Genomic DNA, 142,463 nt, shown 5'->3' with positions numbered 1-142,463 from the left:
ATGGTGACTGCCCCACCTCACTGGGCAGCCCATTCCAATGCTTAACAACCCTCTTGGTAAAAAAGTTCTTCATAATGTCTAATCTAAATCTCCCTTGTTGCAGTTTGAGGCCATTTCATCTTGTCCTATCATTCGTTACTTGGGAGAAGAGATCAACTCCCACCTCACTATAAACTCCTTTCAGGTAATTGTAGAGAGTGATCATGTCTCCCCTAATCCTCCTCTTTATGCTTGTGGTGGTTTAGCCCTGGCTGGATGCCAAATGCCGACTGAATCGGTCTATCACTCCACCTCTGGAACAGGATAGGGGAGAGAGAAATATAATGAGAGGTTTGTGAGTCAAAACAAGGACAGGGAGATCACTCAGCAATTAGCGCTATGGGCAAAACAGACTTGGGGAGAAAAGGTTTGATTTATTAATGAACAGTCAAAACAAAATAGGGAAATGAGAAATAAAACCAAATCTTAAAATCAAATCTTAAAACATCTCCCCCCATCCCTCCTTCCCAGGACTCTCCTTCCTTCTCCCCCAGAAGCACAGGGGATGCGGATTATCGACAGTTCATTACAGATACACTTTGCTGCTGCTTCTTCTCAGGGGGAGGCCTCCTCACACTTCCCACGAAAGGTATAACATTGCAAGGGGTCCCAGAGAAGAGTGCAGCTCATATACAAGGAATCCCTGGTTCCCTGGGCAACCGGCACAGAGTTGGACAGCGTGGATTCTATAGCCAGGTTCTACGGGGTGTTACAAGGAGAAGGTGTTGCATTCAAAGGAGACAGAGTGGTTTGGCAAAAAATAAATCCCCTTGCATTCTAACACTCCTCTCAAAGGTGGGAGGTTAGATTTGGCTAGGTTTAAATTCTGAGTGATACCCATTTTGCCACAATCAGTCCAGGCACATTCACCTCCTGTGAACTATTACAACTCTGGATTCAATGATAGTGGGCTGCACCTTCAGTCCAGTCATAATCATGAACTATCATGACCACACTCCAGGATTTGGTCACGTTAAGCGAGAAACTGTGATGACTAGCTACTTAGTGCAGTTTTATTCATGCAACAGATATACAAGTTCTTATGGATTCCTGGTGATAGTGACTGTCTGATGGAAAAAAGCACCTGCAGTGGCATGGTTTACAGGGTATGTTTCCAATCAACCGGTAGTTGCTTCCACCATGGTGAGTATATAACGCTTGCCTTGGTGTGTTCGTCGTAGCAGTCCAACATAGTCAATTTGCCAGGCCTCACCATATTGAAAACCCAGTCATCGGCCTCTGTTCCAGGGACACTTGATTCGTGTGGCTCGCTTGATTGCAGCACGTTTCACATTCGTGGGTGACCTGTGTAATGGCTTCCATGGTGAAGTCCACCCCTCGATCACGAGTCCATCTATATGTTGCATCTCTTCCCAGATGTCCTGATGTTTCATGGGCCCATCGAGCTATAAATAGCTCACCTTTACGCTCCCAGTCTAGGTCTACCTGAGCTACTTCAATTTTGGCAGCTTTGTCTACCTGTTGGTTGTTCCATTGTTCTTCAGTGGCACGGCTTTTGGGCACGTGAGCATGTACATGATGTATTTTCAGGGTCATGTTTTCCACCCGAGCGGCAATGTCTTGCCATAATGCAGCAGCCCAGATGGGTTTACCCTTGCACTGCCAGTTGGTCTTCTTCCATTGCTGTAGCCATCCCCATAGGACATTAGTCACCATCCAGGAGTCAGTATAAAGATAGAGTACTGGCCACTTCTCTCGTTCTGCAATCTTTAGAGCTAGTTGGATGGCTTTCACTTCAGCAAACTGACTCGACTTACCTTCTCCTTCAGTGGCCTCAACAACTCGTCATGTGGGACTCCACACAGCAGCTTTCCACTTACGATGATTTCCTACCATGCAGCAGGATCCATCAGTAAACAAAGCATAATGCCTCTCATCTTCTGACAGTTCATTATATGGTGGTGCCTCTTGGGCACGAGCTACTTCCTCAGGCAATGCTCCAAAATCCCTGTCTTCTGGCCAGTCCATGATCTCTTCCAGGATTCCTGGGCAATTAGATTTCCCCAGCCGAGATCGTTGTGTAATCAACGCCATCTACTTACTCCATGTAGCGCTGGTTGCATGATGCATAGAAGGGATTTTCCCTTTGAACATCCAGTGTAGCACAGGCAGACATGGTGTCAAGAGGAGATAAGCTTCTGTGCCAATGACTTCTGAAGCAGCTCAAAGTCCCTCATATGCTGCTAGTATTTCTTTTTCAGTTGGGATGCAGTGGGCTTCTGATCCTCCATATCTTCGGCTCCAAAACCGTAATGGTCGACCATAGGTTTCTCCAGATGTTTTCTGCCAGAGGCTCCAGGTGAGACCATGTGCTCCAGCAGCAGTGTAGAGGATATTCTGCACATCTGGTCCTGTCCGGATGGGCCCAAGGGTGACTGCACGAGTTATTTCCTGTTTAATTTGTTGAAAAGCTTGTTGTTGCTCAAGGCCCCACTCAAAACAGTTCTTTTTTCTGGTTACTCTAAAAAGTGGACTCACAAGCTGACTATAACCTGGGATTTGCATCCTCCAGAATCCCACAAGGCCCAGGAAAACTTGTGTTTCTTTCTTATTACTTGGTTGAGACATAGCCGCTATTTTGTTCACAACATCCAGAGCCACATGTCAACGCCCATCTTGCCATTTTATGCAAAAAACTGGATCTTTTGTGAAGGTCCCTTTACTTTGTTTCTTTTTACAGCAAAACCAGCATTCAGGAGACTCTGAATTATTCTTTTCCCTTTCTCAAACACTTCTTCTGCCTTGTTGCCCCATACAATTATGTCATCAATGTACTCTAAATGTTCGGGGGCATCACCCATTTCCAGCACAGTTTAGATTAGACCATGACAAATAGTAGGACTATGTTTCCACCCCTGGGGCAATCGATTCCAGGTATATTGGACACCTCTCCATGTGAAGGCAAATTTTGGCTTGCACTCTGCTGCCAACGGAATTGAGAAAAATGCATTAGCGATGTCAGTCGTAGCATACCACTTGGCTGCTTTTGACTCCAGTTCATACTGGAGTTCTAACGTATATGGTACAGCAGCACTCAGTGATGGTGTCACATCATTGCCTCCGTGCACCGTCCCGGTAACAATTGGTAACTGTTGCTCTTGAACTTGCAGCAATCCCACAACAAAAGGATCTTCTGAGAGGCCAGGTGAACTGGAGAGTTGTTTGATTTTCTCTGTATCTACAGTGGCTATACCAAAAGCCCCTGGGGTCTATGAAGTACCCTCTCCTGAGGTAAGCTATGCCAAGAATACAAGGGGCCTCTGGACCAGTCACAATGGGGTGCTTTTCCCATTTGTCCCCTGTTAAGCTCACTTCAGCCTCTAATACAGATAACTCTTCAAATCCCCCTTTCACTCCAGAGATCCACACAGAATCTGTGCCTCTATACCTTGATGACATCACTGTACACTGTGCCCCTGTGTCTACTAAGGCTTTATACCTTTGTGGGTTTGATGTGCCAGGCCATTGAACCCACACAGTCCAGTAGATTCGGTCATCCCTTTCCTCCTCCTGGCTGGAGGCAGGATCCCTCTATTTCTGTTCTTCATCAGACTATTTGCAATCTGATCCTTGCAATTTTAGACCTGAAGTCTCCTCCTTGGCATCGAAGGAAGTGGTTGCAGTTCTTCTATGTCTTGGAGATTGCTGACTGTCCTCTTTTGTTCTGGCAGCTACTATGCTGACAGCCCTCTTGGATGGTCCTTTTCTAACAGCTGTCTTCCCCCTTAGTTGACGTACTTTTAAGCTTCCAGCTTCCAGCTTAAAAGTGGGTTCACCATCCCATTTCCTCATATCCTCTCCTTGGTCACGCAAAAAGAGTCAGAGTTCATTTTGTGGTGTACTCCTGCGTCTGGGACTTCTTTTTCCCCTAGTCAGGGCAGTGGATGACCGAATTCTTGGGGCAGTTCTGACAGTCAGGCCATCATCCCACACTGGTGAGGAGGTGCAGCGGCTCTCTTCATAGTTTTGTAACCAAGAAGATATTCTCTCCACTGTTGGTATATCCATGTCTGGGTGATACACCATTGCCAAGATATTAGAATACGTAGCTGGGGCACTCTGAATCACTTTTCTCAACAAGGCCCATGTACACTGGACATCGTCTGCATCTGTGGAGGCCTCAGCATTATCTAGATCACCATAGATGACTTCCAATACAGCTAATTCCCTTAGGTATTAGATGCCTTCATCAGCTCTAGTCCACTTGGGCATTTACAAGGTCTTCCTTGAATGGGTATCTTGCCCGTACACTTGAGAGGAGCTGTTTCCAGAGACTGCAAATTTTGGTCTTCTTTCCAATGCCTCTATAAATTTCCCGGTCCCTAGCAAGAGGTCCCAGCTGTTGGGCTTCTCTACCTTCCAATTGCTGACTGTCAGCCCCGTTATCCCCGTTAGGATACCTTGGCTGTTACCTTAGTTGTTACTAAAATACAGGCACTAATATCTTTTTTTGACCAATCACTGTGATTTTGGAAATTTTGTGTTTGTTGGTAACCAATCAAGGTGAAGGGCTAAATTGGTAGATGGACATTTTATGCATGCTTGTGTTGGCAAATGTGATTCTTTCGTTTGAGCTGTATAAAAACCCTGAAAATGGTAACTAACAACGAAACACGTATGGAGGAGCTATCCCCGTTTTTTTCCCAGCGCTGCATAATAAAGAAGTGCCTGCTTATTTGCATTCCTGTGTAGATAAGTTTTTCACAATTTGGGATTCATCAACATAATCTTTTTGCATATCTCAAAGTTCTGATGAGGTGAGGGACCGAGTAGTTTCCATTCCCTTTTCGATTTCTTTCACTCCTTCTTCTGATCTCCTTACTGAAGGACCAGTTGCTTCTTCTAAACTTTCCTTTTCCTCCTCTTCTGCCCTTAGTAATCGATGATATGGACTTGACCTCCTTATCCACTGTTTCTTTTTCACTATTGGGGCAACCACTGTGGTTGTTGTTTGATTCCCTGACTCAACCATGGTGGTCTCAGATACAGTTTGAATTTCCACCTCGGCCATAGTTCTCTGAGAGGACTAGACTGCGGCTCAGTAGGCAGAGGCTAGGCCCCAGTATAGTCCTAGGAATTTGCCCAAATTCATCCACACATCCTGCCACCCAGGGACTGGCCGCTTCGTGGGGAATTTTAACATGTTTCCATCTCAAATTTGCCCTCTCATTCCCAGATGAGTCCAGATTCAACAAAATATGTAATATAGCAGCCATAGTAATTAGTAAAATTAAAACTCTCATATAAGGGTGACTAAGGACCTGGGAAGTCTCTATAACAAAATTGTCTACATCAGTCTGAGCTGAAGGGAAAGAGCTGCTTTGCCCCACGACCTCTACAAGATAGATCCCACAGCACAGTAAATCCATCAGTAATTGAATGAGACTCACAATTATTATTTGGGCCATCATGTTCCCAGACCCTTTCATCCTTTTCACAAAATCATACAGTCAGTGACTGTCTGCTGGAAAAAAGCACCTGCAAAAATAGATATAAATATATGCAATACAGCGTACGAAGTTACAAAATACAGCCTGGCTATAAAAAGTTAAGAAGTAGTTACTCAGTTTAAGTGTCTCCCAAGGCATCCCAAGTGGAGAGGAAAAGAGGCTCAGTCCGTCACATTTGGTCACAGGAGTCAGAGGCAGTCTTCCCTGACTTGTTCGCCATGGTGTCCAACATCCCAACATCCTTCTTTTCTTTAGCCATTTTATACCTTTTTTTACCTTCAAGGTGAAATTTCAGTTTTGAGATTTAAAATTATAGCTTACAAAAAATTCAGGACGCAAACTTAAGAAAGAGTGGTCGCACCTCGGAGGTGGGTAGCCTTTGGGATGGAGGTGTGTTTTGGTATTATAATGACATTATAATGAGCAACGTTCACACAAAGAATAGCACTTTGTCAAGATTTTATAGACCTTTGGCTCGGGGGGATCAAATGTGCTGCTTGTCAGCTCCAGAGGACCATCTCATTCCCATATATCATCACGGAACCTGGCTGCAGAGTCTCCACTCTGCTCCACCCTCCGTGGTATTTTGCAGGGAATTGCTGTGTAGCACATTCCTCACATACCTGTGACAGCTGTGCCCCATTCTGATAGCCTTTAGATGTTGTACCTTTCCTTAGTTTGTGAACAATCCTGAATTTCAATATGTTTTAATATAAATTTAATTTCCAGGCTAATTAGGTAATTATGTCACAGAAGGGTACTGCATGGCACTATGGGACTGATAAATCATCTGTCATATTTTGACAAAATGGTATCCTTTGCATGAACTTTGCTCATTATATGTTATTATAATACCAAAACTCATTGTCATAGTTTGACGTGACAGCCTTTTCTAGTAAGGGGAAGGGGCTGTAAAGACGGCTCCTGTAAGAAGTTGCTCGAAAATCTCCCCAGCTCTGAGACAGGCCCACTTCTGGGGCTGAGCCAATTAGACGCCTTCACGATCACTTTTTAAGAAGAAGCCGGAAGAGGAGGCTTCTTCCTGTTTCTTCTTTCTTCTGTCCCTTCTTTTCTAGCTGGTGGTGGTGCAAAGAGTAGGAAGAGAAACAACCATGTAGACTCCAAGGTCAGTGAGGAAAGAGAGATGTGCTTGATCAGAGACTGCCATGCATCCTACGGAGAGGACTGGTGAAGCTGAGATTTGTTTGCATTTCATTAAAGATCCTGCATCAAGGACAGAGACTGATTTTGCTAAAGACCCCATATCAGGGACAGTGACTCACTTTGTTAAAGACCCTGCATCAGGGCCAGTGATTCTCTTCATTAAAGACCCCGTGCCAGGGGCAGTGACTATGGCCAGAGGAGGTTGCGTCCCATATGAGGGACTCCATATTCACAGAAGCTGTAACTGTGGGGAAGAACCCATGACAAAGCAGCTCACTAAAACTATGGCCAGAGGAGGCTATGTCCCAAGGGAGGGACCCTGTATCTGCAGAAACTGCAAATGTGGAGAAGAATCCATGTCGGAGATATTCACTAAGGACTGCGTCCTGTGTGAGGGACCCTGTGTCAGCAGAAGCCATAGCTTCTGGGAATGAACCCACATCAGAAAAGTTCGTTAAGGACTGTGTCCCGTGGGAGGGTCCTTATCTCAACCAACTCAGCAGTAAGTATAATTTTGCTATTCTTATACTGACTGGAAGCAAATGGTCATGTATATTGGACACACGTCATCGACCCACCATTTTTGCCCTGGTAAGTTGGTGGGATCCCAATATACCAATAGCCAGTAATAACGCACAGTAGACTGGAGGAGCTTGGCTTCCTCTTCGGGATGCAGAGAATCAGTCTTATCATAATATGACATTGTGTGTGGAATCACACAATTTATAGCCTTTGTAATGGTAGTGGCATCCATCACAAGGTGATGCGCAATTCATCCTTACATCTTGTTCGCTAGAACTCAGGCACAATTAAGCAATAGTGTTGGTCGTTCTCAGACTACCATCACAGACAGAAGTGCTGAGGCCTGAGCAACAGGCCGCAAACCAAAGTTGACTTCTAGATGAACTTCCCAAATAAATGTTATATAAGTAGCTCATCATTAGTGAAACATAATCATTAATGAGGATAAAGTTTGCAATTATTAATGAAGGATGTATCTAAAATGTTTATAAGAATGTATTTTTTTGATGTGCCTGTTTCTGTATGTACAGGGGTTGGTGGTTGGGGCAGAGAAATCAAATGTTTAGCCTTGGTCGATAGTACATGAAGAAGAACCAAATAGATAAGGAAATTCCCTTGGTTCCTCCTGGGGCCCTGGCCAAGCTTCAGGTGGCATCTCAACAGAGAATAAAACCAGATGTTCCGCTGCTAAAGTTATGTAGGATTATTTAACAATATAAAAAGCTGGATCCTCTTGCAGCAACTTTGGAGAACTCACCTATGAGTAGACGCACTGAGTAGGACCTCCCAGTTTCCGGGACACGTTCCCCAAAGCCGCATTGCAACAGGGACTCCCCAGTGACTGCAGATCTGGATGATGGTAAAGTATTATCATATATCTGAAAGTGTGGTACGTGATTCGAGACTTAACACAATGTATAAAATATGGGGCACTTTTATAGCATGGAGGCAAGAGGTACCTGCATTACCGCTTCATGAGGTAAAGATGATTGACTGCAGTTTCACGGTGAAGTGTGTCTGCAAATCTTCCCCCTTTTTAGCAGGGATATCCCTTAAGAGTACACTCTGGAGCTGAGAGATCCTCTCGGTCTCTTTGATACGGGTAAATAACATCATTCCCTATGAAATAAAGGCCAAATCATGGTTGATTGTGATGATCTCCATGTAAATGAAGCTGCAAAACAAAGAAGTGGGAAATGTGGGAATAAAGAACTGGCAATTTGCCAAAAATGTGAATCGACTTTCAGATTATGAGACTGCTGGTGAACGAGGTAATGTTACAGAAGGTCTGGTTTAGAGTGTGAGAAACAGTATCATGAGAGTGGAAAATAGGCAAAGTCTGAAGGTCAGCAGGATGCAAAAGCCAAAACAGATATTATGTAACTTTGACAATTGGGGGCTTGCATACAGCAGAGCAGCACTTGCTGTTGGTAATGCTCCCCTTTCAGCAAACCGGAGTGAGTTTCATATGTTACAGTGCGTCACACTGATCCCGGCTGGCCCGAGACCAACATTACTTATAAATTAATTTAAAGCTATTTATTTGAGAAAATCACTTAAATTTTCATGCTTTTATAACATGTCCCCTGCCCCCAAAAGTATTGATAATCATTACTCAGTACTTTCACTTATTTTACAATGCAACAATATTGTATGCTGAATTGTAATATGATGCTGAATCCTCTGTTGATTGATTCTTTTCTCTCATTACTGCCTGTATAATTATTTGATTAAATTTTGTTTTGTGGGTCAATTGTCATTTTACGCAAGCATAAACCAGACCAGTTATTACAAATACCAATTCCAAAATGAATAATGTTTCTATCAGTGACTTTATCCATGAATTCAGATTCAGTCCTCATCCACTAAAAAATTTATTTATCCAACAGTTTTATCTTTCTTCCTCTTCTCTTGTGGATGTTCCTTTTTCTATCACAAAAGGATAGGCAAAACACCGCAGTGCTTTGGTCATATATTGGAATAGGGAGAGTATATTCATAGATCAAATGGAATCTCATATTTCTTCCTTCTCCAAAATTTGAGTTGTCTTACACTCCCATTTTATAATCGTTCAACTCAGGCTTTTCTTCCTTTGTTCATAATTTAAACAATAACATCTATCCCTATTGTCACATTTTCCCCACTGCAAAGGAAATGCATTCAAAGTCCTGGCCCTTCTGACTTGCGGAAACAGACTCTATCGCGTATAAAGGTATGTTTATTCGGCACCAGGCACACGGGGGGGGGGGGGGGGGGGGGGGGAATCGCTCCACCACAAACGTGCGCACCTGACTCAGCAACTTGCTTGACTTATATTTGTTACAAAGTTACAAAATCATATGATGACATTATCCACTTAGACAAAGACACAATCTGTCCCCGATTTTGCATGTAAATTAGATCTTTTCTTCCTTTCATTTGTGTGGTGTCTCCCAGTGATAGTTGGTGATAGTCTTTGGGGCCTTGGGAGATGAAGGCTGATAAGTCCTGAGACTTTCTCACCCCTGATCTTTGCACAACTTTAGATATCACTTGGCCCTTCGCAGAACTGGTTTCTGCCTTCAAGGAAGTTGGAGGATCCCAGAGGTATTGTGTAAGGGGATAAGCACAACCTTTTTACAGCTTGTGTGTGAATTTTGTCCCATCTGAAAAATAAGCTTTATACTATTGTGATAAGTTAGTATAAGGTTTGTTAATACATGTCACTATAAAGCTCCACATCAATCCCCCCTTTTCTATAAAGTTAGTAAATTCTTTTACTATTAATACAGTGATTCCTTATTAAGCATTTTACTAAAGTACTTATTCAATTCAAGCTTGTCTTAGCTGGTGTTCTTTCCACTAAGAGTACGCATCTCCTGTGCTCTGACAACAAAAGAAACATCTGATACAGATGACAAATAGCACAATGGTAATGATTATCAGAATTATTACCACAAAAAGTTGTTTCAACCCAGCAAAGTTAGGTAACCATGAAGTTAATTTACTCCATAACTCTTGTCACTTCTCACGCTTTTGCTGTTCTTGTGGGAAATGCCTTTGGCCAACCTGAAAAGGTGTCAGCACCAACAGGTCCCTTTTCTCTGCCAATTTGACCCATCTCCGGTTTAGGAGTGTTCTTTGGATTAGTTTGGAGGCAAAGATTGCATTGGCGAGTTACTTCTTTTACAGTACTATATAAATTCCTGGCTATAATTTGCCTGATTAGATGTCTGTGCAGAGCCTCAGCCCCCCTCAGTGACCCTTTTTGTGTTCTTCTCTCACTAAAGCCCATAGTAAGTAAGTGGGAATGACTAATTTTCCTTGTGGGGTAACAGCCCACAATCCTTCCTCATTATATGTGCCCTCTAGATCTGTGATCAATTTCTTATCCTCTTTAGTATAATTTGGCTTACCTTCAAGGGAGATTTGTCCATCTGGAATCAAGGCTCCCTCAAACCTTACCTCTCCTTTTGCAACCTGTTTTGCCTCTCTGTCCACCAGCTCATTTCCTCTTTCCAACTCTGAGCTTACTTTTTGGTGCGCCCTCATATGCATAATAGCCACCTTCTCAGGGAGTTGTATGGCATCAAGTAGTTTTAAAATTTCTTCAGCATGTTTAATGTGCTTCCCTTGAGAGGTTAAAAGACCTCTTTCCTTCCAAATTACTCCGTGAGCATGGACAACTCCAAAGGCATACTTTGAGTCTGTATAAATGTCAATAGCTCTGCCTCGTGCTAACTCCAAAGCACAAGTAAGGGTAATTATTTCTGCTTTCTGTGCGGAGGTTCCTGTAGGTAGTGATCTCGATTCTATTACCTCTTGACTGGTTGTGACTGCATACCCGGTATATCTTCTCCGTTGCAGAACATAGCTACTCCCATCTGTAAACCAGCTTTCCACATTGTCCAGAGGGGTATCCTTCAGGTCCAGGCAACTTGAATATACTGCTTTGATGGTCTCTGAGCAATCATGATGCACTGGTTCCCCTGAGTTTCTGATCTGGAAGTCCTAAGGCTGGGACAGACATCAGAGCCCTCTTTAGCTGATCAAAGGTCCGTGCAGCTTCTTTATTCCATTGTACTTTTGCTCTGTGTTCACCATCGCGTATAAAGGCATCCAGGTTAGACAGGCATCCTTTGTCCATATACTGCGGTAGATTTCCTTCTTCAGATGGGGCTTCCCATGATTCGAGATCTTTGGCTAGCTGGTTGCCAAATATGGTGGGGCTATTTTTGAATCCTTGAGGCAGCACCATCCAAGTAAGCTGAGTTTTACGTCCACTTTTAGGACTTTCCCATTTGAATGCAAATACTTTCTGGCTGGCTTCATGGAGAGGGAGGCAAAAGAAGGCATCCTTTAAATCTAGAACAGTAAACCAAGTTAAGTCGGGTGTTAGCACAATTAACAGGGTATAAAGATTTGCTACCATGGGGTAGAGGTCCTCAGTTATTCTATTGACTGCCCGCAAATATTGGACTATCCGATAAGACCCATCCGGCTTGTGGACTGGTAATATGGGAGTGTTAAAGCTGGACTCACTCTCTTAATTGTCCTAATTGTAAGAATTTTTCTATTATCAGTTTAATCCCCTCCCTGTCCTCCCTCCTCAAGGGATATTGTTTAATCCTTACCGGCTGTTGTCCTTCTTTAAGTTTTACCTCCACTGGTAGGGCATTCCTCGTCCTTCCGGGTACATCTGTGGCCCATACTCCCGGATATACTTGTTTCATGATGTCCTCGTTAATGTTTCCTTCTATATCAATATTAATTAATAACAGGCTCATAATTTGTATATAATTTTGATCATTCACCTCCAAGCTAATGTGACCTTTTTCAAATTTAATCGTGACTTGTAACTGTTCCAGGAAATCTCTTCCCAAAAGGGCTTTTGGGGCATTAGGCATATACAAAAACCTGTGAGTTTCTACTTGCTTTCCCAATTTGTACTTTAAGGGCTCAAAAAAGTATGACTTTTCACATTGGCCAGTGGCTCCCATCACCATAACATAATCATTACTTAGTGGTAATAGTTCTTGGTTTAAGACCGAAAACATCGTCTCTGTATCTATTAGAAATTCTACTTGTTTTTCATTTTTCCCTAGCTTTAGTGTAACCAGTAGATCTGCTAGGGTAGACTCCCTAGGTCCCCATCAATCGTCCTCCTTTAAGTGGGCTATCGCAGGTCTCCCTCTCCGTCCATCGTAGCTCCCCTTGAACCCCTTGGGGCATTCTTTTTTCCAGTGTCCCCTTTTTTTTACAGTACACACACTGATCCCTATCCAGTCTCAGTAGCTCTCTTCTTTGTGGTCTCTGTTCCAGTCGCTATTATTCTTTGTTCCATTCTCCTGTCCTTGTCACTTTCCCTATTCCCAAAGACCTTCCATGCTTCTTTGATTAACCTTTCTATATCCTGCGCATCTGCCCCTCTTAATTTTTGCAGTTTTCTTCGGATATCGTCACATGACTGCCCTATGAACAAGGATATTAGCTGTTGCTGGCCCACTTTGGCCGACAAATCCAGAGGAGTATATTTACTCATAGCAAGTCTTATTCTGTCTAAAAATTCTGAAGGGGTTTCAAAAAGGGCCTTGTTTTACAGCATATAGCATTGACCAATTTATAGTTTTAGGAATCGCATTTTCCAACCCATATTTTATCCACTGTTGATATTGTTGCAACTGCTGGTAATCATCGTGATCATTTGGATCCCACCCTGGGTCTGTCAAAGGTATACACTGATCAACTGTCCGTCCCACTAATGTCCCTCCCGTAATTTGGGCCTGTACTTGTGTTTTTGCGGTTTTCAATACCAACAGCTTTTCTGTTTCGGTCAATGCATCCAACATAGCATCTATGTCTCATCAGTCTGGTTCCAAGGTTTTAAGAATCATATCAAACCTCTTAGCGATGCCTATAGGGTCCTCTCGGTACTCTCTTACTGTTTCCTTCCAGGAATCTAAGTCACTAGTGGTAAAGGGAACCTTGATTTTTGTGGGTCCCACTGGGCTCATCGCCTGTCTCAACAGGCCTTGAATTATTGGACCCACTTTACTCCGAGTCCTTGATATAATGGGGCTGAATCCGGGGCCTTGTGGCTCATTTTTCACTGTTCCTTTATCTGGTATCAGTGGTGTTCCCATATTTATAGCCCCTTCTGGTCCCATGGAAGGACCAGGACCCATTGCAGGGCTAGGTAAAGTTATGCTCATAGTTGGAGGAGGGCCCTGGTTGCCAGGTAGGCACTGGGCTAAACACGTCCCCCATGTTCACTGTCCCATGAGGACCCACCCATATGTCCCATTCTCATTTTCTGTTTTATTACTTCTGCCCCTCTTTCATTAGGAGGGGGCATGGAGGGAGGTATATAGCCTTCCAAGTTTTCTAAATCATTTGCCTGATACACCTTATCTCTATTGGTGCAGCATTGTCCAACACTACAGGACGAACAGCACCTTTTTAGTTTTCCCCTGTTTTCTCGTTCTAGGGCCAGTATCAGGGGATCTTGGGGAGGAGTTAACCCACAGTCCTGCTGCCACTCTGGGTGATTTCTCAGAGTGAAAAACATATCCGCATAAGAAACCTCATCCCATTTTCTTTCCCTTCTTAAAAACATCATTAACTATAGGAGGGTATTATAATTCAGAGTTCCATTTTGAGGCCACTTCTCTCCATCGTCTAATTTATAGAGTGGCCACCATTGGTTGCAGTATTTTATAAGTGTTTATTTACTTTCTGTACCCCTAGTTCCGACAAGATCTTTCCAATGTGTCAATATGCATCCTAATGGACTTTTCTTGACTCTCACACTCTGAGTGCTTCCCATTATTTTCCTGTATTCTCGAATTACTCTTTGGAATTCTTTCTCTGAAATGTTTCTCAAAATAGGTAATCCTAACTCCCAAGCACAAAACACGGTTTTAATCTCAGCTATGTATTCTTCACACCCAGGACACCAGCATAGATGCTTATCGTAGTCACCACCCCTTCCAACGCTATTACAGTTATATATATTGGCAAGAAGTACACTTCAGTTTTACCCACTCAGCATGTTCCAAACTTCTCATTCTCGTTCCTTATCTCTACCTTGATAGTGTAAAATAGTACTATTAAAATATATTTCTTGGCTCCCTTGGTTCACATAAAACATATGTAGACAAGTTAACAAACACTACAATTACTTGACACACTTCGTCCGTCTCTGGCTGGTCTCCTCGCGGAGATACAGAACTGCGGATAAGGACTCCGCACTCATTCAGCGGTCAGACTGCGTCTCATTCAAACACTCAATTCACACACACATCACAACTTTAACCACGATATCAACAATATCCGTTTATCTTACAAACACAAATAAGCCCAGGTACTTCCAATGTCACAATGTTGTTATTATTATTATACCAGTGGCAATTAAGCTCTCCCTGCCCTTTGGCAATCCTCAGGTCTTTGGTACTTGAGGCCAATCATGCTCTTTTGTTCCCTTGATGGGCCTAAACCAGGACACAAACTCAGGAGCATAGTGGTGTGGAATCAACCTCTGACCTTGGAGAATTCCATGCATAACTTCCAACCTGGAGAATATGTTTACATGAAGACAACAGAGCCCTTACAAGAAAAGTGGAAGGGACCTTATCAAGTGTTACTGACCACATTCACTGCAATCAAGATCACTGAATCAGATGCCTGGATTCACTATACCGAAGTGGGAAAGTACCATCCTCAAACTGCAGAGTATTGAGGGACCCAGAAATATTTAAAATGGACTCTGAAACATGATTAACTGTCTGTATTTTGTTTTTCTGTTGTTTTTACAGTCTGCAAGACGGGGATAGAAGAGAGATCATCATCAGGCCTAGTATAGGTGACCAACGATACTCAGATACAAACCCATGATCCAAATAGTTGGTGGGTGAGTGTAGATGAACATATACAGGCAACATGTGAAAATCTGATTAGGAAAAGGTGAGATACAAATAAGGAAATAGACACTAAACAAGTAATATCTGTACCAGACAAAACTCAAGAGGAAAATTTGATGATAGACTTGATCAAGGAATTTGCAAATTTACAGAATGTGTCACAAGTTATTGCTTGTCTGCCAATACCCCAGGCAGTGGGGGAATCAGTCCCCTGGGGAATTTTAACTACGAATTTAACAAAAGCAAAGGAAAAAAATGAAAATGTTTCCTGTGAACCAAAGCCTGTAGTTTAATGACAAGAAGAAGTAAAAAACTTTTGAAAGAAATGTAAATATCTAGGGAAGAGGGCAGACTGTTATAAGTTACCAAATTCTGTTTTGGAATCATTAAAAGAAGTGATGTGGAGCTTTGTAGTGACATGTATTAATAAACCTTATACTAACTTATCGCAGTAGTATAAAGTTTATTTTTCAGATGGGACAAAATTCACACACAAGCTGTAAAAAGGTTGTGCTTCTCTCCTTACACAATACCTCCTGGGTCCTCCAACTTCCTTGAAGGCAGAAACTGGTTCTGCGAGGGGCCAAGTGATAGGGGGTGAGAAAGTTTCAGGACTTATTAGCAGTCATCCCCAAGGCCCCAAAGACCATCACCAACTATCACTGGGAGACATAACACAAATGAAAGGAAGAAAAGAGTTAATTTACATGCAAGATTGGGAACAGGTTGTGTCTTTGTCTAGGCAGATAATGTCATCATATGATTTTGTAACTTTGTAACAAATATAAGTCAAGCAAGTTGCCGAGTCGGATGCGCACGTTTTTGGTGGAGCAATCCCCCGTGTGCGCGGTGCCGAATAAACATACCTTCTTTATAACTCTTTGAGTTATAGAGTCTGTTTCTGCAAGTCATTTTGGCACCCCAGATGGGACGCACTCTGCTCGACTGCAGGAGCGACTGAGGAACTCACGTCCTAGCCGTGCCATTGCCCTCCATAGGTTGCAGGGGTTGCCTGCGTTGCCTGCGAAAATGTGACAATAGGGATAGATGTTATTGTTTAAATTATGAACAAAGGAAGAAAAGCCTGAGTTGAACGATTATAAAATGGGAGTGTAAGACAACTCAAATTTTGGAGAAGGAAGAAATATGAGATTCCATTTGATCTATGAATATACTCTCCCTATTCCAATATATGACCAAAGCACTGCGGTGTTTTGCCTATCCTTTTGTGATAGAAAAAGGAACATCCACAAGAGAAGAGGAAGAAAGATAAAACTGTTGGATAAATAAATTTTTTAGTGGATGAGGACTGAATCTGAATTCATGGATAAAGTCACTGATAGAAACATTATTCATTTTGGAATTGGTATTTGTAATAACTGGTCTGGTTTATGCTTGCGTAAAATGACAATTGACCCACAAAACAAAATTTAATCAAATAATTATACAGGCAGTAATGAGAGAAAAGAATCAATCAACAGAGGATTCAGCATCATATTACAATTCAGCATACAATATTGTTGCATTGTAAATAAGTGAAAGTACTGAGTAATGATTATCAATACTTTTGGGGGCAGGGGACATGTTATAAAAGCATGAAAATTTAAGTGATTTTCTCAAATAAATAGCTTTAAATTAATTTATAAGTAATGTTGGTCTCGGGCCAGCCGGGATCAGTGTGACGCACTGTAACATATGAAACTCACTCCGGTTTGCTGAAAGGGGAGCATTACCAACAGCAAGTGCTGCTCTGCTGTATGCAAGCCCCCAATTGTCAAAGTTACATAATATCTGTTTTGGCTTTTGCATCCTGCTGACCTTCAGACTTTGCCTATTTTCCACTCTCATGATACTGTTTCTCACACTCTAAACCAGACCTTCTGTAACATTACCTCGTTCACCAGCAGTCTCATAATCTGAAAGTCGATTCACATTTTTGGCAAATTGCCAGTTCTTTATTCCCACATTTCCCACTTCTTTGTTTTGCAGCTTCATTTACATGGAGATCATCACAATCAACCATGATTTGGCCTTTATTTCATAGGGAATGATGTTATTTACCCGTATCAAAGAGACCGAGAGGATCTCTCAGCTCCAGAGTGTACTCTTAAGGGATATCCCTGCTAAAAAGGGGGAAGATTTGCAGACACACTTCACCGTGAAACTGCAGTCAATCATCTTTACCTCATGAAGCGGTAATGCAGGTACCTCTTGCCTCCATGCTATAAAAGTGCCCCATATTTTATACATTGTGTTAAGTCTCGAATCACGTACCACACTTTCAGATATATGATAATACTTTACCATCATCCAGATCTGCAGTCACTGGGGAGTCCCTGTTGCAATGCGGCTTTGGGGAACGTGTCCCGGAAACTGGGAGGTCCTACTCAGTGCGTCTACTCATAGGTGAGTTCTCCAAAGTTGCTGCAAGAGGATCCAGCTTTTTATATTGTTAAATAATCCTACATAACTTTAGCAGCGGAACATCTGGTTTTATTCTCTGTTGAGATGCCACCTGAAGCTTGGCCAGGGCCCCAGGAGGAACCAAGGGAATTTCCTTATCTATTTGGTTCTTCTTCATGTACTATCGACCAAGGCTAAACATTTGATTTCTCTGCCCCAACCACCAACCCCTGTACATACAGAAACAGGCACATCAAAAAAATACATTCTTATAAACATTTTAGATACATCCTTCATTAATAATTGCAAACTTTATCCTCATTAATGATTATGTTTCACTAATGATGAGCTACTTATATAACATTTATTTGGGAAGTTCATCTAGAAGTCAACTTTGGTTTGCGGCCTGTTGCTCAGGCCTCAGCACTTCTGTCTGTGATGGTAGTCTGAGAACGACCAACACTATTGCTTAATTGTGCCTGAGTTCTAGCGAACAAGATGTAAGGATGAATTGCGCATCACCTTGTGATGGATGCCACTACCATTACAAAGGCTATAAATTGTGTGATTCCACACACAATGTCATATTATGATAAGACTGATTCTCTGCATCCCGAAGAGGAAGCCAAGCTCCTCCAGTCTACTGTGCGTTATTACTGGCTATTGGTATATTGGGATCCCACCAACTTACCAGGGCAAAAATGGTGGGTCGATGACGTGTGTCCAATATACATGACCATTTGCTTCCAGTCAGTATAAGAATAGCAAAATTATACTTACTGCTGAGTTGGTTGAGATAAGGACCCTCCCACGGGACACAGTCCTTAACGAACTTTTCTGATGTGGGTTCATTCCCAGAAGCTATGGCTTCTGCTGACACAGGGTCCCTCACACAGGACGCAGTCCTTAGTGAATATCTCCGACATGGATTCTTCTCCACATTTGCAGTTTCTGCAGATACAGGGTCCCTCCCTTGGGACATAGCCTCCTCTGGCCATAGTTTTAGTGAGCTGCTTTGTCATGGGTTCTTCCCCACAGTTACAGCTTCTGTGAATATGGAGTCCCTCATATGGGACGCAACCTCCTCTGGCCATAGTCACTGCCCCTGGCACGGGGTCTTTAATGAAGAGAATCACTGGCCCTGATGCAGGGTCTTTAACAAAGTGAGTCACTGTCCCTGATATGGGGTCTTTAGCAAAATCAGTCTCTGTCCTTGATGCAGGATCTTTAATGAAATGCAAACAAATCTCAGCTTCACCAGTCCTCTCCGTAGGATGCATGGCAGTCTCTGATCAAGCACATCTCTCTTTCCTCACTGACCTTGGAGTCTACATGGTTGTTTCTCTTCCTACTCTTTGCACCACCACCAGCTAGAAAAGAAGGGACAGAAGAAAGAAGAAACAGGAAGAAGCCTCCTCTTCCGGCTTCTTCTTAAAAAGTGATCGTGAAGGCGTCTAATTGGCTCAGCCCCAGAAGTGGGCCTGTCTCAGAGCTGGGGAGATTTTCGAGCAACTTCTTACAGGAGCCGTCTTTACAGCCCCTTCCCCTTACTAGAAAAGGCTGTCACGTCAAACTATGACAATGAGTTTTGGTATTATAATAACATATAATGAGCAAAGTTCATGCAAAGGATACCATTTTGTCAAAATATGACAGATGATTTATCAGTCCCATAGTGCCATGCAGTACCCTTCTGTGACATAATTACCTAATTAGCCTGGAAATTAAATTTATATTAAAACATATTGAAATTCAGGATTGTTCACAAACTAAGGAAAGGTACAACATCTAAAGGCTATCAGAATGGGGCACAGCTGTCACAGGTATGTGAGGAATGTGCTACACAGCAATTCCCTGCAAAATACCACGGAGGGTGGAGCAGAGTGGAGACTCTGCAGCCAGGTTCCGTGATGATATATGGGAATGAGATGGTCCTCTGGAGCTGACAAGCAGCACATTTGATCCCCCCGAGCCAAAGGTCTATAAAATCTTGACAAAGTGCTATTCTTTGTGTGAACGTTGCTCATTATAATGTCATTATAATACCAAAACACACCTCCATCCCAAAGGCTACCCACCTCCGAGGTGCGACCACTCTTTCTTAAGTTTGCGTCCTGAATTTTTTGTAAGCTATAATTTTAAATCTCAAAACTGAAATTTCACCTTGAAGGTAAAAAAAGGTATAAAATGGCTAAAGAAAAGAAGGATGTTGGGATGTTGGACACCATGGCGAACAAGTCAGGGAAGACTGCCTCTGACTCCTGTGACCAAATGTGACGGACTGAGCCTCTTTTCCTCTCCACTTGGGATGCCTTGGGAGACACTTAAACTGAGTAACTACTTCTTAACTTTTTATAGCCAGGCTGTATTTTGTAACTTCGTACGCTGTATTGCATATATTTATATCTATTTTTGCAGGTGCTTTTTTCCAGCAGACAGTCACTGGCTGTATGATTTTGTGAAAAGGATGAAAGGGTCTGGGAACATGATGGCCCAAATAATAATTGTGAGTCTCATTCAATTACTGATGGATTTACTGTGCTGTGGGATCTATCTTGTAGAGGTCGTGGGGCAAAGCAGCTCTTTCCCTTCAGCTCAGACTGATGTAGACAATTTTGTTATAGAGACTTCCCAGGTCCTTAGTCACCCTTATATGAGAGTTTTAATTTTACTAATTACTATGGCTGCTATATTACATATTTTGTTGAATCTGGACTCATCTGGGAATGAGAGGGCAAATTTGAGATGGAAACATGTTAAAATTCCCCACGAAGCGGCCAGTCCCTGGGTGGCAGGATGTGTGGATGAATTTGGGCAAATTCCTAGGACTATACTGGGGCCTAGCCTCTGCCTACTGAGCCGCAGTCTAGTCCTCTCAGAGAACTATGGCCGAGGTGGAAATTCAAACTGTATCTGAGACCACCATGGTTGAGTCAGGGAATCAAACAACAACCACAGTGGTTGCCCCAATAGTGAAAAAGAAACAGTGGATAAGGAGGTCAAGTCCATATCATCGATTACTAAGGGCAGAAGAGGAGGAAAAGGAAAGTTTAGAAGAAGCAACTGGTCCTTCAGTAAGGAGATCAGAAGAAGGAGTGAAAGAAATCGAAAAGGGAATGGAAACTACTCGGTCCCTCACCTCATCAGAACTTTGAGATATGCAAAAAGATTATGTTGATGAATCCCAAATTGTGAAAAACTTATCTACACAGGAATGCAAATAAGCAGGCACTTCTTTATTATGCAGCGCTGGGAAAAAAACGGGGATAGCTCCTCCATACGTGTTTCGTTGTTAGTTACCATTTTCAGGGTTTTTATACAGCTCAAACGAAAGAATCACATTTGCCAACACAAGCATGCATAAAATGTCCATCTACCAATTTAGCCCTTCACCTTGATTGGTTACCAACAAACACAAAATTTCCAAAATCACAGTGATTGGTCAAAAAAAGATATTAGTGCCTGTATTTTAGTAACAACTAAGGTAACAGCCAAGGTATCCTAACGGGGATAACGGGGCTGACAGTCAGCAATTGGAAGGTAGAGAAGCCCAACAGCTGGGACCTCTTGCTAGGGACCGGGAAATTTATAGAGGCATTGGAAAGAAGACCAAAATTTGCAGTCTCTGGAAACAGCTCCTCTCAAGTGTACGGGCAAGATACCCATTCAAGGAAGACCTTGTAAATGCCCAAGTGGACTAGAGCTGATGAAGGCATCTAATACCTAAGGGAATTAGCTGTATTGGAAGTCATCTATGGTGATCTAGATAATGCTGAGGCCTCCACAGATGCAGACGATGTCCAGTGTACATGGGCCTTGTTGAGAAAAGTGATTCAGAGTGCCCCAGCTACGTATTCTAATATCTTGGCAATGGTGTATCACCCAGACATGGATATACCAACAGTGGAGAGAATATCTTCTTGGTTACAAAACTATGAAGAGAGCCGCTGCACCTCCTCACCAGTGTGGGATGATGGCCTGACTGTCAGAACTGCCCCAAGAATTCGGTCATCCACTGCCCTGACTAGGGGAAAAAGAAGTCCCAGACGCAGGAGTACACCACAAAATGAACTCTGACTCTTTTTGCGTGACCAAGGAGAGGATATGAGGAAATGGGATGGTGAACCCACTTTTAAGCTGGAAGCTGGAAGCTTAAAAGTACGTCAACTAAGGGGGAAGACAGCTGTTAGAAAAGGACCATCCAAGAGGGCTGTCAGCATAGTAGCTGCCAGAACAAAAGAGGACAGTCAGCAATCTCCAAGACATAGAAGAACTGCAACCACTTCCTTCGATGCCAAGGAGGAGACTTCAGGTCTAAAATTGCAAGGATCAGATTGCAAATAGTCTGATGAAGAACAGAAATAGAGGGATCCTGCCTCCAGCCAGGAGGAGGAAAGGGATGACCGAATCTACTGGACTGTGTGGGTTCAATGGCCTGGCACATCAAACCCACAAAGGTATAAAGCCTTAGTAGACACAGGGGCACAGTGTACAGTGATGTCATCAAGGTATAGAGGCACAGATTCTGTGTGGATCTCTGGAGTGAAAGGGGGATTTGAAGAGTTATCTGTATTAGAGGCTGAAGTGAGCTTAACAGGGGACAAATGGGAAAAGCACCCCATTGTGACTGGTCCAGAGGCCCCTTGTATTCTTGGCATAGCTTACCTCAGGAGAGGGTACTTCATAGACCCCAGGGGCTTTTGGTATAGCCACTGTAGATACAGAGAAAATCAAACAACTCTCCAGTTCACCTGGCCTCTCAGAAGATCCTTTTGTTGTGGGATTGCTGCAAGTTCAAGAGCAACAGTTACCAATTGTTACCGGGACGGTGCACGGAGGCAATGATGTGACACCATCACTGAGTGCTGCTGTACCATATACGTTAGAACTCCAGTATGAACTGGAGTCAAAAGCAGCCAAGTGGTATGCTACGACTGACATCGCTAATGCATTTTTCTCAATTCCGTTGGCAGCAGAGTGCAAGCCAAAATTTGCCTTCACATGGAGAGGTGTCCAATATACCTGGAATCGATTGCCCCAGGGGTGGAAACATAGTCCTACTATTTGTCATGGTCTAATCTAAACTGTGCTGGAAATGGGTGATGCCCCCGAACATTTAGAGTACATTGATGACATAATTGTATGGGGCAACAAGGCAGAAGAAGTGTTTGAGAAAGGGAAAAGAATAATTCAGAGTCTCCTGAATGCTGGTTTTGCTGTAAAAAGAAACAAAGTAAAGGGACCTTCACAAAAGATCCAGTTTTTTGCATAAAATGGCAAGATGGGCGTTGACATGTGGCTCTGGATGTTGTGAACAAAATAGCGGCTATGTCTCAACCAAGTAATAAGAAAGAAACACAAGTTTTCCTGGGCCTTGTGGGATTCTGGAGGATGCAAATCCCAGGTTATAGTCAGCTTGTGAGTCCACTTTTTAGAGTAACCAGAAAAAAGAACTGTTTTGAGTGGGGCCTTGAGCAACAACAAGCTTTTCAACAAATTAAACAGGAAATAACTCGTGCAGTCACCCTTGGGCCCATCCGGACAGGACCAGATGTGCAGAATATCCTCTACACTGCTGCTGGAGCACATGGTCTCACCTGGAGCCTCTGGCAGAAAACATCTGGAGAAACCTATGGTCGACCATTACGGTTTTGGAGCCGAAGATATGGAGGATCAGAAGCCCACTGCATCCCAACTGAAAAAGAAATACTAGCAGCATATGAGGGACTTTGAGCTGCTTCAGAAGTCATTGGCACAGAAGCTTATCTCCTCTTGACACCATGTCTGCCTGTGCTACACTGGATGTTCAAAGGGAAAATCCCTTCTATGCATCATGCAACCAGCGCTACATGGAGTAAGTAGATGGCGTTGATTACACAACGATCTCGGCTGGGGAAATCTAATTGCCCAGGAATCCTGGAAGAGATCATGGACTGGCCAGAAGACAGGGATTTTGGAGCATTGCCTGAGGAAGTAGCTCGTGCCCAAGAGGCACCACCATATAATGAACTGTCAGAAGATGAGAGGCATTATGCTTTGTTTACTGATGGATCCTGCTGCATGGTAGGAAATCATCGTAAGTGGAAAGCTGCTGTGTGGAGTCCCACATGACGAGTTGTTGAGGCCACTGAAGGAGAAGGTAAGTCGAGTCAGTTTGCTGAAGTGAAAGCCATCCAACTAGCTCTAAAGATTGCAGAACGAGAGAAGTGGCCAGTACTCTATCTTTATACTGACTCCTGGATGGTGACTAATGTCCTATAGGGATGGCTACAGCAATGGAAGAAGACCAACTGGCAGTGCAAGGGTAAACCCATCTGGGCTGCTGCATTATGGCAAGACATTGCCGCTCGGGTGGAAAACATGACCCTGAAAATACGTCATGTACATGCTCACGTGCCCAAAAGCCGTGCCACTGAAGAACAATGGAACAACCAACAGGTAGACAAAGCTGCCAAAATTGAAGTAGCTCAGGTAGACCTAGACTGGGAGCATAAAGGTGAGCTATTTATAGCTCGATGGGCCCATGAAACATCAGGACATCTGGGAAGAGATGCAACATATAGATGGACTCGTGATCGAGGGGTGGACTTCACCATGGAAGCCATTACACAGGTCACCCACGAATGTGAAACGTGCTGCAATCAAGCGAGCCACACGAATCAAGTGTCCCTGGAACAGAGGCCGATGACTGGGTTTTCAATATGGTGAGGCCTGGCAAATTGACTATGTTGGACTGCTACGACGAACACACCAAGGCAAGCGTTATATACTCACCATGGTGGAAGCAACTACCGGTTGATTGGAAACATACCCTGTAAACCATGCCACTGCAGGTGCTTTTTTCCAGCAGACAGTCACTATCACCAGGAATCCATAAGAACTTGTATATCTGTTGCATGAATAAAACTGCACTAAGTAGCTAGTCATCACAGTTTCTCGCTTAACGTGACCAAATCCTGGAGTGTGGTCATGATAGTTCATGATTATGACTGGACTGAAGGTGCAGCCCACTATCATTGAATCCAGAGTTGTAATAGTTCACAGGAGGTGAATGTGCCTGGACTGATTGTGGCAAAATGGGTATCACTCAGAATTTAAACCTAGCCAAATCTAACCTCCCACCTTTGAGAGGAGTGTTAGAATGCAAGGGGATTTATTTTTTGCCAAACCACTCTGTCTCCTTTGAATGCAACACCTTCTCCTTGTAACACCCCGTAGAACCTGGCTATAGAATCCACGCTGTCCAACTCTGTGCCGGTTGCCCAGGGAACCAGGGATTCCTTGTATATGAGCTGCACTCTTCTCTGGGACCCCTTGCAATGTTATACCTTTCGTGGGAAGTGTGAGGAGGCCTCCCCCTGAGAAGAAGCAGCAGCAAAGTGTATCTGTAATGAACTGTCGATAATCCGCATCCCCTGTGCTTCTGGGGGAGAAGGAAGGAGAGTCCTGGGAAGGAGGGATGGGGGGAGATGTTTTAAGATTTGATTTTAAGATTTGGTTTTATTTCTCATTTCCCTATTTTGTTTTGACTGTTCATTAATAAATCAAACCTTTTCTCCCCAAGTCTGTTTTGCCCATAGCGCTAATTGCTGAGTGATCTCCCTGTCCTTGTTTTGACTCACAAACCTCTCATTATATTTCTCTCTCCCCTATCCTGTTCCAGAGGTGGAGTGATAGACCGATTCAGTCGGCATTTGGCATCCAGCCAGGGCTAAACCACCACAAGCATAAAGAGGAGGATTAGGGGAGACATGATCACTCTCTACAATTACCTGAAAGGAGTTTATAGTGAGGTGGGAGTTGATCTCTTCTCCCAAGTAACGAATGATAGGACAAGATGAAATGGCCTCAAACTGCAACAAGGGAGATTTAGATTAGACATTATGAAGAACTTTTTTACCAAGAGGGTTGTTAAGCATTGGAATGGGCTGCCCAGTGAGGTGGGGCAGTCACCATCACCGGAGATATTTAAAAGATGCATAGATGAGCTGTTGAGAGACATGGTTTAGTGGTGAGCTTTGCCTTTGTGAGATGAGTGGTTGGACTTGATGATCTTAAAGGTCTTTTCCAACCAAAATAATTCTATGAATAGTGAAATAGGCACAAGTCCAAAAAGGAATCATTGTAAAAAACCAGCGTGCTGCACATTTACAAAATAAACTAGATTCAACTGCTCTCTGCCTCTCATGTGGATCTGCTCTGCGGCCCACAGGCTCTCCAGCACGGCCTGTGCCATGCCCACCTCCTCACACAGTCTCTCACACTCACCCGGAGCTGCTGGTGAGTCTCAGTACTGCCATTGCCCTGCATGGGCTGCAGGGGTACAGCCTGCGTTCTCACCACGGGTTGCAGAGGAGTCTCTGGTCTGGTGCTCCTCCTTCCTTCCTCCTTCTCTGACTGTGAGATCCACATGGTTGCCTCCATCTTGTACCACTCTTACACCTCCTACGAAGCACTTCAATTTCCCGTCCTTAAATAGTGATCACAGAGGCGTCAGATTGGCCCAACCAGGCTGGAGTTGGGTCTGAACCCAGGAGCCGGGGGAACTCTTTACCAGGTCTTCACTGCAACCCCCTCCCCCTGTTACCAAGCAAAAGCGGCATGGCACAGTTGTTTGAGCAGAAGCATCAATAGGCACCAAAACTAACAGTAAGGACTGGAGCAATCTTAATTCCTCCTCTATGTGCACCCTGGCCAGCTCCACCGCACCCTGTCCCCGTATATACTTAGCATGATGTCAACATGGGATCAAATAGCTTGGCCACGCCCCCTCATGGCTTCTTCTGAAAATTATGTCAGCCAAATCCAGGACAGAAATCATGTCAGACTTTTTTCTGAAGCTATTTCAATTTTAAATTGAATTAAAAATGGAGAGACTGTGACTCTACAATACAGTGGACAGAGAGATTGCCTAAAAGGATCAGGGCCAGAGTTGGGGAAAGGGACACGTCAATTCTAACCCTTGACAAACCACTCCAAGTAAACAGTAGCTCTGCTTTCAAAGCAAAGTTTAGCTAGTAATCAAGAAAGTAGAGGGACCACACACACATTGACTAATGGAAATAAAATCCAAAATACCCAAGACCTCCTCTTTCTGTAGTTCTGTTATCATCTTTATCAAATAAGGTTCAGTAAGAGAAGCTACTGTAAATAGATATTCAGTTAAAAGAATGTTCTAATGCATGAATATAAGTGAAACAAACTGAAGTGACATAAGTAATCTTAAAGCAAAATTCTATTTTTTAGTGTTCTAATTTGTAATCATATTTTAAAATAAATAAATATATGCAAACCTATTTCCTTCCTGCATCCACAATTTTGTAACACAGCATAATGTTTGAAATTTGTTGACACAATAAGAATTAATCTTATTTTTCACAAAATTTGCTTTAATATTCCAAAATCTGTAACAGTATTAGTTAAAGATGCATTATTATTGGAATATCAATCATTCAAAATAAAAGGAAGTTCCTTAATGAACTCTACTGTGATTCATTTGTTACATTCACAAGCAACTAATCCACAGAATCACAGAATCTTAAAGGTTGGAAGGGACCTCAAAAAGACCTATCTAGTCCAACCTCCCTGCCAGAGCAGGGCCACCTAGAATAGGTCACACAGGAACTTGTCCAGGCAGGTTTTGAATGTCTCCAGAGAAAGAGACTCCACAATCCATCTGGGCAGCCTGTAAAATTTTGCTTTCTCTTGCATTTTACAATTTCTCTGGAGATACTGTGTTCCTACTTTATACACAAACACCCCTCAACAGCACCGACATATAGGACTCACATAAAACATAAGCATAGACAGCCAAGTCACCTTCCTTTTCTTTAGCTGGTAGACACAGAAAGTCACTAGTGAAAACACACATATAGCACTCTCCAGATTCACAGCCACTGGCTCTGAGCTCCTCACTTGCCTCACTCGTGCTGGTCTCACACTGATCCCATCCCAGGGCACACACTGATCCCATCCTGGGTGCTGAAGACCCTTACTCCCTCCAGCCACTGACACTGAGACCCCCACTTGCTGACACCACAGGCCAGAGTGCCTACACCCTTGGCTTGACTCCAGTTTCTGCCACCAAATCCACTCATACTGGTCCTCCCAGTAACTGGTGCTCTGGACACAAAGTGTGTAGGATACATCAAGGTGCTCCTAAGAGCTATAGTCCCTCCAAGTACTAAAGCTGAGACCCTTGCTCGCTCCAGGTGCTGGCACCACAGGTCTGGGGGCACCTACACCCCCAGTCTGACTCCAGTTGCTGGCCCCAAATCCACTCATGTTTACCTCACCATTAGCTGACACCTCATTCTTACAGCACTCACACACATGGGATAGAGAGCAAGCTTACACAGAAAGATAGTTAAGAAAAGATTTAATGAGAAGATAGGACAGACTGCAACGATCAAGCACATGGCTCGGTCAGACAAGCATACTGACCCATCACAGTTTACACGTGTCCAGCACCTTTTATACCCCTTTCTGTCTATTCCTCCGCTATTCCTCCTTGATTCCCTTTCCCTGTATATTCCTTCATCAGTTTGCATAGTTCCACAGACACCCACCACTGCCCCTCCGCCCCCCTTCCTCCAATATCCAGGACAAGGAGATTTGCATTCTTATCAGTTGCAAAGTCCAGGTTGGCCCTCTTTGAAGTTATGCCTGCAGTTTCTTGATAGCCTGCCAATTAGCGTGTGACTAAAAAGACTAGTTTCTCCTCTTTGACCCCATTATGTTTGTCTGTCAGGTTTGTGTCTCTCCCTTTTCCTTATCAACCCATTTTACAAAGACTGCAATCTTACTGAAATAAGCATTCTTATTTCAAATAAGCCCTTATCAATTAGTGTAACTGATCAGGTTTGGTTCTTGTCATTGTCTCTGTTAAAGTTTGTCAATCAGCTTTGTGCCACTATGTATTGCTTCTCCTTTTTCTTGCCATCTCATTTGATAAGGTTCTTGGTCAGATAACCTTAAGGGAGCAGATGCTCTCCCATGCACGTACCCTTACAAATTTTACCAACATGAGCATGTTATCTAATGAAAAGTACACAGGAAACAAATGACAATACACAGGCTTTTGTTAAAAAAAAAAACAAAATAATCTACAGATTCCTCAAAATGCATGTTCTAGAAACACAGGAGAATAAAGCTATATTCTACATAGTACAGCAGTGTGGAAGAAACCACTTTACAAAATCCAGGCAGAAACATTTTTAGCTAACTTTGGGTCTGAGTCAAAGCCTGTGGTCAGTGGAAAAAAATTCATTGACTGCCTCAGATTTTGGACTAGGCCCATGCCCCATTGTAGTGGGTTCACATAGCAAGGTTTTGGTAGCGGGGGGGGGGGCTACAGGGGTGGCTTCTGTTAAAAGCTGCTAGAAGCTTCCCCTATGTCTGACAGAGCCAATGCCAGTCCGCTTCAAGACAGACCCGTCACCAATTAGCAATGGAGGTAACGCCTCTGTGTTTAACATATTTGAGAAGGGGAAAAAAATTACTGTGCAGGAGCAAACTGCTGCAGGAGAGAAGGTAGAGACCCAGGAAGAATGGAGGGGTGGGAGGAGGTATTTTAAGATTTACTTTTTATTTCTCATTACCTTTTTTTTGTTCTGATTGGCAATAAATTAAATTAATTTTCCCCAAGTTGATTATTTTTTGCCCATGATGTTAATTGCTGAGTGATCTCCTTGTCCTTATATCAACCCATGAGCCTTTCATTATATTTTCTCTCCTCTGCCCAATTTAGGAGGGGGAGTGACAGAGAGACTTTGGCGAGCATTTGACAGGATCAATCCACCACATCCATATCATAAGCAGTGCTAGAATCATGTATTCTTCTTAAATCAATGCAAACTATACTTGCTCCTTTGAATACATTTGAATGTCTTTTATGAAAAGATTAAAGGTTATATTTAGTTTAATGCTTCCATGAGTGACACTACTTGAAACTGGACATATTTTACTAAATAGAGACAATTCCAAACAGTGTGTACTTAAGAGTCATCCAAAAGTTACACCCAATTTCATTAACAATCTGTTACTAATGTATTGGGAACAATTGGTACATTTAATTTTATTAAATGTAAGGAAGTATAAAACATAACTATATATTCCTATAAAGCAAATGAAGCAAAGAAAGCATTTTTATTCATAAAACATTAACGTGAGGCTATCAATATTTTTTTCAAAAGCATTCTCCCTTTTTCGATTCTCTTTTCATCACACTGATGAGAAGACTAGAAAAAATACTTCAAGGTGACTTTCTGTGATGGTATGAATCAAAAAATACCACCAAACCTAATAGTATTAGTCATTTTTTTGCAGCCACATTAACATATAGAATCTTATCAAAGTACTGTATATGATACAATTACCTGACTTATACCAGAGAAGAATTTAGTTCAGTATATGACTGAAATAGGCAAACTATTAATTTCTCCTGCTGGTCAGTATATCTTGCTAAGAAACAAAGATAAAATGACTGGGTTTACTTTCCTCTTCGCACCTACCTGTCTGCCAATACACCTTGGAGTTACACTTGAAAGACAGCAGATGATAATCACATTTGACCCATTCAGATTGTAGATTTCAGTGTTCCAGAGTCCCAGATTTCAGAAATTAAACTCATCACAAACAACCTTAACTAAATGAACAATGAATAACCTGGAAACATTTATTTGCTAGAGAACAAAAAAGATTCTGTGCATAAGACGAATTTTTGTTTCTCTCTGCTACAACCGACATATTACTGTATGCCTTGTACTGGAGTGAATGGGTATACTGATAAAGTATGGTAACAGACTTACGTCCCAAGTCTCTCATGGCAAATACAAGTTGAGGGAATGCCATAATTTCAATCAGGCTATCAGAAACATAATACAACTGTAGTACTTACTGTGGTCATGGTAATTAAAGAATATAATTCTCATCTGCTTATATGGACCTCTGCAGTACCATATTTGAAGACAGAAGTAATGCCCAGCCAAATACACTTGGAAAAAAATACTTAAGACACTTTCAGTATTTTATGTTAAAAGTGCCATATGCTCTGCTTTAGATCTTGACATGTTACCATCAAACTCTGTAGCACTGGGAGTATGAGATTATATGGAGTCTGACTTTTCTAATTTCTTCCCCTTACTTTCTCATTAAAAAAAAAAGAAATGGGGCTTCCTGATTTTGCTGATTTTGCTAATTTTGCAGTTCCAAGTTTATTTGCTGCTTGCTTTCGTGACAACATAACTCTTAAGGATCAATCAAATCAATCCTATAGGCATCATTCTCATTTTAATGACAATTGTTATGAAAATTATTTAGAGACAATAATACTGCCCTTAGGGACCTATTAATTCTCCTTCTTTTGCTTGCTTGACAGAACTGTCCCTCTGCATGACTTTACATATACTGAATCTAAAGACACGTAAACCTCTGCATACAAATGTGATCACAGAGCTACAGCTTCTTCGGGTAACTTGGCTGTTTCATCTGTCCTGTCCTGCTTCATAAAAGTCCCTGAGATTATCATTTGAAAGCACCACAAAGGATAGTAAATTGAATTCATTTTTCATTTTTTGTCTCTCATTTTACATGCGCAATGACCACCATATTATAGGTCAAAGATGCTGTATTCCATTAGCAAAAATCCATAACATTAAAGAAATAACAAGTCATACATACACTGCAGAATAAGTTTTGTTTGGGAGAGGAAGAGGATTGGACACAGAACTGAACATGTGTGTCCCTCTACTAGAGTTGCAACCACTTTACATATATGTAGAATTTCTGGAGCTACAAAATATTAATTAGGATAATGGATACTCTATACTGACTCCTGGATGGTGACTAATGTCCTATAGGGATGGCTACAGCAATGGAAGAAGACCAACTGGCAGTGCAAGGGTAAACCCATCTGGGCTGCTGCATTATGGCAAGACATTGCCGCTCGGGTGGAAAACATGACCCTGAAAATACGTCATGTACATGCTCACATGCCCAAAAGCCGTGCCACTGAAGAACAATGGAACAACCAACAGGTAGACAAAGCTGCCAAAATTGAAGTAGCTCAGGTAGACCTAGACTGGGAGCGTAAAGGTGAACTATTTATAGCTCGATGGGCCCATGAAACATCAGGACATCTGGGAAGAGATGCAACATATAGATGGACTCGTGATCGAGGGGTGGACTTCACCATGGAAGCCATTACACAGGTCACCCACGAATGTGAAACGTGCTGCAATCAAGCGAGCCACACGAATCAAGTGTCCCTGGAACAGAGGCCGATGACTGGGTTTTCAATATGGTGAGGCCTGGCAAATTGACTATGTTGGACTGCTACGACGAACACACCAAGGCAAGCGTTATATACTCACCATGGTGGAAGCAACTACCGGTTGATTGGAAACATACCCTGTAAACCATGCCACTGCCCGAAATACTGTCTTGGGTCTTGAAAGGCAAGTTTTGTGGCGACACGGTACTCCAGAAAGAATTGAATTAGACAATGGGACTCATTTTCGCAATAATCTCATAAACTCCTGGGCATTGAGTGTATATACCACATCCCCTATCACCCACAAGCCTCTGGAAAGATTGAAAGATATAACGGATTACTGAAGACCATGTTGAGAGCACTGGGCATGGAAGCAGTGGGATAAGAATTTAGCAGAAGCCACTTGGCTGGTTAACAGCAGAGGTTCAACTAACTGTCCTGGTCTTGCCCAAACAAAACCGCTACATACTGTGGGAGGAGATAAGGTCCTTGTAGTGCACCCGGGGAAATGGCTGGGGAAGGCAGTATGGGCTGCATCTCCCATGGGAAAGGGGAAACCCATTCGTGGGATTGTCTTTGCCCAAGGGCCTGGGTGTACTTGGTGGGTGATGAGAAAGGATGGGGAAATTTGATGTATGCCTCAAGGAGACTTAACCTTGGGGGAAAAATAACCTGTGATATGAGTTATCTGTTGTAGATGATGAGGTATGAACTTCACAATAAAACCGGACAAGTGGACAAACCAAGTCGGTGCTGGTGCCCAACACTGAACACACTGTTTTCCCTGGCCTGGATTTCCCTCTTGATGGATGAGACTTAAGTTATGGCCTACTCCAGTGAACATCTACAGCAGATGAAAGATATAAGAACGTTTTTTCTTTGTTTGATGCAAGATGCAAGAGGGAATACAAGAATGATGTTTGTCTGTTGAAGAGTGGGGATACTGGTTAATGAGAGTATATAAGAATGTATATGGGTTGCTGAGATGTTTTTTTCTGAGCATGACATAAATGTTATGGAATAAGGGGTGGAGACTGTAGTGGGTCTGAGATGGTAGTGACTTTCCACAGCAGCTCTTGCAGTGCTGTGCTTACTGTTGGTATCAATATTATGACTACTGCTTGCACAGCATCAGGGCTGTCCCTCCAGCATTCCTTCCCCCACCTTCACCAATAGCTGTGAGTGAGCACAATCTTGGGAGGGGCCATCGCCAGAACAGCTGACCCAGGCTGACCAAGGAGATATTCCATACCATATGACGTCACCTCAGTAATATAAACTGGAGGAGAGGAGCAGGAAAGGAGGCAAGATTCATTTCTGGCCTTCCTAAAGGAACTGTTATGTGTACCAAAGCCCTGCTTCTCAGGAGGTGGCTGGAAGTAGAGACTAACAGCTTTATCTGCTTTTGCTTTGCTTCCCGCAGGCTTGGCTTTGCTGTTTCTTTATTAAACTGCTTTTATGTCAACCCACAAGACTCCCATCTTATTTTCTCCCCTTCCCTGGTTTGCTAGGGAGGTCGGGGATAGAGAAGTGTGGTGGGCACCTGGCATCCAGCCAGGGTCAAACTACCACAGTGGCAAAGTTCTAGCTGCTGTCCTGGTGGATTGGAGATAGCTCCTAAAGGAAAGCAGCTAAAAAGGTGACAAAATGCTGACTGTTAGGCTACATGGGGATCTACGTACCAATGTCAGTGAGGTCTGCGTGCCTGCTTTCTTTTAGCTCCCAGACACATTAGCGTAACTTCTATCGGGTACTGTATTTTCAATGGGAGCTGAGCAGGCCAAGGGAGCGGCATTGGAGATAGATCCCACAGGAAGGCAGCTGGAAATGTGGAACAGTGCTGGTTGATAGACTGAACAGGGACCAACGTAACACTGTAAGTGGGGACTGCGTACATGCTTTCTTGTAGCTCCCAGAAGCAGTGACGTAACACGTACTGGTAGCCTGTATTTCAAATAGAAGCTGAGCGGGCCAAGTGTGAGGGATTGGGGATAGCTCCCAATGGAAAGCAACTGCAAAGGTGACACAGTTCTGGCTGATAGGCTACATGGGGACCTATGTACCACTGTAGGTGGGATCTGCATACCTGCTTTCTTATAGCTCCCAGAAGCAGTGACGTAACTCCTATCAGCAGCCTGTATTTTTCCAATAGGATCTCAGCAGGCCAAAGACGTGGAATTGGAGAGAGCTCCCACAGGAAAGCACCTCCAAAGGTGACACAGTGCTGGCTGATAGGCTACACGGGGCCCTACGTATCACTGTAGATGGGGTTTTGCGTACCTGCTTTCTTGTAGCGCCCAGACACAGTGGCGTATCTTCTACCTACATCCTGTATTTCAAATAGGAGCTGAGCAGGCCAAATGCGTGGAATTGTAGATAGCTCCCACAGGAAAATAATGGTAAATTTGACACAGTGTTGGCTGATAAGCTACTTGGGGACCAACATACCACTGTAGATGGGGTGTGCGTACCTGCTTTCCTGTAGCTCCTGACGCAGTGGCGTAAATTTTACCGGCAGAATGTATTTTCAATGGGAACTGAGCTGGTCAAGTGCGCACGATTGGACATAGCTCCCACAGGAAAGCAGCTGCAAAGGTGGAACAGTGCTGGCTGATGGACTAGATGAGGACGTACGTACCACTGTAGATGGGGTCTGCGTACCTGCTCTCTTGTAGCTCCGAGACATAGCCAGTATTTTCAATGGGAGCTGAGCAGGCCTAGTGCACGGGATTGGAGATAGTTCCCACAGGAAGTCAGCTGCAAAGGTGACACAGTCTAGATGATAGGATACACGGAGAACTACCTACCACTGTAGGTGGGGTCTGCGTATCTGCTTTCTTTTACCTCCCAGATGCAGTGCCGTAACTGTATTTTCAGTGGGAACTGAGCAGGCCAAGTGCACGTGATTACGGATAGCTCCCACAGGAAAGCAGCTGCAAAGGTGGCACAGTTCTGGTTGATAGGCTACACGGGGACCTACGTACCACTGAAGGTGGGGTCTGCGTACCTGCTTTCTTGTAGCTCCCAGACGCAGAGGCATAACTTCGACTGATAGGCTTTATTTTCAATGTAACCTGAAAAGGCCAAGTGCACAAGACAGGGGAGAGCTCCCACAGTAAAGCAGCAGCAAAGGTTAAACAGTTCTGGCTGATGGACTACATGGGGACATACGTACCCCTGTAGGTGGGGTCTGCGTGCCTACTTTCTTTTTAGGTCCCCAACACAGTGGCGTAAGTTCTACTGGCAACCTGTTTCTCAAACGGGATCTGAGCATGTCAAGTGCTCGGATTTGAGAGATCTCCCACAGGAAAGCACCTGCAAAGGTGGCACAGTGCTGGCTGATAGACTGCACAGGGACATACGTATTACTTTTAGTGGGATCTGCATACCTGCTTTCTTGTAGCTCCCAGATGCAGTTGCGTAACATCTATTGGCAGTCTGTATTTCAAACGGGAGCTGAGCAGGCCATGTGTGCGTGATTGAAAATAGCTCCCACAGGAAAGGAGCTGCAAAGGTGACACAGTTCTGGCTGATAGACTACACGGGGACCTACGAATCACTGTAGATGGGGTCTCCGTAGCTGGTTTCTTGTAGCTCTCAGAGACAGTGGCATAACTTCTACTGGCAGCCTTTATTTTCAATGAGAGCTGAGATGGCCAAGTGCGTGGGATTGGAGATAACTCCCACAGGAAAGCAGCTGTAAAGGTGGCACAGTGCTGCTCAGCTTCCATTAAAAATAAAAGCTGCTGATACAAGTTAGGGCACTTCCTCTGAAAGCTATAAGAAAGCACATACGCAGACCTCACCTACAGTGGTAGGTTGATCGCCCTGTAGCCTATCAGCCAGCTCTGTGACACCATTACAGCTGCTTTCCTTTGGGAGTTATCGCTAATCCCACGTACTCTGCCTGCTCAGCTCCCATTAAAAATAAAGGCTGCCGGTAGAAGGTACATCATGACGTCTGGGAGCTACAAGAAAGCAGATACACAGACCCAACCTACAGTACTACGTAGGCCCCCTTGTAGTCTATCAGTAAATGCTGTGCCACCTTTGCAACTGCTTTCCTGTGGTAGCTATCTCCAATCCTGCGTAATTGGCCTGCTAAGCTCCCATTTTAAATACAGGCTGCGGGTAGAAGTTACGCCACTGCGTCTTCGTGCTACAAGAAAGCAGGTGCGAAGAAGTTCATCTACAGTGGTATGTAGATCTTTGTGGAGCCTAACAGCCAGCACTTTGTCACCTTTTCAAATGCTTTCCTTTGGGAGGTATCTTCAATCCCCTGCCATTGGTCTGCTAAGCTCCCATTGAAAATACAGACTGCCAGTAGAAGATACTCCACTGCACCTGGGAGCTACAAGAAAGCAGGTACTCAGATCCCACCTACAGTGGTACGTTGATCCCCGTGTAGTCTATCAGTAAATACTGTGCCACCTTTGCAGCTGCTTTCCTGTGGGAGCTATTAACATTCCCGCGCACTTGGCCTGCTCAACTCCCATTGAAAAATAAAGGCTGCTGGTGGAAGTTATGCCACTGCATCTGGGAGCTGTAGGAAAGCAGGTATGCAAACCCAGTCTAGTGTGGTACATAGGTCATCATGTAGTCTTTCAGCCAGTACTGTGCCACCTTTGCAGCTGTTTTCCTCTGGGAGCTATCTCCAATCCCAGGTGTTGAGGGATCCCAAATCGGGAAACACTTATCTACACAGGAATGCAGATAAGCAGGCAATTCTTTATTATGCAGTGCTGGGAAAACAACGGAGGATAGCTCCTCCAGAAGTGCTTTGTTGTTACTTACCATTTTCAGGGTTTTTATACAGCTCAAACAAAAGAATCACATCTGCCAACACAAGCATACATAAAACATCCATTTATCAATTTAGCTCTTCACATTTGATTGGTTCCCAACAAACACAAAAATTCCAAAATCACAGTTATTGGTCAAAAAAAAATTATCAGTCCCTTTGTTTTAGTAACAACCAAGGTAACCTAACGAATACATTTACCAGGGTCTTGTAGCTAAGGTAACAGGTCCCCATCAGGTGTGATATGTGACTCTTGCAGTTTGATCATTATGTGATTCAAATGAATACTTACTTAATCAAAGGTGTTTGAGTTATTTGCAAGTGCTTAGCTAATTGATTGAACTATTACTAAGTGATTAACAAGATCTTAAAAACTTCTTGACTGCTTATTGCGATGATAAATTGTTAACTAAATTAATTCTGTACCTGCAACATTTCCCCCCTTTGGAAGTATTAATAATCACATTCCAATACTTTCCCTCTTGTATTTCTGTTGTCTCCATAACAAAACCATGATTGTCATACGGTGGTGGATCATTTTTGAACCCATCATTGTCTCATGACAATGCTGTCAAGATTCTATTGCTTCATCACGTTCTTTGTATTATTTCTCTTTTGATGAAACTATATGCCAAATAGACTGCCAGAAACATTATAATAAATAGCAGAAGTATTTCAATCAATGACTTTATCCAGGATTTTAGTTCCAGTCCCAGTCTCTCAAAAACTTTATCTATCCAGGGTGTGTTCATGTCTTACCTAATTTCCTGGTATTGGCATTACCTGTTCTGAGTCTATTTCTGTTTGGACCGGAGTCTGGGCCTGAACATTCAATATGAACTGATTTGACCATCCAATTTTGATCCATGTTTCCACCACCATAGACTGAAAAACCAACAACAACAAAAAAAACTTGGTCATGTTTCAGAGTTAACTACAATATCTCAAGATTTCCTACAACTCTCCCACTTCCATAGGCTTGATGGTGTCTTCTTCAATCAAGTGTAGTGGATCCAGGCATCTGATTCGGCAATCTTGATTGCAGTGAAGGTGGTCAGCAACACCTGGTATGGTCCCTTCCACCTTCCTTGCAGAGGTTCTTCGTTCCAGGTCTTTATGTGGACAATCTCCAGGCAGGATATTGTGTACTGGATTTTCCAAAGTCAGAGGTCGATTCCACACTACTGCACTTCGGAACCTGTTCAGGGTTTTTCCAAGAGAAAGCAAATAGTTATACACATCTTGTTTTCCCATCACATGCATGTTTGGATTTGGTTCAGGAACCTCATAGGGTTTTCCATACATTATCTCATAAGGACATACTGACATTCCACTCTTATTTTGTAGCAATGTGAGTGGAAGTGCCTGAGACCATTTCAATTTAGTCTCCTGACAATTTTTTTCTAATTTGTCTTATAAGGGTCTGTGGTAGTTTGAGCCTGGCTGGATGCCAGGTGCCCACCACACCGCTTTATCCCCCACCTCCTCAGCAAGCCAGGGAAGGGGAGAAAATAAGATGGGAGTCTCGTGGGTTGAGATAAAAGCAGGTTAATAAATAAGCAGCAAAGCCGCGCGCGCGGGAAGCAAAGCAAAAGCAGATAAAGCTGTTACTCTCTACTTCCCATCAGCAGCGATGTCCGGCCACCTCCCGAGAAGCAGGGCTTCAGTACGTGTAGCGGTTGCTTTGGGAAGGCCAGAAATGAATCTCGCCTCCCCTTTCTGCTCCTCTCCCCCAGTTTATATTACTGAGCTGACGTCATATGGTATGGAATATCTCCTTGGTCAGCCTGGGTCAGCTGTCCTGGCCATAGTCCCTCCCAAGATCATGCCCACCCACAGCTATTGGTGAAGGTGGGGAAAGGAATGCTGGAGGGACAGCCCTGATGTTGTGCAAGCGGTAGTCATAATATTGATATCAACAGTAAGCACAGCACTGCAGGAGCTGCTGTGCAAAAATCACTACCATCCCAGACCCACTACAGGGTCTGATCCATTCTTTCCACTTTTCCACTTGATTGCTGTCTCCAAGGGGCATGTAAATCCCAGGAAATTCCTAGGACTTTGCTTACCTCTTGTACCACATTGGCCACGAAATGTGATCCTCTGTCTGAAGATATTCCAAATGGAACTCCAAACCTTGGAAGAATTTCTTGCAGGAGCCATTTAACTGTTTCCTTAGCCTGAATGGTGCGACAGGGAAAGACTTCTGGCCATCCTGAAAAGGTGTCAATCCCAACCAACACATATTTATATCCATTGCATTTAGGTAATTCTGTAAAATCAATTTGCCAATAATCTCCTGATCCCACTCCAGTTTTTATTTTGCCCATCTGTACCCTTTTTGTACTATTGGATTGTTCTTTAAACAAATTTCACATTTAGCTGTTACTGATTTGGCCATTTCCAGCATTTGTACTGATATTACACTTCTTTTCAGAAGCTGAGTCATAGCTTCTGCACCCCAGTGACATTCCCTATGCTTTGTTTGCAAAATCTCTCTCATGATTAAGGGAGGTAATACTACCTGGCCTGTACTTGTCGTCCACCATCCTTCTGAATTTTTGTCTGCATTTAGTAACTTAACCAATTTCTCATCCTCCCCTGAATATTTTGGTGGCTCCTTAGGAAGCACTACTGTTCTGGTGGGGATGGTTGCCATTTGTGATATTGTGTGTTGTGCTATTTTCCTATCTTTGAGTTCCCTGTCTGATGTGCTTTACAGTGCATGATTGCCACTTGAACTGGTTCCTGCACTGCCACTAGCAGTTACAAGATTTCCTTTTGATGCTTAATGTTTGTTCCGTGGAGGACAGTAGTCCTCTTTCTTTCCATAGGGTGCCATGGACATGGACTACTCTAGAAGCATATTTTGAATCCGTCCAAATACTAACTTGTTTTCCTTTACTTAATTCCAAAGCATGTGTGTAGTGGGTCTGGGATGGTAGTGATTTTCCACAGCAGCTCCTGCAGTGCTGTGCTTACTGTTGATATCAATATTATGACTACCGCTCGCACAGCATCAGGGCTGTCCCTCCAGCATTCCTTCCCCCACCTTCACCAATAGCTGTGGGTGGGCATGATCTTGGGAGGGAACATGGCCAGGACAGCTGACCCAGGCTGACCAAGGAGATATTCCATACCATATGACGTCAGCTCAGCAATATAAACTAGGGGAGAGGAGCAGGAAGGGGAGGCGAGATTCATTTCTGGCCTTCCCAAAGCAACCGCTACACGTACCGAAGCCCTGCTTCTCGGGAGGTGGCCGGACATCGCTGCTGAATGGAAGTAGAGAGTAATAGCTTTATCTGCTTTTGCTTTGCTTCCCGCGCGCGCGGCTTTGCTGCTTATTTATTAACCTGCTTTTATCTCAACCCACGAGACTCCCATCTTATTTTCTCCCCTTCCCTGGCTTGCTGAGGAGGTGGGGGATAAAGCGGTGTGGTGGGCACCTGGCATCCAGCCAGGCTCAAACTACCACAATGTGTCAATGCAATCAGTTCTGCCTTCTGTGCAATTCATTTGCTTCTATTACCGTGTTTTCAGTTGTTACCGCATATCCTGCGTGGCGAGTTCCATTCACGACAAAGCTGCTGCCATCTGTGAACAGTTCCCATGCAGGAAAGCAGCTGCAAAGGTGGAAAAATGCTTGCTGATAGGCTACACGGAGACCTACGTACCACTGTACATCAGGTCTACGTACCTGCTTTCTTGTACCTCCCAGAGGCAGTGGCGTAAGTTCTACCGGCAGTCTGAATTTTTTCAATGGAGCTGAGCAGGCCAAGTGCGCAGGATTGGGACCTACGTACCACTGTAGGTGGGGTCTGCGTACCTGCTTTCTTGTAGCTCCCATACGCAGAGATGTAACTTCTACCGGCAGCCTATATTTTCAAAGGGATCTGAGCAAGCCAAGGGTGTGAGATTGGAGATAGCTCCCACAGGAACGTAGCTGCAAAGGTGGAACAGTGCTGGCTGATAGGCTACAGGGGGACATACGTTCTGCTGTAGATGGGGACTGCGTACCTGCTTTCTTGTAGCTGCCACAGGAAGTGACGTAACTTCTACCGACAGCCTCTTTTCAATGGCAGCTTAGCAGGCCAAGTGCGTGGGACGGGACATAGCACAACTAGGAATGCAGCTGAAGAAGTGGCACAGTGCTGGCTCATAGGCTACATGGTGACTTATGTACCACTGTAGACGAGGTCTGCGTACCTGCTTTCTGGTAGCACTCAGAGGCAGCGACGTAACTTGTACCGACAGCTTGTATTTTTTAAAGGGAGTTGAGCAGGCAGAGTGTGCAGGATTGGAGATAGCGCCCACAGGAAAGCAGCTGCATAGGTGGCACAGTGCTGGCTGATAGGCTACACGGGGACCTACGTTATACTGTAGATGGGATCTGCGTACATGGTTTCTTGTACCTGCCACAGGAAGTGGCATAACTTCTACCAGAATTCTGTATTTTTTCAATGGGAACTTAGCAGGCCAAGTGTACGGGATTGGAAATAGCTCCCATAGGAAAGCAGCTGCAAAGGTAACACAGTGCTAGCTAATAGACTACACGAGGTTCTACGTACCACTGTAGATGGGGTCTGTGTACCTTCTTTCTTATAGCTCCCAGACGCAGTGGCGTAACTTCTACCAGCAGCCTGTATTTTCAATGGGAGCAGAGCAGGCCAAGTGCACCGGAAAGAGATAGCTCCTACAGGAAAGCAGCTGCAAAGGTGGAACAGTGATAGCTGATCGGCTACACGGGGATATTAGTACCAAAGTTGGTGGGGTCTTCAAACCTGCTTTCTTGTACCTCCCAGACCAGTGACGTAACTTGAACCAGCAGCCTGTATTTTTTAATGGAAGTTGAGCAGACCCAGTGCGCAGGATTGGAGATAACTCCCACAGGAAAGCAGCTGCAAAGGTGGCACAGTGCTGGCTGATAGGCTACACAGGGACCTACGTACCACTGTAGGTGGAGTCGGTGTACCTGCTTACTTGTATCTCTCAGATGCAGTGTCATAATTTGTACCGGCAGCCTGTATTTTCAATGGGAGCAGAGCAGGCCAGGTGCACCGGAAAGAGATAGCTCCTACAGGAAAGCAGCTGCAAAGGTGGAACAGTGATAGCTGATCGGCTACACGGGGATATTAGTACCAAAGTTGGTGGGGTCTTCAAACCTGCTTTCTTGTACCTCCCAGACCAGTGACGTAACTTGAACCAGCAGCCTGTATTTTTTAATGGAAGTTGAGCAGACCCAGTGCGCAGGATTGGAGATAACTCCCACAGGAAAGCAGCTGCAAAGGTGGCACAGTGCTGGCTGATAGGCTACACAGGGACCTACGTACCACTGTAGGTGGAGTCGGTGTACCTGCTTACTTGTATCTCTCAGATGCAGTGTCGTAATTTGTACCGGCAGTCTGTATTTTCAATGGGAGCGGAGCAGGTCAGGTGCGCATGTTGCAGATACACAATTATTTTAGTTAACAACTTATCATCACAAAAAGTAATTAAGCACTTGTTAAGCACTTGTTAATCATGTAGTAATAGTTCAATCAATTAGTTGAGCACTTGCAAATAATTCAAAAACCTATTGATTAACTAACTATTCATTTGAATCGCATAAGGATCAAACTGCAAGAGTTACATACCAGACCTGATGCGGATCTGTTACCTTAGCTACAAGATCCTGGTAAATGTATTTGCTGTTACCTTAGTTGTTACTAAAACAAAGGGACTGCGACCCTTACAGCTCCTCGCAACGTTCCCAATTGGTTGGGGGCGGAATCTGGTGAACTAGCCTTTAAGTCACGGTTTCGGAGATCCCGCTTGGTTGGGCCCAGGGAAAGCCCAAAGGAGCCTGCCAGCAAGACGGAGCGAAAGTTCCACTTGATTGGGCTAGAGGATCCTCATATTGCTATTGGGAGCCTAGGCGCCGCCCATAAGGCAAACGTAAAAGCGATCGCAGGGTTGGCATTGGTATTGCAACCTGTAAGTTGGACGAAGTGATCGCAGGGCTGACATTGGTAATTGTTATTGGTAATTGGTATAATTGGGCCTACATAAGTATATGGTAAGGTACCTATTGATTTTGGTTTGTGCATTGATTTGTACATTGGTTTGTATATTGCTTTGTATATTGGTTTCTGTATATATATGCATATTATTGTATATTGTGTTGTGAGCTGTCTGTGTGTGATTGAGACGTGCTATACTAAGTTATAATACTATCTTGCAATTAATGTTGTTTTATAAGAGCGAGGAAAAGTGAGATAAAGTCCCATATGTAGATTTGGTTTTTTATTTAAGAGAAAAATCTGAATGGCAGAAGGAATCTGAATGAAAAAATCACGTAATGTCACTCACAGTAGAAAAACAAAAGGTTCAAAACCACTGCTCCCCATGCACTGCAGCAAAAATGTGTCTTAAACATTTGACCCTTAAAGGGGGAGAGCTGTTCCTAGATATACACCCTCTCTCACTTACCTGCTCCCCAGCATGAACCTGAACAGGGACCCAGACACCTGACAAGGATAAATCCTGGAGTGCTGGTTCAAGGGAGGGCTCCCAGCCCTGTCCAGATATTAGTAACATAGAAAAATGAGGACTCTGACAAAGAACCTTCCTCACTGGTGTCCAAGAGAACTCAATGCCGTACTCATTTAATAACCACCTTAAAGATCCCCTTAAATTCTAAAGTCAAACAGCATATAATTGCCCCATAAAGGCAAGGGGTTGGGCAGAATGAACCAGTACACATGAAAGTGCCTTTCTCACCTTCTCATTTAATTCTCTGAGAAAAAAAAAAAATCAACTATAAAGAGCACCCAGATAAAGTGAAAAAGAGAAAAAAAAAAAAAAGGAAAAAAAACTCCAGAGAATAGAACCCAATATAAACATGGGAGTAATGTATTCAGTTTTAAATACATGTAGAGGAGCAATAGAAACTAAAACTGCAAATATTGTGGGAGCCACCAGGAAAGAGGAAAATCAGCCATTTTTGCAACCCTTAAATTTACAATTTGGCAATCAAGTTATAACATATGAATCGTTCAGGTCCTCTCTGCTGGAATATGTATGTTCAGTGGTTGCAACACAGTCGTGTTCCAGTTGTTGCTCTTCCTGTGAAGTACTCAGAAACACTGCAGGATTTAGAAGGTTAGTTGTTTTCAACACCACATCATCCTGCTCAGTGAGAATTACCTGGTATTTCATCATTTGGCTCGGGGATAACCAATGTCCCCACTTTTGCTCCAAGACTGTGGTTACCATATGTGGGACATAGACTGTAATAGTCCTTCCCAAGGTCAGCTTTCTTGCTTCTTGGATCAGTGTGATAGTTGCAGCTATTGCTCGCAGGCAAGAAGGCCATCCCTTGCTCACCAAGTCCAGTTGTTTGGAAAAATATCCCACCAGTCTCTTCCAGCTTCCTAGTTTCTACGTCAGAACTCCTAGAGCCAAATGCTGTCGTTCATGAACAAATAACTGAAAGTCTTTGGTTAGATCTGACAAGCCTAACGCTGAGGCTGTCATCAGAGCTATTTTAAGCTTCCGGAAAGCTTCTTGCTGTTCTTTGCCCCATGTAAAAGGGGTAGATTTTGGGCTTCATATAATGGTTTGGCTATAAGACCATAATCCATGATACAGAGCCTGCACCATCCTGTTATTCCCAAAAATGCCCGCAACTCATGCACAGTATGTGGTTCCAGAATAGCACAAATCTCTTCCTTTCCATTTGTCCCCAGTCTCCGTTCTCCTTTTGAAATTTCAAGGCCCAAATAGATCACTGTTTGGCTGCTATTTGAGCTTTTTCTTTTGATACCTTGTACCCGTTTAATCCCAAAAAGTTTAAAAGTTCAATGGTTACCTGTATGCAGGCTGACCTTCTCGTTGTGGCAATCAGGATGTCATCCACATATTGGAGAAGCAGATGCTCTGGTCTCGGTGTCACTGTCTTTTCATTAGTCCAGAGTTCCACTTCTTTTGCTAGTTGTCTTCCAAAGATAGTCAGGCTGTTCTTGAATCATTGGGGTAGCCTTGTCCATGTTAACTGTACCTTGCGTCCTGTTTGGGGGCTTTCCCACTCAAAAGCAAAGAGTTTACGACTTTCCTTTTCCAAAGGGATACAAAAGAAAGCATCTTTTAAATCAAGCACTGTAAATCACTGATAATTTTCTCTCAGAGCTGTGAGTAAGGTATATGGATTTACTACAATTGAATGTATATCTTTCACAATCTGATTTATGAGTCTTAAATCCTGAACTAACCTGTACTCTCCATTCAATTTCCATACTGGTAAATAGTTGTATTATGCTCTGACTCACATTCTTCTAGAATTTGATATTTCAGAAATTTATCAATTAGTTCTTTTAATCCTTGTTTTGCTTCAGGTTTTATTGGGTATTGTCCCACCCTGACCGATTTTGCATTTTCTTTTATTTCAATTTTTACTGGTTGTGCCGATTTTGATTTTCCTGGAATCTCAGTTTCCCACACCATTGGGATCACTGCATTATCCAATTCTGGAGGTAATTCTAGTCACTTTTGTTTTTCTTTTATCATCAATATTTGTCCTATCTTTGATTCAGGTATTTTTAGTAACAAGTCTCCATTTTCAAAGACAATTTGTGCATTTAATTTAGACGACGAGTCCCTCCCCATCAGGGGTATGGGACACTCTGGAACATACAAAAATTCATGTGTTATAATATTATTTCCAAATTCTAAATTTAAGGGTTGCAAAAATGACTGATTTTCCTCTTTCTTGGTGGCTCCCACAATATTTGCAGTTTTAGTTCCAAGTTTTCCTTTTTGGCTGTTTAATACAGAAAAAGTTGCACCTGTATCCACCAAAAATGTAACCTCTTTTTCTCCCAGCTTAATTGTAACCAGAGGCTCAGGTGGGTTCACCTCTGGTCCCCATCAATCCATATATTCGCCCAAGACCATCAATTTAGCATGTTGACCAGCTAATTAAGGGTATTCATTTTTCCAATGTCCTTCTTCCCTGTAAAAAGCACATTGATTAGTTCCAAGGGGGGTTCTGCCAACTTGTCCTCTTCCCCTTCCTCTCATCCCTCCTCTCATAGAGCTTTGTCCCCGTCCTTGATTTGAAAATCCAGGGGTCCTATTCACTACTGCAAGTAATTGTCTTTGTTTTCTTACCTCATTTTCTTTATCTCTGTTTTTATAAACTTTCCAGGCTACTTCCACTAATTTGTCCAAATTTCATATATCTGTTCCTTCCAACTTTTGGAGTTTCTTTCTAATGTCCTCCTGTGATTGCCCCAGAAATATTAAGGCTAGTTGTGCCTTAGTTTCTTCGGCTTCAGGTTGCAGGTTGGTATATTTACGAGCTGCTTCTTTCAGCCTTTCTAAGAATGCTATTGGGGATTCTTTCTTCTCCTGTCTCACATCATATAATTTAGAGCAATTTATAGTTTTGGGCATGGCATTTTGGACCCCATATATAATCCACTGTTGGTACCTTTTCAGTCTCTGCATATGGTCATCCCTATTCGGATCCCATTGTGGATCCCCTGTAGGGAAATTCTGATCTATGGTACCCCCTACTGTCCGAGTACGGACATCTTCTTCTGCCCGCATTCGAGCAGTTCTCAAAACCATTTGTTTTTCACTAGAATCCATAAGAGTATCTAAAATCACCTGTATATCCTCCCAATCAGGATTTTGAGTTTTCATTATTATTCCTATTATTCTCCCCACTTTACCAGGATCCTCTCTATAAGGACCAGCTGATTCTTTCCATATTATTAGATCTGAGGGAGAGAAGGGCACTTTTACATACACTGGTCCATGTTGCCCAACTCCCTGTCTCATCAAGGGAACTATCAACCGTCTCCCCTCCCATGTTTTTAGAGGAGTTATCAAATGAGTACGCTGTCTTGTTCTCCGGGATATAGGTGGAGACGAGTCCGAGTCTGATTCCTCCTCCTCTCTCGATCTATTGCTATTTGGGCGGGGACCTAAATCATCAGGTCCTAGTGCCGGTTGCCCGGCTGGGCTATCAGCCTCAGAATCAGATGATGATGGAAGAGGGGGATATAATGGAATAGGAGCTATGGAGGCAGATGGAGCTATGTCCAATTCCGGCTCCGTATTATCACGCTCCTTTTCCTTTTGTTTTAGAGCCAAATGTTTACAGCAAGTTTTAGTAAGGGTACAGGCAGAACAATTCTCTTTAGCCTTCATCTTTTTTACGGTTAATGGCATTTGGGTACATGCCTGTATCTAATTTGCATTTCTTTTGCCAATCTCATATTTCTCAAAGGTAAAAGAAAAGATCTACATATGGGACCTCATCACATTTTCTTTCCCTCTTACAAAATAACATTAATTGCAAGATTGTATTATAATTCAAAGTCCCATTTAATGGCCACTTTTCTCAACTATCCAAATCATACAACAACCACGCATGATTACAGTACTCTATAAGTTGATCTTTGTGAAAATCACCCTTAAATTCCTTCCAGTGTGCCAACAAACATCCAAGGGGTGAATTCTCGGGTACTTTGTTTGCTATTTCAAAATCCTTTTAGTTACAAATACTTTCTCAAAAGTCGTTTCTTTCTTTCGCTTCGCTTCTCTCCAGCTGCACCCCTCTCAGGATCACAGAACCGTGGATCAAAGCTCCACACTTGCTTTGTGTGCAATTGCACTTCTCAATCACACATACACAGACAGCTCACAACACAATATACAATAATATACATATATATACACAAAGCAATATACAAACCAATGTACAAATCAATGTACAAACCAAAATCAATAGATAACTTTACCATGTACTTATGTGGGCCCAATTATACCATTTGCCAGTTGCCAATTACCAATATCAGCCCTGCGATCACTTCGTCCAACTTACGGGCTGCAATACCAATGCCAACCCTGCGATCACTTTCGCGTTTGCCTTATGGGCGGCACCTATTCTCCCAATACCAATACGAGGATCCTCTAGCCCAACCAAGCGGAACTTTCACTCCGTCTTACTGGCAGGCTGCTTTGGGCTTTTCCTGGGCCCAACCAAGTGAGGTCTCCGACACCGCGACTTACAGCCTAGTTCACCAGGTTCCACCCCCAACCAATTAGAAGTGCCTTACCACTCCAGGGAACGTTGCAAAGAGCTGTAAGGGTCGCAGGCGATGGTCCTTCCCAAGAATCCCTCGGTGCACGCTGGACTTCGATCAGCATCCAATCCCGTCCAGTCTGACTCGCATGTCCCATCTGGGTCGCCAAAACTGTTGACGGATCCGCAATTACAGGAATGCAGATATGGAGGCACTTCTTTATTATGCAGCGCAGGGGATAGCTCCTCCATACGTGCTTCGTTGTTAGTTACCATTTTCAGGGTTTTTATACAGCTCAAACAAAAGAATCACATTTGCCAACACAAGCATGCATAAAATGTCCATCAATTTAGCCTTTCACCTTGATTAGTTCCCAACAAGCACAACATTTCTAAAATCACAGTGATTGGTCAAAAAAATATATCAGTCTCTTTGTTTTAGTAACAACTAAGGTAACAGCCAACGGAACCTAACAAATACATATATCAGGGTCTTGTGGTTAAGGTAACAGCTAAGGTAACCTAACAAATACATTTACCAGGGTCTCGTGGCTAAGGTAACAGCTAAGGTAACCTAACAAATACATTTACCAGGGTCTCGTGGCTAAGGTAACAGGTCCCTATCAGGTGTGGTATGTCACTCATGCAGTTTGATCCTTATGTGATTCAAATGAATACTTACTTAATCAATAGGTGTTTGAATCATTTGCAAATTGATTGAACCATTACAAAGTGATTAACAAGTGCTTAGCAAGTGTTTGATTACTTATTGTGATGATAAGTTCTTAACTAAAATAATTGTGTATCTGCAACACTGAGGCCTCCAAAGATCCAGACGATGTCTAGTGTACATGGGCCATGTTGAGAAAAGTGATTCAGAGTGCCCCAGCTACGTATTCTAATATCTTGGCAATGGTGTATCACCCAGACATGGATTTACCAACAGTGGAGAGAATATCTTCTTGGTTACAAAACTATGAAGAGAACCTCTGCACCTCCTCATCAGTGAAAGATGATGGCCTGACTGTCAGAACTGTCCTAAGAATTCGGTCATCCACTAACCCGACTAGGGGAAAAGGAAGTCCCAGACACAGGAGTACACCACGAAATGTACTCTGGCTCTTTTTGCGTGGCCAAGGAGAGGATATGAGGAAATGGGATGGTGAACCCACCTTTAAGCTGGAAGCGTGTGAACGTGAACGAAGGGGGAAGACAGCTGTTAGAAAAGGACCACCCAAGAGGGCTGTCAGCATATCAACTCACGGATGGGAGCCAGGGAATCTCGGTTCGTATGATATTGCCTCCGGTGCACCGTCCTGGTAGCAATTGGTAGCTGTTGCTATTGAACTTGCAGCAATCCCACAACAAAAGGATCTTCTGAGAGGCCAGGTAAACTGTAGAGTTTTTTTATTTTCTCTGTATACAGTGGCTATACCCAAAGCCCATCGAAATCCCTTAGGGTCTTTGAAGCTGGAGGAAGGGACCCTCTATTTCTGTTCTTCATCAGAGTATTTGCTATCCGATCCTTGCAATTTTAGACCTGAAGTCTCCTCATTGGCATCAAAGTGGTTGCAGTTCTTCTATGTCTTGGAGATTACTGATTGTCCTCTTTTGTTCTAGCAGCTACTCAACGGGAGGCTCAAGGAGTAATTAGCAAAAGTCATTCCCCATTTTATAGTCCCATATGGACTGTAAAAAAATCTGATGGAGGGTGGAGATTAACAGTAGACTACCATGACCTGAATGAAGCAACACCACCATGGAGTACTGCTGTACCAGACATGTTAGAGCTCCAGTATGAACTGGAGTCAAAAGCAGCCAAGTGGTATGCTACGATTGACATCGCTAACGCATTTTTCTCAATTCCGTTGGCAGCAGTGTGCAGGCCACAATTCGCCTTCACATGTAGAGGTTTCCAATATACCTGGAATCGATTGCCCCAGGAGTGGAAACATAGTCCTACTATTTGTCATGGTCTAATCTAAACTGTGCTGGAAATGAGTGATGCCCCCAAACATTTACAGTACATTGATGACATAATTGTATGGGGCAACAAGGCAGAAGAAGTGCTTGAGAAAGGGAAAAGAATAATTCAAATTCTCCTAAAAGCCGGTTTTGCTGTAAAAAGAAACAAAGTAAAGGGACCTGCACAAGAGATCCAGTTTTTAGGCATAAAATGGCAGGACGGGCGTCGGCATGTGCCTCTGAATATTGTGAACAAAATAGTGACTGTCTCAACCAAGTAATAAGAAACACAAGCTTTCTTGGGCCTTGTGGGATTCTGGAGGATGTATATCCCAGGTTATAGTCAGCTTGTAAGCCCTCTTTTTAGAGTAACCAGAAAAAAGAACTGTTTTGAGTGGGGCCTTGAGCAACAACAAGCTTTTCAACAAATTAAACAGGAAATAACTCGTGCAGTCACCCTTGGGCCCATCCGTACAGGACCAGATGTGCAGAATATCCTCTACACTGCCGCTGGAGAGCATGGTCTCACCTGGAGCCTCTGGCAGAAAACATCTGGAGAAACCTGTGGTCGACCATTAGGGTTTTGGAGCCGAGGATATCGAGGATCAGAAGCCCACTGCATCCCAACTGAAAAAGAAATACTAGCAGCATATGAGGGCGTTCGAGCTGCTTCAGAAGTCATTGGCACAGAAGCTTACCTCCTCTTGGTACCACATCTCCTGGAAGAGATCATGGACTGGCCAGAAGTCAGGGATTTTGGAGCATTTCCTGAGGAAGTAGCTCGTGCCCAAGAGGCACCACCATATAATGAACTATCAGAAGATAAGAGGCATTATGCTTTGTTTACTGATGGATCCTGCCACATGGTAGGAAATCATCGTAGGTGGAAAGCTGCTGTGTGAAGTCCCACATGACGAGTTGTTGAGGTCACTGAAGGAGAAGGTGAGTCGAGTCAGTTTGCTGAAGTGAAAGCCATCCAACTGGCCCTAGAGATTGCAGAATGAGAGAAGTGGCCAGTACTCTATCTTTACACTGACTCCTGGATGGTGGCTAGTGCCCTATGGGGATGGCTACAGCAATGGAAGAAGAGCAACTGGCAGCACAAGGGTAAACCCATCTGGGCTGCTGCATTATGGCAAGACATTGCTGCTCGGGTGGAAAACATGACTCTGAAAGTACGTCATGGAGATGGGAGCGTAAAGGTGAGCTATTTATAGCTTGATGGGCCCATGAAACATCAGGACATCTGGGAAGAGATGCAACATATAGATAGGCTCATGATCGAGGGGTGGACTTGACCATGGAAGCCATTACACAGGTCATCCACGAATGTGAAATGTGCTACAATCAAGTCTCCCTGGAACAGAGGCCGATGGCTGGGTTTTCAATATGGCGAGGCCTGGCAAATTGACTATGTTGGACAGCTACCACGAACACACCAAGGCAAGCACTATATACTCACCATGGTGGAAGCAACTACCGGTTGGTTGGAAACATACCCTGTAAACCATGCCACTGCCAAAATACTGTCTTGGGTCTTGAAAGGCAAGTTTTGTGGCAACACGGTACTCCAGAAAGAATTGAATCAATCAGACTCATTTTCACAATAATCTCATAAACTCCTGGGCAAGGAAACATGGCATTGAGAGGATATACCACAGCCCCTATCACCCACAAGCCTCTGGAAAGACTGAAAGATATAACGGATTACTTAAGACCATGTTGAGATCACTGGGCAATGGAGTATGGAAGCAGTGGGACAGTAACAGCTTTATCTTCTTTTGCATGCAGCTTTGCTGTTTCTTTATTAAACTGCTTTTATCTCAACCCACAAGACTCCCATCTGTGATGTGTTTTCTACCGGTAGCCTGTATTTTTTCAAAGGGAGCTGATCAGGCCAAGTGTGCGGCATTGGAGATTGCTTCCTTAGTAAAGGAGGTGCAACAGTGGAACATTGTTGGCTGATAGACTACATGGGGTCCTACATACCACTATAGAAGGAGTCTGCGTATCTGCTTTCTTGTAGCTCCCAGACGCAGTGGCGGAACTTCTACCAGCAGACTGTATTTTCCATGGGAGTTGAGCGGGATTGGAGATAGTTCCCACAGGAAAGTAGCTAAAAAGGTGGCACAGTGCTGGCTAATAGGCCACACGGGGACCAACATACCACTGTAGGTGGGATATGCATACCGGCTTTCTTGTAGCTCTCAGTCTCATTTTCCGGCAGCCTGTATTTTTTCAATGAAAGCTGAGCAGGCCAATGACGCTGGATTTGAGAGCTCCCACAGGAAAAGAGCTGTCAAGGTGGCACATTACTGGCTGTTAGACTATACGAGGGACCTACGTACTTATGTAGGTGGGGTCTGTGTACCTGCTTTCTTGTAGCTCCCAGAAGGAGTGGCATAGGAAAGACAGACTGACAAGGCGTGGAGTTGCTCTCTATGATAGAGAGCAATTAATGTGTACTGAACTGTGCCTGGGTGGGGATGAGTTGAGAGTAGAGTGCTTATGGGTAAAAATTAATGGCCAGGGCAAGGCAGGTGATATTGTTGTAGGAGTCCGCTACAGGCCACCTGATCAGGAGGAGGATGAGGCCTTCTACAAACAGCTGGGAGCTGTCTCACGATCACACTCCCTGGTCCTCATGGGGGACTTCAACCTCCCTGATATTTGCTGGGATAGCCACACAGCCAAGCACATGCAGTCCACGAGGTTCCTACAGATTGTTGACGACAACTTCCGGTCCCAGATGATCGAGGAACCAACAAGGAGGGGTGTACTGCTAGACTCGGTACTGACGAATAGAGAGTGCCTAGTTGGGAATGTGAAGATTGGAGGCAACCTTGGCTGCAGTGACCATGAGATGGTACAATTCACGATCCGGTGTGGAAGAGGCAGAACACAAAGCAGGACCGTGACCCTGGATTTCAGGCAAGCCGACTTTGGTCTCTTCAAAGATCTACTTGGACGGATCTCATGGGATATGATTCTAGAAGGTAGAAATGCCAATGAGAGCTGGTCAATCTTCAAGCACCACTTCCTCCAAGCCCAGGATCTGTGTGTCCCAATGCGCAAGAAAGGAGGAAAAGGAGGTATGAGCCCTCCGTGGATGAGCAAGGATCTGCTGGAACAACTCAGGCAGAAAGCAGACATCTATGAGAGGTGGAAACAGGGGCTGGCTTCTTGGGAAGAGTATAGGAACATTGCCAGGGCATGCAGGGGTGCAACTAGGAAGGCTAGAGCCCTTCTAGAATTAAATTTAGCCAGGGAAGTTAAGGACAGCAATAAGGCATTTTTCAAGTACATCAGCAGCAGAAGGATGGTCAGGGGTAATGTGGGCCGGCTGCTGAACACAGAGGGTGCCTTGCCTTCTGAGGATGCAGAGAAGACTGAAGTACTGAATGTCTTCTTTGCTTCAGTCTTTATGGCCAAGGCTGACCCTGGTTTCAGACTTTGAGTCTGGTTTTGTTTTTTCAGGCTTCAAGCCTGGTTTCAGACTTCGAGTCTGGTTTTGTTCTTCAGGCTTCAAGCCTGGTTTCAGGCTTCGAGCCTGGTTTTTAGGCCAAGAGCCAAAAACTTCGCGACAGACAGTGAGGTGGATCGAGAGCTGGCTGAATGACAGAGCCCAGAGGGTGGTGATCACTGGCACGGAGTCGAGTTGGAGGCCTGTAGCCAGTGGAGTTCCACAGGGATCGATTCTGGGGCCAGTCTTGTTCAACATCTTCATCAATCACCTGGATGAGGGGACAGAGTGTACCCTCAGCAAGTTCGCTGATGACACCAAACTGGGAGGACTGACTGTTTCCCCAGAAGACTGTGCTGCCATTCAGTGGGATCTCAACTGGCTTGAGAGTTGGGCAGAGAGGAATCTCATGAGGTTCAAAAAGGATATTAACAGGAAAAGGGGTAATGGGATGAAGTTGGAACAAAAAAAAATTCCACCTAAACATAAGAAAAAACTATTTCACCGTGAGAGTGACGGAGCAGTGCAACAGACTGCCCAGGGGAGTTGTGGAGTCTCCTTCCTTGGAGGTTTTCAAGACGCGCCTGGCCATGGTCCTATGCGACCTGATCTAGGTGAAACTGCTTCTGCAGGGGGGTTGGACTAGACGATCTCTAAAGGTCCCTTCCAATCCCTACCATTCTATGATTCTATGATTCTATGATAGACTACATGGATATCTACTTACTATTGTAGGTGGGGTCTGCGTACCTGCTTTCTTGTAGCTCCTAGAGAAAGTGGCGTAACTTCTAACGGCAGCCTGTATTTTCAATGGGAGCTGAGGAGGCCAAGCGTGCGGGAAAGGAAAAAGGTACCACAGGAAAGCAGCTGAAAAGGTGGCACAGTGCTGGCTGATAGACTGCACGGGGACCTACGTACCACTGTAGGTGGGCTCCGCGTACCTGCTTTCTTGTAGTTCCCAGACGCAGTGACGTAACTTCCACCAGCAGTCTGTATTTGTTCAATGGGAACTTTGCAGGCCAAAAGCGCGGGATTGTACATAGCTCCCACAGGAAAGCAGCTGCAAAGGTGACACTGTGCTGGCTGTTAGACTAAATGGGGACTTACGTAACACTGTAGGTGGGGTCTGTGTACCTGCTTTCTTGTAGCTCCCAGACGTAGTAACGTAACTTCAATCAACAGCCGGTATATCAAATGGCAGCTGAGCACGCCAAGTGCGTGGGATTGTAGATAGCTCTCAAAGGAAAGCAGCTGCAAAATTGACACAGTGCTGGCTGATAGACCACACAGGGACCTACGTAATACTGTAGGTCGGGTCTGCGTACGTGCTTTCTTGTAGCTCCCAGAGGCAGTGGCATAACTTCTACCGGCATCCTGTATGTTTTCAATGGGAGCTCAGCAGGCCAAGTGTGCGGTACTGGAGACACCAACCACAGGAAAGCAGCTGCAAATGCGGCACAGTGTTGGCTGATAGACCACACAGGGACCTACGTAATACTGTTGGTGGGGTCTGTGTATCTGCTCTCTTGTAGCTCCCAGAGGCAGTGGCATAACTTCTACCGGCATCTTGTATGTTTTCAATGGGAGCTCAGCAGGCCAAGTATGCGGTACTGGAGACACCAACCACAGGAAAGTAGCTGCAAAGGCGGCACAGTGCTGGCTGATATACCACACGGGGACCAGTCTACCACTGTAGGTGGGGTCTGTGTACCTGCTTTCTTGTAGCTCCCAGAGGCAGTGGCATAACATGTAGGAGGCCTCCATGGATGAGCAAGGATCTGCTGGGACTACTCAGGCAGAAAGTAGCCATCTATGAGAGGTGGAAACAGGGGCTGGCTTCCTGAGAACAGTATAGGAACATTGTCAGATCATGCAGGGGTGCAACTAGGAAGGCTAGAGCCCTTCTAGAATTAAATTTAGCCAGGGATGTTAAGGACAGCAATAAGGCATTTTTCAAGTACATCAGTAGCAGAAGGATGGTGAGGGGTAATGTGGGCCCACTGCTAAATGCTGAGGGTGCCTGGTGTCTGAGGATACAGAGAAGTACTGAATGCCTGTAGTGGGTCTGGGATGGTAGTGATTTTCCACAGCAGCTCTTGCAGTGCTGTGCTTACTGTTGATATCAATATTATGACTACTGCTCGCATAGCATCAGGGCTGTTCCATCAGCATTCCTTCCTCCACCTTCACCAATAGATGTGGGTGGGCAAAATCTTGGGAGGGACCACGGCCAGAACAGCTGACCCAGGCTGACCAAGGAGATATTCCATACCATATGATGTCAGCTCAGTAATATAAACTGGGGAAGAGGAGCAGGAAGGGGAGGCAAGATTAATTTCTGGCCTTCCAAAAGCAACCGCTACGCGTACTGAAGCCCTGCTTCTCGGGAGGTGGCCGGACATCGCTGCTGATGGGAAGTAGAGAGTAACAGCTTTATCTGCTTTTGCTTTGCTTCCCACGTGCATGGCTTTGCTGCTTCTTTATTAAACTGCTTTTATCTCAACCCACAATACTCCCATCTTATTTTCTCCCCTTCCCTGGCTTGCTGAGGAAGTGGGGGATAGAGCGGTGTGGTGGGCACCTGGCATCCAGCCAGGGTCAAACTACCAATACCGGTTCGGGGAGGGACCAAGTGATATCTGAAGTTGTGCAAAAGATCAGGGGTGAGAAAGACTCAAAACTATCAGCCTTTGTCCCCCACGGCCCCTTCCCCCCTCCCCCTACGCATTATTATTGCAGATAATGCAAACACATGAATTTCTAACTCTGTAGCAAATATAAGTCAAGGGAGTCGCTGAGTTGGGTGCGTACATTTGTGGTAGAGCGATCTCCCATGTGCCCAGCGCCGAATAAACATACCTTCTTTATAACTCTTTGAGTTATGGAGTCTTCCAGACGTTGTCATTCCCTTCCCTGAGCTGGGGCAGCTGCTTCTATTCATGACCCTCCGGTCTCTGCAGTGCAGAGTGGCAGCGGACAGAGCTCGACGGTGGGGCCAGGACCACTCCTATGCATCCTCTCTCCTGTGCATCCTCCCATTCATGTCCCTGGTTCCTTTTTGAGTCTGTCGCAGATGGGGCTTTGGGTGCAGAGAGGGAGCGGGTGCCTTCCCTCTCCCCAAAATTCTCCCTGTGCTGTGTCAACACCGCAGCTCCCCTCAGGCAACATGACTGGTCTTTCCCACCTAGACCTTCGTGGTGGATAGGGAGGAGGGTGGCTGGTGGGTTGGGCAGAAGAGCCGGTGGCTGCGAGGGCATGAGGGTTTAGCAGCTTCAGGAGCTTTGCTTTGCTCCTTCCCTGCTGCAAATGCACACCCTAGCTGTGGGGCTGAAGTTTTGAGGGGGGCCAGGGTCTGGCCCTTCAGCATCCCTGGTGGGAGCTGTGTGTCTCAGGGCTGGTTGGGGCTCAAATGGAAACTGTGGCTCATCGGGTAGTGGCCGTCCTCATGCCATGCTGATAAATGTGATTGTGCAGACAGGGCACCTGCCCACTGAGGTCTCTAGGCATATCATGGGGGAGAAAAATAGCAGTGATTGACTCAAACCAAGACTGTTGCTGCATAGGAGTAAACAGAAATATTTCCATTTCAGTTCCTTTAGGAATGATGTCTTCCATCCTGCAGGCTTCTGGGAGAAACACTAATTTATGGAGGGGGAAAAAAACCCAAAACCAAACAGTAATTAAAAGATTGTTTCACATGAGGCAATTCAGCTGTTTGCTGTAGTCTCCTCACTGCAGGACCCCCAGGCAGAGGCTCTCAGGACAGAACAGAACAGGTTCAGTAGGAAGCTGGCGGAGCGCCCATGCTGGGGTTTCCCTGGCACATCCTGGTTTCCCAGCCTTCTCCCCAGGTTCAGTGGGCCTCGGCAGGCACCCAGGGTTTCTACCCGTTTGCTTGGCCACTGGCGGATACCTGTGTGTCTGTCCCTTTCTCCTCCTTGCTTGGGTGAGGCTGCCATGGTTTGGTATTAACTTGGGCAAGGATGCTCACTGGGTGGCTGATGGGCTGGAGCTGCTCCTGGGAGGGTACTGACCCTTTTGCAAAGCAAAGGGGCACAATAATTATGGTCCCCCACCCTGGGCAGGTAGATTCCATCTTCCCTGGCTGATGCCTGTCTCCCTGCACAGGGCTGGGGCAGGGTCTCCTTGTCTTGTGCGGGGGCTGCTGTGTGCTGAGGGCAGCAGTTTCCCCATGAGTGAAATGCCCCATGGAGCCACCAACAAGCCGCATCTCTCCAGTTTTCTATCCGTGCTCAGAGAGGAGCCCAGGCTGCAAAGAGGAGACAGGGACAGACACACAGGCACCTGCCAGTGGCCAAGCAGCCAGGTAGAAACCCTGGATGCCTGCCAAGGCCCACCAAGCCCAGGGAGAAGGCTGGGAAATCAGTGCTCATTTCTCCCCCACCAGTGACCCCAGCTCTAGGCTAATGCTGCTCCAACCAGAGATGGTGCCAGTTTACTCCTGTGATGCAGCAACTGAGCAGGCAAAGCGTTTTTGTTAAGAAGCAAGAGCAGAAGCAGAGACAAAGTAATCTCCCACCCCAGGCTCCCTCCGAGTTGACGAGCCTGGTCCCTGAAATGCATCTCAGCTGCATCCAGCACCCCAGAAGCTGCAGGAAGCAATAACCCAGCACAACTGATATCATAAACAATTTCTGAGGATCAAAACTGGATACAGATCTTGCTCTATAAAGCCTCTTTTTCCTCTCCATGTCCACAAGCATCGAGCACACCTCCCTGTGGAACCGGGGGAAAATCAAGTGTACTCCCAGCTTAGAATTCTCGGTTCCTGACAATGGCTCCCAGTGCAGGGGCTTGGCAGGGACCAGGAGCTGCCAGGGCTATGGGAAACAGAGTCTGTCCCAGCCCACGGGGCCACTGTAGCCTGGGACTGCTGACCTTTGCAGTCCTGCTCTGAATGCTGTGATCCAGGGGATGCAGCAGCCTCCTGTCTGAAAACTGATTAAAAAGACTAAGTCCTCTTTTCTCACTTGCATTAGCACAAAAATAAATAGTGTATATTTTCAACCTCCAGGAGCTCATCTCTGGTTTCACCAAGCTCCTGTTAGTATTAACCCTGGGCTGAAGCGACTGGGCAGGAATGTCCTGAGAGCAGAAAGAGCTTCTTGCCCTGGGATGTGTGGAGGAGCCTAAAAAGAAGAATTCACTGAGGGGCCTCCAGTCCCCTCCCTGCTGTGGAGCTGGCTGCAGCCAGATGCAATGCAGCCCCTAATCCAGGCACATACTGTGGGGCCACAGCTCTGCGTTAGGCTCAGGTGGAGTTGGAGCTGAGAGCATCCTCCAGCACCTGGTTATGGTATTCATGCTGGGACTGGGGAATGGAGAGAGATGTTCCTTCCCATTGGGGGCTTCCATGGGACACTAGTGCTATTTGGGATTTTAGTGTCCTTGGGAAATTTGTTTGGGGGAGAGTAACGTTAGCATAAAATCATAAATTGAGGGGCTCTAAATCTCCGCTGCATTTAGTGGTAAAAGAAGGGCTCTTTTTTTGGCATTAGCAGTGGATCCTTGATCGTTAGGGAGCCCCAGCATGAGGGAGTGGGTGCCTGGCATGGATGTCAGTGCCAGTCACACAGCTATAGGTCAGGAGTGTGATTAAGTGGGGCTCAAGCAGGAGCTTGGTCCAAGTCCCTCTGCTGTGTTTGCTGAGGGGCTGGGACTTAATTTTGCAACAGCTCAGTGCCTGCAGGCAGGGCTACAGAGCTGCTTTGCCCCCAGCTGCCTGCTTGAGGGGTGCTCTGCCCAAGCCTGGGGACATCCATCCTGTCTGGATGCAAATGCTCATCCCTCGGCCGAGGGACCCGGGGTAAGGGCCACAAGTCAGACATCTCATGCCCATCACCTTGGGGAAGGTGTCTCACCAGAGGAGTAGCACACACGGGGCTCAGCTCCACATACTCCCATTCCCCAGGGCCCGGAGCCCATCAGCCCATCACAGTGGCCAGATCACAGCCTTCCCTCTCCCTGGCCACCGCTAGTGGCCACTGTTGCCGCCGGCTGCCGGGAGCATCGGCAGAGCCACAGTCCTCGCAGCAAGATGGCTGCTCCCATGGTTCCGTGAGCGTGGGGCGGCTGCTGCAGGCTTTATTCCCGCAGCCGCCGAGCTCGGGACAACGGCCACGCTGGTGGGAGGGATACCCACCCCCACGGACTGCCAGGCCGAGCGAGGAGATCACTGATGCTTCCTGCCTCCCAGCCTTCTTTTCCTTTTTTCCTTTTTTTTGGACTTTGCATTGTTTGCCTGGGTTTCGATTTTTAATTCGATTTTATTTTTTTTTCTTTCTCCTATTTAAATACCAAAATCTGGGAAATTTGCAAGCCCCCTCACCCCAAAGCTTATGGCAGCCTTTAAATGGTACGTATGGGGGGGGGGGGGGGGGCGGATTGTTGACGGATCCGCAATCGCGAAAAGCTTATCTACACAGGAATGCAGATAAGCAGGCACTTCTTTATTATGCAGTGCTGGGAAAACACGGGGGATAGCTCTTCCATACGTGTGTTTGATATTTCAGAAATTTGTCAATTAGTACTTTTAATCCTTGTTTTGCCTCAGATTTTATTGGATATTGTCTCACTGTGATCGATTTTACTTTTTCTTTTATTTCAATTTTTACTAGTTGTGCCAATTTTGATTTTCCTGGAATCTCAGTTTCCCACACTATTGGGATCACTGCATTCTCCACTTCTGGAGGTAATTCTAGCACCTTTGGTTTTTCTTTTATCATCAATATTTCTCCTGTCTTTGATTCAGGTATTTTTAGTAACAAGTCTCTGTTTTCAAAGACAATTTGTGCATTTAATTTAGATAAGTCCCTCCCTATCAGGGGTATGGGACATCCTGAAACATGCAAAAATTCATGTGTTATAACTTTATTGCCAAATTGTAAATTTAAGGGTTGCAAAAATGGCCGCTTTTCCTCTTTCCTGGTGGCTCCCACAATATTTGCAGTTTTAGTTCCTATTGCTCCTCTACATGTATTTAAAACTGAATATGTTACTCCCATGTTTATATTGGGTTCTATTCTCTGGTTTGTTTGGGGTTTTTTGTTTGTTTAGTTTTGTTTTTTTTTCTTTCTCACTTTATCTGGATGCTCCTTATAGGAGTCAGTTGATTTTTTTTTTTTTTTTTTTTTTTCTCAGAGAATTAAATCAGAAAGTGAGAAAGGCACTTTCATGTGGAAAGGCACTATCTGGAAAGGGCTGGGAGCCCTCCCTAGAACCAGCACTCCAGGATGTATCCTTGTCAGGTTGCTGGGTCCCTGTTCAGGTTCATGTTGGGGAGCGGGTTAGTGAGAGAGGGTGTATACATAGGAACAGCTCTCCCCCTTTAAGGTCCTCCATATGTATGCTTCGTTGTTAGTTACCAATCTCAGGGTTTTTATACAGCTCAAACAAAAGGATCACATTTGCCAACAAAAGCATGCATAAAATGTCCATCTATCAATTTAGCCCTTCACCTTGATTGGTTCTCAACCAACACAAAATTTCCAAAATCATGGTGATTGGTCAAAAAATATATCAGTCCCTTTGTTTTAGTAACAACTAAGGTAACAGCCAAGGTAACCTAACAAATACATTCACCAGGGTCTCATAGCTAAGGTAACAGGTGTGGTATGTAACTCTTGCAGTTTGATCCTTATGTGATTAAAATGAATACTTACTTAATCAATAGATGTTTGAGTTATTTGCAAGTGTTTAGCTAATTGATTGAACTATTACTAGATGATTAACAAGTGCTTGACTACTTATTGTGATGATAAGTTGTTAACTAAAATAATTGTATTTCTGCAACAGGATGGGCATGCAGGGCTTGGGTGCTGGAATTGTATGCTGCTCTGCTCACCCTCACCCTGGTAGGCATAAAGTGGCCATCAGCCAAGGCCGATGCACCAGGGTACGGCTTATACCAGAGTGTCACCCCCACTCCTGAGCTATCCCTTTTCCCTACATGTGGCTTGATCCCTGAGGAAATGCAGTACTGCTTTTTCCCATGGCCAGGGAGTGAGGGACACAGTGGCAGTGGAGAGTGCTCAGGGCTGGTGCTGCTGCACAGCAGGTGCTGTGGGAAGTGATGCTGTGGTGCTCTGCCCCATCCTGAGCTCCTCCCATCCCTGAGCACCCTAGACACCAATTGCTGGTTGTTTGGGGTTTTTTTTCCCCCTCTTTCCAAGGCAGTAGTTTTTGCTGGAGCAAGGGCTGTGTGTAGGTGGGGATGGGTTTGGGAACAAATAGGGTTAGTGACAGAGAAGGAATGGGGAAAACAGCCCTCTGGGGCCATGCACCACCCCGATGGCAGCCCTGCCATGCTGAGCTGGACACCTGCCCAGCACAGGGATCCAGGGGTCCAGGGCATGCTGGGCACCTGAACCACGAGTGAGGCTGTCAAAGGCAGCAGAGCTGACCCTGCTGAGCCCTGAACCTCACTGGGGCATGGTAGAGACACTGGCACCATCTCAACCCTGGCAGAGCCCATGTCCCCTGAGGAATGTCTGATGGGTGCTGGTAGCTGCAGAGGAAACATTTAAGCAGGATGAGTCTGAGCTTTGATTCTCATGCATGGAGTCTGTCACAGCTTCCCAATTAACATGCCAAGGAGGAGCCACTGCTCTGGTCAGCTCATGGCAGCTCCTGAAGCAGCTGTGGGAATCATTCCCTGGGTGCTCTCAGCTGCACCGAGCTGTGATGTGGGACCCAGAGGGAGAGCTGGCTCTGGGAAGCAAAGCAGACCACGTTAATAGGCGAAGAGCAAGATGCAGAGGGAATCCTCATGGCTGTTGCAAGCCATTAAAGTTTTGTCCTCTCTCCAGGCAGGAAGGAAACTCTCATCAGGGTTGTGTCCTGGGGTTTCTCTCTGCTTTCTTGGAAGCATTCATGGCTGACTGGTTAGAGCTGAGTTTTGGACTAACAAAGCCCTACCCTGACTTGGGCTGCCCGCTCTGGTCCTTCTATTCCTGTCCCCTGCTCTTGCAGAACTGGCTCATAGCTCCTGGTTTGCTAGGAAGAGCAAGGATGAGAGTTCCCACGGCTGGAAGCAGAAGGATAATGCTGAAGATGTACACATGTCTGGAGAACTGGGACAGGACTGCTCAGGGGTGGCAGCAATGGGAAATACGGGTGCTGAGGGTCCACCCCGTGCAGAGGATCCGCACTGCACCATCCCTGTAGCACCCACCTCTGCAGGGTGAGGTGTGTGGTGCCTGGCTGGCACGTGGGCTGTGGCCAGGCTTGGAGATGCCAGTGCTGCCTACTCCTCTGTCAACTTCTGCCTGAGGACTGATATTTTCCTCTCTGGACAGAGAATTTCTTGGCCTCTGATGCCTTTTTAACAGGTTGCTCGGGTTTCTGTGATGGAGAAGCAAAACGGGAGCATCTATCCTGTCCGGTGTGGCAGGAGGCTTTGGCATGTCTGCTCTCTGTCGGGAGGAGAGGGTTCCCTGAAAAGCTGGGTGCAACTAGAAGAAACAACCAGAGCTGGGGGAAAACTTAGGGCTCAGGGTTAGACCTCAAAAGACCAGCAAGGCAGCAAGCAAAGATGGGCGACTGCTTCTGGGCACCCTGGGACAGACGGCCGCTCCTTCCCCTCCTGCTGTCAGTAAAGAACATTTCTTGGCCCCAGGGAGGGTAGTTGGACAAAGGGAGCCCCATGGCTGTGGTAATAACTCCAGCCTGCAGTGCTGGTAACTCCACTACTACCTGGCCAGCATCTCCCAGGGCACCCCAAGGGAAACCTCTGCTCTGTGGGAGTGGGTATTTGCAGCTCTGGGAGTTGGACTATTGCTTTTAACACCTAAATCATGAGGCTTCCCACTTCTTCCTGAGAGCTGTGGTAATGGCTGTGGTGCTTGGGGTTTGTTCTTTAGAAAAACCCTCACGGGTTTCTCAGCAAGTTACGTAGACTGACTGTGTTCCCTGGTTTACACTGCTGCTGAATGTCCATTTTCTTTCTTTTTTCCTCTGCATTTTAGTTCTTCCCCTTTCTCTACCCTGCACTGGGTTTCTCCTCCTTTTCCTCATCCCATCACCTTTATCAAGGCTCAGTTTGGTTTTTCAGTCCATTTTATGTAAGGATGCAAGGATTGGACTGAGTGGGACTTAAGTATAAGAAGGGAGTTAGATGGGTGCTTAAATACTTCAGCTACATTATTTAAATATTTGTGTAAGTGCTTTGCAGCCTCTGGTTCTTGTAGATGTTGACAAGCCCTGTTTGAACTGGGTCCTGGGAAGGATGCTGGGCTGGGCACTGGCCGTGCAGAGCTCAGCCCCACTGCCATAGGATGTGTTGTGGCTTTGGCAGTTTCCTGGGATAGAGACAAATGAGGGAGGAATGAAAATACACACACGCATATGTTTCTGAGCTGGTCTCCCAGTCATCCTTGTTCAACTCTGGGTCTCTGGCACTTGCTGTCAGCAGCAGGTGCTGCTCCTTGTGGGGTTGAATCCTCCTTTTTAGAGGTTTGGTCCAAAGCCAGCTTTGAACCTTCCATACCTTCCCAGCATCAGCTGCAGCATGGAGGCCTGGTGTGGTGGGGAAGCATGATTGGATATCCTTGTGACTTCAAGGAGGACCAGTGTGTTGCCACTCCTGGTGCTTGGTGGATTCCCCTTGAGCAGTGCTGGGTCAGTGGCACAGCCCTGCCTTGCCTGAGCACTGTGCCACCAGAGCCCTTCATTAGCAGCCAAGAATAAACAATGAGCGCAGACCGAGGCTTGCAGGGCCCTAATCCCTTTCCCTTGTGTCTCTTTCATCTCCATTTGGGCCAGGAGAGTTGTAAAAGACCTTACTAAATTAAATGTAGAAGCTGCTCCTCCAAGGCATGTTTCGGTTCAATTGTAGCGTTTGATTTCCCAGCCACAGCAATATGGTGCCTCCAGGGAAAAAGCCAGCTGGGGAAACTTCCAATTCCAATAAAAAATGTAAGCGCTATTTCAATGAACACTGGAAGGAAGAATTTACTTGGCTGGAGTTTGACTATGAGAAGAAACTCATGTTTTGCATAGAGTGTCGGCAGGCACTGGTGAAGAATAAGCACGGTAAAGCTGAGAATGCCTTTACCATGGGCACGGACAACTTCCAGCGCCATGCACTGCTGCGGCACGTCACCTCCGGCGCCCATCGTCAGGCGCTGGCAGTGAACCAGGAGCAACTGGCCTTCAAGACCCGTGTCCACAGCCAGCCAGAGCTGCGCTCGCTCATCAAGGTGGAGGTGAACCCAGTGAAGGTGGCCATCCTCACCACCATCTACTGGATGGCGAAGGAGGAGATCCCAGATGAGAAGTGCTCCTCCCTGATCGACTTCCAGAAGTTCAACCTGTGCCAGACGCTGCTGGCCTCTGAGAACAGCGAGTACTACCACCCCAGGAGCATCAAGGAGATGCAGGTGTGTATATCAGGCTGTGCCCACCTTCGGTGGCTGCTTTGGGGCCAGATAGTGCCGTGTGACCACCTGCCTGCACCTGCCGCTTCAGCAGAGCAGGTTGGATGTCTGTACCAATAAGCTGCAACTGGGAGCTCCACGCTTCCCACCACCCTGTCGAGCGCCCTCTTGGCTTAACTTTGGGTGCTGCATGTGCAAACAGGAGCCTAAAGCATGAGCTCCCATCCCACAGGCCTTGGTGAAAGGCGGCAGGGCAAGTGTGTGCTCTGCCTCACTGGGGCCAGAGTTGTCTTTGCAGTGGGAATCACTGGATCCTCCCAGCAGCATCAGTTATCCTGCCTCTCTACTCTGCCCTGGTGAGGCCTCATCTGGAGCCCTGTGTCCAGTTCTGGGCTCCCCAGTTCAAGAGAGACAGGGAACTGCTGGAGAGAGGCCAGCGCAGGGCCCCCAAGATGATCAGGGGACTGGAACATTTCTCTGATGAGGAAAGACTGCAGAAACTGGGACTGTTCAGCCTGGAGAATAGAAGACTGAGGAGGGATCTCATTAACGCTTTTAATATTTAAAATGTGTATGTCAAGAGGATGGGACAAAACTTTCTTTCTGTTGTCTCCAGTGACAGGACAAGGGGTAATGGACATAAGCTGGAACACAAAAAGTTTAATTTAAACACAAGAAAAAACTCATTTGGTGTTGAGGTGAGGGAGCCCTGGCACAGGCTGCCCAGGGAGAGTGTGGAGTCTCCTTCTCTGGAGGTTTCCAAACTCACCTGGACATGTTCCTGGGCCTCTGATTGAGGGGAACCTGCTTTAGCAGGGGGTTGGGCTGGATGATCTCTAGAGTTCTCTTCCAACCCCCATCATTCTATGATCAGCCTGGGAGGACGGGAGCTGGATGCCGTGGTAGAGGCAGGCAGGAGGCTGAGCAGGGAACTGGTGTGCCTGGCTCACAGGCAGAGCAGGGTCTGAGGCCTCTGTGTCAGCATTTGCTGATGGGCAGGGCACATCTACAATGTGTTTGGGACCACTGGCCAGGTCCACAAAGCCAGGTTGCTCCAGGATGTGCTCTAGTCCCACAGGGGAGCTGGGCGATGGGCCTGTTCTTGGCACCTTCTTGGTGTCACTCCCTGATGTAACACAGCAGGAGAAGGCGATTGGCTATATCAAAGGGCCTCAGGCTTGTGGACACACCTGCTTCCAGAGGTGCAGGGAGAACAAGAGTATCCTCTCCTGTCTGAGCCTACCAGGCTGCTTAAGGACAAAAGTTTAGGAGTTCAATTAGCACATGAGAATGGTGGGTTTTCCCTCTTTTTCCCTAAACTGAGTGATCAGAAAGGTCAGGTAGCTGGAGAGTTTAGAAAGGATTTTCTTAATTTTACAAATGCTTCATGCCTGTTAAAGTCAAATTAAAATTTTAGCAAGTCTTGGCTGTCTACCAGGCTTTTTAGATCTCTAAAGAGCCTTATTTTGCTGCAAATAGACAAAATCCACTAATTAGGTTTCTCAGCCAGAAGTTTTACTTACAGTACTGACACACAGCAAGGAAATTTTCCTGGGGCATTTGCCTGAAATGAGGAAAGCTGAGTAGAGTAGGAAAAGATGCTGCAAAATTTTACTGCTGTTCCTACCTGTGCTGTAAAGCAGGAATGTAATTGCTGAATTTTCTACCCAAGTATTGAGTTGTTGGTCTTGTCTCGCTTCCTGCACAGGCGGGGTCTTGGGAAGCTGGAGGACAGGGAATTGGAGGCTTAGTGCTGCACTGGCAGTCTTCACTCCTGCTGAAGTTGTGGGGCTCTGACTCCCATGTCAGGGCAAGGACCTTCAAGCTCTCTGCAGCTTCCCTCAGTGCTTGGACTGCAGGACAGGAGTGGGAGGAGACAGTGTGTTAGAAAATGTTGGCCAGCAGGTCAAGAGAGATTCACCTCCCCCTTTACTCTGCCCTGGTGAGGCCTCATCTGGAGCTCTGTGTCCAGTTCTGGGCTCCCCAGTTCAAGAGAGACAGGGAACTACTGGAGAGAGGCCAGCACAGGGCCACCAAGATGATCAGGGGACTGGAACATTTCTTTGATTGGGAAAGGCTGTGGGACCTGGGGCTATTTTGGTTGTGAGAAGACTGAGGGGGGACCTTATCAATACTTACAAGTACTTAAAGGGTGAGTATCAGGAGGATAGGGGCAGACATTTTTCTGTAGTGGCCAGTGACAGGACAAGGGGTAATGGATACAAGCTGGAACACAGGAAGTTCCACTTGAATGTGAGGAGAAACTTCATTACTATGAGGGAGCCCTGGCCCAGGCTGCCCAGGGAGGGTGTGTAGGCTTCTTCTCGGGAGGTTTCCAAACCCTCCTGGACACGTTCCTGTGCCCCCTGATCAAAGGGAAGCTGCTTTAGCAAAGGGTTGGGCTGGATGAGCTCTAAAGGTCCCTTCCAACCCCCACCACTCTGGGATTCCATGGAAAAAAGAGATTTCCAGCTCATATATGGACTTGTGTGTCCAAGTTGATTAAGGGCTTTTTTCCGACTCAGGACCTTGCACCACTATTGGGGAGACCTGAGGGTGGGAGCCTCACAGCTCGCTTTGCACCGGATGTTGTGCATCTCCCACCTGCTTTTGAAGTTCATTTGTGTTTCTGTTTCCCTCCCCACCTGCCCTGTGCACCTTCTTTAACTGGCTCAGGCAGCGATTGCCAAAGTCCTGCACAATGAAGACAGGCACAGGATAAAAACCTCACCGTTTGTCGGGTTGGTGGTGGACGAGATGGTGGATGTCCTAGAGCACCGCAGCCTGGCCATGTTCACCACCACCGTCTCCCCCTGCAATGGACAGACCTCTGCCATCTTCCTGGGGAGCTTTGAGCTGCCTGCTGGGGAGGCCTCCACATTGGCGGGCAAGGTGGGTGAGGTGATGCACTCCTTTGGCATCCCCACCATGAAGATCATGTGGCTCAGCACTGACAGTGTCTCGCTGGTGGCTGAGCAGCTGAGCGGGATGGGCACCACACTGACCTCCCTCTGCCCACTCCTCATGGAGATGCACTGCCTGTCCCATGGCAGCTCCCTGCTGTCGGCTGACAGCATCATCAGCACTGAATACCTCCAGAAATATGAGACCACCATGGATACTGTGTACAGGCTCTACTCCAGCTTCAGGGGGGAAAGCAATGGCTTGCAGGAGCTGCAGAGCGTCCTGGACCTCTGTGGGATAGACCTCAGGAGCCCCAAAGCCATCTACTGGACTTCTGTTTTCCCAGCTGTGGAAGCCATTGATTCCTTGTGGCCCATGCTGGTGCTGCTGCTGGAGAGTGAGGCAGAGCAGTCGCCTGTGGCCCATGGTCTCTGCAAAGAGCTCAAGAAGTTCCAATTTGTGGCCTTCACCAAGATCCTCCTGGATGTCCTCCCCATCTTCCAGAAACTCAGTTGCCTCTTCCAGATCGAGGACTTTGACCTCTCCATCCTGAAGCCCATCGTCTCTGCCACGGCTACCACCCTGCAGGCCCAGAAGAGTGCCAGCGGCCAGAACCTCCAGGAGTTCCTCAACGAGATGAAGGAGCACCCGCGGGATGACCGGGAGGGCGAGAGCCGCCTTTACTACAAGGGTATCGAGCTGACCAACTGCTCCGAGGTGCACCTGAAACATTTTGAGTGCCTGAAGGAGAGCTACCTGGAGACTATGCGGGTCAACCTGCTGGACAAGTTTCCCAACAGCATCCTGGAGGCCATCAGCTCCTTCTCAGTCATCTTCAATCCTAAGTGCTACCCCCAGTCTTTGGAGGACATTGGCAGCTATGGGGTTAGTGAGCTGAATTTCCTCCTGCAGACTTACTCCCGGGTGGTGGTGAGTGAGAGGGCCCTGAGAGATTTCCCCGTCTTCAAGAAGATTGTCTTCAGCCTCAGCCAGCTCTCCTTCAAGGACTTCTGCATCAAGCTGGTCTACAGCAACTCTGAGATGCATGAGCTCTTCCCGGACTTTGCCATTCTCGCGGCCATCGCTTTGGCCTTGCCACTGGGCTCGGTCCTTGCCAAGAAGATCAGCCGTGGCCGGGAGCTGCTGAAGTGCAGCCGGTCACAGCACACAAAGGATGAGGGACTCTCTGACCTCATGAAAATTGCCATTGATGGGCCGGCCATCAATGAGTTTGACTTTGCATTGGCCATTGAATACTACGAGAGCATGAGGGAGTCTGGCTTCGTTGTGGCATAGGTGAAACGAGAGGTGGCTGGTGAAGGCTGCGGGCAGCCCTGAGTGCTGGCTTGATGCCACCTTTCCCCATCGCTGGTCACTGCCAGGGCCAGGCAGCCACCAGTGGTTAGTGACCTACTCCATACTGGGAAGAGGAAACGGGATTCTTCACGAAACCATGCTAGTCCCACAACCATCCCTCCCTCATCCCCAAAACATCCATCTGAATTGACCAGAATTTAAAATAACCTGAAATCCCAAATTGTGATGAGGATTTGTCATGATTCAGGCCCAGTCTGAATATCCAGGACAGGATTTTTTTTCAAGAGTTTGTTATTATTTTGTTTTATGGAGATGAAGGCAAATCTTCTCTTGAGCTAAAGTGTTACACTGCCTTTGCACAATGATACTCAGCAGCTTTTAGTTAATGCTCTGAAAAAAAAAAAAAAAATCTGATTTTTTTGTTGGTTTGAAGCCTTGAGAATGAATGCAGAAAAGGCAGCACATCTTTCTAGCTCTGTGGCAAACCCCAAAATGCCTGGTGGTGTCTTGTTGGCATTCCTTGTGCACAGCACTGAGTATTTTTAGCAGGGGCATCAAGTCATTTCAAGAGTTTTAGAGAATGATATTGTAATCACCGAGGAAATAGTAACTTTTAAATGCATCATTGTGTGTGTGTATATATATATATAAATATATTTAAAAGGTTTATCTTAATTTTCCTAGTGTTTGAAGTACAAATATATCTAAAAGGACTGTGGGGTTTTTTTGCAATGACAGAATAAATTATAAGCAAGGGTCCAAAACTAGTAAGTAGCAAATTCCTGGTCTTTCCAAAATGTCATCACCTGCCTATATTGCCTTTGCAGGCTGAGCTCTCTGCAACCTTTCAGCCAAAGAAAAGAGTATTTTAACATCTGCTTTTGGGACAAACCTGAGCTGTTTAGCTGGTGTTTTTCCTTTTAAACATTCCTTTTACCCCTGAAGTGAATGAAGCTGTCGGGAGTGTGTGTGTGTATGTGTGTGGTGGTTGAGCAGGGCAGTGGTGCCACAGGACACAGATGGGTGTTATGGGGCTTCTCTGGGTTTAGCTCAGAGGGATATTGTCTTCCATTCTGTCAGGATGAGAAGACCCTTCTGACTTGATTTTAATCTGCAATAAAGCCAACACAGAAGCCTGAAGTATCATATTGGTTTAACCTGGAGCACCAGATCCACCTGTGGGATTCGGCTCTGCTTTTTCATCAGGTAAGTTCACTGTCCCAAAGATGCAGGGTCTGTGTCTGGCGGAATTTGACCCCAGTGTCCATAATGCTGACAGTCCCTGCTGATCCCATGCAGTTGCCTCTGGCTGAAGGCAACATGGAAGGGCTGTGGGGGATGTCTGGCTCACTGCTCCCCCTCCTTCTTGGCAGCAGGACCTTCCTCTGTTCCAGCCTTGGCTCACAGAACCCCTCCAGCCCTGGAGGAGGGCTGAAGGGTGACACAGCCCCTGGAGCAGTACTCAGCCAGCATAGCTGCCTCCATGCTGGGGTCTCTCTGTTGTGGTCTGTCTGACCCAGCAGGTTCCACACCTCAGACCCCTGTGTTGGATGTGCAGATGGGATGTCTGGGGGTGCCTGGCAGCATCTCGCAGGCTCCCATGGGCACACTGTGCCCTATGCCTGTGGTAGAGGCAGGGAAAGATAGATTTCTGTTCTTGGGGCTGGTGGCAGGTGACTGCTGACAGCCCAGTGTCCCATGTCCTTCTGGCTGATGTGTGAGGTGGAAACACTGGTTTGATGGCAGCATATTTGGGTGAAGGCTACTTGCTCACAAGCATCCCCTGGTTCAGGTTTGCGGGTCTGGCTGTGCCTTTGTCCTGCAAGTTGACTGCTTTCTGGTCAAACCACACGTGGAGAGGAGGCGGCTGTGGCTGTGGAAAGCTGGAAATAGGAGGATTTAAGAAGGGGATGCTCACAACATTCACTGTCCTCATGTTCCCAAGGAGGCTGAGAAGTGGCATTGGTGCCAGAACACATTGCACAGAGCAGCTCTGCAGCCCTGGGCAGGGGAGGTCTTGGCCCTTCCTTCCTGTGAGAGCTGGGTAGGATGCGCTTGGCCAGGGCTGGTCCTGCTGCAGGGACTTCTGGGCCCCAGAGCAAACCCACTATGTCAGGGCAGCCACAGCATTGCTATCTCCAGGGCCAGCAGATCTGCTTCACTGCAGTCCAGGTTAGTTTGTTTGGTCTGATTACTCTGGGAATCCAGCATGGTGCAATCTGTTACTGGTCCAGACCCTGAGCAGTGCTGGGGCTGCTCTGGTGCTGCAGTCATGGTACAGCACTATGACTGAGTGTTGCTGCTCTTCTGCTGACAGCCTTTGGTGTCAGGGAGCAAACATGTTTCACAGAGTCTCCTGGAAAGAGCTGGAGTGAATTCAGATGAAACAAAAAGATTAAAGCTCTGGGTATTTGAGAAGCCACCAAAATTTGTTGAGTACACCTGTCAAATGGGAGAGAGCCAGACTGCTTCTGTGTGATCAACAGCTCTCGTCTCCATCTGTCCTGTGCAGACTTGCACCAGATGCTCTTGTGAGCATCTGCAGAGATGGGTCCTCAGCAGATTCTTGTGTCGATATGAAAACCCACAGCATTGTCCCTGCTGCTTTCAAAGGTGTTTTTTTAGAGGCTGAAACATAGTGTTAAAGCACAACAGTTGTTCTGATTTGCCTTATGGGGGACCTGGGAGAAAACCCACTGCAGATGTGTGAGTAGTTGCTGTGTGGAGCAAAGAGATGGGGGGACCATCTGGGAACGGTGGCCAGACATAGTCCTAGTTGGGCTTGGTTAAATGAAGGGCTGAAATGTTCCAAGGGACCCTTCAGAGTTGTGTGCCTGCAGGACAGGAGCTGGGCTGAGCTGATGACTCTAGGCTGAGTTCCAGGTAGAGAACGCGCAGTGGTGCAGTGGTGATGTTGTGTGGTTTGGCATCTTTTGGTCAGGCCTGGATGTTGTTAAAAATGTCTGTGCACCCTCCCTGCAGGGCTGGTGTGGCTGAAGGGACCCCTCAGGCTGCAGCAGGTGCTTGTGCCAGGAACACAGGGCATTTTCCAGGAGCATGGGGCTCCTGTGCTCCCCTTCAAAATGCTCTGCGGAGCCCCAAACACATCCCATCCCAAGACCCATGGTGTAAGAGCAGGGGAATTTGCTGCACAGATGGAGACTCCTGACGAAATGGGGGGACGGATAAAGACAGTTCTGTGGCAGAGGCTGGCCCTGCTTCAGAGCTGCAGACTGAGCATCTGGAGATGTCATCCACCATCAAAGACCACCCTGCCAGTGGCCATGTCCATCACCTTGGGTAAGGTCATGTCATTCTATACACACCTGCGGGCCCTGCCACTCTCCTCAGAGCAAATCCCCTTAATTAAGTGTCTAATTAATACCTAAAACTACAGCCTGAAGCTGCTGCCAGAATCTGCCCTGCAGCAAAGGTAAGACAGGAGCCACAGCAGCACATCCCCATGACCTTGGGAAGGTGCCCCAAGACCATCATGTAGTGCCCCGGTGGGGTGCTACGGCATGAGGGGTGGCTTGCTTCTCACCCACTAGCTCCGCTTGCCCACCCTCTCTCTGCTTATACTGTCTTTACTATTGGGCCCCTGAGGAAGAACTTTTTCCCTGAGAGGATTGTCAGCCTCTGTACCAGGCTGCCCAGGGAGGTGGGGGAGTCCCCATCCCTGGAACTATTGCAAAGCCATGGAGCTGAGGTGCTGAGGGCCATGGGTTAGTGGTGGGCTGGGCACTGTGAGGGCAGGGGGTGGACTCCATGAGCTTAAAGGTGTTTTCCAACAAAAACAATTCTATGATTCCATGATTGTTATGCTTCTGTGATCATCTGAGGTTTGGGCAAACCAAAGCTGATGATGCAGAGGGGGTGGATTAGATGATCTCTAAAGGTCCCTTCCAACCCCTACCATTCTATGATTCTATTTGTCCCCATGCTATGTGGCTGCTGCTTGACCCTTTCAAGGCGAGCACTGGGTTTCCTCCTCTTGCTATCTGCAGGTATGTGGCTGCTCCTCGCAGGGTGCCTGAACGACAATGATGCTGTCAGAGGCTTCCAGCCCTTTCCTGCTTCTGGGGGTCTTGTCTTACTTCCATGGCAAAACTGAGAGGGAAAGGTCCTACCCCCTTCCAGGGTCCTGACTTGGCTGGGGCTTCTGGGCTCTCTCCCAATAGCCTGTTTTACCTCTGGACTGCAGACACAGCCTACAAATAAATTTAATCCACAAATTTGGGCTCAAGGACATGCCACAGTGCTTTGGAATATTGCACCCTCGCTGTGTGGATGGGCAGCAGCTGCTGTGGACAGTGGCCATATCTCAGAGCCCATGTCCCCCCCCACCATTCCTGGGCTACATGCCCACCCAGCAGAGGAACTTCTCCCTGGAGAGCAAACCCCTTGACTACAGGTCCAGGCAGCAGCATTGGGGGTTTGCTGACATGTCCGTGTGTGATGATCTGCAAACTCCATTTGTCTGCTTACTTCTTGTAGCAGCCAAGAATCACTCACAGAGACGGGTTCAGTTCTTGGTGCTGCAAATCCTTTATTGCCAAAGCTTCCCCCTATTATACCCTTATCCCCCGATCACACAGAGTTTATTGGGTAACAGTCTCAAAGCATGCACCTATGCTAACATAATGGTTGGTCACTCTATACTTATCACTAGCCACTCTTGCTGCTTCTTTGGTATGCCTGCATCCTGGTTTTATGCTTCAGTTCTTCTGTCTTATCACTTCTTTCTCAGAGCTGTTTATCTGTGCTTCAAGGGAAGAACTTTGTCTCAAGGTTAAAGCTGCCTGCAGCCCAATTCTCTCCCACAATTCTCCCTTTTCATTTTATAGATCATTTTCATGGAGATCATCACAATCAATCGTGATTCGGCCTTTATTTCATAGAGAATGATGTTATTCAATCATGTCAAAGAGAGTGAGAGAATCTCTCGGCTCCAGAGGGTACCCTTAAGGGGTATCCCTGCTAAAAAGGGGGGAAATTTTCAGACATTCTAAAAGAGGCAGAAATCCTCTCACCTCACAGAACTGGGACTGGGCATTTATAGAATAAAGTGACTGACTGTCAGTCATCTTGTCATTGGACTTACATCTCTGTAGGGCTAGCAGGAACATCCAGTCTCCTGCAACAATGTTATGACAGATGTCTGTTTCACTGCCCATTGGCTCAAGAATCTTCTCATCCTCTCAAGTTATCCTTGGAGATGGTTAAGTCAGGCTGATCTGTAATGGCCTTCGCCATTAGAAAACAGCATGACCTTCAACTTGTATCTTTTCACCAGGGGGAGTGTCCTGCTACACTCCACCCTGAGACTGCAGTCAATCATCTTTACCTCATGAGGTGGTAATGCAGGTACCTCTTGCCTCCATGCTATAAAAGTGCCCCATATTTTATACATTACCATCAAATGTGTTAAGAAACATCATTCTTTGTTTAATATGACAGGCCTAGGTGGTGTTAATTGTGTTAAGTCTTGAATCATGTACCACACTCTCAGATATATGATGATTATCAAGACTAGGCATAACATCCTGAAATAATGTTGTTGGTACTAAACATGTTAAAGATCCCAGTAACAGTCAGAGTTCATCCAAACAAAACATCCCACCAGTGATATTCTCCATCCTTTTTCACTCGTTTTGGCACACGATGTATATGTCCTGGGTGTCATGGTGAACTGTAATGAGAAGTCTATGAGTTCTCTCCTTCAGTCTTTCTATTAAGTTGTGTAGACCAGAGTGCTCTAGTAGCTTCTTGACCAATGTAATGTTCATTCTTATAGGTGCTGGTGACAAAGCATTGTCACTGTATATTCTGGTACACAGTCCTCAGTATTGAGTAGTTAAAGTCACATCCTGAAATACAAATAAAATTGCAAATGCTGAGATTTGAGTAATTGTAAAGTGATGCTTCCAGGTTGTCTGTTAACAAATTATCACAAAGAGTTCTCAAACATGCACAACCTTTTTCAATACACTCTAGGACAGACTCTGGATCATTATCAGAATACATTTCAAAATGACAAATACTCTGTTCAGTGTCTAAGCAAACGTCTTGAGTTCTTAAAGTATGGCTTTCCCATATATATCCTCGTGTTCCCTTTCACAATGCAACGACAAATGAATAAACAAAATGTATTTCATAGAATCATAGAATCATAAAATGGTAGGGTTGGAAGGGACCTTTAGAGATCATCTAGTCCAACCCCCCTGCAGAAACAGGTTCACCTAGATCAGGTTGCATAGGAACATGTCCAGGCGGGTCTTGAAGACCTCCAAGGAAGAAGACTCCACAACCCCCCTGGGCAGCCTGTTTCAGTGCTCCCTCACCCACACAGTGAAATAGTTTTTTCGTATGTTTAAGTGGAACTTTTTGTGTTCCAGCTTCATCCCATTACTCCTTGTCCTGTTGCTAGATACAATAGAAAAAAGGGATGCCTCAACCTCCTGACACCCACCATTTAGATATTTGTAAATATTAATGAGATTCCCCCCTTAGTCTCCTCCAGAATAAACAGCCCCAGTTCCCGTAGCCTTTCCTCATATGAAAGATGTTCCATTCCCCTGATCATCTTGGTGGCCCTGTGCTGGACTCTCTCCAGAAGTTCTCTGTCCCTCTTGACCTGAGGAGCCCAGAACAGGACACAGTACTCCAGATGAGGCCTCACCAGGGCAGAGTAGAGGGGGAGAAGAACCTCCCTTGACCTGCTGCCCACACTCTTCTTGATGCATCCCAGGATGCCATTGGCCTTCTTGGCCACGAGGGTACATTGCTGGCTCATGTTTAGCTTATTATCAATCAGGACTCCCAGGTCTCTCTCTGCAGAGCTGCTCTTCAGCAGTTTGACCCCCAGTCTGTACTGGTGCATGGGGTTGTTCCTCCCCAGGTGCAGGACTCTGCACTTGTTGAACCTCATGAGGTTCCTCTCTGCCCAACTCTCAAGCCAGTCGAGATCCCGCTGAATGGCAGCACAGCCTTCTGGTGAATCAGCCAGTCCTCCCAGTTTGGTTACAACGATCTCTTATTTCTAAGCAGCAAAAAGCATAAGCAATGCACCTACTCATTACTACACGAGAGTAGTGATAGTGACTAAGATACACAACCCATTGCCCTAATACTTTACCATCATCCAGAGCTGCAGTCGCTGGGGAGCCCCTGTTACAGTGAGGATTCGGGGAACCTGTCCCAGAAATTGGGAGGTCCTATGCAGTGTGTCTACTCATAGGTGAGATCTCCAAAGTCGCTGTAAGAGAGTCCAGCCTTTTATACTGTTGAATAATCCCACATAAATTTACCGGCGGAACATCTGATTTTATTCTCTGTTGAGATGCCACCTGAAGCTTGGTCAGGGCCCCAGGAGGAACCAAGGGAGTTTCCTTATCTATTTGGTTCTTTTTCATGTATTACCGACCAAGGCTAAACATCTGATTTCTCTGCCTCAAACACCAACCCCTGTACATACAGAACTAGACACATCAAATAATACATTCTTATAAACATTTTAGCTACATCCTTCACTAATAATTGGAAACTTTATCCTCATCAATAACTCATATTTCACTAATGATGAGCTACTTATATAACGTTTGATTGGGAGTTTCATCTATAGGTCAACTTTGGTTCGGGACCTGTTGCTCAGGCCTCAGCACTTCTATCTGTGATGGTAATCTGAGAACGATCAACACTTGCTTAATTGTACCTGAGTTCTATCCAACAAGATGTAAGGATGAGTTGCACAGATGGTGACCTTGTGTTCGATGGCGCTATCATTGCAAAGGCTATAAATTTTGTGGTTCCAACATACAATGTTATAATATGATATGACTGATTCTCTGCATCCCGAGGAGGAAGCCAAGCTCCTCCAGTCTATTACTTGCTACTGGTATATTGGTATCCCACCAACTTACCAAGGCAAAAATGGTGGGTCAATGATGTGTGCCCAATATATATGACCAGTTGCTTCCGGACAAAATAAGAATAGCGAACTTATACTTACTGCTGAGTTGGTTGAAATAAGGGCCAGATAGGTAAAAAAAGTCATTTTCCAGTGTTGACATCGCTCCTACCCATGCCATCATATTCTCTGCTTTCTGTTCTAGTTGTTTCAGACTTCCCCATGTGACAGCCGCAGTTGCCGAGTTCCTAGGAATCTGTTGCCCGCATGTCGATTCCCACATAGTCAGTGGGGAGGTCTGGGGTATTGGGTTGAAAGGTTGATTCTTCCAGCTCATGATATGGCTTAACTATTCTTGCCGGTATCCACCAAGGACCTGTGGGCGAGAAAACACAAGCATACCCTTCCCCCACACCAACAGATCTACTGTCCCTTTCCAGGCTGGGTCTCCTTCAGGATCCTTGTACAGAACCCACGGTTTAGCTGTAAGGTGCATTGTGCTGAAATGATGTTACACATCCGATTTCTGTTTAAAAGATTAAGAATATATAAAGTCATTGCTAGCGGATTCTGTGGTGTGTCTGGAGAATTCCCCCTTCTTTGTTTTAAAATCAGGGCTTTCAATGCAGCATGTGCATGTTTGACTATTTTCTGTCCTGTGGGGTTATACAGAAACACCCATCTTATGTCAAATCCTCCATTGCTGTAAAAACAGTTGTATATTTTGAGCTGTGTATCCAGGGCCATTAACAGTTTTAATTTCTTTCGGCACCCACATGTTTGCAAAACAGCTCAACCAGTGACTTGGTATACATACAACCTTTTCCCCAGAGGCTGCAGTGGCATGTATCATCCCAGAAAATGAATCAACATAAACAGCAGATGAATTAGTTACAGTGGAAGCTGAGATAAATATTGCCTTATTGTTCTTGCAGAATCCTGGATGGTATCAGCCAGCAAAGAACAGTTAAAAGGTGTTACGCTTTTATCAGTAGGGCCTTTTGCCCCAGGAATAGAGGGCGACAGAGAGGTTGCTAGCGCAGCAGCAGCAGCCTCAGAGCGATCACTTTTAAACTGCAGCATCGACTCCTTTATAAGTCACCAAGTGGTTAATGACTCTGTAGCAATTTTATCTCCCTTTGAAGCATGTTCACAAAGCAATTTGCCCAAATCCTCCCAGGTATTAACCTGAAATGCTGTCGTGGCTTCAGAAGGAACCCTCTGTTTTCCTGCCCAAATTAATAAAGTTCTTATGGCTTTATCATCAGACTGAAGCCCTTTTTTTTTTTTTCTAAAATACACATTATTGTATTTAGGATAGTTTGTTCTTCTGAAGAAATCTGTGCACCCATTTTGTCCCCAGCTGCTCACCTGCTCCACAGATGCCTTCAGTTTCTGCCTGGCCAGGGCTTGTGGGCTCTCCTTGTTGATGGATCCACAATCGCGAAAGAACTTATCTACACAGGGATGAAGAGAAGCAGGCACTTCTTTATTATGCAGCACTGGGGAACATGGAGGATACCTCCTCTAATCATGCTCCGAAGTTAGTGACGTTAGTTACAATCTTTAAGGTTTTTATACATTTCAAAGAAAGAACTACATTTGCCAACAAAAGCATGTATAAAATGTCCATCTTTTAATTTGCCCTTTACCGTGATTGGTTCCTATTATAAAATTTCTCAATATCATAGTGATTGGTTAAACACTAGTAAAAAAAAATAATATGTCTATTTGTTTTTGTCTATTTGTTTTGGTAACAGCTAAGGTAACAGCTAAGTTTTCCTAACAAATACATGTGCCAGGTTCTTATCTTAACAGGTCCCAATCATGTGGTATGCAACTCTTTGGGCCTTTTGCAATTTAAATGAGTACTTACTTAATCATTAGATGATTAAGCTATTTGCAAGTGTTTAGCTAGTTGATTAAACTATTAGCAAATGCTTAAAAAGTGCTTAGCTAGTTATTGTGGTGTTAGGTTATTGACCAAAATAATCTTGTATCTGCAACATCCTCACCACTTCAAATTGTTCAGCTGGGCTCCACTACCACCGCTCATCTACTGTGGTCCTGGGGGGAAAAAGTTCTGGCTTGCCAAGATCATGTCGGGGGCACCAGATGTCGTAGTGGTCAAGAATCACTCACAGAGACGGTTCAGTTCTTGGTGCTGCAGATCCTTTATTGCCAAAGCTTCCCCCTATTATACCCTTATCCCCTGATCGTGAACAGTTTGTTCTATGTTAATTGGGTAACAGTCTCAAAGCATGCACCTATGCTAACATAATGGTTGGTCACTCTATACTTATCACTCTTGCTGCTTCTTTGGTATGCCTGCATCCTGGTTTTATGCTTCAGTTCTTCTGTCTTATCACTTCTTTCTCAGAGCTGTTTATCTGTGCTTCAAGGGAAGAGCTTTGTCTCAAGGTTAAAACTGTCTGCAGCCCAATCCTCTCCCACACTTACTGATGAGGGGTACAGAAGCATTCACCTCCCCTCTTGTTCCTCCCAGTAGTAAATGGAGTATATTTTGCGGAGGGAGTTTAGGCCAGTGCAAAGCATCTTGACAAAGGCAAGCAGAAACCCTTCCAATCCATTCCCAAATGCCTTTGCTGCGACTGCTACTCTCTGCAGGGTCGCGGCTACATGTGTGGGCTGGGAGGATCCCTGGGGGCCATCTCCCCAGGCGCCAGCCCCATCATCTCAGATGATTTGATGCAGAAATATTGTTTCACGCCTCAGATGGTTAATTATACACCATTCATTCATTTCTGCTTGCTTTCACTTGCTTTTGCTCCCTTCCCTTGTTGCTGTCACAGAATCACAGAATGTTAAGAGTTGGAAGGGACCTCGAAAGATCATCTAGTCCAACCCCCTGCCAGAGCAGGACCACCTAGAGTAGATCACACAGGAACTCGTCCAGGTGGATTTTGAATGTCTCCAGAGAAGGAGACTCCACAACCCATTTGGGCAGCCTGTTCCAGTGCTCCCTCACCCTCACAGTGAAGAAGTTTTTCCTTGTTTCTTTGGAACCTCTTGTGTTCCAGCTTACACCCATTGCCCCTTGTCCTATCATTGGATATCACTGAGAACAGCCTGGCTCCAGCCTCCTGACATCCACCCTTTACATATTTGTAAACATCGATTGAATGGACTGTTTTGGCTCATGGCGTTTTGAAACTTTTTCCTACTTACTGTGTTTTATTCATTCCTTTGTTTATTTTAACTTCCCCCCTCCTTGCTCTTAGAGCTCTGTATGGGTGCAGGAGTCCAGCCTGGGGCCCTCTGTGGGTCCAAGGATGGTTTAGCAGTGGGAAGATGGATGAGTCTGAGCAGAAAACTCTTGCCCTTGGGCTGGGATGGGGAGAGGGCTGGAAACAGAACCTCTGTCAGGCCTTCCCTTCTTCCCAGGAGGGTTTTCTTTTTAAAAAGAAAATTATTAATAACTCCAAGCTATTTTAAAGTCACCCACCGGAGCTCACAGTCAGTTTGCAGGGGATGGTGTGAGGCAGGAGCCAGCAGGTCGCAGGGAGGAAGCCCCTCCCCAGGGGCTTCCACCCAAAAAACCTGTGGAGGGGTAAAGCTGAGGTGCCTACATGGTTTGAATGGCACCCAAAATTCACCACCTTTGCAAAGCTGTGGTGGGGGCTTCTCAGCCCTCTGCCTCTGCCTGGTGTTTGCAAGGGGTGCTCAGGGGATGGGGTGCTCATTTGACTGCTGCCAGCAGCCAGAAAAACACCAGCCCTGGTGAGGAGTCCCTCTAGTGTCAGTGTGGGAGAGACCAGGGTTGAGTGGGCTCCCATGGAAGAGCGCAGGGAAGGAGCTGTTTCCCCAGGGGAGGTTTTGATGCCTTTCAGAGGGTTCAAAGCAAACTCCTGCACATGTTGATGCTCTAACATGGAGATTGCTGCATTTGGCTTTGAACTGGGCTGCTGGTTTTGAGCCTAAAAGGCAGAGGGATGCCTGGGGTCACCCTGAGCTGGGATCTTTCACTGAGGAGGGTCTGGAGCAAGGTCCCTGCCTGCTGTCCTCCTCTGCTATGAGCAGTGGTCACCAATGCTAACACTGTTCTTTCCCCTCTGCCTGCTCAGGTCCCTCCAGACACAGAAGCCCCCTCTTAGTGTTATTGCCCATCCCTGGCTGTCCCCTCCATCCTTCCTTGGACATCAAGCACTTTCTGACTGTTGCTGCTACCAGCAACATCACCAGGCTGCCTGCACAGATCACTCAGCCCACTGAATGCTGAGGGGACAAAATCACTGCATACTCAGTATGGATGATGCTTTATTCCAGCTTATTGCTTGCGCCATGTGCTTTTATCTGCTAACACAAGCACCTCCTTTCACTCCACCCCATGCCTGCCTCTTCTGTACCCTCTACCTCTTGCGTTACAGCCCGAAATCTATCAGGCGCCTACAACATCTCCCCCTCCTTAAGCTCGATGACCCCAGCATCCTGTGGAATGGGCTGATACATATCGTGTCTGCCCAGCACACGTGCTAGCTGAGTCAATTGCAGGAAGATATAAACAGGTGCTGGTCGTGTTCCACTTCACTGCCCAATCTCGCCAATAGTTGAGTGACCCTAACTGGATCTGTGTTGCGGCGAGGGCTCCAAAGAACATGTCAATCTGCAAAAGAGACTCAGTAGACCGTTAGGCTTGCATTTCTGGCCGTATTTGTTTCGCTGGGACCCACTGCTGAGTTCCCTCCTTTTCTACACAAGCATACCCTTGGCCCAGGCATCTAAGCTTCCACCCTGATTCCCACTCCCTGGTGTCGATTTGCCGCAATTTGACTGCTGGTAATTCATCTACTGCTACTAGTTCTTGCTCCCTAAAGTGTGCTTGTGCCAGTATGGATCCTGACCCTTGAACAAAATGGTTAAGGACATACAGACAGCGCATTAAAATATCATGTTGCCTATCGGGGGGAATTCTATGTCCCATGCTCTCCCCCTCCCTAAGACAGCTGAGCTGTACTTTAAGAGTAGCGTGAGTGCTTTCAACGATTACCTGTCCCTGGCTATTGTAAGGGATGCTGTGCACCAATTTGATCTGCCAGGTTTGACAGAATTCTTGTGTCACATGGGAGGTGTAACAAGGTCCATTGTCAGTTTTGATTTGTTCAGGACATCCTAGGATGGCTATACATTGTAGCCAGTGCCTGATTGCGTGGCGCGCTGTGGCTCGGCGCATGGGAGTAGCTAGTATGTCCTCCAGATATTGCACCGATTTTGTGGCGTCAGTATGCAAGATTTTCTCCCATCTGTCTCCCTGTTTCCACACCACTGCTGCTTGTGTTGGTCTTTGATGAGGCATCTGTAAAGGCAGTGAGGCCTTCCACCAGTGCCATAGACAACTGCACATCAGGTGTGCACTGCACGTTCCGCAGCAAGTGCAACAGTGGGTGTTCTAGCAGGCCAAAGAGCTGACCGGTAAAATCCGCTAAGGCATTTTGGAGCTCCCACTCCATCTAAAACATCTTTTTCCATTGTGCAACTGAAATAGGCAACATAAGGACCGTTGGGTCCATTCCCGACAGTTGCCATGCATGCTGTCTTACCCGTCTAATCATGGCCGTGCATACTCGAGTCCAAAATAGCGTGGCCACCTTTTCGTGGCTCTGAGATATCCACTGCAGGATGGTGAGATGACGACTACCATCAAGTTGCCCCAGGAAATCGTGCGCTCCTTGTGGAATCAAATAGATAGCGACAACCAATGCCTGACCTGGTTGCCATCTGGTCAAGGCATGACTCTGCACATGGTTGATAATGTTTGCCAGTAATGCTTTCTGGCAGTCAGACAGCATCCTTGGGGCTTGTGCTACTGGCTCGCCTCTGAGAAGTGGGTAAAATATCTGCATCTCATCCTGGGTGATCAGTACGAATGATCGCAGCCACTGTAGGGTCCCCACTAACTGTTGCGCCTGTTGTAGCGTAGTTATCTGGACAATTACCAACAATTTCTGCGCTCTCACTTGCCTTTTTGTGATAAGCGTCCCTAAATATTTTAACTCGCTACCCCACTAGGTCTTACTAGGTTCGATAATTAGTCCATGTTTAGCTAACTCCTCCACAACCTCCTGGTGGAGTTTGCGGAGGTCGCTGCCGCTGGGCAAGCTCAACAAGATATCATCCATATAGTGGACTATTTTCGCTTGTAACCATTTATGACGAATGAGTCGTAGGGCAGCGCCGACTGCCAATTGGCACAATGTTGGTGAGCTTTTCGTGCCTTGGAGTAGCACAGTCCACTGATACCTATGTGTTGGCTCTTAAAATCTCGCCCCCTCAGGGCCGTCTGTTGCTGTGGCATCGTCTGTGGAGGAATGGTTAAGGGAGAATGGACATGGATCCCAGGGTATAATGTTAGGCCTGATGGGGCAAGGCAGTCTGAGTTCTAGTTATATGAATTTAATGCACAATCAAGACCAGAGTCAGAGCCATGGTTAAAGTAGTTGCTGTCATGTAGTCAGCGCAGACAGCAGGCCGCTTTCTGCTCCCTCAAGGTCGGGCTGTTTTCAGCTAACGAGCTAACAGCTGAAGGTGGAAAACAACTTCGGAGAAAAACAAGATGGGAAAATGTGAGGGAGCTTGCTTATCGCAGAAACCGCAAGTAGGATGAACATGAGAATGTAATCTATTAGCTGCTGTTGCTGAGCTAGCTTTGAAGCTGCTGTGTATATAAGTTAGAGCCTGCTTTCAATAAAGTGAAGATTTCTGCTATCACTCACATTGAGTAGGACTGATTTCTTCCCACCCAGCTGAGAATCGGACCCTGGGTCGATTGCCGCATGAAATAGGCTTAGAGCTGTTTTTTCAGGCTTCGAGCCTGATTTCAGGCTTTGACCCTGGTTTCAGGCTTCGAGCCTGGTTTTCAGGCTTTGACCCTGGTTTCAGGCTTCGAGCCTGGTTTCAGGCTTCGAGCTTGGTTTTCAGACTTCGAGTCTGTTTTAGGCCAAGAGCCAAAAACTTCGCGGCAATCGTCCACCGGCCCTCCCCCATTAACTGCTCGATGGTTACCCTGTGCAGATGATGCTGAGGATTGCCTTGCGCTTCCGTACATATGGTTTGATTTATGGTGCGCCACTCTTCCTTCCACAAGAAAAATAAGAGCCCCAATAGAATAGCCTTCACTAACTGTGTGCAATCATGCGGCAACATAGGCTGCTGGAAGACGCATTCCAGTAGCACCAGGGACTCTGGACGGCTAAGTCTGTGTGTCTTTACCGTCCCATGCAGCTCCTTCACAACCTTTGTTTCTAGGGGAGTCCATTCATATCTCCCCCCATCCGTCACTGAATCATAGAATGTTAGGGGTTGGAAGGGACCCCCAGAGATCACCCAGTCCATGCCCCCCCCACCCTTCCCCCCATAAGCAGGTTCACCCAGACCAGGTCACATAGGAACATGTCCAGGTGGGTCCTGATGACTTCCAAGGAAGGAGACTCCACAACCCCTCTGGGTAGCCTGTTCCACTGCTCCGTCATCCTCACAGTAAAACAGTTTTTGGGGTTTTTTGGTTTTTTTGTTTGTTTGTGGTCTTTTTGCTTGGATTTTTTTGTTGTTGTTGTTGTTATTGGTTTTTTTTTAAAGTGGAACCCTCTGTGTTCCAGTTTCATCCCACCACCCTTTGTCCTGTTGCTAGCTACAATAGAAAAAAGATGTCCCAACCTCCTGACACCCACCATTTAGATATTTATAAATGTTAATAAGATCTCAGTGTCCTCTTCTCTAGACTAAACAACCCCAGTTCCCGCAGCCTTTCCTCGAATCTAAAAGGCAATTTTTTGCTATCAGACGCCAGTCTGTAAGTGGTTGTCTCCCTTCCCCGGCTGCATCCTTAATCAACTGCGTTTCCTGGGCTATCTTCTCAGCATTAGCAATCACTTCCTGCAGTCGGTTTAACAACATTGCCAGCCTACCGCCGCCCCCTCCTGTCTGCATCGTCTCGGAATAGCCCAACACTTTTTCTCTTTGTGGCTGCATGCTATCACTTTCGCCTATCAAATGCATCTCTACATCCTCCCCATACTCTGTCCCCTCCTCCTCCAGGCGTCATCTTTGGTGGCCAGTGACACAGCTGATACTCCTCATTTCTCCCGCCCCACTTCCTTCAGGTGCCATCTTTGGTGGCTCATGGCACAGCTGATATTTCTCCCCTCTCGGCACCACCCGCCCCGGTGCCGTCCCTGGTGCCGGTGACGCAGTCGGTATTACTCCCTCCTGCGTTTTCTTTTTCTTTGTCTCCCTCGCGTGTCCGACGGTACCCAGTCTAACACGGGGTCGTGCCCCCCCACTCACCCCTGATCATCCTGCACCGTACCCCCACTCGACTCTGCCCACGCCTGTCCGCATCCTCGGCAGCTTGTCCCAGGGGTAACCCGACGTGCTGGACTCGAGTGGGAAGCAGCTCTCCTGCGGGGGCTCTGCTCCGGGGCCGCATCCCCCACTCTCCTCCTCACTGTCAAGTTTATCACATTCCGCGTCCCCACACAGTGACGGACCCGTCTGCGCTGCCCGACTCTCCACTTCCACAATCGTCTGAGCCTCCTGATCGCTACAAACTCTCTCCTCCGTCTGAGCTTTCTGCCCCTCCCTCCGGATAGCTTCCTGCGCTGACAACCAGAACTGTTTCTCCTCTGCTGCCTTAGACAGAGTCCTCTTAATCTCCCCCTACGCTTTAAGGTGCTGATCCATCCCCTTGGTCCCCACTAAAGTAGCCTGCAGCATCTCTTCCTCTACCACCGTCCAATTCTGGACACAATAACTGTGGGTGCCTGTACCACACCCCGCCTCCGCATACATGGGATGCAAGCGGCCGTGGGCACGCGATGAATCTGCACCTGTTCCAACTGTGCCATGGCCGCGTGTAGGCACAAATGTAGCTTGGACCAGCTAGCTTGAATAAAGATGGTAGGGATAAGTTAATGCAGCTGGCAAGCTACTTCAGAAAGAGGTGCTGCAAGTTAATCAATTGGGCCCTGGGTGATCTCATGGGCAGAAGCAGCATATAAGGAGGTAGCTAGCAAAGGAAGGGTGGCTTTCAGTCAACTCTGGTGGTTGTACTATGTTGCCCATGTATGTCTCTGCACGTACATTACCTAGACTCTCTACGTCTTCAACTGAATATTGCTTGCACCACTACAACATTTGGTGACCCCAACGTGATTCGCCGAATTGGTTGGAATAAGAATCCTCAGCAGAAAAGCACCTGCATTCCTGCTTGAAAAGGCAAGTGATCCGAGTAAACCGATATAATGGGAAAAATGATAAGCAAAGAGGAAAATCCTATTGACACCCTCCAACATATCCTTGCTGAGAAAGGATTCAATTATGAAAGAGAGGATTTGCTAAGACTTGTAAGATGGGGACAGGAAGTAGGTCTCTTTGTCTCCCCCTAAGAAGTATATGAAAAGGGATATTGGGAAAATCTAGGAGACATGTTGAATAATGCTATTGGCTTGTGTAAATTGGTATCATCCATTATATAACAGCTAGAAGGTGACCGTGCTACAGCTGCTGCCATGAAAGCAGAAAGTGCTGTACCATCTGCATTTCCAGTAGATGCTAAAAGGTTCTTTGGAGGTGGTGACTTTATAGTACCATCGGCTCCACCTCTAGAAGAAAATACTAAGAGACTCTTTGGAGGGGATAATGTCGTAATACCCTCGACTCCACCTCTAGAAGAGGAGAGCATGGATGTGAGCCCATCTCCCCCAGAACCACCTAGAGCACCGTTCCAGGAGCCGAATATGCGCATTGCTTCTCCTCCCCTCCCAACCACCCTTCACCATCCTTCCCCATCCCATCCTTCTGCTATGTCTGAAGGAGTACCTGGCAGAGTATGAAAGGTACGCTTTGCAAATGACACTATGGATCTGCCATTGCCCCTGAGCTGATCGATCCCTGAGTATATTCCTCTTCCATCATCACCCCCAACATCTAGTGAAGTTGAAGATCAACAAAGACAATTGTTAAAGGAAGAATTAATATGACACGGAGAAGATATAAAACAGACTTTGGCCCATTTGGAGGAACTGATGGAAAAGCCAAAAGCAACAACTAATCAACTGTTGGAACGGATTAATAAATTAACCAACCCAGAGATTAAAGTTTCATCCCCGCAGGTGCTCAGAGACCCTTGGCCAGATGACTACGATCCGGCTAAGAAATGGAGAGGCCTCATATGTGATGCAATAATTGAAGGAGAATTTATTCCACAAGCCTTTCCAGTAATAGTAGCACAAAGAAAACGACAATGGGCACCTTTGGACTGGAAGTTGGTTAGGGAAGGCCAGAAAGCTGTAATGCAATATGGCTTGTCCAACCCATACGTTCAAACGTTATTGGATCATATTTTCACCAGTGGATTAATGACTCCATTTGACTGCCGGAAGCTAGCAGAAACTTTCCTGAAGCCCACTCAGGTATTACTATTGGAGTCTGAATGGGAAAAAAGAGTTGATCTGGCAGTAGTAGAAAATATGGACTTAAAACAGGGAGATCCGCGGTGAATCGTCACAGCAGATATGATGTTGGGTAAAAGACCGTTTGCTGACCCTCAGGTACAAGCCCGACTGCATGAAGCTGTTTTGCAGCAAACACAGACACTGGCTCGTCAAGCATTTAAGATCGTCACTGACATGGGGATGCCGGTTCCCTCATATACAACTATTATACAGAAACCTAATGAGCCTTTTATGACCTTTTTAGACCGTCTAAGAGTAGCTCTGGATCGTATACCAAACATGTCAGCTGAAGTAAAAGCGGAAATAAGATTACACTTAGCAGTTGCTAATGCTAACCATGACTGCAAAAAGATCTTGCAGGCTCTCCCGCAGACAGCAACTTTGGTCGACATGATAGAAGCCTGCTCTCCAGTAAGATCATCAGCACATTTAGCTGAAGCAATAGCAACAGCATTGAAACCATTAGTTCAACCTCACAAAGGAAATCGGAGGCCAAAATGCTTTAACTGTGGAAAAATAGGACACGTGAAAAATCAATGTCGGTCCAGACCATTGGTATGGACAAACAGCTCCGCCAGACCATCTGGGTCCAATGGCAGATTTCTTGGCAATCATTACAGATGTGGCAAGTTTGGACACAGAGCCACTGAGTGCCTCTCTCGAGTGGCCAGACATACAATGTCTAAGGGAAACGGGTTAACGAGCGCAGAAAGGGCGAGTGCAATGACACAAAAATGCCCTTCAACATCAATGGCTGCCTGGATGGCCTCAGATCAGCCACTGCAGGAAGCGCATGAGTGGATGTGGAAACAGCAGTAGATGTAACCATCCACAACACGGAGGTAATGGTTAACTCATCCAACGCTAACGGACCCCTTGGCTATGGTTTAAGTGCTTTGCTTTTAGGACGGTCATTGGCCTCTTGACAGGGTATTTTTGTGCTCCCTGGTGTAATTGATGTGGATTATGAAGGAAATATTGGAATAATGGTTAAAGTTTGGCAGCCACCAGTTCATATACCTAAAGGAACTAAAATAGCTCAATTAGTTCCTTTCAGAGCTAAAGTTCCATTGGCAGGAAGTCGTAAGCGTCGAGATGGTAGATCCACTGGTGTACCTGAGGTAAGATTGGCAATGCCACTTTCACAGGGAAAGCCCACTCAGACGGTTCTATTCCAACAGCCAAATGGTGAACATATGGTTGGGTACAACACATTACTGGATACGGGAGCAGATGTTACTATTGTTCCATTATCCTATTGGCCAAAAAGCTGGCCTTTAGAGAATTTAGACACCCCTGTTGTTGGAGTAGGAGGAATATAGATGACAAAAATTAGCAGAGACCTGATTTCGGTATGCATACAGGGCGAAAAGAATAGATGTGTGCAAATTAGACCCTATGTAATGAACACTTCAGTTTGGCTTTTAGGTAGAGACGCCTTAAGCCAAATGGGCTTTCGTTTGTCAAATGAAAATTTTTAATGGCAGCCATTGATGGGCGACCAATCCTGAAGTTAACCTGGCTCACAGATAAATCAGTTTGGATTGATCAATGGCCGCTAAGCAAAGAAAAGCTCACCCACATTCATGAATTAGTAAATGAACAATTAGAGAAAGGTCATATTAAGCCATCCACCAGTCCATGGAATACACCAATTTTTACTATCCCTAAAAAATCAGGGAAGTAGAGGCTGTTACACGATCTAAGAGCTGTTAATGCAGTGATGCAGGACATGGGTGCTTTACAGCCATGATTACTCTCTCCTGCAATGCTTCCAAAAGAATGGCCCCTGTTAGTGATTGACCTAAAGGACTGTTTTTTCACAATTCCCCTACATGAGGATGACAGTGAGAAGCTTGCTTTTACAATACCATCTATTAACCAACAAGAGCCAGCAAAACGATATCAATGGACTGTTTTACCTCAGGGAACGAGGAACTCACCAACTATTTGTCAAACTTATGTTGCCTGGGCGCTAGCACCTCTGCGCAAAAAATACCCTCGTGTTTTATTTTACCTTTATATGGATGATATCTTGATTGCAGGAAAAGACCTGGACCAGCATCAGATTCTACAAGAAGTGAAGCGACAGTTGAGCAACTCTGGGTTGGTGATTGCGCCAGAGAAGGTAGAAATGCACGCCTCTTGGAAATATTTAGGTAATATTATCACCGATGCGCACATTTATCCTCAGAAGGTGGCAATTAAAACAGAAATTGCTAATTTAACAGATGTTCAAAAGCTAATAGGTGATATCCAATGGGTACGAACCATATGTGGTATGAGGATCTTGCACCACTAATGCCTTTGTTAAAGGGCTCAGTAGAGGCTGACAGTGTGTGAAAACTGTCCCGGCAGCAAATACAAGCAATAGAAAAAATAGGAAACAAGATAGTCAATAACTACAGTCACCGATATGATCCTGACTTGTCAATTAACATTGCTGTGATAAGTCAAAACTAGCATGTAATGGCAGTCTTGATGCAATGGGATTCAGTAGCGGAAGACCCATTGCGGATCTTCGAGTGGATATTTTTGCCATATAATTTGCAAAAAACAATTACCACGAGGCTTGAGGCAATTGCGAAAATAATAGTTAAGGCCAGAAAATGTCTGCTGGAAATAGCAGGGATTGAGGCAGACGTCATCTTCGTTCCTCTCACAGATGAGTTCTTGAACTGGGCACTGCAACAATCTGATGAATTACAGTGGGCCTTATTGTCATATCCAGGAGCTATAAATAATCATTATTCGGCCCATAAATTGTTTTCTGTTAAATTTCAAATGGAAGACCGGCCGTTGAGATCAGCAGTACCTGTTAAAGGCCTGACTGTTTTTACCGACGCAAGTAAGATCCAAGCCAAAGCAGGAGTGGTTTGGTGGGAGAATGGAAAATGGCAAAATCTGTTCACTCCCCAGGCAGTTCAGTTCAACTGCTGGAACTGATGGCTGTAGTTAAAACTTTCGAGAAATGGCCAGACGTCCCATTAAACATCATCTCTGATTCCCTCTATGTGGTCGATGCCGTCAATCGATTAGAGAGAGCGTTGTTGAAAGAAATCTCTAATCAGAATCTGTATAACTTATTTCTGCGGCTCTGGCATCAGATAAATGAACGTCAAACTGCTTATTATATTGGACATATTCGAAGCCATTCGGGCTTAAAAGATGGCCTATCAGTTGGCAATGAAATTGTTGACAAGATAGTGGCAGCTCCTTTATTGATACCTATGGGGCCAATAATTGACAAACTTTCTCAAGCCTGAAGATCACATGACTTTTTTTCATCAAAGTGCGAAAATGCTGGCAAAGCAGTTTGACCTGACCATATCAGACGCTCAGGGTATTGTTTCCACATGCCCTGCATGCCAGAATCAAATCAGCCTAGGAGTAGGAGTCAATCCCAGGGGTCTGGCACCATTAGGAATATGGCAATCAGATATCACTGTCTGTGCTCCCTTTGGGCGATATAACAAATACATGTCACCATTGATACCTATTCGGCCATGGTTTGGGCCACAGCCTTAACCAGTGACAGTTCTCGAGACGTCATAAGACATTGGAGGAGTTGCTTTGCAGTCCTTGGTGTTCCAAGAGAGATAAAAACTGATAATGGCTCGGGATACATAGCCAGTAAAACACGTAAGTTTCTGAACTTATGGGGTGTTAAACATACTACTGGAATCCCAGGAAATTCCACCAGTCAAGCCATTATTGAACGTACACATCAAACCTTAAAAGGCCTGCTAGAAAAACAAAAAACGGGGGAAGAGGGGGTCAGCCCTCAAGATAGACTAATGAAAGCCCTTTATACAATGAATCATCTCAGAATTGTGGCAAACCGGAATGAACCACCAGCATTAACACACTTTGCCCAAATGAGTTGGGATTTGGATTTTACTGACAAGCCTAAAGTTCGGTATAAGAATCCCACTACTGGAGAGTGGCAAGGACCTGCAGATCTGTTAACGTGGGGAAGAGGCTATGCTTGTGTCATTACAGATCAAGGTCCCCGGTGGATTCCGGCAAAATGGATCAAGCCACATCAACAGAAAGGACTTAATAGCTGTAAGACCAATGGAAAAAACAATCTTGAGGAAAGAACCAAGTGATCCACCTTCAATCCATCACTCTATTAAAATGTAAACCCTCGCAACTGTGGCACCACGTACGCTTCTGTAAATTCCTTCAGCTATCTGTATTGCATTAAAAGAATTGAAGAACTTAAGATGACCACTGGGAACTTGAAAACAAAAATGGTGTATTTTCTATGGATGAAGAGATACTTCAATCTGACAGATAATGCTCACAGATCAGCATGTTAAAGGATCTGAAGAAAACTCCAGAACTACATCAGGAAACAGAAATATCAGTGGAACTACCAAGAACTCATCCCTTCCTGCCAGTGTGCGTCCCTCCTAGCAACACATATCAGATTATGTTTATTTTGACTTTATGGATTTCTGTATTGTATTGTTCAGCGATGTAGCTGTTATTGACCTTTTCTTGTGAACTCATGGCCATGGGTAAAAATATTTATGTTTTCTTCATGTACCTTTAATTTTGAAATGTGTTGCTAAAGGCTGGCTGGTTCAAAAAAGAAAAAGGGGAGAAATGTAGGCACAGAGGTAGCTTGGACCAGCCAGCTTGAATAAAGATGGTAGGGATAAGTTAATGCAGCTGGCAAGCTACTTCAGAAACAGGTGCTGCAAGTTAATCAATTGGGCCCTGGGTGATCTCATGGGCAGAAGCAGCATATAAGGAGGTAGCTAGCCAAGGAAGGGTGGTTTTGAGTAAACTCTGGTGGTTGTACTACATTGCCTGTGTATGTCTCTGAATGTGCATTACTTAGACTCTCTACGTCTTCGAGTGAATATTGCCTGCACTACTACAACAGTAAAGTTTCTACAATGTGCACAGGTGCGGTTGGCTGAGATGCTTATAGGAGGTACAATAGGTTGCACATGAGCTGATAAGAGCCAAAAGAAGAGTTCATGAGCGGGCCACTAGAGGAAGACTACTGACTTCATCCCAGCGACTACCCTACGACCACCAGGAGGCAGAAGAAGACCCCCTATTAACAAGAGAGGCACATGCGCAGAGTACACCAGGGAGCGATGCACCCGACCGACAAGGACTGTATAAAAGGACTGTGATACGGGGGGGGGGGGGGGTCACGTGCCATTGGTGGAGCAGAGTCTCCCAGCCACCCAGCGCTGTTTTGCTTATTTGCCGCTTGCTTAATAAATTTGATCCATGAGTCACTTAAATTGGCCTGTGAACTTTATCACAGCAACTTATAACAGAGTTGATTCGGTAATATTAATGAATAGATTGGCCACTGCAAATAGTGATACATCTGATAAAATTACAACAACCTTTGCAATATTCTCTATCAGTATTAGGAACTAACAAGTGGCTTTTATCAAAAGGGTTACCAAGGTAGGAAAAGTTGGAAAAGCAATACCATGAATGGTAGCGAACACACTTGGTATGGTCCAGGGCAATGTTTCTTTGGCCCTCAGTTGCATGCAGGCACAATTATGGACGCAGTCGGTAGCTGCCCTAATTATATGAGAGAGTAGTGAAGGTAGTTTCCCCACTGAAATCTGGAAGGTGGTTTGGAACAGTTCTGTAGAGAAGTTTCTTGCTGATACGGGACATGGAGTTTTGTTAGAAGCATGTTTGCACAATCCAAGCTTTCACACAGATAGCCCGGTCAGCTTGACCTTGGGCACATGCCAGGAAGAGGCTGCCTGAAAACAGTGAGCAGCTGAGAAGAAGTAAAAGCAGGATATTTTTAACCACAGCTGTGCTGAGATTTTGCTTAAACTAAGAGTGTGAGCTTTAGCAATTAACCAATTAGCTTGTGCGGACTAGCATATTGCTTTGCAGATGTAACCAATAAATGTTATGTTACTATCACCTGAATTTTGTACTAATGTATAAATATCAGTGTGTATTACTAATAAACGAGCACTGACTCTACCTCCATGAGGATACATCTTTGACTCCGGAAAGCTCCCGCGCAACAGTTCTGCTTTTCACTGTGCTCATTGAAAAGCCCAGTGATGAACCTGCTCTGAAAAATTGTTAACCACAGCACTCCAGGTTCCCAGCACACTGCTGTAAATAGAAACTTGCAGGAACGTTGCAACCCAAATGGACCTCACGCTGGAGTGACGACCCACCCTGATCTATGCAATCCAGGGGAGCAGCTCACCCACCATGTTTGCTGTGTACGTTTTACTTTGGTGCTCGTGCTGTCTGTACAGCCAGGAGTGGTGGGCAGAGCAGAAAAACACGAGCCACTTGGCGTTGTACAGACAAGTTTTTCCTTGTCCTCTGGCCCAGAGAGACCTCAGCTGTGGCCATGTTCCCTCCCAGCCCTTGGGAAGAGGCAGGTTTGTGCACCTGGGAATTCACACGCACAAGCACACACATCCCATGTCTTGACCATAAGTGACGCCTGGAGGTCAGGAGGATTTTATCCCTCAATTCTCAGGACAGGAATCAGCCAATGGGTAATTCAGGTGGCTGAAAATTATTCTGCTTCCCAGAGCTGGAGCCTCCAGCGAGGGCAGAATGAGGGCAGGAAACCTGCACGGATGGAGGAGGCAGCAAGGAGCCACATGCCTGTGTCTGGAGGGCCCGTTTCTCACAGGCTGTGGTGCCACTGCTGTGCTCCTGCCACAGAAGACAGAGTGCGAGGGAGCCCCTGGGTACGGACCCATCTGCTCAGGGCATCTCCCCTCTGCCCCAGGGGAGAAGTAGAAAGAGGGCACCAGAAGAGCAGCGAGCTTGTACGGAAGGCTAGGGGTAGAGAAAGGCCTTACAGCGATGGTGGGAGACCTGGCTTGGAGAGCAGCTGGAGGAAGGAAGGCTCCCAACAGCAAGGGCTTTGTCAGGGACAGGGAGCTGGTCTCACAGCCCAGGGCCACAGCCTGTGTTCCCCAGGACAGGAGCCTGTGATGGCTGGGGCCTGCAGGCAGCAGGAAGGCTGCAGTGTCAGCCCGACTCCAGCCCTCCCCTCACTCATCAAACTGTGCTCTTTCCCAGGCTGCCTTTGCCACTCAGTCCCTCCCAGCCCTGGCCACAGCAAAGAATGGCAGCAAGCTTCCTCCTCCAATGTGCCCACCAGCCTCAGGAGTGTGGGGAGCCATGCTCCAGCCTGCAGGAACCTGCTTGGCACTGATGGGTCCTTCTCACTCTTTTTCTTCTAAAAACTCCTGCACTGGAGCCAGCAGTGGCTGCTCCCATCACCCCTCCACCAGTGGAGTCCCAATACACTCCTGCACTGGGCACTTTAACCCTTTGAAAGCCATTCCTTCTAATAACAATAATACTACAACGAGCTGCGTAAGAACATGCTCCCCTCCCCCTCTTGCATCCACATCCCTCCCCAAATCGTCCCCCCACTTCCAGAAACATCTCCCTGCCCCTGTGCTATCCAAAGCATTTACTGCCTTTGACTTAGCAGATGCTGTAGGAGGGCATAGTCTGTAGCACTCAGTAATGTGTGCCCCTCTGTAAATAACCTTGGAGTGATGTGAACAGTTTGATTCAAAAAAGAAACCAACCAAACAAAATCAACAAAAAATCCCACCAAAAAAATGGAATAAACAGACTCTAGGGACTCAGCCAGTACTCCCTCGTGTAATGTTCACTGTAATTTTTTTTTATGTACTATAACTGTTGGGGGAAAAAAAGGAAAATATTTTTATAATGGAATCTTGTCACTTTATTGTGTTACTCAGTAAATAAAAGGAACAAGTATAATCAAGACAAGGCTTTCTCCTCATTTTGTTTTTATTTCCTAGATCCAGACTAGCTGAAGAGAACACGTGCTGCTGGGCAGGATCAGGACACCTTCCCCTTGTCTTGTGGTGGTTGTGAGAGGAAAGGCAGCACCCTGACAGATAGGCAGCGAGAGCTGCCACAGCCCTAAGCATCAAGGCACACAGGCTAAACACAGACCCAGCTCTTCCAAGGTCATGGCTGAGTCTGCACTCAGGAGGAGGAGGAAGGCTGCAGTGTGGTGGATGTGAGCACTCTGCCCTTGGTAACACCTTCTTGCCCTGCACTGTGTATTCACTGGAGCAGGATGACCGAGTACTTTTCTGAATGTAAAGGATCAGGGAGCACTGCCAGGTAAGGGGCAATCTGCTGGGGAATGCTGCAGCACTGCAGAAAGCTGGGGCAGTACAAGGGAAAGATGCTCTGACAGTGGTGGGGGCTGTAAGCGGGGCCAATAAATGAGCTCTTATTACATGGTATCAGTAAACATGAAACAACAGCTCAACAGAGAGGGAATTGTTTCCTTCAACCAGGCTGTGCTCAGCCATGGAGCTGGCCCCCAGCTGCTGGGCAGTCAGTCCCACACTGTGCCTCCCACCACAGCAGCCAATGGCCCTCGGCTCTGCCAGCCTGTACTCAGTGAATCCTGGCTTTCCTGTAGCACTTCAAACATCTGCAGTGACCAGGCAGTGAAAAGAGCAACCCCTGTGCAGGGATATGGCTCACCTCTCTCATCCTCAAAGACCATCCCCAGCCCTGGGATGCTCGTTCCTCCTGCCACCACATTTCCCACAGGCTTCATGACACCAAACAGGCTCAGCAGGAGATGTGTGAGGGAAACAGGGAGGTGAGGAAGTGGCAATGGAAAGGGAAAACAAGGCTCAACCATCCATGGATCCACTGCCATTCTTGTGACTCAAGGGAAAAGCAGACTTGCTTTGGGGCTGGGTCATCTTGCTAGCTAGGTAGACGAAGAGCTCAATCAGTGTATGCTGGTCGGCCACAGACACCTCCCACAACTTCACTTTCTTGCCTTTGGCCCAGTGCTGTGCTGCATCATAGTCCACCTGGCACTGCTCCTGCAGGTCACACTTGTTGCCCAAAACCACAGTGGTGACTGGGTCAAAAAAGGGTGAGAAGAATCCTTGAAGGTACCAAACATGGAGCTGAACGAGGCTGCCTGTCATTGCCTTGAAGCCTTGCAGCTAATTCCCTCTTCATGCTAAAGCTTTTTAAAACACCACATTTCCCAGTGTTCCCCTCTGCCAGCTTCCCCTCCTATTCAGGTCTGTGTGTTTCAAACCAGCCCCAAAGTAGAAGGGCCTGTTGAGCACTTGCACACTCAGAAAGCATCGCAGGACAATCACCAGTTACAGCTAACAGTCTTGTGACAAGCTAGAGGAGAGTCTCTGGGTGCAAACTTGAAGAGGAGCAGATCTCACACTACAACCCCTTTCCCCTGGGGTACTCATAGAATCACAGAAAGGTGGGGGTTGAAAGGGACCTCTGGAGCTCATCCAGCCCAACCCCCTACTAAGGCAGGTTCCCCTTCCTCAGGAGGCACAGGAACACGTCCAGGCGGGTTTGGAAACCTCCAGAGAAGGAGACTCTATACCCTCCCTGGGCAGTCTGTGCCAGGGCTCCCTCACCTCAACACCAAAGGAGTTTTTCCTTACATTCAAGTGGAACTTCTTGTGTTCCAGCTTACGTCCATTACCTCTTGTCCTGTCACTGGAGTGTTGTAACAGTGCAAGCAATATTCATTTAAAAATGTAGAGAAGCTAGGTAATACACATACAGAGACAGGGCAACATGGTACAACCAACAGTTGACTTGAAGCCATCCTTCCTTTGCTAGCTACTTCCTTATATGCTGCTTCTGCCCATGTGATCACCCAGGGCCCAATTGATTAACTTGCAGCACCTGTTTCTGATAATTGGAAGTTGCTTGCCAGCTGCATTAACTTGTCCCTACCATCTTTATTCAATCTCACTGGTCCAAGTCATATTTATACTTACCCTAGAGACAAGAGAAAAAAGTGTTGCCATCCTCCTGACACTCATCCTTTAGATATTTATCAGCCCAAAGCCCTGCAGCCTTTCCTCATCAGAGATGTTCCACCATCACTCACCTCTTTCTTGTCTTATGACTTGTCAATCTCCTTCTTAAGGAGCTCCACTTGCTTGAAGGACTCCTTGCTGTCAGCACTATAGACCAGCACATAGCCATCTGTGCAGGAGAAGCAGTGCTTGGGAAGCTCCAGGCCCTCCTATAGGCCCCACATGTTGTAGAAGCGAACCTGCTCAATGTCGCCCATGTAAATATCCTCCTGGGTCTCAATCATCTTGGAGCATGCTGGAGAGGTGGACAGGGGACACATGGGGACTGTGCCTAGGGCGCTGGCAGTGCCGGGTGGGCTGAAGCAGGACAGCAGGATAGCAAGGCTTTCCTCCACCCCCACTACTGGCGTATTTAGGGTCTCTCCAGGTACAGCCTTGCCTCCCGCTCCCCAGGCAGGTAGCTGGGCAGGCCCCGACCACCTTCTTCTCGACCCCCGCACTCACCGACCACGTGGTTCCCGTACAGGACCTGCTCCACACCACCACCTTGCAGCTCTTCCCCATCCTACCTCACCGGGACCCGCTGCAGGAATCCGCCTGCCAAACGCGGCTGTCAGGGGAGGGCTGTGTGTGCCCGGTTGAGGAGAAAGGCCCGAGAGGGACACCGGAGGCTGTACTGGCGGCCGGCCCAGGCCGCAGAGGCGAGGCAGCCTGAGGGGAGCGACAGCAGGGCCACCTGGGGCGGCGCGGAGGCCGGGATTGAGCAAGGGGCCGGTGGGACCTCACCTACACGGTGGCGGGACCGTAGCGTCCCCCTGTGGACAGGCGGGCGGACCGGAGCCTGCCGGGATCCCTGGGCCACGGTGACGGCAGGTGAAGCCCCACTATCCCAGGGCTCCCGTCGGCCATCTCGATCTCGCCCCCGGCCCCCCTCCGCCCCTCCCGAGCGCCAATATTGCCAGCCCACGTGCCGCCGCCATAGTCAGTGGAAGTTCCGCCTCTTTTGGGGCTGTCTCCGCCCCGCTGTCGATTCCTAGCGGTAAGATGGCGGCGGTCACAGGGTGTGATGCGGTCATGGCGGCGCCCGAGGGACCCGGCGAACCCGAGAGTGAGGAGGAGGAGGAGGAGATGCGGAGGTAGAGCAGTTGCCGCGGGCTTCGTCGGGCCGGGCGGGGTGGGACCGGACTGGACTGAGCTCCCTGGGCCGGGGCCCGGTGGGCGGGTAAGGCTGAAGGGTCCGGGGAAGGCCCTGGGCTGCGGGCAGCGGGAAGTAGTAGCTGGGGCGGCAGGTCTTGGGGCCTCCGGGCTGGGGAGATGCGGGCCAGCTCTTCCCGCCTGGGTTCGGTGCCGGGAGTGGGTCGGGCCCCTCTGCTCTCCTCCGTAGGGCCTCGTGGGAGCGCTGCGGGGGCCAGTGAACAGTGGGGCTCGGCTGTGGCCCGCGGGACCGGGCAGGGTGGGCTGCGCTCCTGGGGAGCTGGGCAGGTCCCCACCTGGGTGAGCTCTGGGGGCAAAGGCCCTTCTCCCAGCCGAGCCTGGTCCCGCAGGGAAGTGCTGACCGCTCTGCAACTAGGCCCCGCAGTCGCGCCTGGGGCTGGGACGTGCCACATGCGGTGCTGGGTTTTGCTTTATTTTGGGATGTCTTAGCTGCATGTCCCTTGAGGGAACTCATGGTCTCTGTGTATACCAGGATACCAACTGTCCTGTAGTGGAGTCAAGCTGCCTTCAGTCAACTAGAGTTTGAGTGTCCTAGAAATACAATTAACATCCTTTCTGTCTCAAGGCTGCATGGGCTGGTATTTGAAGAGAGTTTTCTCCCATTGCTTGAGGACAAGGAGGAGGAAAGTATTAAACTGGTGTCTAGAAGGGAAGCTTCAAACTCAGATTTGAATGCTCTTTGCTGCTTCATCATACCCCATTCCTTTGTCCCTGGTACCACTTGAAATCTGCACACAGCAATTTTTCACTCTGTCCTACCTTGCTATGGATAACAGGATATCAGTTGCAGGCAAATGTCTGGGCAGAGTACTGCTCTGAAAACTGTGTCCTGAAGAGCCTCCTCAGGTTCTAGTAGCTGATTTATATCTAAAGCAATCTAGTTCATCTTGCCATGGGGAGCAGACAGCATTGTCTGAGGCTGGAGAGGGTGTGAATCCCAACTTTTATTGTATGCTTTCTTCTCAAGAGTGAGTGAGCTGGTTCCCAGCAACAGCTGAGCGTTGCAGTCTCTGCAGACAGTGAAGTGGGAAGGTCTGATGTCTAGGAAACCCCCACTGGCTCTGCAGTACCCAGTTGCTTATCTCCTGGGAAGGTGTGGAGGAGGGAACTATTTCTGTAAAAGGTGAGGCAATTGCTCTAGAAAATTATTCAGTGGATGGAATTAAAAGAAGGAAACAAAACTGAAAGTGGCCTCTGAGGAACATTCTTTTCAAAATAATATTGAGGGCATGAGGTGGTTTGTGCTCCTTGTTTACTGTCAGAAATTGGAGGTTTAAGGAGCTATGCTGGGAAGGAGCTGACTTCCTGGTGATGTTGTTCTGAGGAGGTAAATTAGATGTTGCTGAAGAGGCACCTGCATGTTGTGCATAGAATACTGACAGACTGCATGGCCTGTAGCTTTGGGAAAGCCCTATTTGTGGGTAAGTCATTCCTTACCCCAGTCTAGTTAAACAGAGTGTTTGAAATATTAAAAATATCCAAATGTAAAACCCATGCTGAAGGCAGAGACGTCTTCTGATGGTGACCTTCGCTATCCTTCCCTCCTTCCCAAGCTTCATTGCAGATGCAATGGGCATGGGAAAGCAGTCAGGAATAGGGTGATCTTCTTGGGAAAGGCTGGGCAGGTGCAGGAAGAGAAGGATTAATGGGCAGTGTCAGCCCTGACCCTGCTCTGAGGAGAAGGAGCAGTGGCCCTCTTGCACATGTGGATTTTCCTTGGTGCTGTAGTTTGTGGTGATTATCATGCAATGCTTTTCTTAGGTGCTTTCACAATGTTTCTCTTTTTATTGTTATTGGGATATTACTCCTTTATCTTGATAAAAGAAAAAAAAAGTGTGAATGGGAGGTGATTATTTTGCTTCCAGTTATTCTTGGTTGTTCAGAAGGTGCAGGGCTTGCACACCTCATGCCTTTCTGCCAGCGGGGGCAGGTTTTCTTGGGGGGGGGGGGGGGGGGGAGGCCTGTGCACCAACCTCTCCATTTTGGAGAACCTTTCCAGTACTTGCTGAACTTCTGTGGCTTAATTGATCTAATGTAAATTAGGATGATAGTCTGCTGTATTAGGGAGAGTAGTTGGAGGCTTACTTAGTGTCTATTGTTTGTAAAACACCTTGAACCTGTAAGGGTTTTGCAAGCACCCCACATTAAGGGACATGGGTTGGACCTGATTCAGTGCAGCCTTTGTAATGTGTCTGTGCTAGCTTCTATGAAAAAAAAAAAAACACAAAAAACAGCAAAACCTTTTTCTGAATTGTTGCTCTAAGTCAGCATCGAGGGTTTCCATGTTCTGTACAGGAATTACAACACACCAAGACACAGACACTTTGCTGAAGGACTCACCTTTATCCGAGCGTGCGATTCTGTTCTCTGTGGCTTAGTAAAAATTAGGAAATTAACAAAAGTGGAGATGTGCGTTTCAGAAGGATTGTTAACTAATACACTAAAACAGCAGAAAACATGCCAAACAGCTTGCTCACAGGTTGCTTAAGGGACAGGAATAGAGTGTGGTCACAGGATAATTATTGTCTGTTGCTGCTGGATAAATTGTGGGGGTCCTTATAGAAAAGAGTTGATGTAATTGCATTAATTTTGTCTGCCGGGTAACGGTGCTGTTAGTGCCAGCTCCTCTGCTGGGGAGCAGCTGATAAGCAGGGGTTGAGTTGTGGTGCTGTCAGAGACTTCCACCCCCAAAAAGTCACCTTTTTAAAATAATTTTGAAAGGTTTCTCATCCATGGGAACAGTTTATCCCTGGATGCACCTGGTCTGTGAGCTTGGGGTCACGGAAGCTTGGCCAGGGAGAATTTCCTTATCATCTTCCTGGCAGCTCTAGGTTTGTCTGTTGTGGGTGCTTAGGGCTGGATGGATCTTTTTCCTCATTCTTCGGCACTGGAGGATGTGGAAGCCTCTTAAAGAGAAGTATTTCAATTTATTCAAAAAATATCATTATGAAACGATCTGTCCAGACTTTTTACAGTACTTTTGCTGCAGACTTCAGATGTGTTGATGCCTCAGTAGGAAATCATAGTTAGCTGTAGTAAAGCAATGAACCCAAAAATTGCCACACAAAGGAAATTGTGCACAAGTCAAGAAGGTTTCAGCTTTGCTTGACTTTGGGTAACTAGTTTGACATGTTGTCAGGTTTTGGTGAGTAGCAAGAGTTTTTCCACTACTACTTTATGTGAAAGAAATTATGTTTTGGTCAGTAAATGTGGTTACTCAGCTGCTTTCAGAGGGAGGAGAGGGAGTGAGTTGGCTTTAGGGGTACCACTAGAGAGAGAAGGAGGCAGTCTGGAGAAGATGCCATTCTTCCTGTTCTGCTTATAAATGATCACCTGAGTTCCTCAGGGTATAAATCCATCTTGTTTTACCAATACATAATTACTTTATGATAATACAAAGAGCAGCAGAAGCTGCTGACATGTTGTTTGCTCTCCCATATATTCACAGAGTATTTGAATGCTCTGAATTAGCTTGTTGCTTTATACACTATGAAAGCATGGTCAATACCTACAAGTCCAGTCTTTTTTTTAACATAAGACATGCTTTTTTTTAGGATGAATGTTGAAGGTACAATTGTTTTACCATGTAGTTCTTAAAGCTGTCTGGCTTCATTTAAACTTCTGTGGGAGGGGGGAAAAAAGCAACCTCCATCTGGTTCTAGACCATTACATAGAATCATAGAATGGTGGGGGTTGGAAGGGACCTCCAGAGATCATCCAGTCCAACCCCCCTGCAGAAGCGGGTTCACCTAGATCAAGTCGCACAGGAACATGATGTGGCCCTGCCAGAAATGGTGGGGCCATGGCTGTGAATGAGGCTGATAACTCTGTGAGTGAGGCGTGTTGCATAACTGCAATTAACGTTGGGGGCTCCTTGGGCTCTTTGCACTGACGGCTACTGGAAGAGGTTTGGTTCAGTTCTTTGATTTCCCATGATGGTTTTTTGTTCTTGAGGATTTTGGTTTTCCAGGTTTGCATTTGCCCTCAGATATTTAGAATGTTGGGGGAGGGGACATGGAGGAGAGTGTTAGCTTTTTGTGCTCCTTCTGGATTAAATGTCAATTGTGGTTCTGTTGTCTGCTCTTGTAAGAGACTTGAGGCAGACCTTTGCTTTTATGTTTCAACTGAGTCTTTAGACTATCCATGATGATATTTGCATGTCCAGACTCAAGATTTAGCTGGTTTGGGGCATGCTGTGAATAAATCATAGAATCGTAGAATGGTAGGATTGGAAGGGACCTTTAGAGATCATCTAGTCCAACTCCCTTGCAGAAGCAGGTCAACCTAGATAAAGTCGCATAGGAACATGTCCAGGTGGGTCTTGAAGACCTCCAAGGAAGGAGATTCCATAACCCCTCTGGGCAGCCTGTTCCACTGCTCCGTCACCCTCACAGTGAAATAGGTTTTTCTTATATTTAAAAGGAACTTTTTGTGTTCCAGCTTCATCCCATTACCCCTTGTCCTGTTGCTAGCTAGTACTCCAGATGAGGCCTCACCAGGGCAGAGTAGAGGGGGAGAAGAACCTCCCTTGACCTGCTGGCCACACCTTTTTTCTTGATGCATCCCAGGATGCCATTGGCCTTCTTGGCCATGAGGGCACATTGCTGGCTCATGGTTAGCTTATTGTCAACCAGGACTCCCAGGTCTCTCTGCAGAGCTGCTCTCCAGCAGGTCAATCCACAGCCTGTACTGGTGCATGGGGTTATTCCTCCCCAGGTGCAGGACTCTGCACTTGTCCTTGTTGAATCTCATGAGGTTCCTCTCTGCCCAACTCTCAAGCCAGTCAAGATCCCGCTGAATGGCAGCACAGCCTTCTGGGGAATCAGCCAGTCCTCCCAGTTTGGGGTCATCAGCGAACTTGCTGAGGGTACACTCTGTCCCCTCATCCAGGTCGTTGATGAAGATATTGAACAAGACTGGCCCCAGAACTGATCCCTGTGGAACTCCACTGGTCACATGCCTCCAACTCGACTCTGTGCCATTGATCACCACCCTCTGGGCTCTGTCATTCAGCCAGCTCTCGATCCACCTCACTGTCCACTCATCCAATCCACACTGCTTGAGCTTTCTGATGAGGATGTTATGGGAGACAGTATCAAAAGCCTTGCTGAAGTTAAGGTAGATGACATCTGCTGCTCTCCCCTCATCTAGCCAGCCAGTTAAATGTCTTTTCTATTTCTGTATTGCAGCTAGTAGTAAATCCACTCCTTGTTCAGTGGGGGGTGCTGATGTGCAGAGAGACGTGTTTCATGGTGCACTGCTCTGCTCTGTGTTCAGTTCAGCCTCTGCTGCAATAGGGTCAGCATGATGGTGATCACAGTATATGTTACATATGATTTTGTCTGCTTTTCTGCACCAGAGGCAGAAAACACAAGCACCACTGATGGACATTATAGATAGATAGATATTCCCTTCACTCTAAATCCTCCCTCCAGAGACTGGAGGTTTCTAAAGCATACAGGAAGATATACATTATGTATCTTTGTGCTCTTCTGAGTCCTAAAAGAGGGGAGGGGAGAGTATTGTATGTCCAATGACCAATATGATAGCTAATTTTAAGCTCTAGACATCTGCCTGCTGTAAACTATTGAGATCACCAAACTTATTTTCCCCAGCAGCTGAGTAACGTCTGACAGCTGAGAATCTGGACTGGATTTCAACCACAAAAAAATGCTGGTTAAAGGCACCTATGAAAGTCTCTGCAAGAATTGCTTAGAAAATACAGGTGTGTTCCTTTTGTCAGAGTATTCCAAAAGAGATTGCTTGTCCAGGGTGAGATTTTGGAGCCTTTCTTCAATCCTAGACATTTTAGGGTTTTTTTTCACTTTTTTTGTAATGGAGGCAGGAAATGAAGTAGGAGTGAGGGTCGGGAGAGCAAGTCTGCCATTCGCTTCAGTGCTAAATTTCTGTAGCCTGGTGGTACAGCTTTGGGCATGTACCTGTGTTCCTGGGGTCTGTGCCAGCACATCTCAACCTCAATGCTGTTTGTACAGATCCCTGAAGATTCTGATGGCTTTATAAAATGAGATGTATTGTGAGATTACGTCTTGTCAGGAGCTGGAGCAGGAGGGCTGGAAAGCAGGATGGGTGTTGGAGTAGGGACATAAGCTCTGAAGAGGAGGCAGAAGCTGTTAGGCAAACGTGGGATTGTCAGTAGTGTGTGAGATGGCTGCTTCTCATCACTCTTCTCTTCTGAGCAGGCTGAGCCTTCAGCAGGGCCCACGGAATAGAAGGAGCCTTGTAATGGGTCCTTCTCCCACCAGGCAGGCAGCGAGCTCCTTGTGCTGCCTCCTCTGAGCCCCTGGGCATGCAAGGGGAGCATCAGGGCACAGGGCTGCTGCTGCTCTTAGTGGCAGGTCCTTGAGGGTGATGAGCCACAGCACTTGAAGAATTAGGGGTCCTGACTAATGTTATAATGTTATAAAAGGAGAGTGAGGGGAAAAAAAAAAAAATGGACTGACTCACAGAGAGAGTTACTCCAAACAGTTCCCTCCTTGTGAGCCCGTGGTATGCGCAAGCGATGAAAGACAAGCTTCTTCCTGAGGTTCTTGGTGCAACTCTTCCCTGTCTTTTGTGTCCAGCATTGAGAGGCCCTGAGAAGACACCAACCTCCCCTCACAAAGCAATCCATTCAGCCTGGGTTGTATTTTTAGCAAAGCACGATTCTTTTTCAGTTTCAAAAGCAGCAAGTGGGGAACGCAGCATACATCAGTGTGAGATGCAGAATGATCTCATTCAGGCTGCAGCATCTGTTTGGATTGAAACAATTCCCAGTGATATCAGGAGATCTGCTTTTTGTTTGTTATAGCCAGAGACTGTGGTAAACAAGAACTGTTTTCTCTGTATGCTTTCTATGTCAGTGGAGCACAAGTGGGGAGAGATGCTTCTGTGCCCATGATCTAGGACCTCAAGCCTTGCATTTCCAGCAACTGTCTTTGCCTTTAGAGGCAATTTGCTTTTTCTTTCACAACCTTTTTTCCATCGCTAAGCCATGTGAACAATAGAAATACCTGTGTACTTCCTTTCTCCTGGTGTTACCTGAAGTGCTGTGACTTGTCAATATATCAATCTCTGTTAAGTACATGCTTGAAAGGAAGATAGGCCAATAAAAAAAAAAAAGAGAAGAAAAAGTAATTCTTTGTGTGGGTGTGTGCTTTTTGTTTTGGTTTGGTTTTTTTTTTTCTAGCATCTCAGGATACCAGTGCTTTGTGGAAGTTGATTTTGCCATGAGTCTGTTTTCTTTCTCCCCTTTTCCCAGCTCTTCCCAGCAGTTTGTTGGCAGGCAGGATGCTCTGACACCCAGCCCTGTAACAGTATCTATTAGACAAGGCTTCCTCAGAACATGACACGTAAGATTGCTACAGGACTTGTGAATCAGTACACTGGTACATTGAGCAGGTTGCAGTGGTGGTTCAGATGAGTTCTGCTATTAATAGTGTTCACCCTTTTCTTTAGACCTTATGGCAGAGAGCTGCTGAGGGAAGGAACTTTAATAGGATTTGTGATTTTTTTTTTTTTCTTTTTTTTCTTTTCCATTTAGGATTACAGAAACAAGAGAATAAAATTTTGGTTAAACTACTACTGCCAAGGTTCCAGAAGTGCAGAGTTGCTGATTAGTTTTTTCCCTAGTTTTTACACTTTTTTTTTTCCTACTGTATTTTGAATGTTTGATCTGTAATATTCAAAAAAAGGTGTTTGTGTTTGGACACTTTTAAACATGCAGAGTCTGAGTCCTGCCACTCATGATACAGATCCATCCAACTGCCACATAATCACCTTGAGATTCCCTGGCCCGGGGAAGGAGGAGCACGGTGGAGTGTTCAGGCTCTGGCAGCATGCTGCCTTCTGAGGAGCAGGGCTGCAGAACCAGCACCTGTCTGGGCGAGGTGCTGGGATGGATGAGGTTGGGCATTTTCCCATCTCAGATGGGTGAATTCATTGTTTGCTGGAACAGGACTGGGTGTAACAGGGGTGAACTGGGCTCAGGAGCCAAGACAAGACCCTTCCAAGGTAGTGGACTGTGTGCTCTAACCCGTTTCTTTGCCACCCTGTGACTTATTTCAAATAAATACACCATATGGTTGTGTGTTCTGGCTGTGTCTTGACTTCAGCAGAGTTGCAGCAGGGTGCATCTGGTCCCTTGCTGGATTGTAGCTGATAGCAAAAGTTAAAAATGAAAGTGGAGGGCACACACTTCAGTTGTGGCCCACAGACTCTCAGTTTGCAGCTCCTTGTGTCTTGTTTTGCCAGCTGGCAAAACTGAGATGATTTGGTGAAAACCCTCTGCACGAGGGAGTTGTGTGGGAATGGCCAATGGCAAGCCTGAGTGAGGTTAAAAACGTTAATTTGTTTCAACACAATTCCTTTTGTTCTTTTCTCTAGCAGGCTTTGCTGAATATTGCTCTCCTTCACTGTTAAGGACGAGGCCACTGCTGCTTGAGTTCAGTCTGTCCTGGCTTGGCAGCCTCACAGTGAGGGCATCTTCCAGCAGATAAATACATTTCTTGCAGAAGGATCTGATCTCTAGATACTTACAAAATAAAAATGCAAGTAGTGGTCGACTCTTACCAAGTCTGCTCTTGTGTCTTGGATTTGGCAACTTACTGAAAGGCAGGACTAGTCAGCAGTCTTCCCTTCAGGACAAAGGGTAATGGACATAAGCTGGAACACCAGAAGTTCCATTTAAACACAAGGAGAAACTACTTTGGTATTTAGGTGAGGGAGCCCTGGCACAGGTTGCCCAGGGAGGGTGTGGAGTCTCCTTCTTGTGAGGTTTCCAAACCCACTTGGACATGTTCCTGTGCCCCCTGATCGAGGGGAACCTGCTTTAGCAGGGTGTTGGGCTGGATGAGCTCTGGAGGGCACTTCCAACCCCCACCATTCTATGATTGTTTTTATGTACTGAAGATGACTTCTCACTATGGTATATTCTAACAGTTCATCCTCTATAGTAAGAGCACCTTTTCTGTGCTTTGAAGGTGATGTAGCTCCAGCCTTTGGTGAAGATGGTCAACTTCTATCCAGTTAGGTTTATTAAAAATGTGATTCATGAAAGACAAAAAGTCTTTGCTGCTTCTGAGCAAAAAATCCTGTACCATGCCCAAAGCTGTATCTGATTTTTTGAGAATTTTATAAAGGCATACAGAAATATAGAAGTGGATCATTTGTACTTTCTGTGATAGAAGAGCCTAAATTTTTAAAGGTAAAAAATATTGTGTTTATAATACCTGGTAAGCTGAAGACTGACTCTTGACTTGGGCCTTCAGCTGTTGCAATGGTGTTGCCAGACACAGAAATAAAGCTCCCTGGCCCCAAGAGCAATGGAACAGCTCTTGTACTCTGGAATTGGGTGGAGATATTTGTATGGAAGAAGTCCTGTGACTCTTCACTTCCTAGTCCTGTTTTCTCTGATTTGGTTTGCTTTTATTTACCTTGGGTTTCTCTGTAAAGTGCTTTCCTGCAGCAAGAGGTGCCAAGAGATACCTTTGCTTCTGGATCCTTCTTTCAAGAAAATGCTGAAGCCCAACATCTCAGCACAGCCTGAAAGTGAGCCATGTTTGAGCCTGCAATTGCAGCTCCACTCTGACAGACTGGAGGGGTCACCCAGCTATTTTAGCTTCCTTGCCTTCTGTTTCATTGCTTCAGCAAAGGCTATGTTCAGATGGGTTGGTAGTCATCCAAGAAGAAGATGACCTTAATCATCAACTTTATCTGGCACTGCTTGTGACATGGCTGTTTTCCCTGCTCAGGTGATCCCTGTTTCTGGGCTGCTCTGGCAGAAGATTGCTAGGTGAAGGAGAGAGGAGCTGGGGCTATCCACATCCCTGCTGGGACGTGAAGGATGGAGTCTGAGCTGGGCTTTATTCTAGTAGTTAGAATTTGTCTTTGGGGCTAGAGTTCTGGCTGTGCAAGTGTTTTGGAGAGTGAACAAACAGTATGTCTCTGGCTACAGCAGCCAAGTCCCAAAAGCATGATGCAAGTCTTGACTACTGTATCTTAGAATGAGATGATACTTCTTTTGAGTTGACCTCAGTTTTTTTACATGTTAAACACTCAAGGAGGGAAAACAAGTGAACTAGATCACTCCGTTTAATTCACTGAAGCCAAATTCAACTTCAACACTATGGTACAAGTTCCCTCCCAGACTGCTTATCCAAAATGGTGAAGGTAGATGGGAGGAGAGAAGGGTTTAATTTCCTTCAGGGGAAACTTTACTTTCAAGAATTTAAGGGATGCTGCTTTAAACCATGTGTTATGTATTTTTAAATGTTCTAAACTGTCTCTGCAAATACTTGTGTGTGAGGATTATTTCTGGACCTGTTGCCAAGGCAGTGCCAAGCTTCTGCTTGAGGCTTGCACCCTTATTTCTCTCTGCTTTAGCTGTCTTTTGAATGTAGAAATTTTTCTTGGCCCCGTTTAAGTATCCGGGACTATTTCTGAAAGATGGACAGCACTGTGTTTCTTGACTTCAGTGACTGAAGGTTATGCAACACCTCACAGGAGTTAGCTGGTTTGATTCACCACATGCAAAGGAATTTTGCTGGTCTCTCAGTAGCCAGCATATTTAAGACTGAAAGGAGATACTGGTGGCTTTAGTCTGTGATTGCATTCCTGTGACATATCCCTGACTATCCCTGTCCATGGCCCTGGTAAAGAGATGAAGTATCTGAGAGACAGCAGGACATGGGGTGTGCTGTGTTTTCTCATGGACAATGGAGAGGACATCTCCCAGCAACCAGCTACAAGCATTTTGGAGCACTAAAGAGTTATACTCGGGTTGCTTGGGGATCAAATGCTTGGTCAGGGTCAGCATCTGTTCTGGTGCTCAATTCCTTTTAAAACGTGGTGTTTTGCTTCCTTTCAGAGAAGCAGAGTCGTTCAAGGAGCAAGGAAACGCATACTATGCCAAGAAAGATTACAATGAAGCATACAACTATTACACAAAAGCTATAGGTGAGAACAGCTGAGGATAATATTAATCTTTGCTGAATTCCACATCTAAAAATCAAAGCCTGGTTATTGATTTGAAATATACCATCAGGATTTCTGACTGCACACTGTGGATGAAAACTTTTTTGCTTGCTTTGATTACCTTGTAAATATCACCAGATTGATAGTGCAAGGCAGTGCCAGTGTGGGTGATTGCAGCAGTGCTTTGTTTCTCCTCCAGACAAGATGTTCTAAACATGAAACCAATTCAGCTCTTCCTTTAATGCAGGGTCAGCAATTCTGCCAAACTAAACACCACAAATGTTAGTTCTATATGAGTTAATACCTGTGGATGGTGTGGGGAGCAATAGTTTTATGACTTGCTATTCAAAACAGCTGCTTGACCATCATGGGTCATCTTAAGCCACTCAGGTGATTTTTATAAATTGGGAAGGAATGTGAGTTTTTAATCCAACCATGACTTTTTAAGACTACAAGTTGTACAGCTGCTTGCATTACGCTGACAGTGAGTGCTTTTCCACCTTCTCCAGATACCTGTCCTAATAATGCCAGTTATTATGGTAACAGAGCTGCCACGCTCATGATGTTGGGAAGATTCCGAGAAGCACTGGGAGATGCTCAGCAGTCTGTCAGATTGGATGATAGATTTGTAAGGGTATGTGGAAAACTGCACCCTTGTTGTTTGTGTCTCCATGCCCTTGTCTCCAGCTCTTGGAACTCCCTTTCACCTGTTTTCTTAGGGTCATCTACGGGAAGGGAAATGCCATCTTTCGTTAGGGAATGCCATGGCTGCCAGCCGCTGCTTTCAAAGGGTTTTAGAACTGGATCATAAGAATACGCAGGCACAGCAAGAGGTAAGAAGTTCTTAAAATGTAAATGTTCCCAGTAGGTGGGGCTGTCAGAGAGAATGGGTTGAACTGGTGAGCCTTTAGCCATTACAGTTAGTGTTGATAATTACTGTTTGCATTCTGTGAGGTAATGGGGAGAAAAAACAAGATGCTGTCAAAATCTCTGTATCTGTTTTTCAGTAGACTACCTGGTTGCAGAGTTACTTTTGTGTGTGATTCTTAGTAGAAGAGCATGGAGGTTAAGGTGGTCTTTCACCCAGCACTCTGGAGGAGAAATGGTGAATAGTGGTAAGGGAAGCACAGAAATGGGTGATGCAGCATGTAGAAGGCTGCTGCCCCTCTTGTGTCTCATTCACAGAGGTACATTTTCCAGGGCTACCAGTTAGGTCACTTGATTTCAAACTGATTTTGCTGCTGACAAAAGTTTTTGTGTAATCTGCATTATTATTCTTTGCTCTACAATAGTTTTTGCTCTGACACTTTAGGGATTGTCTGCTTAAATGCTACTTGATGGGGTTTCAGAGCAGGGACCTGTCCTGCTGTATTCTCCTGTCTTTCAGCTGAAGAATGCCAGTACTGTGCTTGAGTATGAAAAAATAGCTGAAGTGGATTTTGAGAAACGGGATTTCAGGAAGGTAAGATTAATTTGGTTATTTCCTATAGTATTGTGAATGGATTTATTTTATCTGGCCAGTTCAGCCAGATGCATGTCTAATTTCCTTGCCTGGCATTAGCTGGGCCCTAATGGGAGGTCCTTTACAAGATACTTCTGCTGTTGAAGCAGAGCTGTCTTGTGAACTGTGCAATAGTTGTGAAAATGGCAGGGCTCATTCTTAGCACTGAAGGAATGAAAAGTGTAGAGGGTGACCAGCTCAGCTGAGTATCTTCTATGACTGTTTGCTTTGCAGGGTGAATGGAACCATGAATGTGCTGTTTGATACAGATTTTGTCAGCAGCAGCATGCAATCACGCTTTGCTCCTAAAATGCATATCCAAGATTCTTCTCTCTCAACTCTTTTAATTACAAAAAGGCAGCCTGTCTGCCAGTATTACAGAGAGGGTTATTGAAGGAGGAATGTAGATCTGCATGGGGCATTCTCTGTTACTGTTTCCAAATCTTTTTTTTTTCTTCCCAAGGGCTTTAACGGGATGCAGCTGGTACTGACCTGATATAACAAGAAATGACAGCATGAAATCTGAAAGGCACCAAACACTTCTCATGCAACTGTTTGTTCAGTGGGTGCATGTAAGGCCCAAGTTTGGCCCAGAAAGGAGCTTATCCAGCATATTAAGCTCATTGTTCAGGTCACTGACTCAGTGCAAGCTCAAGATTTTGGAAGGGTAAACCCCAGCTTTGTATCACCTGGCTCTTAGAAGCAAATGGTCAATCTGAATTTCACATGCAAGAATTGTTCTGCCTGTATTTCATGTTCTGGGCTTTTGCATCTGCCCCTTCACTTCTGTCTCACTTCACTAGGGAGGCTTGCATGAAATGTGATCTTTGTTTCTAGAGAGTTGCTCTTGTTCCTTCCTCACCCAGAAGCTATTGGCTTCTCAGTCTGGAGCACAGTGCTTCCTACAGCAGGCAATGGTGATGTCATGGGCCAGGGAAGCAGATGAACCTTAGTGAAACAATGACCCTGTTCTCGTGCAGATGTCCCCACCAGAGGCTGAGCTGGAAAAGACCTATTAGATCACTGTGCCCATTGCAGTCAGACCAGTGTAAGATCAGCCCCTGCACTGGACTTTTTTGTGTTTTGTCCAGTCCAAACTGTCTCAATCTATTGAATTTCTATCCTAAGCACGTCTTTATAATGCAGGAAACAGGCAGAATTGTCTTCCTTGGCTTTTTCCTTAGGGCCTACAGTTTCAGAAGAGTTAAAAGGATGGACCTTCTACAGTTGTCTCTTGAGCCTTCTGTGTAGTGCTGTGTCATAGTAACATAGCAGGTGCCACAGACCTTTAGAAGACAAACCAAAAAACCTCCACGAGGAACATTTTCTAACAAACTCTGTCTCTCCAGCAGCAACAGAAGAAACGTGCCTGCATGCTTATCCTCCTGTTCAAAGGCAAATAAGAAATCTAAAAGTATTGTCATGGTGCAGCCTTTGGTTATTTGCTTTACTCACACTTGTGTTTCTTCTCACACACCAGGTTGTGTTTTGCATGGATCGTGCTCTGGAGTTTGCTCCTGCTTGTCACCGGTTCAAAATCCTCAAGGCTGAATGTTTGGCGCTGTTGGGTCGCTACCCAGAAGCACAGTCTGTAGCAAGGTGAGTGTCTTTAGACACACAGAGTTTGAGTAACACCTCATGCTGCATCCTGGCTGCTGCTTTATTTCTACAGCCTGAAAAAAATGAAGGAATATAAAAAAGAAATAGTCCTTAATGCAAACTGTGATGAGGAAAAGGGCATGAGTATCCCCTAAAGTTAATCTTGCCAGAAAACTGTATTTAGACTTGGTTAATAACCAGCAGTCTTGCTTGAGCAAGTTCCTACACTTTCTTGCATGTGTGTACCACAGAATTGATAGAATAACTAAATATTCAATTGAGGAAGAAGTGCTTTGGGAATAGGGAAACATTTAACTTTGTAATATGTGTGTTACAGTGACATCTTACGAATGGACTCGACGAATGCAGATGCTCTGTATGTTCGTGGTCTATGCCTTTATTATGAGGACTGTATTGAGAAGGCAGTGCAGTTCTTTGTTCAAGCACTCAGAATGGCTCCTGATCATGAGAAAGCATGTCTTGCCTGCCGTGTAAGTTGTGGATTCTGGGGATCAGGCTGCAAAATTACCAGGATTTGTGTGGTTTTTTTTAAATCAAACACCTAACTTGGTTCTGCTGGATCAATCCTTTCTCCCTCTCTCAGCATTACCATTCTCCAATAGCAAGTAGCATGTCTAGCCCTTCCCAAAGAAACCAGGTGCTGCTTTAGGTAAAACTCAGTTGCTAGAAGGTCTTTATCAGAAGACTCTGATACTTTGAAGACTGCCTCCCTTTCAATCTTCTTTCTTCCTTGATCAGATATAGGAGCAGTAAAACTAGGTCTATCAGTTCTAAAAGAACTCCTGACTCTCAGACTCGGTATTAGTGCCTACAGCTTGACTTGCATTTAAACACTGTTCCTTTCATGTTGCCACTTCCTTCATTTCTACTCTGTTGTAGTTCTTTGACCAACTTTTTAAATCTATTTACCTGTACAAGCTCTCAAAGTGAGATCTCACTCCTGTTTTTTTTTTTAAATAAGTTTACTTCTTTGTCACATTCTCATCTCAAACATTAAGCAACCTTTGTTCCTATGGAGAATGCCTATAACTGGCACTGACTGTTCCTTAGTATTTTTGAGGGAAAGGCAAAATGCTTACAGCTCCTTTCAGCTGCTGTAGCAAGGCTGTGATTTTTGTCTCTTGTAATAGTGTCTGAAACCAAATTAGAACTGTTGTTTCAGGGCCCTCACCCAGCAAAATAAGGTACCTCTGAAGCACTTATGACTTAAGAAAATATTTAATGTCCTTACTTTCAGAATGCCAAAGCACTTAAAGCAAAGAAAGAAGATGGGAATAAAGCATTCAAAGAAGGAAACTACAAACTAGCTTATGAACTATACACAGAGGCACTAGGAATAGATCCAAACAATATAAAAACAAATGCCAAACTCTACTGCAACCGGGGGACAGTTAATTCAAAGGTAAGAAATGATCACCTGGCAGGTTGTCTTTCATTATATTCCTTGCCACATCATTTATAAATTGCAAATGATTTATTCTGGAAAGCATGGGCTCCTCTGGCTGCTGGGGCAGCTGAATCTTTTCTAGTGCTGTAGGCAATGATTCATGTTTTTGTGCTTGCACAATGATTGTATCTGGTTCAAACAGCCAAAGAAACTGACTCCCGAAGGAAAAAAAAAAACCTGAAATCCTTGGGCTGCACGGAGTGGGAGGGAGAGGAGGAATGTAGTTTTGCCTTATCTTAATCAGCATAAAGGCATCCTTATTTGTTTCCCTTCTGGTAATGAGATTTCTTATTTTTCTTGTAGATTGTCTGTCTTGCTTTGTTTTTTTTAATCTTAAAAAATATGACCTAATTAAAAAACCCTAGATAATTTTTCCAGGTTTGATGTTGCATTTTAGTCATGCTCTCTCTGAGGAAGAGTCATGCGATAGTGTTTCCAGTTTCCACTCTGCCTTTCCTCTTCGTGATTCCTCTTCAGCTGTCTCTCTGTGGTGATGCCTGCTCTACCAGCAAGGCTTTTCAACACTCCCACTTGGTCAAGAGACAGAGGCTGTTCTCAAAACCTTGGGAAATGGATGAGCTAGAGGCAACAGTAATGGAAACTTGACATGGCTATTTGTGTCTGGAAACAAACAGTGCCTTTAAAAAAAGAAAAGTCTTTTGAATATTTTTAAAGTTTATTTTTCTGTCTCAATTAGTTCAGGCACAGAATAACTTGGCTTTCAGATCATTGTCAGGAAAACCCTTGTTTCCAGGTGCATTTCTTAAAGACAATCAGCATGTAGTTCTACCATTTTATTAGCCGAGCTTCCAGCTTTTCCCTTGTAAACAAAAGCTCTGTGTTTTGGGGGGATTGCACAAAAATTCCTAGATGCAAACACAAAAAACAGTGAGATTTTTCCAAGATTCTTCCCACCTTTCATTTGCCTAAAATCATAATGCTACTTAGCAGACTTTGTCTGATTTAGGATTCACTTGACTCTGTCTGACATTGTAGCTTAGGAAACTTGAAGAAGCAATAGATGACTGCACGAACGCAGTAAAACTGGATGACACGTATATCAAAGCTTATTTGAGGAGAGCACAGTGGTAAGTAGACCTTTAGAATGGACACACTGAGCAGATCTGGGGGTAGGAACCTCCTCCCTACAGCACTGAGTGACAGGGATAACAACTCTGAAGCTTAACTGAATAAAAGGTTCTGTCTTAAGGGGGTCTTGAATGTATTCCTCTTCCTTATGCTGACGGAGGAGATAGAGAAAACTCTGTGTAGCCTATCCTTCCTGCATGGATATGGAACTGCCTACTGATTATTGTGTTAATGCAGGATTTGTTCTAAAGCTTGACTTACTCTATAGGCTAACTTAAGACATTCTGTCCCAGAGAGCCACTCTCTTAAACTTTTTTAGAAGGGCTGCTGTGGGTAAGAGATCTTACCCTGGCAGAGCTGTTCATGCTTCCTACAAACCAGGTTTTGAAATGAGATGCCTTGCTTTCCATAAAGGAGAAACCAGCTGAGAGTGTATGTATCTTAGCCACAGATGGTACTGCAGTGTAGCACAGTGAGGCTGAACGAGTTGTACAGAGGAAGTTCAGGTTTGTCTCCTTTGTAACTTGGTGTCAGCTAGAGAAGTGCTCAAAAGTTCTGTTTCCATAACGGATTTATTTGCTACTTTCCTCAATACTGATTATTCCCCAGTTTGTGGCAAAGCTGCCTGGCTTATAGGTGAACCAAAACCATTATTACAGCCTTCCTGTTATGCATTCAATTTAATTTACCACCTTCAGTACTCTTCTCAAGCTCCATCTTAGTAATTGCTAGTTTACATAAGTAGTTAAGATGTGAGTAAGGCTTAAAGACCAATAGATGGGCACACATCCCTCTCTGAGGTGCCAAGATTGTCACTTCTAACCAACCTCACTGCTCTATAACTCTGCATCAGCTTCCTTGAGATCTTGCTGGCTGATATTAGTTCCTGCAGCTGGATAAAGTACTTAGATTGTTGAAGTAGAACTTGTGCTGCCAAATGAGATTTTTGGCCTCCACCTGGACCCCAAAGCACAGGTTCCTGTGCCAGCATTTCCCACAAATAGCAGGTGTCTGGGCTTTCAGTCAGTCTAGTAGTGACCCTTTGTGAGTTCCTCTAAAGATCCCTCTTTCTGTAGTGCAGTGTGCAGTGCAACACCTTTAATTCACATCCATCCAGAAAGCTTGTACCTGAACTCCCTCTTGATATTTCCTGTGAAGTACACCTTGGCCACCAGTGTTTCTTTCCACAGTTACATGGACACAGAACAATATGAAGATGCTGTAAGAGACTATGAAAAGGTTTATCAGACAGAAAAAACGAAAGGTGAGTAGGTTGGCACTCTTTTTAGGTGCATATGTTTCCCTTAACTGGCAAATTTTCTTCACAGTATGCTCTGATTTGCAGCCTTTTACACCAGCTGGGCAATACCGGAAGTCCTCAGAAATGGTCTGAAATGCCTGTCTCAGAATCTGGTTTCTCTCCCAACATTGAATGCTGAGAAGATAATTTACCTTGTAGCTGAGGTGATGCACTGGTTTCAGAATATCTGGTTATGCTTCTCATTCTTAACTTGTCTGGCTTTTTCAGTAGCCTGAAATGAAAGAAACTGAGTCACCTTTGTCCTTGGGGCTCAGTGTCTAATACTGGTTTAATAGCACTGAGATATTTACCTACATTTGGAAACAGCCTTAAGTGGACAGTGAGGCTTTAAATAACTAACTGACTGTAAACCAGTGGTTGATTACTTGTGGCACTTGAATCCATTGATTCAGGTCATCTCAACACGTTGGTCTTCATCCTCTTTGAAAGCAGGAGGTTGTGCCAGACACTAAAGCCCCTTTCCTTTGGCATTGCACTTCTTTCTAGAACACAAGCAGCTCCTAAAGAACGCACAGGTGGAAATGAAAAAGAGCAAACGAAAAGACTACTATAAAATCCTTGGGATTGACAAAAATGCCTCTGAAGATGAGATCAAGAAGGCTTACAGAAAAAGAGCACTAATGCATCATCCAGGTATCCACAGTCTGTTATCAGGAGCATGTATTGTTGTTTTGATCCCCTTGCTCCATGCACATGCCCTGCACAAGCAGCACAGGAATAAATGAGGGGGGAAATTTCGGGAAAAATTTTTGACCCCGCAAATCTAAAACACGTGCAATGCCAGAGCTGGGAATGCATTTTCTACTTGCACTAGAAACTAAAAGCTTCTCCTGTGTTTTTGTATCCCTAGACCGACACAGTGGGGCAAGTGCAGAAGTACAGAAGGAAGAGGAGAAGAAATTTAAAGAGGTTGGTGAAGCCTTTACCATCCTGTCAGATCCCAAGAAGAAGGCTCGCTATGACAGTGGGCAGGATCTAGAGGAGGATGGATTGAACATGGGAGGTAGGTGTTCCTTATGATACTCTACCCTGGCAGCCTTAAAATTAGACTATTGAGAGATGGCTTTCTCTAACCAAAAGCTGCCAAGTGTAATAATACTATGAATTGTCTCTGGAAGAGTTTAAATGGTGGATCTGCACTGACTGTTTCAGGCTGTGAACAGTCTAGGTTATATGGTGAACGTTATCTTTGAGCTAGAAGGTAGTATCTACCATTAAGCAGGAGTCTTTCATAGGAAGTGCAAAATAGCCTAATAGAAAGATTGTAGGTCTCTAAATGCTACTTATCCAAAATTATTAAGTTTTTCCTATGACTCATTGTCTCTCTAACACCTGTTGGCTTTTGTTTTCTACTAGTGACTGGCCCTGTACCCTGCTGCTGTGTAGCAGGGCTCAGACAGAGCAAGCTGTTTGTTTTTATAGCTTTGTGTCCACTTGTAAAACCACAGAATTGTTGAGATTGGAAAAGATCTTTTAATCCCATCAAATCCAACCACTCCCCCAGCACTGCCACAGCCACCACTAACCCATGTCCCTCAGCCCCACTTTGGAATCCCTCCAGGGATGGGGATTCCACCACCTCCCTGGGCAGCCTGTGTCGGGACTTGACAGCTCTTTTGGGGAAGAAATTGTTCTTTATCTCCAATCTAAACCTCCCCTGGTGTAACTTGAGCCCATTTCTGCTTGTCCTGTCATTCATTACTTGGGAGCAGAGAATGACTCCCACCTCACTACAGCCTCCTGTCAAGGAGTTGCAGAGAGTGATCATGTCTCTCCTCAGCCTCCTCTTCTCCAGATTGAACACCCTCAGCTGCTCCCCATCAGCCTTATACTCCAAACTCTTCCCCAGCTCCGTTGCCCTCCAGGACTTCAATGTCCCTCAAATTAAGTGACAGTTTCTAAACTGAAAACTGTAGCTGTCTGTTTCACTTCAGCTCCCAACTTCCTTTTCTTCCCTGTAGACTTTGATGCAAATAATATCTTCAAGGCCTTCTTTGGTGGGCCAGCAGGCTTCAGTTTTGAAGGTAGGTGGAAACATTCTCCTGTCAGCTTTGGAAACATAAGTACACAAATCACTTGTGAGGAGAACTGAGTTTCCCAGAGTGGATGTGCTGTTTGAGGAGACAACTTGTCTTTTTGCACAGAAAAGTATCCAAGAGTTCTTGGAAAGCTCTATGCAGAGCAGCCCATCTGATGGTTGGTTCTTTTGAGTTCAAAAGCAACAAAACCCAGGGGTTCCCTATTCAAGAAGGGTGTGTAGGCTTTTCCATCTGAGTGCTGCTTTGAAATAATTGCCCATAACTTGAATACAGCTGCTGGTGCTAAAGCAACAGTGACCATTCTCAGTCCAAAGTGCTGTGTAGATGCATGGCAGAGTTCTCTCTCATTTCCTGGTACTGAATTCTCCTGAGAGCCTTTGCTTGCAAACGTTTTGAAGTGCTGAAGCAGTTGTCACTCATTGTCCCTTCAAACCTCACATGCGGTCAGGCTTTCTTCACACACCTTGGGGGGAAGATACAGCACGGAGAGAGTGTTCAGCATTTGGCTACTGTCGGTGTACCCCTTGGGGACCTGTCTGTGCCTTCAGATCTTTTGTTAAGTGAATTTTGAGAAGCCTCTCATGCTTTGTGTGCTGTTTACCTCCCTCCTGGTAAATCCCCTCCCTCTTTACCCATGTTTACCAGCAGTCTACTCCTACATGTTGGAAATTAGTTGCTGGAAACACAGAGAAAGGATATTTCCTGCCTGCTAAATGGTTTCCTTGGAATTAAGCAGTGGCTTGGCACCAAGCTGCTCTGGGATAGAAGTTAACCATATTGTCTTGGAATTTTGAAAGTGCTAATATCTTTCATTTTCTTTTTCAGCTTCTGGGCCTGGAAATTTCTTTTTCCAATTTGGCTAAAAAAAAAAGAAAAAAACCCAAACAACAAAACAAAGCAACCCCACACATACCTGATCTGCTTAATTTTAACCTTGAATGTAGACATACTTAGACTCCTTCCTTCATTGTGTCTCATTGTACTTAGAGCAATTTCATTTCTCTCAGTTGGAGGCCTCTGTTTTGTGTGCTTTTGTGTGTGAAGAGGAAACCAGCTTGGGAGGGGAAGGCTTGTGAATGTTGTTTTACTGTTAACTTTATTAAAAACCAACAAGCAAAAAAGCTTTGAATCTTTTGATTCCTCCATGCTGGCCCCTACTTTCAGACTGTTCCTGCTTCTTCAGCTGAGGGGATTTCCCTGAAGTCTTCTTGGAATCTCAACTTGTGAGAGTGAAATCTCCCCCTTTTGTTTTGGTTGGCTCTGAAGCATGGTATGGCAGCATGTTGGGGGTTTGTAGTAACTTGTCAGTTACCCTCGTCTTCTGAAAATTCTGCTGAAATTCAATCAAGTTCCGTACAATCACGTTTTACCTACATTTTATCTGTCTTTGTTTTCTCTTTTTCTTTTTTGTCATGGTTCTACCGGGATGGTACGTTTGGGTATTTTAACTTAAATGAGAACGTGTGAGCTTAATTTTTTTTTTTTTTTTTTTTTAATCAGAGAAATGCTTCTTTGAATTTAAAAGAGCAGCTTCTGTGAGAATTCCCTGTGATGCAGCTAGAATTAAGGGCTTTGTGTTTCTGCTCTGAGAATTATCCTAAAGGAATATTGAATTTGCTCTGGGCTGAATTTCTTCACCATACTTCTTAAAATTAATTAATCCACTTGAACATTTAATATTTGTGTTAAGACTTGATTTTGTTGAGCTTGATGTTTGATTCCATATTATTTATGATTGTGGATGAGCTCTTTCTCTGAAGAAATGCAGAGTAACCTTCAGGTAAACAGTTGGAACAGTGACACTGTGCTCACAATGTTTACAGTAACTGTACAAATATGTTAAACTAGTCTCAAGTAGTTTTCAACTAGAAGTAATGTACTAGGTCCAAAGAAACAAGAAAATGCCAAGTCAAACTCTGAACTGACTGATCTGTCACATGCTTCTCTTGCAAAATGTCAGGACAAGTGCTGGAGGGAGGAGCTGAACCTGAGCCGCCTGCGACTGCCTCAAGGGGAGAATGGCAGTGCGGGTTCTGCTGGTTAACGTGAGCACTGGTTTGTTTTTCACCATAACTGTAGTGTTACAGCAAGATCTGAGCTGAGAGAGAAGACTGCTTCCAGAATTCTTCCTTTTATCTTTAGAGTGATGAACTATTTTGGCTAGGTGCTTTGTTCGAGTTCAACACTGTAAAGTGGGTAAAGTGGTGCTGAAGCTCAGTGGTGGCCTCGGCTGGCAGAGCTTTAGGCAGCTTTACTCTGAAGGGGATTGAGAAAAGATGTGTTGGCATCAGCAGAGACAGTGAGAAGAGCAGTGTCTCATCTTTGAGCTGGTCTGTGGTAGTGTAATGGAAAAGGTCATGTTCGATAAATCACGAAAGAATAGTTGTGCAAGGAACCGTTTAAAGTCATTGTAAAAGTCTTGTAAAATTTTAACCGCAAAGTTTCTCCAATGTGCACAGGTGCAGTTGGCTAAGATGCTTATAGGAGGTACAATAGGTTGCGCATGAGCTGATAAGAGCCAAAAGAAGAGTTCATGAGCGGGCCACTAGAGGAAGACTACTGACTTCATCCCAGCGACTACCCTACGACCACCAGGAGGCAGAAGAAGACCCCCTAGTAACAAGACGCGCACATGCGCAGAGTACATCAGGGAGCGGTGCACCGGACCCATAAGGACTGTATAAAAGGACTGTGATACGGGGAGGGGGGGGGGGGGGGGGGGTGCATCATTGGTGGAGCAGAGTCTCCCGGCTGCCCAGCACTGTTTTGCTTATTTGCTGCTTGCTTAATAAATTTGATCCACGAGTCACTTATTGGCCAGTGAACTTTATCACAGCAATCTATAACAATTTGGTGCCATGACTCGGATACAGGTAGATTTGGTATTGGATTCCCGGACTAGGGGGGCGCCCCATCTGCGGATGGCCCTGGTGTGGGAAATTCCCTTGCCAAACTCTGTATTCCGAACCCCCTCAAAATTTGGCAAATAAGCAAATAAACCTGCAGTACTCCATAATTTTTGTGCACGAAGATCCGAACGAAGACTGTGGATTGAGTAAATATTTGTGTGGTTCTGTTTGGTTGGGGTGGGTTTCCTAGAGTGCAGGTGACTGAGAGGTCTCAAGGAGACCAAGCGAGTGTGGACCCTCCAGTAGTGCAGTTCCCAATGCCCGTGAGGGCGTGGGTCACGAGCGAGGGGAACGATTGTGAGAATGAGTCAAGGGCACTCTGGAAGATGGGACAGAGGAAGAGCAAGCTCTCTGATCCCATGGGTGGCCATAAGGATAGGCTGCCAGATATTCCCCCAGAAAGTCCTCTGGGGATGATGATAAAATTTTGGAATGACTCCCCTCTCCCCCATAGAAGACAAGAGTAAGGAAAAGATGGTACATTATTGTATGGACATTTGGGGGGGAAATCATTAGGTAACCCCCATATTATTTGGCCCATTTTTGGTGTTCTTTGAGGACTGGTTATGTGCAGACCTCAATTTGTGGGTGAATGACAAGAAGACTGTCACCCCAGAGGAGAGTGAGTATGCAAGTCTTTGGGTACCTTAACCTTCGGACAAGGTATCCTTATTCACTCTCAAGGAGAAAAAGAGTAATAAAAAATAAATCAGAGGAGGAAATTTGGCCACCTCCATACCGTACCTCCACCTCCGGTAGCTCTGGCACTACCTCCTCTACCTCCGCCCTTAAGCAGCAAAAATATGCTGTCGGATCCTTTTTGTTAGTTCCGGAGGCTGATTATAATTTATTAGGGAGAGAATTATAGACCTAGGAAAAACCCTGGGCTGCTGGTAAGGGTAAAGCAGTACCCCTTGTCACAAGAAGGTAGACAAGGATTAAAACCAGAAATAGAAAGACTAATATCTAAGGGACTACTTGAGCCCTGTATGTCCCCTTACAATACTCCCATATTGCCAGTAAAGAAATCTGATGGGACTTAAAGATTAGTACATGACCTCTGGGAGATAAACGAGAACTATTACTAGGTTCCCTGTGGTAGCTAACCTGCACACCTTATTGAGTCAATTGAGTCCAGAGTACCAGTGGTATAGTGTGATAGACCTTAAGGATGCCTTTTGGGCATGTTCCCTGAAAGAGGAGTGCAGGGATTATTTTGCTTTTGAAGGGGAAGATCCTGACACACATAGAAAACAACATTTGAGATGGACTGTATTACCACAGGGATTTACAGAGTCCCCCAATCTTTTTGGACAAACACTAGAACACATCTTGAAATATTATGAGTTAGGCAAGGAAGTTATTTTATTTCAATATGTGGACAATTTATTATTAGCAGGGAGAGACAAAGAAGCCGTTAGACAGGAAAGTAATAAATTGCTTAATTTCCTGAGTTTACAAGGGTTGAAAGTGTCTAAATCTAAATTACCTTTTCTTCAGTAAACAGTAACATTTTTGTACCAGAAATTAACTTGAGATGGATTAGTTAAATGGACCGAAGAAGATGAAAGAGAGTTTGAGAATTCAAAAGTGGATTTGATTAATGCTCCTGTGCTTAGCCTGCCTGATGTTAGAAAACCTTTTTATTTATTATCTTCGGAGGGGAGTTAAAGGTGTTTTCTCCCCATAACATTCAGGGGGCTATTACAACAAAAGGCAGAAAAAGGGATAACTGATGCTAGGCCCTTAAAATATGAAGGTATGTTAATCCACTCTCCAAAAATAGAAATAGAAACCATCAGGAATGGGGAGCCAAATGATACCCTGAGGCATTGGCTCTGATGGGAACCAAATGGGAATACCATACCCCGCGGCATCCCCAAAGTTCCGGAAGAGTGGAGAGAATGAATGGAGAAATTAAGAAACAGCTAACAAACTTAATATTAGAAACAAAATGTCCTGGATTAAATGTTTACCCTTAGCCTTGTTAAACATAAGGACGCAACCAAGGACAGACACGGGGGCTTCTCCGTTTGAAATGTTATATGGGATGCCTTATGATTTAGAGAGCTCTCGGGAACACCCTAGCATAGAAAAAGGATACTTGCAGGAATATATTGTTGAAGTGTCGAAAAGATGGAATGAATTAAGGAAAAAGGGAACGGAGGTATAGAGACCACCCTTAGATATTGATATCCACATGATTAATCCTGGGGATAAAGTCTTGATAAAAACCTGGAAAGAATCATCTTTAACCCCCCGATGGGAGGGTCCTTTTCTTATCTTATTTAAGGACCAATTTCCCAGGATCAGGGGGAAGCTGCAGAGGTCCCAGGAGAACTGAAGCTTAAGCTGCGTAAAAAATGACATGTTAACTGAGGAGTGGAGTGATTTCCTTTTTGTAAAGTAGTTTAATGTTTAAATTGTGATCGTCAGAAAGGTGTAAGATAATCGGTGGGGCTGTAATACCTATTTTAAAGAAACAGATCGTGGAGAAGTATAAAACAATGAGTCAAGTGGGGATTGTAATTTAAGTTTATAAAAGGGTGCTTTATACACAGAAGGTCCGTAGAACCGAGACCTGGATGTGAAAGCCAGTGTTTCAGGCACCCCGTGGGTGCTGGAGGAAAAGGCAAAAGGGAAGAGGCCTATAAGGAGACAGAGAATACCCCTGAAGAGTATGACTGCTGCCGAGAAGATCATAAACCTCACTGCTCTAAGCAACAGAGTAGGTGAAGGAGGCAGAGGCATACTAGGAGTGGGGTATAGAGTCTATCAAAGCCTCAAATTGGGAATCCTAAGATCCCAAGCCTACCTCTAAGAAGGGCAAAAGCATTGCACCTAAAAGAATATGGGGTGAAAAACTAAGAAGGAAAGTACCATTTTATTTGATAAAGGCCCCACTCATTATCCGGGGATGGTATGTTGTTATCTGACTGATGGGGTGGTTAACTATCCTAGTACATGCAGATGAAGAGAATCATAACCCAGCAGTGAATATTGTATTCAGGTAACCATTGTTCCACGTATTTTATATCACCCTGAAGAGTTTGTCTATAATCATTGGGATACTGGGGCACTCCGGCATAAACGGGAGCCTTTCACAGCCCTAACTATAGCTACTTTGATGGCAATTGGGGCAGTGGGAGCGGGGACCGGGATTACATCTCTAGTGCAGCAGAACCAGAAATGCCAAGCTTTACAGGCAGCTATAGATGAGGACTTGATGAAAATAGAACAATCCATTTCGGCCTTAAAGAAGTCTTTAAGATCACTCTCAGAAGTAGCTTTACAAAATCGCCGAAGGTTGGATCTGCTGTTTTTACAACAAGGGGGACTGTGTGCAGCCCTAGGGGAAGAATGCTGTTTTTATGCAGATCATACCGGTATAGTGAGAGACACAATGACAAAATTACAGGAGGGCTTAGACAAACGAAAACAAGAAAGGGAACAGCAACAAGTCTGGTATGAGTCATGGTTCAACTATTCCCCTTGGCTCACGAGATGTTATTGTCAGCTATAGCTGGGCCCGTCATTCTACTGGTATTAGCGCTGACGATTGGGCCTTGTGTAATCAATAAGGTAATTGAGATTGTAAAAACCAGGCTAGAAGCAGCCCACTTCATGCTGGTTAGGAAGCAATACGAGCAGTTAACCAACAGAGAGGATGAAATAAGTGAAACACCTATTTTAGAAATGGCTAAAGATGTTATTAGGAGATTTGATGAACTAAATGAGGAAAAGAAAAGGGGGGATTGTAATGGAAAAGGTCATGTTCGTTAATCAAATCATGAAAGAATAGTTGTGCAAGGAACTGTTTAAAATCATTGTAAAAGTCTTGTAAAACTAACCGCAAAGTTTCTCCAATGTGAACAGGTGCAGTTGGCTAAGATGCTTATAAGATGTACAATAGGTTGTGCATGAACTGGTAAGAGCCAAGAGAAGAGTTCATGAATGGGCCACTAGAGGAAGACTACTGACTTCATCCCAGCGACCACCCTATGACCACCAGGAGGCAGAAGAAGACCCCCTAGTAACAAGACGCGCACATGCGCAGAGTACATCAGGGAGCGGTGCACCGGACCCATAAGGACTATAAAAGGACTGTGATACGGGGGGGAGGGGGGGGGGGGTGCGCCATTGGTGGAGCAGAGTCTCCCGGCTGCTTATTTGCCGCTTGCTTAATAAATTTGATCCATGAGTCACTTAAATTGGCCAGTGAACTTTATCACAGCAATCTATAACATGTAGCATAGTGGCATTTGGAGGGATGAGTTTTGCTTGGCTGAGAAAATGGGTGTTCATGCAAACACATGCAAGACTTGTTCCTAGAGAAACCTGATGATTTTTTGTTGTATCTAATTTAACCTCTTACTGCAGGAACAAAAAGGGGCAATGAATTCATTGCATGAAATGATTGCTTGGAATGCCAGCATCTTTGTCTTCCTTCCCTGTGAGGACTGTACTTGTCCTGTTTGGTGGGACAGAGTTGCCAGACAACAAGTGAACTTCATTCCCACTGTGGCAATATAGTGTCATGATGCTGCCACGTACCACAGTCCTGCAGTCATGTTTTGTCAGGACTTTTGACAATCTGTTTTTATAGAGGGAAGATTTAAGGACTTAACTCTAGTACTGCAGGAAAAAAAAAAAAAAGAGAAAAAAAAGAAGATACTTTTTAAAAGCTGACTTTCAAGCAAACTATAATGAGCCAATAGTGAGTTGTATTTTCCCAAACAAACTGTAAAACACTTACACTTGTGCAAAGGAAATCAGAATAACGTGATGGACTTAATTCAGATTGCACTGAGAGCAAAATAAGGTCCTGGCATCCTCCAGACTCTGAAACAGTAAATACCTGAGGAATTGAAATACTGGTCTATGCATATTGATGTTTCTCCAGCTCTTCATGGCACTTGTCAATCGGCGCTTACAGGACTTGGTTTAGTGTGGCATTCTGGATTCATTGTGTCTCATCCTGTGTGTATTGATATTCCTGTACAGTTTGGACTTTGATCAGTCTGTTATCACCACACAGAGATGTGTCCTGCATTTGTCAATGGGTTTTATTATTATTTCCCTCTCCCCACAGTTAAGTACAACAGGTTTCCTTCTCTCCAGACTGAAGAAGACCATTTCTTAGGGACAGGAGTAGGATGTTTTTTTCTTCTAAGAGAGAAGAGGTATGCAGCAGATATTTCTAACACTGTACATGAGTACATGATTTAATGTCATTAAATATTAATATGGTGAGTGCCAAGCTCTAAGAAGAGCTGTTGTGTGATGTGAAGGCAACCTGGTGTTGCCGCCTTCTCTACCATTACCTCAAGAGCAGTGGTGCCTGGGGCAGAGGTGCAGAGGCACTGCAGCCTCCAGCGTGTCCCAGCACTGCCTCGAAGCACAGGGCTCTTCCTTTCAGAAAAATCTCCTTGGGGGTGTGTTGCTTGAATGTTTCCTTTCACACTTGGGAGCTGAAGGTGGCCTTTCTGATGGGCTGTACAAAGCCCCAGGGAGCCATGGTGCTGTTCCTCTGTCTGCTGCCTCTCTGCAGCCCTTCCTGGCTCCCTTTGCCTCAGTCACAGCTGCCAGACATAGGAATTTGCCACAGAGTGAATGCTTGTTCTTAAAGTGGTACATGTGCCTGTGCTTTTCCTAGTGTGATAATGAGCTAGTGGGGGGAACAGGAGGGGGTTGCTGCAGGCCATGCACTTGAAGTACAAGCACAGGGGGATACACGTGCATTTAGCCCCATTTAAATGAACCTTTGGTGTGACTTGGCAGGTGGAAGAAACCAATAGCCTTTCCTTTTTGTGAGAAGAGTTCTCTTCCTGGAAGTAAGTCTGCAATTATTGAATGGTTTATTTTTGGGGGTATAACAGCAGCTAGAGCCTTAACAGTTGACCCTGAGAGGGACTTGACCACATTCCCCAGCTGTTCCCTGCGCTGCCCTCAGCACAGGCACCAGCAGCTTTTGCTGCACAATGCACATTTGCCCTTTGGCCTGCCAGCTCCTGCTTCCCAAGGGGAATGGTTGGTGCCAGGAGGTCTCCTGCCTTTAGAGAGGACCCAGAGACAGCAGAGACGACATGGCTGCAAGCCCGGCTGGGCTGGTGTGTGAAGTAGGGACCTTTTAGCAGGTGGGATGGCAGTAATTGCTGTTGAACAGCTCTAACTTTCCTCTGTGAGAGCTGTAAGCCACAGGGAAAATGGGAGTATATGGGGAGTGTGGCATGAGGCTCTGATGTCATGGCCCTGTAGTGCTACAGTGAGATGAACTATCACGCTTTCCCTCTGGTGGCGTTTTGCCTCGTGGTGTCTGAGCCGCTGTAGAGGTAGTTTGCAGTAGTGAAACACAGTTGCATTCTGATGAAAATGGAAGCAATTTCATGCTTTAAAAATAAAAACACACATAAGCAATGTTACTGTGTGGGAGACAGTCGCATATGCAGTGGTCTGGCCCCTGGATCAAAAAGCCTGGTGTATTTTCTTTACAAATTCGATGCTGTGTCAGCTCTACTTTTTGCAGTGGAATCCTTTTCAGATACACTGAACCTGGACTTGAAATCAGCTGTAAAGACCATTAAGATGCTTCTGGATGCTTGCTTGGACAGGCTCTTTGGTTTTGGCTCCACGTGCTACATTGGGAAGTGTTTTGTTTATGACCTTGGAAGTGTTGCTGCAAAGTGGGACCCTCAGGGCTAAAGGCTCTGACCATTTTGTAAATAGATTAATGCAATTTGGAAAGAAAAAGGGAGAAAGAAGAGAAAGTTTAGAGATAAGAGTAGGATTATCCATGGAGTATCCATGTCTCAGCTTTCTGGATCTGGCAGGATACAGAGTGAAAACTGTTGTGCTGCTCTTTTGTTTCAGATACAGAAAGCAGCTCTGCTCAGCACTGGTCTTAGGGCTGACTATACTGACCTCAGTTTCTCTTCAACCAACTGACTGACTGAAGTGTTTGGACCCCACAGTGTGGTTGGCTCTTCTTTCCCAATTTCTTCCTCAGTTTAAGTAACTACTAAAGATTTTCAAGTGAATGGTTTTCATCCCCTTTAAATTTGTGCCTTGGACTCTCCCCTCCTCTCTTGGGGCAGAAGGACAGCTCCTGTGTTGCACCTCTCCGAGTGTCTGCGAGCCGAGGCTGTTGCATTGGGGCTGTGACTGAGGCTAGAAGTTGGCAGAGGGGATGGCAGCGGCTCCAGGACCCTCCGTTCTTGTGGAGGCCACTCACACGCAGCCTTACAGGGCTCTGGAGATGGCCCTGTGGTCCCCACTTCCCTGGGCACCAGGACCTGTGCCTGGCTTTGACCTTCCTCCATGTACCCTGGCTTTCTCTGCAGAGCCAGGGACAGGGTTATCCCTTCTTTGAGTAGTGCTAGGCAAGCTTCCCCTCTAGCATAGGATGTGACCTCTGAAGGAAAGTTACTGAGCCAGAGCCTCAGTGTGAGTAGGGTGGCTTGTGGAGGCAGCAAGGAGGTGCTGACTTTGGCTGGGCACACAGCTCAGCTGCATCTCTGCATAGCCAGACTTCAGTTACCCCATCTCCCACCCCTCATAGCTCATATTTTGAGAGAAAATCCCATGAAGCACCATTGGAGGGGCTGAGTGTGAAACAGCAACCTGAGCACCTTCGTTGCATGTGGATCTCCTTTGGTGTAAAGGTGTTCAGGAGTAGAGGCAAAACCAGAGGACAAGGCAAAGCCAACTGGGAGAGGACATGAGTCCCCCTGCTACATCATTGATCTGAATTAATTCTGAATGTTTACCTCAGTGTAAATATCTTGCCCTTTCCACTGGGAGGAGTGTTGCATGGAGCAATCACTATCCCCACTGCTTTGCCAAACAATGTTATTGTCTCCCAGCCAATGTTAGTACCAACACTCTCCCTCTTCAGACACTTCCCTCTCTAGGATGTGAATGGTTAAAAAAAAAAGAAGTGAATATTTGAATTATGCCTAATAAAGTAAATATGAACACATCATTTAGAATATCACAGACTGAAGTGAAACCATAGGCAATTGGTTTACTTTATTCTATAAACTGTATATGACGTACAAACTAATAAAAACTTCAGTGAAGACAGGTCTCTGTTTTTCTTGAACAGGCATAGGGAAAAAGAGGGCCACATGGTCCTGTGGAGCCATCAGAGGCAGCCACCTGCAGCCAATTTCCCCAGGTCTGTAAGGACCAAACCCCTGGGACACTGCTGTTAGGACTCAAGCTGAGTGTTGGGCAAGTGCTGCCTGTGCAGAAGGTAGCAAGGGTTTCTCTGCTGAAAGTAAGGGAGGATTGCTGGGCCTACAGGTGCATGTGTGTGTATATGGGGGTTTTAATGTTATAATGAAAATTTATCATCTCTTTGAAAGAGGAGGAATGATGTTGCTTCATTGGTCAACATGCAGAGTGTTTCCCAGCTTGCCTCCCCTGAACTCCTTACATTTGTTTTAAATCTTTAGAGAAGAAACATTTCTGGCAGAGGCAGTGTGGGGCTTCCCCAGGACAGGGCCCCCCATGCCACCTCCTTCAGGTACACACTTGTCAAACACTGTCAGAATTTGTAGGGGTTAATAGGGGATTAATTTCACTCTACAGTTCACCAAGCATGCAGCCATAGCACAAGTTTAAACTGTTGTCCTGACCTGAGTCTGTTAGTTGAGCTTTGTTACAGTGAAGTAGTACCCACATAACCATGGGCAGATGGTCTGGTTGAGAGCAAAAACATAAGTTTTACTAAAACAGACTTAACAAGAGTGCTCATTCATTAATGGTTTTTTCAGCCAAGGGTTTAGGTTTGAGCAGACTTAAGTTATGCAGTTACAGTACCTCCGCTTCCTAAATTACAGTGTTACTGCCACCCTAACTTAACAGTCAAGTGCATTAGAGAGAAGTAGGAAAATCTTGCATGAAGTACAGGTCTATACTTCAGACATTATTTTAGTTTCTGTAAAACAAGATTGAAGAGACTTTGTTCATCTCTTCTGCCCCCTGCCAAGGGAGGATTGTTCCCTGCAGGACAAGGATACTGACACATGCTGTAGAGTGGCTGGAGCTATGCTGCAGGAACTGAATGCCTCCCCTGGGACATCACTTTGTTTCCCTCAAAGTCCACAATAGCTGTGTTTAAGACAGCATCTGGAAATGCACTTTCCTTCTGTCTGCCTCTCAGTGGGTCTCTCCCTCTGTTGAGGAGAGCATTCACATGGAAACAGTGACCAGGAGCTAGGGCAGGACCAGCCTCTGGGGAAGCTGTGGATACCCTCTGCCCTGGAGTAATCTTACAGGATAAACTGTTGCTGTCCTACTTGACAGCAGTGATCCATAATCAAGTCTCACTGGTTTTACCCAGTTATTCCGCTACTGGACTGAAAAAAAAAAAAAAAGACACCATTCCCTTGGCTTCAGCCCAGGCCCCTCCAGGCTTTGGTCTGTCACTGGTCAGAGTGCTGACAGGTCACACTGACACTTGTGATTCGTGGGAATTTATAAAAGACCATGGCTGATCTTCCTCCAAGGAAGAAAACAAGTAGACCACCCCAGCTCCAAAACTCTGCCCTTGGTGTGCACTGGGCAGCTTTCAGGGGCTGTATCAGCGAGGCAACAGTTTTCCTGTCTCAGGAGTTGCTTGTTTTCTTCCTTTTCCAGAGGCTGTTGAACTCTCTCTCCCCAGAGAGGCTTCACAAGGGGGTTGGCAAAAGGACTGACTTTACTAAAGGTAGAATTATCTCTCTTTACACTTTTAAAGGTTACAGGAGTTACTTGCCTTTTAAAAACAAAGCCATTCACACTCCTAGAGGATGGTGCAGGAGCTAAAAGCAGAGCCCCGTTTGTTGGTGCTCTGCGTTGGCACGAGTTTTCCTTTTCCGTAGTAACCCGAGAATATCGCCTTCACATCGATCTTTTTAGCAAGGACCAGCATCCACATCCCATTATCAAAATACAGCAGTTTCCCTCCTCCAATTTCCCCTACTTGATCCCCTTTGTTCCCTGCCTTTTCCAGCTTCACAAACTCCAGCATGTCAAGCCCAGTCTGCACTGCTTCAATGCCGTTTGCGCAACCAAGGGTGATGTGAGCCCGGCTGCCTTTGGGGAGGTTGTCGGTGGGCAGGATCTTGTCAGTGTCTCCAGGCCACAGCAGCAGTTGCTGTGGGCTCAGCTCAATGCGAGCACCAACAGTTTTTGTTGTTATGAACAGGGCAGAAATGGCCAAGGTGAAGCCTTTGCTGTAGGAAGCCTTCACAGCCTGGTAGAAGGGGGAGACAAGCTCAGGACAAAGCTTTAACTGATTGCACAGCAGCATGGGTGGCTTTATAGGGGTCTTGGGCCATTGTAGTAGCTCTTACTTTGACATATTTGAAATATGACATACAAGTCAGTGCAGCATGGCCTGAAGCTCCTGCTCTGAATTTGGAGCTGGTGCCATCTTTTTCCTTTGTAAATTCCAGTATTTAACTTAGGATTATCTGTTTTAAAATAATTTAGATGGAAATCTAAATATCTTAATTCATCATCACTCAAATCAAGCTATTGGAGATGATGCTGGTGGTCAGGAGTGATGGGGGGGAGCAGGAGGGGTTTGTTTGGGAACTAACAGGAAAAGGTCACCATCTCTTCCCCAATGATGACTTCTCTGTTGCACAGGCCACACAGATGTACTTCACTGTCCCCACAGTCACCCTCTTGGCTCCAGGCAAAGCCACATCCCTACCCCACCCCCCAGGAGGCTAGTGGATCCCTGTCTGGGAAGGGGGAGGGAAAGAGGGGTTCTAGGGAGTCACAGCCCCCATACTCACTTCTTGCTGTGCATATTCCTCAGCTCCAGATGCTTTTCCAAACTCAGTGTATTTTGTGGTGCAGTGTAAGACCCCGGGTGGCCTCTTCACAAAGTAGCTGGTGAGATCTATTTTGATTTTGGGATCTTCAATGGCAGAAGCAACTGCAAATACAGGATAAATAATGTTACTATCAGAAAATGATCCCCCCAATGTCACCTCATGAGTCAAAGTCCCACTTCAGCTTTCCTCACCCACCTGTCCTTCATGTGTCATTCTTTCTTACTTTAAAGGACTAAACAGGTAAGTAAAACTTCTACCTAAGCTAACAGTGGCTATCACTAGAAAAGAGAAGCTTCTGCATGTCATCAGGGCTTGTCCTTAACCTTGATGTTGTACAAGTCCCCTAAGGGACACAATTGTTCAGTCCTTCTGTTTTCTCTTACTCAAAGCAACCAGGGGCTGCTGCCACCCAAACCCTACTCTCTGCAACCTCAGGGCTAAAGAGACTTCTTAGGAAAAATCACTGTCATTTATTTTTACTTACACTGGTAACTTTGTCAACTATGTGAAACAGTTTAGTAGCTTTTAAGCAATTTTCCTTGTTGCTAACTTTTAACTAGAAATTCCCATCAGAAGCTGCCCAAACTTGGCTCATTTGCCAAGCATTAACATTTCCTCAACAGAGTAAGAGTGTGGTAAGATACTTCTGTACATACAATATTTACTCTCCTTTTTGAAGGCTTTGAGACTTCCAAGCTCATCTAAGAAAGTCTGGCCAGCCTTCCTCAGGATCTCTGAACTTCTTTTGCTCAAAAACCACCCAAAATACATGGGCAGGAATTCCTTCTCCAAACTCAGCTTCATCTTCTTCAGCTCCTCCACTGACAGTTTCCATTGATTCTTTTCCTTCAGCTGCAAGCAATCCATCCGCCACTGGGTTTTGGGCTCAGCAAAGATGACTTTGTACCGGTATTTGTCAGCAATATCAAAGAGTTGGTCCAGTCGCTCCTGCTCATGGTGAGTGTCATCCAAAACAATAACGCTGATGTCTCGTTTGCAATAGTCAACTAGATCCTCATCCACCTTTGAGTACTCTTCAGGAATTGTGCTTCTTATCAAAGGTGTAATTTTATAGCTCTCAACAGAGATGACCTTGCAGGCATGTTTATACCTATCTTGAATAGCCTGGGCAAGAGTGGACTTCCCACTGCCAGGTAGGCCTCTTAAAATAAAAAAGGTTTTAGATTCTTTGATCGTGGAGATGGTTTCTTCATCATCAAGGAAAGGGAACTGCAAGCTTTCAGGTCTTTCTTTTGCTGATTGAGTAGACATCTTTCTAAATATTTTAGGCAGGAATGGGTGACTCTTCTTTGAGAGGCCTCTGTTCTGAAATGCAAGAAGAAAATATTTTGCAGGCTGTCAACACCAAGAGACCCAACGGCACAAGCATGCGCTGTGAAGAACCCTCCCTGGGAGGGGGGGGGAGGCAGAGGCCATCTCTACCCCACCCTCAGCTGCCCTGCTCAGCTTAAAACCCAGCAGGTCCTGCAGCAGGGACCTGTGCCCTGTCCCACCAACCCCCAGCTCCAGCACTGGCTGACGCAAGATGAAGGTGCAGCTTTGCCCCCTGCTTTGTAGCCATCATGAGGCAGGAGATAGTTTCAACAGGTACCACAAGTTGCCACAAAGCAACATCCCAGGCAGAGCACTTCAAGTGTCAGAATTATTTCTGAGCACTTAAACAAGTACTTGTGGTTACTGGGTAACAAGGGCACAATGCCACAGGGTGCTCAGCGCAAAGACAGGAAAGTTCCAGGGGGTTGTGACAGCTGCTGCAATCTCATCGCTTCACCCCAATGAAAAAAGACTGCAAAAGGGTTCAAGTCTGTTTAGGGATCTTCTGTCCTCAGGGGAAAGGCCATTTATCACTGAAGGCTGCGAGGATGCTGTCTCCTGTGTTAAGGGTCGCTATTTCTTCGTGCTACACTGAATATTGGTATCCTGAATGCCTCAACAGAGGAGCAACTGAAATGGTTTCAGTAAAGAGAAACTGGTAGCTGCTGGGCTCAATACAAAAATGAAACCAGCCCTGAGAGAAACACGCACTGGCAGTTGGCAGCAGCAAGTAAGCTGGGAAAAGCTCTGCCTCCCTGTTAGCAGCTCTGGTAACTGCAACCCAGATTAACTCCCAGCAGGCCCTGGGAAAACACCAGACTAGAAAGAAATAAGGGGTTTCTCCAACTGTGCATATTTTCAATAGCAGCAAGACACAGGTTTTTGGGTCAACACATGAATTCTTCATCTTCCTGCCCAGCCCATGAGTGGCTCCTAAGCCAAGCGCTGTACCAGCCACCACTGGTGCGATGCTGGAGGAGAAAGTTCTGCCTTTGATGCCAAAATCAAGACGTTTTACACACAACATGAATGTTTTATAAAAAGATGTTTTTTTTCTGCTGACACAGCTTTCCTGTTTGCAGAGCGAAGCTACTGTTTAAAACCCAACTCTTTCAGTTGATTAACTTTCCTATCCCTCATTCCAGAAGGTGGAGGGGGGTTGTGGTTCCAAAGTGCCCTGCTACTAGGACCAGGACCCCACTGCTTCAATGGGCATGTGGGGCAGGGAGTGCTGCCTGTCCCAGGGGGGTCAGCTGCTGCCTAGCATGCTGGCATAGCAAGCACAGCACTAGGGCAGTCCTGTCAAGTTCCTGCCATGGGAATGAGGACCACCCACCTCTCCTGGGCCACCTGTGCTGCCTTTCCCGTGGACTGAGGGCTCCCAGATGGTGCAAGCCACCTTCAAGAGCCACTCTTCCTCACAAGGTAAACGTCCTGTTCCCCATGGAGACATTTAATTGCCAAACCTAGGGCCAGGCCTATGTGCAAGGCCAGGGCTGTGTCTGGACTGGCCCACCACCTTCGCTGGAGGGAACTGCTCGTGAGGCCTGAGACTGAGGCCACTTTTCAAACGTGCAAACAAAAGAACAATAATAGAAAATACCTATTCCCCCCCCATTGTTTGGGGGCCAGCGTGGCAGACAAAAGTTGCCTTCACAGATAGGCCTGCGTAGGGGCCGGCCAGACAATGGCCCCACAGAGACCCGCAACAGACAATTCCCCATTGAGCCAGCGGCCCCGTCCCGTCTCTCCCCGTTGTCGTTGTCTCCACAAAGCTCCCCCTTGTCTCCGAGCTCCCCGCGGGACGGTGATTCGCGCGGAGGTAGCCTCGAAAGTGCCTCATGTCCCGGTTTTGTCCCCCAAGGGCGGCCCGGGGCGGAGCCACGGAGAGCCCGGGGCCAGGGACCGAGCCTGGGGTCTAGCTGAGGCCCCACACCGCCCCCCATCCCCGCCGGGGTCAGCGCCCTCGGGTCAGCGATGACGCCGATGCTTCCTACCCTTCGGTACCCGAAGCCCGCGTCCAGGAGAGGTCCGACCGCGCTTACCATGCTGAGAGGAGCAGCCACCAATGCAAAGTAGCCCTAGGCTGACCGCGGCCCCTTTCATAGCCCCGGGGGCCCCCTCCTGGCCCCGCCTGTGGCCGCGCAGGCGCGGACGGAGCGGGGGGCCGGGCCGGGCCCTCTCCGGGACAGCAGAGGTTGGTGCCTGGGATATCGGACAGGGAGGGTGGTTGGGATAGGCCGGGCTGGTACCGGGCGAGCGGAGGGGCCGGGGCGCACGGACCAGAGATAAGAGAAGGGCGGCCAGTGAGGGGAAAGATCGTGTTTGCGACGCCGGTACCGCAGCACAATAGGCCATTCTGGACCCGCCGCGCTGCTCCAGAGTGGACACGGCGGTTCTGCAGCAGCTTCTACTTCTTCCTCTACAGTCTTCTTATCTTTTCCTCTTTTCTCTCCTTCCCTTTATCTTCTCGTTCCTTTCCTCCTTTCTTGTTTCCGTGGTCCTCTTTATAGTTCCTAGTATCTTCTTGCTTTCCATCTTCTCTGTGCTTTGGCCGTTTTCCTCTCTGTACTTTTCAAAGTTGTCATATTCTGTGTTTTTACTGCTAACATCGTCATCTGGGTAGGAAAAAACAATCTTAAACCAAATTCCAGAACTGAGAAATCAGTAGGGTGCAGGAACAGAAAGACCCTTGGCCTCTGTCAGAGACTTTAATTCCAGATTTTTTAAGGTCTCAGCACTGTGGATCTCATTTATTCACAGTCACTTTTACAGCCACGTTTTGCTTCTGACTGCATTCTGGGCACTAGAGCTGCTCTCAGTGTTATTAAAAGCAGGTTTTTAAGTGGATGGTACAGAAGAGTGAAATAAGGCTCCTTCACTGTTACTGAGGCTTTGCTGACATTGCTTACTTTGATTTATACCAGCTCAAGATTAAACCTTCACTACCAAAAAAAAAAATGAAGCCACCAATTACAACTACACTATGGCTTTACATATAAATTAATTCCTGTTACTCTGTGCTAGGACAGAGGATGCAATATGGGCCAGAAATTTAGATGCTTGCTACCTGAGACTGGGGTGCTATGTTCCCATGCCCTGGGCTGTGCTCCAGAAGAGGAAAGCAAATAATTTTTATCTTTATGGGGTGCAGAGAGCTAAATGATGACTACCTTTTAGAGAGCTAACTGTCAGTTCATCTTTTCTTTCCTTCAGCTCTTTGATGAAGCTTTTGTTCACATCATTTAAGGCCTGTAAGTGGTATGGTTTATTAATAAAAGCTCTAGAAATGCAGTTATATACTTAAGTTTTTCCTGTTTTCTTTTGCTCTTTGCTGTCATTTCTTGGCCCTTTCCTACCATAAAACTCCCTGCAGTAATACCCTTAATTTCTCCCTGCTGTGATTCCTACCTGTGGGTATCCTGTATCAAATGTCTCCTCCCCCAAAGATTCCGCCTTTCTCACTACCTTTTTTCTCCCAGCAGGAGGCCTGAGCCCTGGACATCCATGAGGTATCACTGAATAGGTGAGTACCGGGCAAGCTGCTTGCAGTCAGATCACCTCCAACCCACTGTTAGGTTGATGAAGGCTGGCTACCAGAATACACAGACAGTTTCTTCATGGGTCACTGGCCATGCCCAAGTGTTCTTCCATGCTCTGATGCAAAGTGGGTTTTTCAGAGGTCAGAAAACGGTGAGCTGTGATCAGCAGCTGATAGCAGGGCCTCCTCTGTGCTCAGTTGCTGTATCCTGGTTGTAAAACCCTTGCCCCAGGGAGGTAAAAAAAAAAATCTACAATGACCTGAGCAGGGCTGGGGCTTCATACTTTTACATGTTGGACTAGTTCATAAACTGGGATTAAGTTTTCTGAGCCAGGAGGTTTTGATGCCATGAAGAAGCCAGTCGGGACTCAATAGCCAAAGAGACTATTAAGCAGGTATTTTTATTGCAGTGCTGGGGAACACGGGGGATTTCTCCACCAAACGTGCCCACCTCAGCCTTTGGATTTTCAGTTTATATTTACAGCAAACATGAATATTCGTCACATTTCCAGGAAAGGGCCCACCCATAGTCCCGTCCTGGTCCACCCAAGTTACGCCTCTGTCATGCTTCTTTCAGTGCCCTCTTGCTTCCTTCAGTGGTCATTAGGGATTGCTGTTGGATTAAGATCCAAACTTTCCTTGCGATGTATCTTTATTCCTGGGACCTTGGACAGGATGAAAATTGGCCTAAAAGCTCTGCCATCCCAGATAACAGTTTTGTTTAGGGCTAGGCAGGCCTTGTAATTATCAGTGGTGTACAATGTCCAAATGTTCAAGTGTAGAACTAACATAATAGCTTTGCCATAATATTTTTTTTAGGTACATACCAGCCTTGGAACTATCAGCACTAAGCAATAGTTATGTTACAAGAAATAGCTGTGTCTTTCTAATAGCTCTGTTTGTGGGCTTACAAGACTAGCAGTTTCATAAAATTATATGTGTGATTTTCTAACTAATATTGTAAGTTTTAATAAGCAAGCTTCCATAACCTAAACTTGCCTATCTACCTATGAATCAATTCCCCCCTTCCCTTGATCCTTGCAAATTCTTTTGCAAAGCATGATACCCTTTTGCACAAACATTTTGTTAAAGCTTCTAACTTGTGCTAAGTTGCGAATCATGTGCCATACTCTTATGTATATAATGACTATCAAGACTAAGCATTCTTTATTCAGTATAAATACCACTACTACAGGATGAAGTAGTCGATTCAAAAATTCCACTAGCGGTTGGAGACCATCCAAATAGAGCTTCTCACTAGTGATAAGTCCCTTCTTCTTGTACTCTTTTTATTACTTGATGTATGTTTTGGGTGCCATGGCAAATTGTAATTAAGAGCTTACGAATATCTCCCTTTACTTTTTCTACAAAGTTAGGCAGATCAGGGTGTTCTAATAACTTTCTGACCAGTGTGATGTTCATTCCAATTGGAGTTGGTGACAAAGTATCATATAACATGTAACTACCATGTATAGTTTGGTACACAGTTCTTGGTTTAGGTACTTAAAGTCACATCCTGAAATGTGCGTAGTTACAAATACATAGATTTGAGTGATCACAAAGTGGTACTTTCAGGTCATCTGTTAACAGACTATCACAAGGGGATCTTAAACATGTACAACCCTTTCCGATGTTTTCTAGAACAGTCCTCGGATCATTATCAGAGTATATTTCAAAATAACAAAAACTTTGCTCAGTGTCTAAACAAATGTCTTGGGCTCTCAAAGTATTACTTTCACATATATATCCTTGTGTTCCCTTTGTGGTACAACCATCAGCATCAATAGTTTGCCATACATGGGTGTATCTGTTTTTATAAGCCCATTCCTGCTGCTCTGATGGGTATAATATCACATTTTCTTTTAAAATTCTTAAAGCCATAATAGGATAAATGGTACAGACTGTTGCATCACCTATAGTTAATACAAAAGCAATGATTCGGTTAGTATCCTGGTTATATGTAAAATTGACAAGGTGCCACCACGAATTTTCTTTCAAAACTAGTGGCATGATCCCAGATGACTTTCCTAAGCTCTATGGGTAAGAGTCCATTTTCTCCTTCTCGAATTATTATAGCCATTGTGGATTGTATCCATAGCTGAGCCTGAATCCAGCTCAGTGCCAGGGACACATTATCTTGGACAGCTCCTATAGCATGGGCTATTAGCTGGTGGTCACCCAAATATGGTTTTTTCAGATTCTTTAAAGAGGATTGGAAGCATCCATTCATTATTTCCTAAGTCCCACTGTAGTAGGCATCCGGAAGATCTCGGGTTGTAACGCGAGAGATGGAGGGTACAGAAGAGGTGGGCATGGAGTGGAGGGAGAGGAGGTGCTGGTGTTAGCAGATAAAAGCACATGGTGTAAACAAGGGGTTGGAATAAAGGGTCATCCATGCTGAGTGTGTGGTGATCTTTGTCCCCTCAGTGGGGTGGGCTGAGAGATCCGTACAGGCGGCCTGGTGGTGTTGCTGGTAGCAGCAACACCCCATAAGGAAGAATTTAGAGGTTGTTCCAATTTTGCAATTCATTAATAGTTGTGCTTAGTTTATTAGCAAGGATCTCAGAGTCTATTGTATTTAAAACTCCGAGTTCAGTTCCCAGCATGCCAGTTACATCTCACTTAGAGCGGGACAATTTTCTATAATGCAACCGAGAGTACCATCCAGTATTGGAGGTGCTGAGAAAAGGTGAACATTTTGAGTTAATAGTTTGCACATACATGTCCACCTTCTTTAGTGACCAAGAAGGATTAAGGAGTATTTGCTGTTGCCCAGTTAGCTTAACTGCATAGAGTCCAATCTTAGTAATTTTTTTGTGTCCATCTTAAATGCGTTTGTGAGGTAGATCCAAGGGTAGTTGTAACAGTAGTTGTGGAAGGCAGCATGGTTGAGGATATAGTGTCAATTTTTAATTTAAATGACAACCCTATTTCCCCTTGGGCCCAGAGGCACGCTATATATACTGGTTTGAACAAAGTAAAATTGTGCCAGAAGTCTATTTCTTGTTTAATATATTTATTTTTTGTTTTTTCTCAGTTTCTATTTCGATTACAGAGAATTGATTTACCTGCTGGTGAGTAGTTCCGTTGGTAACCCTACAGCCCACCTTCACCTCTTGTCCCACCTTCCCTAGCAGCCACTGCGGTCTGTATATCATTGTAGTGGGTCTGGGATGGTAGTGATTTTACATAGCAGCTCTTGCAGTGCTGTGCTTCCTGTTGGTATCAATATTATGACTACTGCTCGCACAGCATCAGGGCTGTCCCTCCAGCATTCCTTCCCCCACCTTCACCAATAGCTGTGGATGGACACAATCTTGGAAAGGACCACGGCCAGAACAGCTGACCCAGACTGACCAAGGACATATTCCATACCATATGACATCAGCTCAGTAATATAAACTGGGGGAGAGGAGCAGGAAGAGGAGGCAAGATTCATTTCTGGCCTTCCAAAAGCAACCGTTACGTGTACCGAAGGTGGCCGGACATCGCTGCTGATGGGAAGTAGAGAGTAACATCTTTATTTGCTTTTGCTTCACTTCTCACACGTATGGCTTTGCTGCTTCTTTATTAAACTGCTTTTATCTCAGTCCACAAGACTCCCATCTTATTTTTTCCCCTTCCCTGGCTTGCTAAGGAGGTGGGTGATAGAGTGATGTGGTGGGCACGTGGCATCCAGCCAGGGTCAAACTACTACAATCATAGAATCATAGAATCTTAGAATGGTAGGGGTTGGAAGGGACCTTTAGAGATCATCTAGTCCAATCCCCTGCAGAAGCAAGTTCACCTAGATCAGGTCACATAGGAACATGTCCAGGTGGGTCTTGAAGACATCCAAGGAAGGAGACTCCACAACCCCTCTGGGCAACCTGTTCCACTGCTCCATCACCCTCATAGTGAAATAGTTTTTTCTTATATTTAAGTGGAACTTTTTGTATTCCAGCTTCATCCCATTACCCCTTGTCCTGTTTCTAGCTACAATAGAAAAATGGATGCCCCAACCTCCTGACACCCACCATTTAGATATTTGTAAATATTAATGAGATCCCCCCTTTTGTTTTCAGTGTATAAAACGAAGCTTACCAGGCATGAGTTGCTAAAAAAGAAAAAGGGGGAATTGTGGAGGAATTTCGTCTGAAAGAGGCCATGGCTTGGTAACAGTGAACAACCCATGCTTTGAGAACTAATGTGCGGATTGTCCTTGAGCTGCTCTCGACTGTGAGAAAAGAAGAAAGAATGCCTACATGATAACAAGCTCCAGCAAGGAGGAGGCTGAAGCAGTATGTGAATCCGCAAGGCTTATCGCAGAAAGCGCAACTGGCTTTTAGAGAAAGGACCAATTAGAAGTAGTATAAGCATGCTAACTTTGCTGCTGATTATAAAACTGATGCTTGTTAGTAAAATTGGAGTTGTGACCAAAAAAAAAAAAATCCCAAACCAAACTGTTTTGCTGTGAGAGTGATGAAGCAGTGGAACAGGATGCCCGGAGAGCGGTTGTGAAACCTGTTGCCTTGGAGGTCATCAGGACCTGCCTGAGTATGTTCCTGTGTGACCTGGTCTGGGTGAACCTCCTTCTACGGGGTGCGGGGTTGGACTGGGTGATCTCTGGGGAGTCCCTTCCAATCCCTAACATTCTAATATTCTATGATTCTATGATTCAGTGACCAATGGGAGCAGATATGAATGGATTCCTCTAGAAACAAAGCTTGTGAAGGAGCTGCATGGGACTGTAAAGACACACGCTTTACAGATACCTCATCAAAGACCAACACAGTGGCACTGGTGTGGAAACAGGGAGACAGATGGGAGCTACCCCCATGGGCCGAGCCACAGCACGCTACGTGATTAGGCACTGGCTACAATGTATAGCCATCCTAGGATGTCCTGCACAAATCAAAACTGACAATGGGACTTGTTACACCTCCCATGTGACACAGGAATTCTGTCAAACCTGGCAGATCAAATTGCTGCACGGTATCCTTCACAATAACCAGGGACAGGCGATCGTTGAACGCACTCACCCTACTCTAAAAGTACAACTCAACCGTCTTAGGGAGGGGGAGAGCATGGGAAGCTCAGATGCTTGGGGCAAGGGTGTGCTTGTGTAGAAAAGGAGGGAACCCAGCAGTGGGTCCCGGCAAAACAAATACGACCAGAGATATGAGTCTAACGGTCTACTGAGTCTCTTTTGCAGATTGATGTGTTCTTCAGAGAGCCCGCTGTGAAGCAGATCCAGCTGGGGTCACTCAACTATTAGCGAGATTGGGCAGTGAAGTGGAACACGACCAGTACCTGTTTATATCTTCCGGCAATTGGCTCAGCTAGCACGTGTGCTGGGCAGACACATTATGTATCAGCCCGTGCCACAGGATGCTGGAGTCATTGAGGTTAGGGAGGGGGAGATGTAGTAGGTGTCCAGAAGATCTCAGGTTGTAACGTGAGAGGTGGAGGGTACAGAAGAGGTGGGCACAGGGTGGAGTGGGAGGAGGTGCTGGTGTTAGCAGATAAAGGCACACGGTGTAAACAAGGGGTTGGAATAAAGTATCATCCATGCTGAGTGTATGGTGATCCTTGTCCCCTCAGCGGGGTGGGCTGAGAGATCCGTGCAGGTGGCCTGGTGGTGTTGCCGGTAGTGGCAACAATAGCCTTCTATGAGGGTATAACTGGCTGGCTAGATGAGGGCAGAGCAGCGGATGTCATCTACCTTGACATCTGGGGG

At 45.7% G+C, this 142,463-nt stretch overlaps 4 protein-coding genes and 2 long non-coding RNA genes across 19 annotated transcripts; 3 read left to right on the top strand and 3 right to left on the bottom strand.

The window, feature by feature from the left end:
- The first annotated feature begins 59,127 nt into the window (after positions 1 to 59,127).
- Positions 59,128 to 69,283, top strand: LOC133628538 (uncharacterized protein C17orf113-like). 2 transcript variants are annotated; one of them, XR_009820736.1, is made up of 3 exons: positions 59,128 to 59,448; positions 59,711 to 59,784; positions 60,234 to 60,747. XR_009820736.1 is itself a non-coding variant. In XM_062016843.1 (3 exons), exons 1-3 carry the CDS (start codon positions 59,432 to 59,434, stop codon positions 68,666 to 68,668), a joined length of 2,070 nt encoding a protein of 689 aa, XP_061872827.1. In that variant the 5' UTR covers positions 59,128 to 59,431; the 3' UTR covers positions 68,669 to 69,283. The 2 variants fall into 2 exon arrangements, 1 of the variants encoding a protein (XP_061872827.1); XM_062016843.1 differs by lacking the exons at positions 59,711 to 59,784; positions 60,234 to 60,747 and adding exons at positions 63,943 to 64,471; positions 67,145 to 69,283.
- Positions 69,284 to 73,218: 3,935 nt separating this feature from the next.
- On the bottom strand, positions 73,219 to 78,237 carry LOC133628663 (uncharacterized). 3 transcript variants are annotated; one of them, XR_009820787.1, is made up of 3 exons: positions 76,701 to 78,237; positions 75,828 to 75,947; positions 73,219 to 74,559 (listed from the first exon to the last, which is right to left on the bottom strand). It is a non-coding gene; the product is annotated as an uncharacterized LOC133628663 (long non-coding RNA). The 3 variants fall into 3 exon arrangements; XR_009820786.1 differs by having other exon boundaries at positions 75,828 to 77,124; positions 77,970 to 78,237; XR_009820785.1 differs by having other exon boundaries at positions 75,828 to 78,237.
- A 16,591-nt stretch (positions 78,238 to 94,828) lies between these two features.
- On the bottom strand, positions 94,829 to 97,833 carry LOC133628628 (NF-kappa-B inhibitor-interacting Ras-like protein 2). Its single transcript, XM_062017044.1, has 4 exons — positions 97,810 to 97,833; positions 97,417 to 97,489; positions 97,142 to 97,219; positions 94,829 to 95,981 (listed from the first exon to the last, which is right to left on the bottom strand). Exons 1-4 carry the CDS (start codon positions 97,831 to 97,833, stop codon positions 95,746 to 95,748), a joined length of 411 nt encoding a protein of 136 aa, XP_061873028.1. The 3' UTR covers positions 94,829 to 95,745.
- A 121-nt stretch (positions 97,834 to 97,954) lies between these two features.
- Positions 97,955 to 120,822, top strand: LOC133628574 (dnaJ homolog subfamily C member 7-like). The gene is made up of 14 exons (XM_062016946.1): positions 97,955 to 98,060; positions 109,004 to 109,092; positions 109,620 to 109,744; positions 109,830 to 109,943; positions 110,498 to 110,572; positions 112,092 to 112,210; positions 112,548 to 112,701; positions 113,469 to 113,633; positions 114,675 to 114,766; positions 115,958 to 116,031; positions 116,575 to 116,721; positions 116,939 to 117,091; positions 118,050 to 118,112; positions 118,953 to 120,822. The coding sequence occupies exons 1-14, from the start codon at positions 97,969 to 97,971 to the stop codon at positions 118,988 to 118,990; spliced, it is 1,500 nt and encodes a 499-aa protein (XP_061872930.1). The 5' UTR covers positions 97,955 to 97,968; the 3' UTR covers positions 118,991 to 120,822.
- An 8,227-nt stretch (positions 120,823 to 129,049) lies between these two features.
- Positions 129,050 to 135,358, bottom strand: LOC133628575 (2',3'-cyclic-nucleotide 3'-phosphodiesterase-like). 4 transcript variants are annotated; one of them, XM_062016948.1, is made up of 4 exons: positions 135,249 to 135,358; positions 132,525 to 133,194; positions 131,827 to 131,969; positions 129,050 to 131,276 (listed from the first exon to the last, which is right to left on the bottom strand). In XM_062016948.1, the coding sequence occupies exons 1-4, from the start codon at positions 135,249 to 135,251 to the stop codon at positions 130,824 to 130,826; spliced, it is 1,269 nt and encodes a 422-aa protein (XP_061872932.1). In that variant the 5' UTR covers positions 135,252 to 135,358; the 3' UTR covers positions 129,050 to 130,823. The 4 variants fall into 4 exon arrangements, with proteins under 4 accessions (XP_061872932.1, XP_061872931.1, XP_061872933.1 ...); XM_062016947.1 differs by having other exon boundaries at positions 135,201 to 135,356; XM_062016949.1 differs by having other exon boundaries at positions 132,525 to 133,189; positions 135,249 to 135,354.
- Positions 135,089 to 142,258, top strand: LOC133628576 (uncharacterized). 8 transcript variants are annotated; one of them, XR_009820754.1, is made up of 5 exons: positions 135,089 to 135,400; positions 136,689 to 136,729; positions 139,782 to 139,818; positions 140,809 to 141,280; positions 141,406 to 142,258. It is a non-coding gene; the product is annotated as an uncharacterized LOC133628576 (long non-coding RNA). The 8 variants fall into 8 exon arrangements; XR_009820752.1 differs by having other exon boundaries at positions 136,686 to 136,729; XR_009820756.1 differs by lacking the exon at positions 135,089 to 135,400 and adding an exon at positions 135,429 to 135,539.
- Positions 142,259 to 142,463: the final 205 nt, after the last annotated feature.

The sequence above is a fragment of the Colius striatus genome, chromosome W (assembly GCF_028858725.1).
Source record: "Colius striatus isolate bColStr4 chromosome W, bColStr4.1.hap1, whole genome shotgun sequence".
NCBI classification, from domain to species: domain Eukaryota; kingdom Metazoa; phylum Chordata; class Aves; order Coliiformes; family Coliidae; genus Colius; species Colius striatus.
This window is presented reverse-complemented; position numbering and strand designations above follow the sequence as displayed.

Excerpts from the sequence above, each read along its gene's own strand:
- LOC133628628 (XM_062017044.1), bottom strand. The coding sequence starts at position 97,833 with ATGGCCGACGGGAGCCCTGGGATA. Across the intron at positions 97,490-97,809 it reads CCGACGGGAGCCCTGGGATA|GATGGGGAAGAGCTGCAAGG; the intron begins GTGGGGCTTCAC and ends CCGGTGAGGTAG. Across the intron at positions 97,220-97,416 it reads CGTGGTCGGTGAGTGCGGGG|CATGCTCCAAGATGATTGAG; the intron begins GTCGAGAAGAAG and ends CCACCTCTCCAG.
- LOC133628575 (XM_062016947.1), bottom strand. The coding sequence starts at position 135,251 with ATGGTAAGCGCGGTCGGACCTCTCCTGGACGCGGGCTTCGGGTACCGA. Across the intron at positions 131,970-132,524 it reads CAAAAAGGAGAGTAAATATT|TTGCTTCTGCCATTGAAGAT; the intron begins GTATGTACAGAA and ends CTGTATTTGCAG. Across the intron at positions 131,277-131,826 it reads AGGAATATGCACAGCAAGAA|GCTGTGAAGGCTTCCTACAG; the intron begins GTGAGTATGGGG and ends CCCTTCTACCAG.
- LOC133628574 (XM_062016946.1), top strand. The coding sequence starts at position 97,969 with ATGGCGGCGGTCACAGGGTGTGATGCGGTCATGGCGGCGCCCGAGGGA. Across the intron at positions 110,573-112,091 it reads AGAAACGGGATTTCAGGAAG|GTTGTGTTTTGCATGGATCG; the intron begins GTAAGATTAATT and ends CTCACACACCAG. Across the intron at positions 114,767-115,957 it reads TATTTGAGGAGAGCACAGTG|TTACATGGACACAGAACAAT; the intron begins GTAAGTAGACCT and ends TTCTTTCCACAG.
- LOC133628538 (XM_062016843.1), top strand. Across the intron at positions 64,472-67,144 it reads GGAGCATCAAGGAGATGCAG|GCAGCGATTGCCAAAGTCCT; the intron begins GTGTGTATATCA and ends TAACTGGCTCAG.